Consider the following 138043-nt stretch of genomic DNA (forward strand, 5'->3'; position numbering starts at 1 on the left):
GTGTTAGTAGCAAGGGAGGCATGTTATAATTGGGCAATTAAAAAACACACAAACCTAGCACCTCTCTCCAGAGGGTCTGATGCCTTTAGTGGCGTATCATTCTGACACATTTAACCAAATCATATTCATTACCTACAATTTGAGAACCCTTTTTTTTAAACTACAAAATGTAGTAAGAAATATACTTTAAACTGTGATACGGTGTACTCTACATACTCATATACATATATGCATTCATACACACATGGCTGAAAAAGGATTTCACAGACTAGTAATTTCTTACCACTTTTATGTTTGCTATTCTATTCTATTCATTTTTTTATGCTGGTCAACCCCAATACAGTGATTTTACAACTCTCTAATTGGTTATAACCCAGAATTTTGAAAGCACTAATGTGGGTAAGTTTTGCTGAGGCCTGAGGGACGAGAATGCACACTTTCATGCCTCAGTTGTGGGGCAAAATGTATGGTGTGGGTCTAGACTAAGAGAAATAAACTAAGCCTCTCTAAACCTTAAACTAAAAGGGAATATATGTTTCAGTCCAAGTTGTCAAGGTGAAAGAGTATGGGGACAAAAGTCCCAGTGGGTAATAAAGCCCAGTGTGTTAAGGCTTGTTGGGGTTATCCTCTGTGCTCAACATCCATCAGGGTGCTTGGGGCAAGGGGAGTTGACTAAGGAAGGTGAAGGAGACTCCAGGTCCTAACAGATAAGGCATATTTGAAGTCAAGAAGACACCAAGCCTAGAGGGAGCCTAGTTAGATGGAGAAAGGAAAATTGAATTCCAGTCCCAGCTAAGTCACTAAAAATTAGTTCAGTGGATCCAAGCAGGTCACTTAATGTCTCATAAGACAAAGCAGCAGAATCAGCTGCAAAGGACCAAAGGTGTTGCCAGTCCCCATGGCTGCTACAACTCAAAGGTCATTCTCCCTCAGCATGGAGGAAGGGGGCGACTAAGGGCTATTAGTTACGCTGACCTGAAATAATGACACCACCAATTAGCATTGTCTCCTACTACGTGGGTAGCCTTCCCTTTAAACTTATGACTTAAGGCTAAGTGTAGAGCCTTTAGGAATGGAGGCAAGAGCAAAGGTTACATTATAAGGCCCAAGTGGTTATCTATCAATGAGCTGCAGATAAAGAATAGGAGCCTCAATTTCCTCTCCATTTGCAAAATGGAGATAATCAGATATGTGGGAAGAAGAGCAGATTCTGCTCACAGCTGGGCCAGTGTGTATAATGCCAACAGCATGCTTTGTTTTACTACACCTGCTAAGTGCCACCTGGTGGGGCAGAGGGTGGGGGGGAAACATGGCTGGGTGGTACAATAGGGAAAAGTATAAATATAAATACATACAACAATACAGATATATACACATACATGTATATTCATGTATGCAAATGGGATATACACTCAAAAGAATCATGATTACTACCATCAGAGAACTTACAGGTTAGTAGAAGGAGACAGAGAGGGAAGTGATAGACAGCACCCTGCAGTCCATACAAATATGAGTAATAAAAATGGAAGCATCTCATTCCCTAATCACAACATTCTCCACTTGCAGCTCACTTCTTTTAACACTGGTATGCAGTCAGGGATTATGCTGAGTCTTCCCTCCAAAGGAACATTTAGAAATGTGTTGTATAACTTTGCTGTTCAGATGTTTTAGTCCATTAAGCCTGCCATGCCCCATAACACAGACTGTGTAACTTACAGACAACAGAAATTTATATCTCATGGTCCTGGAAGCCAGAAGTCCAGGATCAGAGTGACAGCATGGCCAGATACAGGCCCTCTCTTGGTTGCAGACTTCTCATTATGTCTCAGGTGGCAAAAGGGACTAGGGAGCTCTGTGGAACCTCTACTAAACATTTAAGGGAACAATAATACCAATTCTACAGAAACTCAGAATTTTTAAACAGATTTTATTTATTTATCTTTAGAGAGAGGCAAAGGGAAGAAGAAAGAGAAGGAAAGAAACACGGAAGTATGAGAGAAAACATTAATCAGTTGCCTCTCATACACACCCTAAGTGGGGACAGAACCTGCAACCCAGGCATGTGCTGTGACCAGGAATCAGACCAGTGACCTTTCACTTTGTAGGAGAATGGCCAATGAACTGAGCCACACTGGTCAGGGATCTTTCAGAATTTTTCCAGTGAAGAAAATCCTTGCTCTCTGAGGCCAGTATTACCTTGATAACAAAATCAGACACAGATATGAAAAAAGAAAGCTACAGACCAGTGTTCTTCATAACTATATGTGCAAACATTCTTAACAAAATTTTAGTCGAATCTAACAATGTAAAAAAAGTTCAACTGTCTTTTTTCACAAATGACATCATTTAGGTAGAAAATTCAATAAAATCTACTAGAAAAAAACTACTAGAACTATTAAGTGAATGGAGCAAGGTTGCAAGATATAAGATCAATATACAACATAAGGTTTTAATTTTAGTAATAATCCAAAATTGAAAATTTAAAATAGCAGTTACAAAGCATCAAAAAATATGAAATGTTCAGGGATAAAAACTGTGAAGGACTGACAAAAGATATGGAAGACCTACATAGTGAAAACTACAAATCATTACAGTGAGAAATTAGGGAAAAACTAAATAAATGGAGAGAGACACTTTGTTCATGAATGGAAAAATTAATGTTAGATGGCAATTCTCCCTCAGATTGGTCTATAGATTCAAACAATCCCAATGAAACCCAGCAGGCTTTTTTTGGTACAAACTGACAAGCTGATTCTAAAATTCATATGGACATGCAAACAACCTAGAATAGCAAAAGCAACTTTAAAAAAGAAAAGCAAATTTTGAGGGGTAATCCCATGTGATTCCAAGCTTTATTATAAAGCTAGATTAGTCTAGACAGTGTGCTATTGACACAAAGACAGGTGAATAAAATAGAATAGAGATTCAAGAACTAGACCCCACACATAGAAACAACTGATTTTTTACAATGGTACAAAGGCACTTATTTTACAGGAAATCTTCAATAAATATTTGCAGTAGTAGTAGCAGCATCTTGCACTTCTATATATCTCTAAGGAAAAAAGGAAGAGGGAGAGAAAAGAAGGTACAGCTGCAAAGAATAAGTAAAACTGTATTTATCTGTAAACATGATTGTGTCCCTATGAAACCGGAAAAGATACTGGAGTTCGGGCTGCCTATCACTACCAAACCCAGTAAGCAGAGACAGGGACTGAATCTTTATGGGCACTTTATTCAGATGGCTGGCGATCTGAGAAGATGACGTGTTTGTACCCTAACAGATCATCTTACCTTTTCTTTCCAGGCCAAGGATTTTATAGCAAGGAATAAACAAGGTGTGGTGAGGGGCTTTGAAATTCAGGGAAAAGTTAACTGGATTAAAAAAAAATGACTTCAGCATTCTTGTCCTGGGCAGTGGTCTTAAGCTGTGACCCAGGCAGTGGCCTTTAGCTGTGTCCTGGGCGGTGGTCATCTTACCCTGGAGCACAATGGCTCAGATATCTTCTTGAGTTGCTTGCTGTCCTTCTGAGGAACAAGGGTGGAACTGCTTTTGGTCTCCTGGAGTCAGGGTGGGTCATATCTTCAGTTCCTGGGACAAAAGCTTTTACATGCATTGATTACTAAGTTTATTAGCTATTACTTAAACTAAAATTTTCCAACTATTAAGTTCCCTATTACATAGATGTCTGTTAGTCACTTTGTGATGGAGAGAGGGTAGGCAAGGCAGCTCTCCCCGCAGTGCAGCGGGGACACAAATCCCTGCTTCCTCAGTTGGGCTGGGACAGCAGTCAGAGACCGCTACAGCGCACACGAGCAACTGTGGGGTGGCAAAAAGCTTTGTTTCAGGCCCCCCAAATGTAGAGGGTACACCACATTAATGACTTTATAAATGTGAGTACCTAATCAGTAGGAACGACTGTTAAAATTACAAAATTGACTTGAGAGTTTTGCCCGTTTTTCGCAAGTGCCAAAACTGCTAGCTAGTGCTCTGCTTGAGGGCAATTTTTGTGGTTGTATCCTGTGGGAATCCTGTGAGTTATAGATGACTCTAGTGCATCATAGATGGAAGTGGTCTTGGCTACCAGTTTCAAGGGGATAAAGAGGAGCCAACCTGGAGGTATTTATGATTCCCAAGGCTGGGGAGTAACAGCCAGCCCTTAGGACAGGGGTGTCAAACTCATTTTCACCCGGGGCCACATCAGCCTCTCAGTTGTCTTCAAAGGACCGAATGTAATTTTGACTCCTTAACAGTTAAAAGTAATCACATTTATACAGTCCTAAAATTATTTCTGTCCTTTGAAGGCAACCTGGAGGCTGATGTGACCCAGCGTGAAAATGAGTTTGACACCCCTGCCTTAGGGCATATGGGTCCTTCCAGCTCAATTGTCTTGATTGACAAATGTGGAGCTTAACCTTTCTCAGAAATTTACAAATCTTGGTATTTCAACAGAAAACAATCAGGTATCCTCACAGCATGGGGCTGTAGGTGGGAGGTATGATACCTTAAATTAGTGCTGGAACATCCACACCAGGGTAAAATAAGAATGTCTGCCCTTCACCTTCCAGGCTTGTTATTACCCATGAATCATAGCACTTGGCAAGGAAAGATTATTAATCACAAGAACAATTTCTAAAAGAAGCACTCGGTAGGACACAGGGCTCAGACGAAACGAACTTGTGTGAGTAGAGAATGAACAGCATTATCACTGGAAATAACGACATGTGAAGCAGTGATTGGTCAGAACCAGAGGTGGGAAAAATATTCACCTGATGAGCAAGAAAGACATACAGTGAATAATTCTTAAGATTTTCTGAGTTCATGCATTAACCTTTAACTGAAAAGATCTTTGGAAATGGTTGCACATCAGAAGTGAAAAATGATTCATCGGATGACTCATCAAACCATGAAACCTGTGCTTCAAAACTTAGAATGCATTTTGTTTAGGACAAAGTTTCTAACATAAGAGGTTTTGTTGGTGTATTGGTTGGTTGGGTTTTTTTGTTTTGTTTTGTTTAGTCAGAATACCCAAGGACCTATATTTTCAAGTTGTCGTAAGTTTTCTTATAATTATATATGACTGTGCATATACCTCTGCTCTATCAAGTCAAAGAGTTGAATTCAACAACTATAAACTCACCACTATCAATTTTTGAATGTATGCTGCAGAATGGGGGTAATTCAGAAAAAGACTGTAGGTAAGAGTTATTTGCAGTCAGGCATGCCTGAGTTCATTTCTCAGCTCTGCCACTTACTAGCTGTGTGGTTAGGCAAGTTCCTTAATCTGTCTGAGCCTATGGACTCACCTGTAAATGGAGCCAACAGAGCACCCATCATGTAGGGTTGTCACAGGTAGTAAATGCAACACCGCAGGCCAAATGGTTAGCACAGAGCCCAGGAAAGAGTATCTGCCCACTAAACAGTAGCTGCTGCTACAAATTACTGCTGCTGCTGTTACTTTGTTATCGTTGTTGCTGTTAAGCCCGTGTTGTTATGGTAACATCTAAGCCTAAATGTAAGACCCTAGAAGAAAGGTGGACATTCTGACCCATGCTTCAAGAGGAAAATGAAGTAGTACCATCAAGGAAATGCAATTAAAACAAAGGTTAGTTGAGAATCCCACTTTTTCTTGCTTCTTCCCCAGCAGTTGAGTGAAAGAAAGCTCGAGCACAGGGTTCAACTCAAGCAACAGATCTACCCCAATCAAAGCCTAGGATAGATTCAGAAAATTCAGCTGCCACCCAGAGTTCCTGATTAAACATCAGGGATGGGGGAATCCTCATTTTCATGTATTTCATGGGGGGAGTGCAAGTTGCAAAACTGTGTGATATAGAGAGGCTCACAGTAGCTCCACCAATAGCTGACTTCTGTTTACCCAGGGTTTTTCCTTTCAGACACTTCAGATTGGCAGGAAGGAAATCTGTATTACTATTGCAGGTATGAGTTACTCTTCGCCTCAATTATTTTAGTACTCCAAACCTTTTGACATCAGCACAACATGAATTACTGGTACTATAAAGTAAATACTGATAATAGATACTTTTTGGAGGCTCTCATTGACAGTCACAATATAATCTGCATGCCAATTTGGTCATCATTTGCTGTTTTTATTACTTACCTTCCAGCAAATCCCAAAGCTTGGAATCCCTGAATTCCAAGAGGGTTAATTCCAAGAAGGTCAATTAACTCTAAGCTGAACTAGGTGTAGACTCAAATAATTGAACGCCTAGAACAATGTTTTTTTTTCTTTTTCTCTAGTTTTATTGAAGTATAATTGACAAAGAAAATTTTAATATATTTAAAGTGTACATAGTGATAACTTGATATATGTATACATTGTGAAAGAATTCCTTTCATCTAATTAACACACCCATCACCTCACATATTTATATACGTTGGGGTGTGTGTGTGTGAACATTTAAGTACTACTCTCAGCAAGCTTCAATTATACAAGACAGTGTTATCATTAGCAGTCACCATGTTGTACATTAGATGCTCAGACCTTATACAGAACAATGTTTCCACCATAACTAATTCATTTATTTAATCAACAGGCACAAGCGTACATCTGTACTATATGCCAGGCTCTGCTCGGTACTCAGCATGTAAAAGTGAAAAATTAACCCCAATCTAGTAGGAAATCACTTGCCATTTGTTTACTGCCACACATGTAAATAAGTAAGTACAATGAAGTATTTCAGTATGATTTAAGAAAGACTGGGAACATCAGATAAGACTTGGTAACAGAGATGATTCTTGAGTCTTGAAGGATGAATACATGGTCACTGCATGGACATTGTGCGTGAGGATGGGAGGGAACACATTCTAGGAAGACTAGTCAGTGTAACAGTATCATGAATATGTCCCCACATGTCTAAGTGACTACAAACAGCTGGGGACAGCAGTGGCTGATATGGGGAATGAGGCACTGCATCAAAGCAGATCAGGACTAGACAGGGACGGCTTTATTTCATCCTGGGAATTTACACTTATCCTTTGGGCGGGAAAAGAGTAATTGAAGAGTTTAGGGATGACCAGATTTGCATTTTAGATCATGGATCTGGCAAAGAAGAGGAGGTTGGATTGGGAGGACAAGGGGACAAGTGACAGGAAGTGGAGTTCATTACAACTGCTGACTCCAGACAGTACTGTGGTTCAGACTATGGCAATGGCAGTGGAGTGAAAAGGTAGAGAAGATACAAAAGATACTAAGGAAGTGGAGAAGTGGAAGGAAGGGGTTCAGTAGAGCTCCCAGCTTTCTCCTTTGAGTGAATGGACATTGTATCATTCACTGAAATGGGGATTTAAAAATGATGTGAGATCAGTTGCATACAAAACAAGTAGAAGAAATGTTTAGCAGACAGAAAGATCTGGAATTCAGGGCAGTTCCAGCCTAGAACTGTAGATTTGGGAATAATCATCTCATATGTAACAGTTAAAGATAAGAGAATTGTTAAGATAATCCAGAAAGAATATGCAGACCAGTGTTTCTCAAAGTGTGATTCTCTCACCACCTGCATGAGAATCATCTGTGGAGCCTATGAAAGTGCAAATTCCCAAGTCTAATTCCAGACTTACTGAAAAGCCAGACTGTAAGACAGAGACTCACTGGGTCTTCTGTGTTATGAACGAAACACCTTCAGTGATTCTGATACAACTGGAGTTTGAGATCCACTAATATATAACAGTGTATTATTCAAGGTTGTCCAGAGAAAATAGAGCCAGTAGAATGTGCAGGGGGGATATGTATAGAATACACACACACACACACACACACACACACACACATACAGACACGTGTGTGTGTGTGTGTGTGTGTGTGTGAGAGAGAGAGAGAGAGAGAGAGAGAGAGAGAGATTTTAAGGAATTGGCACATATGGTTGTGAAGGCTGGAGATTCCACATCCTACAGGGCAGGCTGCAGGCTGGAGATCCTGGGGAGAGTTGGTGATACAGCTTGAGTCCAAAAGAAGTCTGCTGGCAGAATCCCCTCTTTATCTGAGGAGATCAATCTTTTTTCTATTAAGGCCTTCAACTGATTAGATGAGGTCCATCTATATTACGAAGATAATCTGTTTTACCCAAAATCTACTGATGTAAACATCAATCTCATATAAAAATAACTTCACAGAAACATCTAGAATTATTGTGCTTGACAAAATATCTGGGTCCTGTGGCCTAGCTGAGTTGACATACAAAATTAACCATCACAGGTGGAAGGGGAATGGATGGAAAAGGAAGAAAGTCAAAGAACCCTAATGGACACAATGCTAAAGAGCCAGGCAAAGCAAGAGAGGGCCAAGGCAGAGAAGAGCGAGGACAGTAGCCACAGAGATGTCAGGAGGATTTCAGAAATGAGGCCATGAAAACCAAAGAAACAAAAAGACTAAAATGGTCAACAGTGTTCAATGACACACTTTTGAAAAGGAAAAGAATTCACTGGATTTTAGAAACAGGCATTTGGTAATGTGCCAAGCAGTTTCAGTGACACAGTGGAGGTAGAAATTTGATGAAGTTAAGTGGACAAGAAATCATTTAAAAACAAAAGCAAGCCTTGGCCAGATAGCTGTTGGTTAAAGCATTGTCCCTGATACAGCAAGTTTGTGGGTTCCATCCTCGGTCAGGGCACATAGGAGAATCAGCCAATGAATGTGTAAATAACTAAAACAACATGTCGGTGTTTCTCTCTTCTCTCTCTCTCTTTTCCTCTCTTTCTCTAAAATCAATCAATAATTCTTTTAAATGCGAAAATTACAACCATAATAGGTGAGACTGGAAGGGATGCTCAGGTACTGTCAGAAGAAGTATAAATAGTATGAATTTTTATATCAAAAGTCTTTAATATGATCATACCATTTGGCAGAACTATTCTACTACAAAAATTATTCCTAGTAAATGAAGATGGCACATCCCTATGCCAAGATTTAGCTATAAACTACCTGAATATGGTGTCTAATAGTATTACAAAAAGAGAGAGAGAGAGAGAGAAAGAAATGTACAATAATAGGGTATTGAGTAAACCAATTATGTTTTTTCCAGAGTAGATTGACTATGAAGATGATGAAAGTTAAGCCTTGGAATCTTCACTTGCACAGACTCCCTCAACACAGTAAGATAGGTTCTCATCATTTTGTATAAGTAACTTTATATTATTTTCCTCAAATAGGGCTTTCCAAATTGAATAATCTTTAGTCTCCTCCACAACTGGATCTCTTCTGGGTGTATTCACATAGTTATAGAAATAAAGCCATGTTTAATAAAACAAACAACCCCCCCCCAAAATGGGCAAATGATTTGAACAGGGATTTCTTTTCAGAAGAGATAATGATGGCATAAGGAAATGCAGAATACTCTCACCTACTAGAATGGCTAAATTTTTTTTAATGCTATTAGCATGCAAAGTAGATAGAGGTTTCCATTCCTGTTGGGAGTGCAAACCTGTAGCCTACGACTTTGGGAAATAGTTTGGCAGCCTCTTATTATGTTAAATATAGACTTGCCACATAATTCAACAACCTCACCCCTAGGAATTTATCCAAGAGAAGTGAAATTGCAGGTCCACAATCCCCACTTGGGATATGTTCAGGAGGCAACCCATCAATGTTTCTCTCTCACAATGATCTTTCTCTGTCTCTAAATATGTATATAAATTAATAAACATGTCCTCATGTGAGGATTAATTTTAAATAATGTCCATCAGTTGGTGTATGGATAAATAATCTGTAGTACATCTAGATTTTTAAAGATAAATTGGACTTTAAAATTAAAATCTGCAGCTATTTGAAAAGACAAGTTACAGATTGGGAGAAAATATTCACAATATGTATATTTTACAAATGACTTGTATCCAGAATATAAAGATTTTTCACAAATCAATAAATCCAATTAGAAAATGAACAAAATACTTAAACAGATGCTTAATCAAAGAAGAGGTTCTGGTGGCAAACAAGTACACGAAAAGGTGCTCAGCATCATTAGTCCTTAGGAAAATGCAAATTAAAACCACCAAAATCATTGAGAAATCAATGAACTCTGAAAACGGCTAACATAAAAGAACAAATAAATAGAATAAACTCAACAATAAATAGAAACAAACTGCTGATACATTTCAACAATGTGAATGAATCTTACAAACCTATTTTAAGTGAAAGAATACAGATATACACACAAAAAGGGCTACATATTGTATGATTCCACTTATATAACATTCTGGAAAAAATTACAATACAGGAATAGAAATCAGATCCTTAGTTGCTAAGGACTGGGAGTGGGGAAGGAAATTTGGGGATGATAGAAAAATTCTATATCTTGTTTTTTGTAGGATTTACATGACTATATATTTTTCAAAAGCATCAAACTGAGCACTTAAAAAAGAGTAAGTTTCACTGCATGTAAATTATATCTCAATAAATCTGACCTGAAAAAATGAAATTGTAGAAAAAGATTTAATAATATGGAATGGTGGCCATGTAATAATGCCTAAAGGAAGAAAGGAGATTATAAAATAATTTATATTCACTTTTATAGATCATTTTATGTAAAAGTAGATAATACATAAATACATGTAAAGAGAAAAGAACACAAGGACATACACCAATATTTCAACTGTAGTTGATTTGGAGACACTGAATCATGGGTGGATTTTAATTTTATATTTTTGGACATATGCATTTCTACATTTTCATTAATAAGTACATATATCATATAATTTTTATATGGATTTTTATTGATGGTGGTGGGCTTGAGAGTTTTTAAAGAACATATGAGAAATGGGGGACACAGAGATTCTAGCCTGCTCCTGTTACAGAGATCTGATCAGATCACTGGGGAGCAGTAGGGAGGGGCTGTATGAGGCAGTTGCCCGAGCAATGGGAAACAGTCTAGGACAGGATTGGCTGAGAAGCTGAATGCCTCCAGAGTGCATGGAATTATGGGACAGAAGATTTAAAATAAAAAGAGGGTACAGACTCTCTCTCTCTCTCTCTCTCTCTCTTCCTCAGGGATGCCTGAGGATCCTGCTGCAGCTGCCTGCATTTCCCAAAAGACAGTATTTTGGATGAAAGAAGAAACCCCAGGTGCAGCCCAGGACTGGGCTAACCTGGCAGAGAGTGACTGGCTTGTTCTTTGTGTGTTCTAGAAGGGATGGCCGTCTGAGGCAGAAGCCTGACAGTCTTCCAAAATTGTGTAGCTTTCTCATCTTATGTTGTTTTAGTTTGTAAACTAAGTCTATAAAAATAAGATAATTAGAGAGTGACAGGGGAATGATAGAACTCAGTTGTTAAAGATGTTAGCCTTAATTAGTATGCTTGATTAAAGCTGTAACTAAAGAGTTAAAGAATTTAGATTCCAAAACTGTGAAGCTTTTGAGTGAAGACTCCTTTCCTTTATCACCAAACCTTAGCCTCTGGAATTTTGCCTAGAGGGTGGTGGAGGGCAGCAGGGCCCCACTTGCTGTTCGGTAACACTCCCACAGGCTTGGCTATTGAGGGAGTTATTAGAAAGAGACTCAGCTCAAGGAAAAGGTGTTTTGCTTTGTTTTGTTTTGTTTTGTTTTGATTTTAAAATAAGACTTTTCTGTTGGAGAAAAGCAAGAATAAGACTCCCATGCAATCAAGCACTGACATGATACTCCCTGGGAGACACAGTCATAAAACAGTGTTGGGCTTAAGACTTGGTTATGCTAAAATTTTTATGACTCACTCCTCCCTGAATAATGCTTTCATTCCCCTTGGTACCCACGCACATACACTCTGTGTTTGAACCAAGAGTTTACTCATCATTCCCAACCACAGCCTGAACTTCTGCTCACACTTCTCCTCTGTTCTTCTGTCTGGAACGCTCTCCCATCCCTTTCTCCTTAAATGAGAAGCAACAGTTAATCCCACGCACTCTACAACATGCCTGTACTCTCCGACACTGTCACCTAACTCTGCCGTCCCCCAGTTTACTGTGACACTCTCTCTCTCTCTCTCTCTCTCTCACTAACCTTTACTTTTTAGTCTCTTTATATCCTCCACAACATGCAACACAGTGCCTTCTGATTGTCTGTTGACTTTCACTGAAGATGGCATAAGATTGAGGGTGCCAAACTATGGTATATCCATAAACTGAAAAGCTTATACGGTGAACTGATTACTAAGATCGGTCCCAGTATGGAAAAGAAACTACAGTGATGGGCCATTCCCAAACACAAGTCCATGCACCTTGGAGTTAATAAGTGGTATGGCACAGAAATGGTCTGCCAACACAGGACTCAGGTATAAATATAACAAAATTAACAATTACCGTATAACAAAATTAGGATTTAAACAATGCTCATAGCTTATTTCCTCTGTTTTTAACAGCAAGCTCTTATTTCAAATCTTTATCTGTTTTTGAGTATATGTTTTCAGGGACCACTACCAGCTTATCTTTACTGTCGAATATTGTGTCCATATGTTCAGTGAGAAAGAGTCTGGTAGGATACTGTTTTTATAGGAAGGAGTACTGTGGATTATGAGTTGGCTAATTGAGCTGTTCATTTATTAACTATGAAAGTGTGATTGTGACAAATTAATAAAAACATACAAACTGTGAATATAGCTGAATGACCTGGAAATCACTAAATGCAGGCCCTATGGTGAAAGACTTTAAATGTTCATGTAAGTCATTTCTGTCATGCAGCTAGTCAGCCTTCCCCCATCTTTCGAGACACTTTTGAGTCCTCTGCCCTACGTCCTCGGAGGTTGTCATTCACAGAGATCATTATGGAGATTGCACTGAATGTGGTGCAGTCAGGGGGAGGGAGGAAACTCTCAGGAAAGCCCTACAAGGAAGACCCAGCCACCTTTAGGAAAAATGTGTGGTCCTGCCCCTGGGTGGGGAACACCAAGCCCATTCAGACACTTTCCACAAGTGCTATAAAGGATTCCTGGCCCTGTGAGTCAGAAGATTAGGGTAGTAATCTTTAGAGATTTGGTCAGTCAGCCTAAAGCCAGTGACTGAAGTCACAAGAATAGATAGGATCATTAGGGTGAATGAGTGGTAGGAGAGAAAATGGTAGAGGATGTTTAAGTAGTGGATGTTTAAGAGGATGTTTAAGCAAAGAAGATACTAGTGAAGGAGACTAGAAGAGAATAGTCAGAAGTCAAAGAAAACCCAGGGAACATGATATCTTATCACTTGTGGTGAACAGTGTCAAATGCCAATGCAAAATGAGACAGATTTAAAATGGCCAATTATTTGATACTCCTTCCATCAAGAAGTGGGGTTCAATGTCCACTCCCCTTAAGTCTGGGTGGGTTTTGTGACTGTTTCGCCCAACAAAATACAGTGGCAGTGATTCTGTGTCCATTTTAAGGCACAGATGTTAAGAGACTGGCAGCTAATAATTTCTGTCCCTTGGAATGCTCCATAAGGAGAAGCCACCATGTAAGAGGTCCAGCTACCCCTGAGATTACCACATTGTGAGAAAGACCAAGCTAGCCATAAGGGATAGCTTTCCAGCCAGCCATGACTGACCTATCATCCCAGTCCAGGGGCCATCTTCCCAGGTCTCAGCTGCCGTATTACTGCACTTGCGTAGGAGACCTCAGATGAGGACCAATAAACTGAGCCCAATCAACCTGTAGAACTGTGAGAACAGTGGAAGAGAGAGAGAGCAATAGCATGAGGTGGGAGGTGGAAGGGAAGTGAAGGGAAGGAAAGGGAAGGGTAGGCAGGGAAGAGAAAGGAAGGAAAGGGAAGGGAAGGGCTGGAAAGAGAAAAGGAGACGAGGGGAGGGCTGGAAAGAGAAAGAGGGGGGAGGGGAGGGGAGAAAGGAAAGGATTCACTGATTTTGAAGAATTGGTTCACATGATTATAGAGGTTCAGAAGTCCTGTGATCTGCCATGATGTGCCATGGGCAAGCTGGAGACCCAGGAAAAGCAGTGGTATAAGTTTCAGTCCAAATCAGAAGACCTGAGAACCAGGAAAGCTGAGGACATAAGTCCCAGTCCAAGTGCAAAAGACCCAGCTCATACATGTAGGCAGAGAGAGTGAATTCTCCCTCCACCTCTTTGTTCTATTCAGTCCCTCAACTGATGGAATGATGACCACCCACATGGCGGGGTGGTGTGGAGGCTGAGGAATCTGTTTCACTCACTCTACCAATTAAAAGGCTAATCTCATCCAGAAACACCCCCACAGACACAACCAGAACTGACTATCTGGGCACTCTGTGTCCCAGTCAAGTTGACACAAAATTAACCACCCTGGGGTAATGTGCATCCTGCGCCTGAGTGAGACAGAGGTATAAGGTCCAGCCTTCCACCCAAAAAGGGACCGCACTGATGGACAACATTTGTTCCAGAGCTCCTGCAGGGTAGCTGAGGCCTGTGCCACCACACAGCCTCTCCATCTGCCTAATACTGTTTCTTCTCCCTTCTTTCCATAGGCGTTGATCCCTATCAGATAGCTTGTACCCCAAACTTGGTGTCTATGTCTGCCTCTGAAGACATGTGTCTTCTCCACGTCTCCCTGAGTGGAAGGACTTGAATTTGAAGACAGATCTAAGTTGGAAACACAATTCTGCTACTTATTAGCTATGTGATATTGGACAAGTAATTCAACTTCACTTAATTTTCTCATCTGTAAAATCTGAATAAAACCCATCTAACTTGCAGGGTCTGATGCCCACAAACCACTCTGGTGCCTGCAAACAATGGAATGTTAACAGGGATGGTGCATCAAAATCCAAGGGTCACATCTTAAGTTCTCCAAATAGTTTTTGAAATCCCTCTCAAAAGTTCACTTCAGGTGCAAGAGAAGCCCCTTGCGTTCAGCCATAATGGGGAATGGAGCATAGGACACCTACAAATCTCTCCAACATAGTGAAGGTAGGTGATCTTTCACAGTTTTGGATCAATCCCTTTTGCAAGACCTGCATGGTGGCACCTATTGTGAGTTTCTCAGTTTCTTGAGGTTCTTCAAAACCTTTACAGTGCATTGAAAGTTCTGTTCCATAATGATTAGAAAAAACAAACAAACAACATGAAGATCTCTGTTTTCATGGATCTTAGAGTCTATTGAGAGAGAGAAAAGAAACATACAATATGTAATTGCAAACAATTATGAGTATTAGGAAGGAAAGTCTCACTGGATGTGGTAGACTTTGGTGGTCCCCAATGAACCTGCCTCCTGATATTTTGCCCTTGTGTAATCCCCATGTGGACACTGATTTGGCCATATAATTAGTTTTGACTATTGGGACATCACATGCATGGTTTGATGAACAACACTTGCACAGTGGAACTAGACCACCTCAAATTCAGTTTTTGAGAATACAGTTAACCTGTGAAGAAGATCACCAGGCACACAATCCATATGGAGTATAACCAAGGGCCCTGGCCAACAGCCCCAGCTGGGCTCCCAGTAGGTGGCCAGCATGACGTGCCAGTCTTGTGACCCTCCAGCACCTCAGTCAAGGCCACATGAAGCAGAGACATCTGATCAACCAAAAAAATCATGGAAAATAATGCCATTAGTATTTAAATCACTGAATTTTGGAGTGTTGTTTTTTCTTTATTTATTTTTAGAAAGGGGAAGGGAGGAGGAAGAGAGAGAGAATCATCAATGTGTGGTTGCCTCTTGTGTACCCCCTACTGGGGGTCTGTCCTGCAACCCAGGCATGTGCCCTGATCAAGAATTGAACTGGCCACCCTTTGGTTCATAGGCCAGCGCCCGATCCAGTGAGCCACACCAGCCAGGGCTGGGAGTGGTTTATAACACAGTAATAGATAACAGAAACATAAGGCTATTCAAAAAAAACAAAAAGTCCTATTTAGACTGGAAAATTGCGAGTCCTTTCCAGAGAAACTGATAACTGACATGGACTCTGAAAAAAAAGTAGGAATTATCTTCCAGACAGAGATAGCAGTACTCACAAAAGCCTGTGTTTGAAGGGAAGAAATGCATTTAAAACCAGGATGAAGGTCATTTTCTTACACACCTTCACCTAATTATGAAGCATTTAGAAAGGCAAACACATGTGTGCATACATATTTTATTTTACATAGCAATCGTATATTTAAGAAGGAGATGAAAACCCAGAGCTAGAACTGATAAGCCTACTCTTCCTTGTAACTCCAGACTTGCTATTATGAACCATCTGTGACATGAACACATTGTGCTGGGACCATCTGTAATATTCCTAATCTAATGGTGGCTAATGTTCCTAATTAAATGATGGCTCATGCTATCATTAGAAGATATTAGCACCTCAAAAAACATTTGTTGGAAATAGCAAGGTACTGATCCCTTCACATCCTATATAGTGAGTGGCTATCCTGTAAACTAATGCAAGAAAGAGCAGGCCCTGGCAGGTTTGCTCAGTTGGTTGGAGTGTTAGCCTGTGCACCAACTGGTTGTGGGTTCAATCTCCAGTCACGGTGCATGCGAAAGGCAACCAATTGATGTTTCTCTCTCACATTGATGTCTCTGTCCCTCAAAAAAAAAAAAAAATCACACATATCCTAGGGTGAGGATAAAAGAAAAGAAAGAGCAGGATGAAAGGAAACTAACACTCAATGAGTCCTTTCTATGGACCAGGGCATTTACATTGTCTTATTAACCCTCCCAGTAATTTCATGAGGTAGGTAGTACTATTCCATGATTACTTATTATACAAAATAAGGCCTTTAAAGATTCATTAACTTGCTCAAGATCACACAGCTCCAAAGTGGCAGAGCCAGGATTTAAACCCCAGGCCTGATGCTGGTAACCTGGCCAGACCCAGAGTGCAAGTAGGCACAAAGGGGAGTGACCCCAGGGGCAGCGCCTTGGGGGCCTAGGTAACCAAACTAGAGCAGCAGGTGACCACAGATCTCCCCACCCCTGGGCAAAACTCAGCAGGAGGAAGTCATTTTGCAAGTCTAGTGAGGATGATTGGTTACTCCGTTGTGGTCTGGCAAAGACATGTCAGTCTAGTCTGAGAAAAGATGGGATTGGTTGGGGGAGGAAGAGGGTGGGCCCTCCTGAATCACTTGGAAGTTTGAGCACTTCGCTGGGCCCACAGGAGCAGCTTAAATAAAGCAGGGGAAGGGAGACATGTACTCTGTCTTGGACACACCACGAGGACATTCAGGCCGGGGCATGCATGGATCTTCCTAGCCCCGGAAGCTACGTGGCAAATAGTTCTGAAAAGGAGGGAGCCTGAGGCCTGCCGATGGTAGGGAGAGAAGCAGAGCTGCTTGGAGGACTCAGCAGCTGTCTGCAATTCCTGAGGGACAGGGTTTTCAATGGGAGAAGGAACTGTAGGTGCACCCTTGCACTGGTCTAGCAGAGGGTGGTGGGCTTTTCCTCTGGGTTTTCCAGTGGGGGGTGGGGCTGGGCACTGAGGAGGGGCCTGCCATCCTCCCAGACTGTGCAGCTTTTGAATAAAAGACCTCTTTCCTTTTCTCATTAAACCTCTGCCTCCGGAATTTGCCTATGGGTGCTGGTGGGCAGCCAAACCCCATTTCTGTTCAGTAATAGGCCCTTGCTTCTAAGATCTCTATCTACTGTAGCTGTTGCCTCCCCTGTACCCACTTATCCCTTCCTTTCAGATTTCTGTTCAGAAATCCATATCTTCTTGGGGTGTTTTCCAAAACCTCCAAGCAATTCTCCAATTCTCAGTGGACATCAACTGTGTGTCCTACAAATTTAACTGAATTCTGACACTATCTACTTGGAGACAGTATCAGGTTCCACAGCTTAAGGGTTCAGTCCTACCAGACTGCCCCCACTTTAGACAACAATTCTAGGTACAAGAGGCCACTTGTACTGCTTGCTGACTGACAGGCTGAATAAATTGGAGTTCCTGGTACCCTCACCTTACATCTGAAAATTTGCCACACTGTCTCACAGTGCTCACAGGGAAACATTTACTTACATTTACCTGTTTGTTATAAAAGGATACCACTCAGGAACAGCCACATGGAGAGTGACACTCTCCTGGCACACCACCCTCCCAGCACCTTCACGTGTTCGCCAACCCAGAAGTTCATCAAATCTCTCATCGTCCAAGAGTGTTTACAGAGCTCTATCTGCGCAAACCTTTCCTTTCCTAGAGATTGATTGGTGGACCTGAAAGTTTCAATGCTAGTCTTCTGCTGACCAGTCCCACCATGAGGCTCTGTAGGGACCCTACCTGAAGTCACTTCATTAGCATAAACTCAGGTGTGACCAAAAAAGGACCTCCTTATGGCTAACAAAAGACTCCTATCACACAGGAATTTCCAAGGGTTTTAGGAACTCTGTGCTGTAAATCAGAACAAAGACCAAATATATTTCTTATTATACCACACCTCCTCATGAATCTAGTGAGATTCAAGGATGGGCCTCTTTGTCTACAACAGTATTTTTTAGCAGATGGCACAACTAGCATTTTTTGGGCTGGCCAGGTCTTTGCTCTACAAGAAACTACTGTTAAGCTGATTTATGCCTCCAACCTCTCCAACCTCTCTAATGCAATCACACTTGCAGTGTTCACTGATTAACTCCTAAATAATAAATCCAATGGGTGGGCATTTTCATCTTATAATTTCTAGTCTTTCTGTTAGATGCATTAATTAAATCTTTCTTCAAAAATTCTTTTTTCTTGCCCTGGTGTGTAGTTCAGTTGGTTGGAGCTATGCCAAGGTTGTGGGTTAGATCCCCATCAGGGCACATACAAGAATCAACCAACTAATGAATGGAAAAGTGGAACAAGTTGATGTTTCTTACTCTTTCCCTTCCTCTTGGAAAAAAGTCAATAAAAAATTTTCTCTTCTTTTGGTGTCTGTACTACCATCCTCTGATGCGTAAGTTCTTAGCCTGGGGTCTGTGACCACATAGATATGGATGGGAAGGGTGCTTCAAAGCAACATGTAACTAACATTAGTCACTGGGTTTTATAGCAAGGTTCACCTAAGGACTTGGAAATAAATTTGTACCCTGTAAGTTTATTTTAAAATTCAACAATGACGTGGTGAAAATATAACATTGAAAGCTTCGCACGTCCTTGGCACTGCATGGCAACTGTATGATTTTGATATTATTTTCCCCATTTTACAGATTAAGAAACTGAAGTGCAGATAGAATCAATGGCTTAGCTAAGGCATATAGTAAGTAATTAATGAGACAGAGGGCTTAATATACTGCAAAATGAAGCTATAGGAGTGACCTAAAGTCCAGATTGGATCCCACAGCCAGAATTGGGTAATTTGACTGAATTTGTTAAGGTATCAGAAGCAACTATCAGAAGGAGGATTGGTTAGCCTTAGAAACTCAAAAAAAAGGAAGATCTCAGACAAAAAATGGCATTCTCTATTGAAATACCACTCAGGGGAGTTTTTCACTCATCAGAGTATTTGGTGCTTGGTTAAGGCCATTGGGAGAGGGTTACAAATGTCTTCAGAGGCCATACAGATGTCGTGCAGCTCAGAGTGCCGCAACAGGGTGTGGTCAGACTGATGATAAGAGAGAGTCAATGAGATGACAAAAGGCATTAGGAGTCACAAATGTTCTTCCCTGGAAAGAGTATCATAAAAGTGAGATGGATGCTTTATATGTTGAAGTCATTATTTCCATATTCTTCACTTTTAGTCCAGGATAAGAAAAAGCAAAATTGTTGCATGGATTTTACATAATCCTATCTCTTAGACAGTCAGATCTTACTGTAATCTGCTTTTAAAAATCAGACTCACAAACTAGGTGAATGCAAGTCCATTACTGAAAGATGGATTCACTCTTGCTGTAAAGATAAGTCAGGTTTCTAAGCTGAGTTACTATGTACACCATCCTGTGAGTTCCCTTGGAAGACCCAATATACCCCTTCTGCATGAACATAAACTGTCCATCAATTCCTGTTGGAGGACAAATGCATTTTTCTTATGTGTTACATGCTGGTGACTTCTAAATTTGTATATTGAGGTCAGAACTCTCATTAGACCCATACATCCAGCTTCCAGCACTACCACTTAGCTGTCATGATATGAGAAATTACTTAACCTCTTTAAGTCTCAGCCTCTTTCTCTATGAAGGTTATACATTTAAAAATAACTGTATCAGATTTGTTGTGAAGTTTAGATGATTAGAGGTTGTCTGTTACATATTTTCAGCTGCAAAAAACTTCTAGGAAATTTTAACAATAATTGTCAGAGACTCAATAGATAAACAGGTAATGGATACACATATATACTCTGTAACAGAGGAACCACCAATATCTATCAGGTACGTGAAAAAACATTTGGCCCCAACAGCAATACCAGCTATATGGTATTTCTATCTCTAGTTCAGACCACTCCCCCAGACTCCAAACTTAAACGTCCAACTGCTCATTTGAGATCTCTCCTTGGATGTCTGTCGGCATCTCAATTGACCTATCTGAAAAAGAATCTTTGATTTTCTTCTTTCCTACACCCCTGATCTTCTCCTGGATCAATTAATTGCACTACACTGTTCATCAGGCAAAATAGGAATCTGCTTGTTTCTTCCCAGGCCTTCCTTATACACTGCATCACGGAGCTGGCCTGGGTAGACCTTGGATCTTGAATGGTGCCTGGACCCACCCAGAAGCCAGAGAGGAATGATATGGTTAAGTTCCTCAGAGAGTCAGGGTGGGCACATACTCTCCCTCTTTCCTCACAGAGCAATCCCATCCTTTCTGGAAGCTCACTTTCAAAACTATACCAGCAGAGCCAGAGGAAAAAAACAAGAGTTAGGAGAACCTGATCTGCCTAGACACCCACCTCGGTGATTTGGGGCAACCAACTATTTCCAGGGGCTGGGTTACAGTTTTCTTCCTAACCCCACAAATTGTCTTTTCTTCTAGCCTCAAGGCCAGCCCCCCTCACCTGTACCCATCCCATAATTTCCAGCCCTCCTCCAGTGGTTACCAAACTTCTAGGAACCTCTCCTATGAAGTCAAAATGAAATCTATCTCTGTGCTTTCAGTTTTTGTGATGTGTAAGGGGCTCCAAAGGGCAGGGATCTGGGCAGGGCCTCTCTCCTCTAAGACAGGCAGTGAGCCTGCTTATCACTCCCTTCCAGAATGTAGTTCTTCCTCATAATAAGCTACTACTGGTTTTGGTGTGTTCTATAAAGCCTTTTGTGATAATTTAGTTCTCTATGACAGAATAATTTTTATCAATTTTATCATTCATCTTTATTGCTTTTATTGCCTATTCTGTTAATCTTTATGAACTGGTTTTCATAAATAAATTAGGAGTCTGGAATTTCTCATTAGTTTTAATAGAAGCATTGCAGTTACAATGATTTATTAGAGATATCTCAACTTTTTAAATAAATTTCCACTTTATGTTGGAATTTTTCTTCCAAGTCTTGGAAGATATATATCCTGAGTTGAAAAGTTCTATAACAGTTATTATACCTTGCACTAACCTACATATGTTCCATGTGGTAGACAGAAATCCAGTGTGGTAGGCAGAAATTGAAGATGGCCCCCCACATCTTCACTCCCTGGCATACATATACTTCACCCAGTTGTTTAATCAAATTCTAATTTACATGCTTATTGGGATTTTGCAGATCCAAGTACTGTCCTAAATCAATTGACTTCAAGATAGGAAGATTGTCCTGGGTGGGCCAGACCCAATCAATTAAGTTTTAAAAAGGGATGGGGGCCCTTCAGGACAGAGAGATTCAAAGCACGAAGGATTAAAAATGAGGAAGATGCTCTATTGTCAGCTTTGAAGATGGACACAGCCATGGGACAAGGAAAGCAGGCAGCCCCTGGCCGCTGAGAACAGGTCCTGACTAACAGCCAGCAAGGAAATAGAAACCTCAGTCCTTCAACTGCAAGAAGCTGAATCCTGCCACACCACATGAGCCTGGAAAAGGGCCCCAAGCTCCAGATGAGAATGCAGCTAAGCTGATGCCTTGATTTTAGCCTTGTGAGACCCTGAGTAGAGAACCCATTCACACCAGGCCGGACTTCTGCCCGACAGATTAGTGAAATAAAAAATGGGTATTGTTTTCTGCTCCTAAGGTTGTGGTATTTTGTTACACAGCAATAGAAAACTAATCCTGTAGGATACGCTTACATTGAGATATGACCTCTACAAATTACAATGTGGTATGAGTCAGCACAATAGGAACTGCAGTATTCCTGGAAGCCTTTTCTATACTGGACAACTTGCAATGATTCAAATACACACACAAGTGACTGAATAAATATTTCTTTTCTTTTTTTTCATACAAGGAATTTTATCTGTTGTGCAAAGAGAGGGTTATTTGGCTCCCAGACAGTTCTGGGCTCCATTAAGACTATTCATTTCACAGCTCTAGCCCCAGTTCCCTTAGAGATTGAGAAATCCAAAGGCCTGTGATCAAGGACACTGATAGGTGCAACCCACACTCTGGCTCCAGTGAAATTCCTGATGTTTGAGGTGTGTGGGGGCTGTGGATGTGGGGTTCCTGGTCCTATACAGCTCCTGAGACAGCAGGTTTAGCAGTGGAAGGTTGCTAGCAATGGGAGGCAGTTCCCTTTATTATAGATTGCTGCATTCATGGCCCAATCCTGCTTACCCTGATTTCAGATCTGCAGCATTCTTGTGTAGCCTCCATTCTGGCCTTGGTACCCAGAAGCCAGTACTTGAAACAGCTTTGGGATCAAGTCTTTCTCTGTGAGCCAGAAGTCAGTCATTCGTATGGCTCGTCCGCTGGTGTCACCTAGCTTCCCATCTTGTCCACATGCACCCCTGACACCTCAATACATTCATGTCGCACTAGTCCCTGTAGAGAGCAAAACCTGAAGCTGAGTTTAGAGCATGAGCAGTAGAGCAAGGACTCGGAGGGGTGATGTTACCCCTCAGTATGCACAGTACAGTATGGTGAACAAAATGTGCCTAACAGAGCTGATGTAAACAACGTGTGTTTACTGAACCTGAGAAAAACACGTTTACAAGAGACTGTACAAAAAACATGACTTTGCAATCAAAGAAGCATAAAAGCAGACTTCAGACCATGGACGACGCATCCAGAGAGCAAGTCACTGCATGTCCTTGAGATGTCCTGCATGTTTCACCTCAGGACACAGAGCTCTGCCGCAACCTGTCCCTCTGGCTCTGCCTTGCAAGAAGTGGACAGACTGGACTGGACCTAATTTGGACTCTTGGGACTTGGGTTCATTATCCCCTAATTCTCTTGTGTGATGTTATAGATGACTGTTGATGATGTTTCTGAGTAATTATTAGTGTTATTAGGTTATTACAGATTTGAATTGAATATGCATTAATAAAAGCTGAGTGAATGGCATAGTCACCTGCATGGACTCACTGTTATTCCTTAGTGACAGCGTTACCTATAGGGCTGGTGGCCATATAGATGGGCTCGTGCTTTCAATTCTTAAGGTCTGTGTCAAACCACCAGAGTGGGGATTGAGGGCTGACTTGCAGGAAAGACTCTATCACTAAACTAAACATTTGCTGATGATAGTCCCATAAGCAAGTTCTGCAAGAGGTGGATGCATGACTTGGGCCAAGGCCAAGGCGGCTGAATATACAGCCATGGCGGATGGTGGCAGTGACCCACAACAGAATGTTGCATAAATGTTTCTTATGAATCTAAATGTGTCCCCAACTCAACTCCTCCTTAACTAGTATAAAAAAAAAATCTGTGGATACTCTAGCACCTCCTAAAACAAGGGGAAGTGTGACAGGAAGTCTGAGTGGACAGGGAGAACAGCATTCATAGATTAAGATTTAAATACAGGGTCTGGCACAAATAATGTCCCTTTTTTATTACAAAATCATAGGCATGTAATTCCATAACATAACAAAATCACCCAACCACCCTATATGACATTTTAGGTGAAATTTTCAAATTAAAACTATATATTATTACACCCATATTATTATCCTACCAACCACAATCAGGCATTACTTCTGGCCGGACCCTATATTTTACTTTTGCAAATTTTATAAAAACAAAAAGGAAAGGAAAGGAAAGGAAAGGAGAGGAGAGGAGAGGAGAGGAGAGGAGAGGAGAGGAGAGGAGAGGAGAGGAGAGGAGAGGAAAGGAAAGGAGAGGAAATTGACCACATGAGCACTTTTGCCTTAGGAAGGGTTTGTTCAAGTGAGAGACCCAGAGTGTAAGCTTCATTAGCTTCATGGTAAATCTCTCTCTGTATCTATCTGAGCACCTGGCACAGTACCCAGCATATGAATGGTAGGTCTCAATTCCTTCTTATACAGATACATTAAATTAATCATTGAATAGTTGTTTACTTCAGTGATTTAGTGACTTTGAAATTTTCTTAAGTGGATTAATGTTAATTAAGGGATGGTTGTATAATGAGTTCACTCTCAATAAAAAAGTGGGTTACATATAATAAAACATATTGTAATCTCTGCCTGTTTCCAAGAAAGAAAATGTAAATAATTCGACTTTTATGTTTCAAATAGTAATTCAAGAGCCTTCATCTGTTCTTTCATAAATAATAGCTTATCTCAGGGTTCAGATTAGATAATCTCACATTTGGTATTTAGATTCAGTGTCTTTTGGAGTGAAGTGAAAGGAAAACCTTCCAGAAGTGCATTCAGTCAATTCAAAGAGAGGAAGCAGGATCTAGTTCTAACAAGGTTTTTGCCTATAATTGATTTTTCTAAAGGAAAAAATAACCAAAAGTATAGTATAACAATGCTGAATAATCTGTTCCTTCTAACAGATGCTTTTGTATTATAATTTGTGTCAAAGCAGTATCAAGAAAATTAAAATATCCATTTACTAAGAGTAAAAAATGTTCCCCATTAAGTCTAGTAATGAAAACTTCAAGGTAAGATTCTAAAAATGACATAAGCCTCCAGTTCTTCTAATAAAGATCACTAAACTACAGTACCAGAAAAGACTATTAGGGAATAAGATGATAGTCAAACTTCAACTTGTTGGTACCTGAAACTTGCTTAATTAAAGGCAATGCTTCCCCTACCTCCACTTAATGAAGATTTTTTAAACCTGAAACTTAAAATACATAATCAGCTATTAATATAAAAGTTTTCACAGTTAGGAAAGTATTGAGGCCCCATAAAAGTATTCAGAAGAAGTTAATGAAGAAGTAGAAATGCACAGTTAATGAAATTGATGTGTTGTTTACTCTGTTGAACCCCCTGAATCCCTAAGGATTTAGGATGGAAATGACTGTTTCAAAAAATCCTTTTAAGGAGCTACACTGTCGCTGTATTCTACCCTTAAAACAATTGCTTTGAAGTATAATTTTTAAAAACTGAAAAATGTTTTCGTCTTCCTTTTCTCACTGTTAAATAATTATTTTTTGGGTCCTTTACTTAAAATATTTTTAGAAGCACATAAAACCAAAACCACAATAAACTTCTTTATAGACTCATCTATTTATAGCAAATTATATTGTAGACAGGTTAAATGAACCTGATTTGACCTGAAGTGTATCTGATTCAGATGGTTAGACATTTATTAGACCCTTGTTTTCACTTCTTGAGCTCTTCAAGTTCTGGTAGCCAGCTTCCAAGATGACTCCCAATGACCCTTGCCTCTGGTGTTAATGCCCTTGCGTAGTCCCATCCTGCATTTTACCATAGTAGGTCTGTGGGACCAAGTGATGACACGTGACTCTGAGGCTAGATCATAAAAGACTTTTGAGGTTTTGGCCTTGTGCTTTTTCTTATATCACTCCCTCTGGGAGAAATCGGCTTCCACATCACGAGGATACTTAAGCAATCCTATGGGAGGTGCACGTGGTAAAGAACTAAGGCCCTCACCAACAGCCATGTGACAGAGCCATTGTAGAAGTGGATCCTCCAGTCCCAGTCCAGCCTTCAGATGACTTTAGCCTTGGCTGAAAGATAAACTACAACCCCACAAAAGACCCCAAGCCAGAATCAGCCAGATAAGCTGCTCCTAGATTTCTGATGCACAAAAATTTGCGAGAATAAGCATTGACTGCTGTCTTAAGGTTGAACTACAATTTCACATAATCTGTTTATTTGAAGAAGTTCTTGAGACTTGATCCCCAGATTCCTTAAATTGAGAAATTTAAGAGCAGCAGAAGTATGCAACAATTCTTGGATCAAATCTAAATTGCCTTGCAGATTTTTTAATGTGAGCCTTTAGATGTAATCTCAATTTTTGAAGAACAAATTCATCCTTTCAATAACGACTTTTATTTTTAAAAATAAGAAAATTTGGGAAAACATATTCCTATTTTCTCCATATTAGAAGTGAAATGTGACTGTGGTGGTCATTTTCCCTGTTTAATGCCGTATATTGAAAATTCTCATCATAAGATTGTAAGAAGCAGAGCTAAAGATTAGACAGGAGGGAGTGGAGAGAGAAGACGGTTGAAACGTGATCTCATAATTCCCTAAACCACTTACTTTCTAAGATCCCCTTTTACACCAAAGATAGTGACAGAAGGATTTCTCTGTCCCACCTCCCAAAGGGACAGAACTACCTTGTTTCCTCACAAAGGGAGTGAAAATCCAAAATTTAAAGATGTGTAGGAGTAAAGAATAAAATAAATTGAAGTACTTACAGAAGTTGTAAATGAGACTGGTGCAGCCATTGTGGAAAACAGTATGGAATTTCCTCAGAAAACTAAAAATAGAACCGACTTTTGACCCAGCAATTCCACTGCTGGAAACATACCTTAAGAAACCTGAAACACCTATGCACCCCAATGTTCATAGCAGCACAATTTACAATAGCCAAGTGCTGGAAACAACCTAAGTGCCCATCATTAAATGAGTGGATCAAAAAACTGGTACATTTACACAATGGAATAGTATGCAGTGCAGAAAGAAAGAAGGAGCTCCTACCCTTTTTGACAGCATGGATGGAACTGGATGCTAAGTGAAATAAGTCAGGCAGTGAAAGACAAATACCATATGATCTCACCTCTAAGTGGAACCTAATCAACAAAACAAACAAATGAGCAAAAAAGAACCAGAGATATAGAAATAAAGAACAAACTGACAGGGACCACAGGGGATGGGAAAGAGGGATAATAGAGGAAAGAAGGGGAACATGTGCAAAGGACCCATGGACAAGGACAATGGGGAAGAGATTGTCTTTGGGAGCAGGTGATGGACTGGGCAGGGAAAAGCAATGGGGGAAAAATGGGGACAACTGTAAGACAATAAAACTGAACAACAATAAAAACAATTTTTATTAAAGAAGTTGTAAATGGTTCTCTCTTCAACATAACTTTAAGAATACTCCTCATACATCCCCATTCTCATTCCAACTTTTCCAAAACAAGGAACACCTACCAATTAAAACAAGACACAGAACACATTAGAGATAAATGGAGGGTAGGGTTTGAAGCAATTGCATGGTGTAGTTTCCGCTGACAAACACACAAAAAATGCAAAGAATAAAATATTATTGATGTTATATGGTTGGTCTTTTAATATACTTAGATACATGTGCAGAAAATCATTCACCCACAGTTTGGTACACGTACCCTCTCTTAGTAATAATGTGCTTTTCAGAGTGTTCTCAGATCTACCTCTCGGCAATTTCATTATATAAGCCACCAGAATTATTATCTCTATGAACATATGACAAAAAGTTTGAAGATAATTTTTTCAAGGTTAGCTAGTAGTGTCAGGAAAGAGACTGTAACAGGCCTCGCGGAATCCAATAGTGGGCCTTTCTCCAGACCACTTTCTCTGCTGAAAGCATTATGCAAATATTAAGGACTTTAAAAAGTGGTTAATTTAAGAACACTATTCTGGTTTTTAACTCAAGTTTTATATTAATTATTAATTCAAAATATTTTATGTAGTTATATTTTTAATCCACTATTCTATAAAATAAGCTATTATTATTCCAACATTCACTGTTTCTCTGGCCCAGGCACTCATGTAGGTCCCTTGTATTATTAATAATCAGTCTATTGGTAAAAAATAACAAAAAGAAAGTTTCTTCAGCCATCTATATACTTATTGGCTGAGGATGTGAATATGCGATCATTCACTTTGCATTCTTCAAGCTTGTGAAGGATGAGTAGAATGGAAGAGAAAACAGTCATATCTGGCTTTGACAAGTGGTCAAAATAGGTCATGCATAGAAAAGTAAAACGGAGTATTAAGTGGGTTGCCCAACTAGAATAGAAATAGCAGATCAGGTGGATAAGGTGAACAAAGTACAATGGAGAAGCACTTGGAACGACTAGGTTAAAGCAAGAACTACAAAAGATAATGCCCTTAAAGGCTCAGCTTAAATAGTCTCCTCCCATAAAATCTACCCTCATTTCCCAGAACAAAATGCTGTCCTCTAAAACAACGTAGTACCTCTCCTGTAGCCTTTGCCAGGCCAAAGCCACTCATGACTCAGCACAAAAAGATTTGAACCTCATGTAAGGCAGGGTCTTCATTAGCCCCGTTTAACTCCTACTGGTCTTAGTGACACGCTGTAGGTGGAGAATAAGGAGAGGATAAAAGGAAGAAGGAAATGATTTCAACTTTTATTTAATGTCTACTGTGAACTTGACATTGTGCTAGATGCTTTACTTACACCATCTCATGAAAAAACTAGGGCTTAGACAGTTTAGTAATTTATCCAAGACCACTCAGTTGTAGGTAGTAAATCCAGGATTTGAAACTGGTTCTTCCTCCAAAATTGGTACTGAGCTTATGAGTATTTGCTGGAAAATTAGTTCTGTCATGATATTTAGGCATGGCTAAAAAGGGCACTTCACAGTGGTTCTTAATTATTTCTAGGTTATAGACTTGTGCAAGAATCTTTCCTATAAAATTTTATATATGCAAATATGTACAACATTTTGCATACCATTTCTGGAGGATCAGAGCCCCTAAGTTCATTCAAGAGTTGGCCAAGAAAACCAAAGAACCAATGAACGACAATATTCCAGGCCACTGTTTTTCTACCCCGGTCCACCCTGCCTTTCTTCCCACATCTCAGAGCAATCAAAACCAGAGAAAATGTAAACACATGAAAAGTGTGGCTAAGAAGTAAATGCAAAATTCCAGTACTATATTATGCTACAAAATGTCATGGAGAACTAGAATAAGGGGAACTTGGAGAATATAGTCTTTTAATCTTTAAATTTCAGTTATGACCTTCACAACATAAATGATGTAAGACTGAGAGATGACATTATTGAAATGCATTCCCAAGGGAGTGAAACAGCTAAAAATCAAACTGAATGGAAGATAACAGGAAGTGATTTCCTGTGATTACCTATTATCACTTAAGAGAAGAGTGGTTTATTTCTATCATTTTGCCTGAGGAGTCTTTCTTGAAAAATGTTTTTGAATTTCAGGGATAAATGTTTTAAATGGAGTTTCTGTGGTTTTTATTTTTTACCCTGTATTGTTTCAAAAAGGACTTAAAACAGCATATAGGCTTAGAGAAATATCATGAAGTACATATAGGAAAAAATAAACATAGAAACATAAAACAGAGACAGAAATGTAGCTGATTTTAAAACATGAATTTGTATTGTGATTGTCTTTATTCTCTCAAGGTAATTTAAAAAAATTATGCAGCACCAAATGTTTTATGTATTAAATACATATTTTCATAATTTACAAAATATCTTCATATACATTATCTCCGATCCTTAATTTATTTTGTGAGACAATTATTATCTACATTTTCCAGATAAGAAAACAGAGTCTCAAGGAAAGACTTGACAATTGAGCCCTCGTTTTTTTGAGATGACAGAGCTCTGAAGCAACTGACATAACAATTCCTATGCACAAATAAGTAATGCATCCCAGTTCTATGTAAGAACAACATTCATTTGACTCTTCTGGGCCTGACATTTTCATAAGAGGATTACTAACTATTTTACAGGTGGCTTTCAATCTGGAGGTTGGATAGACATCAAATTCAAGAACTTTAGACTTGAAACAGCCCTGTTAGGTAACACTTAACTCCTTCACTTTATAGATGGGTACACTGCTCTAAGAAGCCAAATCATTTGTTAGTCAGTTAGTGGTAGGGCCAAGATCAAAAGCCAGGTTTCCTAATTTCTTTTCGTTACTCCACTTTGCCTCTCTAATGCTGCTATGGCGTTATGTCCATTTCTGATTTCTGACCTTTCTGTTCAGTTTCCCTTGTGTCCACTAGGTAAAGTTCTTTGTGCATATTGGTATGGCTACAAAACCCTTTATGACCTGCTCTAACAGTATAGGAATCTTCCTGACTCTTAAGGATGCTAGGCTTTTGTGTAAGACCCTGAGAGACTTGTTCTGTTGGGGCTATAAGGCCATACCTCTGAGAGTGGTAGGAAATTGGATTTCTCTTGGAGGGAGGGGACATTCTTTTTTAAAAGATTTTATTTATTTATTTTTAGAGAGGGAGGGAGGGAGGGAGGGAGAGAAACATTATTGTGTGGTTGCCTCTCCAGCACCCCTTACTGGAGACCTGGCCTGCAACCCAGGCATATGCCCTGACTGGGAATCAAAACATTGACCTTTTGGTTTTTGCAGGTGGGCGCTCAATCCACCCAGCCACACCACCTAGGGCAAAGGGGACATTCTTAATGTGTATCACCAGTGAAGACCCAGAGAAAGCACTCCAATGGGAGGGACAAACGCCTGGGTCAGACATCATCTTCTGGTGTCCGGTAATCTTTCCTGACACTGACTCTGTCCTGTATTTCCTCTTCTAAAATTTGTGCTTCTTTACTACATAGTCTGCCTTCAGTTGTAATTGCTAGGGGTGCGGGAAACTAAGTACTCACAAAGTATTAGTTCAATGAACAAAAAGTTATCTGTTTAGTCTCTTAAATGCATTTTTCAATAGGTAATTCGTAAACACTGCAAAAAAAATTCGAATCGTATGTAAATAATTGTGAAACATAGCTCTTCCCTCAATCATACCCCTCCCTTGGTGCCAGTTGTTTCCTTTCAGATTGACTATACAAATATGGGCACTTAAGTATATTACTGTCATTTTTTAAAATATATATTGATACAACAAAATATAACAATTTATTGTGTGACTGTTACATATATGTAAATAACATGTAACATAAATATACAATTATACACTGAGTCTTTTGCTTGGTTTTCACTTAATGTAAATCAGCCTCTTTATATTTTTAAGAGCCCCATAGTATTGTACCGTAGGGATATAACAGTATTTACTTCGTATTCCCTTATTTATGGTTTCGAATACATAAACACTTGCATTTTCACTGTCGAGCCCCAGTCCCCAAGTTCAGAAACACCATCGCACACCAACCCACCTCACGGAGGGTCCTGCATTCAAACACCTTTTCACGAGCCAAGGGCCGCGCCTTACGCCGCCGAACGCGACCTTCCCACCACGTGCCCCAAGCCCCTTCCGCAAAACGGAAAAACGTGGCACCGGCGCGCGTCGCAGCGGCAGAACCGAACTCTCCCCTCCGCACTGCCAACTTCTAGCTTCTGGGATCACCCGCACCAAGTTGCAGGAACAACCAGCGCCCGGCCACGCCCGGCTGCTGGCGGACCGGGCGAGGCCGGGTCGGCGCTGGGCGGGGCTGCGGCCGGGGAGTGGGGCGCAACCGGCGTAGGGGCTCCTCCCCTTTACTTCCACAGTACCCGCGGCCGAAGCCCTTCCGGGTCGGCGCGGAGGCGGGGCGGAGGTGCAGGGGTGGCTGTTATTGTTTCACTAGGCTCTGTCGGGCGCCTGTCTCCTACCGCTACGCGAGTGTCAGTTTGTCCGGCTTGTCAGCCCCTCACTCCCGGCTGCGGACGGCGACGGGCGGCTGCTGCGGCGGGCGGGGCCTGGCGTTAGGAGGCGGAGAGGCGCCGGGTGAGGGGCGCGGAGGAGGAGGAGGAGGAGCAGTAGCGGGAGGAGGAGCCGTGTGCCCTGGCACGGAGCGGCCGCGGCCATGGCGTACGCCTATCTCTTCAAGTACATCATCATCGGCGACACAGGTGAGGGCCCCAGACGCGGCCGAGCGGGTGTCGGCTGTCTACAGGCCCCGGCAGAGCGGCAGACGGCGGCTGGCCGCGGCACCGCGCCGCCGACGCCGCCCCGCTCCTCCCTCCGGGCCCCGCCGCTCCATTTCCGCAGTGCTGGAGCTGGTGACGTGGGCACTGCGAGAGCCGCGGCCTGGACGGGCCGGGTCCGCAGCCCCCGCCCCGAGCAGCCCTGCAGCTGGGGCCGTGGCAGCCCTTTACGGTGGTTGATCTGGGAAGTGTGTGACAGGAGGGGATGCCCAAACCAGGGCCTTCAGGGCCTGGCTCAGATAATGGCAGTCCCTCGCCAGGGCTTCTCATTTGGGGGCCCTTCCGCCATCCTCGAGAAAGAAAAGGGGAGGCAGAGGAGAGCAGAAGGTGATGGGTGGGATACCTGAATAGTCCCACCTTCTTCGACCTGTAAGCATTTGCCTAGACCTGGGCAAAGCGCTCTCTCGTGTGGGACAGCCAGCTTAGAAGGAAACCCTTAAAAAATTATTTTTTCCCTAATACTTTCAATTCCCAACTCAGAATTAATTACATGCCATTACTTGACGGATGAGGAATCCCTTTCGATGTAGTTAAAACATGAAATAGTTCTGTAGACTTGCCGCGTCTAAACTGGGGTCATTTGATAATAATGCAAGTACTCTGGGTGTGTGCGTGTGTGTCTGGGTGTTGGGGACACTGATTTTTTTCCATACATCAAATCCAGGTCACAACTGCTAATTTTCAGGTGACCTGATGTCTGTCTGAAGCAGAAAGAAAGGCGGATATTCTTATCTAAAATAGCATCCTAGTGTATTTCGTTGATAAGTACAATTCGTAAAATATTTCTTCATACCTGTAATTTTGGTATTATTTGGAATCTAATGATAAAACTTAGGCTTCCTCAGGTGTTATAACTACTAATATCCCGGAGTCTGGTTTCACTGATGACTCCTGCACATCTCTGGACCCTTGACACAACTTTGGAAATGTACGCTGCAGCTTGTGGTTGCACTAGGGATATAGCCGATTCAATCAGAAAGATAGAAGCATGTTGATTGCTGCCTAAAAGAAAAACTTTTTGCAGTAAATAAGATTTTTTAGCTAGGTTTTCTGGTGCATGTCTATATGGAAAACGATGATTTTCTACGGAAAATCCCAGGTAAAGCGGTGATTTGCAAATGTTTACTAGCAAATTTATATATTTAAAAAAATACTGTGGCATATTTTGAAGGAAAAGAAGGTGGGAGTCTAAAGCTTACCCCAAATTTTGATTCAGGTTGTAAAAACAAGACTGAAGGTGGACTTCACCTTAACTTGACAAGTGGGAGAGTGATTGTGGACGGTTAGTAGTAGTTAAGATTCAGATTAGTCTTTGCAAGTTGACTTCTTTCAGATTCTTTATTGAGCATCTACTATGGGTGAGGTATTGTGTTAGGAGTAGTGGGGCTGCAAATGTTAGTGTGTTGGTGCTGTTCTCATGTATTTTGTTATAATTCAAAAACAATCCTGAGGCAGTTCAGAAGGAACACACTCCTTTAATGCCATTGCTTTTGTTATCACTAGGTCAGGCACTGAATACTTGACACTGGACTCAATGCTGCAGTACTTCGTCCCACACCAGTTCAGCCTGCATAGTTTACTGTCAGATTAATCTTCCTGAAACATGAGACTATTCCTCTGCTCACATTGTTTTGTTTGACCTTGAAGGAACCCCATATTTTAGCCCCATTTACTTTTCATTATTCCCTACCTTGCTTCTGCCAGTGAGGCCCAGTGGCTTTTATTCTGGTGTTTGCTGCTCTCTCTGTGTGGAGTGTCTCCTCTGTGAAATTCTATTAGTCTTTCATAGCCTAACCTGGGTCTTCCATAATGCTTTCAGAGTCAACATATATTAAGTTCTCACGATGTGTCAGGCTTTTCCTGGTATGCTGGCTGGAAGTGACTACCTAATACCTGCATATATCTCACTTTGTATAATCTTTCTGATATTTTCCTTCAAGGGGGTAAACTGTTCCTGGAAGTACAGCAACACCGGGTCGATGTGTGGAGTGGATGGAGCAAGCTTCTATCCCACCTTCCTCCTCTAAAAGTCTTTAATATGTTATCCTCAAGTGTAGTTATCTGTTCTGTCAGTTTAATATATGATCTTAGCCAAAAAGCTGAGAAGTATATAATTTTTCTAATATTAATCCCAGAATGTTACTTTGCATGGGCATCTGTGTTGGACTTCTATACTTCTTGAGGGCAGAAAAAGTGTTTTGTGTGGCTTTGTATTTTAAGAAGAGCCTAGTAGAAGATAGGCCCTATACATTTAATTAAATTACTGAAAGAACGGCCAGATAAGCTACTCTGTTCCTATTAATATACATTAATAACTTGACAGCAAAATTCTATTAACCCCATTCTGCCACTTACTTACTGTTGACTTTGGTTAAAATGCTTTAGCATGTTTCTTTAATTCACAGTATACCCAAGATGATATTAAATCAGTAGTGTGAGATCTATCTTGATTTTTTAAAAAGTCATAGTGTGAAAAATATATATCTTAAAATGAAGTAAATCTCTGCTTTCCCTGTTTCTCATTTTCTCTGGCCTATAAAAGAGTCATTAGCAATCCCAACTTTCAGTAGTGAGACAAAGTGAGGACAGATGTACCATGCTCATTTCCCTTTTCAGAATCCCCTCTTTCATAGAAGAGTGTTTGAAAACATTTCACAAGATCATGATGATACTGTTGAAATATGTGTTTTGCTGTTTGACCAAAGGCAGTTAAAATATTTTAGCTTTAAAATTTTTCATTTGTAGTGTCTTATTCCTGAAAAATCATTTAGGAAAACGTGTCATTTAGATCTAGATATAGAGTGGGAATTGGTTTTTAACAAGCGTGGCCTAATATTATAGACAGGTAATTATCAAGTATAGAGAGAGAAAAAATGTAATAGATTTATAATTGTTGCTCCTAAAATTCTGGCATCTACCTACCATTTTAATTTTAACTTCATCACTAATTCTCTCCCCTTTTCTGCCACTCAGCTAGGCACACAAAAGTACACATGCCTTGTATTCTATTTGAAATACCCCTTCTTGCTGTGCACTCCCCACTCACCTGGCCAAAAACAAAGCAAGGTTAGGTCGGAATTTTTTCACCTGACCAATTCCTATTCACCCATTCTTTCAAGACCATAACAAACCCTACCACTCCTTATTGCATTTTTCTGGTCCCCTTCACTTTGTTCTTTTGAGGACAAGGTGCTATGTAAGAAAATAAACAAGACCAGCCTGGTTATACATTATTGTATCATTTCAGTGTATTTCATTAATTGAGATATAATTGACATATAACATTGTATTAGTTTCAAGTGTACAACATAATGATTTGATATATATATTGCAAAATGATTACTACAGTAAGTTTAGTTAACACTTATTGCCACACATATTTACAAAATATTTTTTCTTTTGATGAGAACTTTTAAAAATTTACTCTTAGCATCTTTCAACTGTAAAATATAGTATTGTTAACTATACTCTTCATGCTGTGCTTCACACTCCCAGGACTTATTTTTCTTGTAAGTGGAAGTTTGTATTAATACCTTTGACCGCCTTCACCACATACACTCTAAATAATTAATTAATATGTTAATTTAATTAGTTATTTGCCTGTCTGGAAAGCTTTTGACTTTGTCTTAAATGTAAAGATGGGTCTTTCAGTGTCAGAAATTTTTAATAGATAAGTATAAGTGGATGAGTCCTTGGTGGGGGAGGTGTTAACAAGGTTTTACCAGGAAGGTAATATTTGAAATAAAATTGGAATGACGAGTAGGGATTTTCCAGGTGGACAGGTAGAAATGTCTGGTACGTAGTTGGAAGTACCTGTTTGCAGCCCAGTGGATCAGTCTTACTGGTGGTTATAAAAAGAGAGAGATTCTGGGAAGTTAAAAGTAGAGCCATTTTATTGAAGACTTGGAGTGTGAAAGAGAAGGAAAGAATGAGAAGTTTAGAGTTGGTTGTAAGATCAGATTGGCTGGTGTGTGTGTGTGTGTGTGTGTGTGCGTGCATGTGCGTGCGTACATGTACGTGTTAACATAGGGGACATTTGAGGTTGAAATGAAAGTATGAGAGCCACAGCAAAATCCTAAAGGATTCTCATAGGGGTTATCCAACCTTTTGGCGTCTCTGGCCTACATTGGAAGAAGAGGAGTTGTCTTGGGCCACATATTAAATATATAAACACTAATGAAAACTGATGAACAAAAAAAGGTTTTGAGTAAATTTATAATTTTGTGTTGGGCCGCATTCATAGCTGTCCTGGGCCATGTGCGGCACACAGGTCATGGGTTGGACACCCCTGCTAGTACAAAAGGAATTATGACAAAAGGAAGCCCTTTTCCTGTGGGAGACTCAAAGTTGAGTTTCTTTAAAGAAACTTGAGCATCATCGAAGGTTTGTTTTTTTTTTTTAAAGACTCAGATTTTGATTTGAGGAGTTGATTCTCAAATCAAATCTTCAGAACAGAAACTTGCAACTACATGGATAGACCTAGAGAGTATTATGCTAAGTGAAATAAGTCAGACAGAGAAAGACAGATACCATATGATTTCACTTATATGTGGAATCTAAAAAACAAACTCATTGAACAAAACAAACCTAAAGATACAGACAAGAAATTGATGGTTGCCAGGTGAGAAGGGGGATTGGTGGGATGGGTGAAAAGGGGGGGAGGAGTTAAGATGTACAGATTGTCATATATTAAAACAGTCATGGGGGATGTAAAGTACAGCATAGGAAATATAGTCCATAGTCTTGTAATAACTGTGTATGGTGTCAGATGGGTACTAGACTTATTTTGGTGATCACTTGGTAAGTTATATACAGTAAATGTCCAATCACTGCATTGTATACCTGAAACTAATATAATAGTGCATGTCGACTGTAATTGAAAAATAAATTAAAAAAAAAACTGGGGAATTCAGAGGTAGAAAAATCCCATTAAAATGTTTTAGTTACGAAATATGAATATTTTAGATATATAACATATATTCCTAGTTTAATAGTTTTGAAGATTAGTACTAAATCAAACACCCATGCTAAAGAAATACAGATCCTCATCACATACCTCTCCTTTTTAAAAAAATATATATATTTTATTGATTATGCTATTACAGTTGTCCCATTATACCTCTCCTTCTTTACCAGGCTTCCACTAGCCTGAAGTCTGTATTAATTTTTCTCTTACTTTTCTTCATAGATGTGTTAGTCACTTATGCATTTCTAAACTATATTGTTTAGGTTTTTAAATGTGTGTAGTGGTTTTATTAAATCAGAGAGCTAAAACATATTTGAAACATACTTTTAAAAAATTTATTGATTTTAGAGAGAAAGCAGAATGTGGAAAAGAAGCTGATTTGTTGTTCTACTTATTTTTGCTTTCATTAGTTGATTTTTCTTTTCTCTTTTTAAAATATTTTATTTATTTATTTTTAGAAAGAGGGGAAGAGAGGGAGAAGGAGAGGGAAACATCAAAGTATGAGAGACACACAGATCTGTTGCCTCTCATGCACCCCCAAACTGGGGACCTAGCCTGCAACCCAGGCATGTGCCCTGACCGGGAATCAAACTGGCGACCTTTCAGCTCAGAGACCAGCACTCTGTCCACTGAGCTACACTACCCAGGGCTCATTGGTTGATTTTTATAAGTGTCCTGACTAGGGATTGAAGCCACAACTTGGCATAATGGGACAGTGCTCTAACCAATTCAGTTACCTGGCCAGGGCTGAAACATACCTTTTAACATAATCTGAAATTTAGACAGTATACTTCTGTTATACTTAAATTATTGCTTTATGCATTTTATTTGTAGTCTTTCAAGATTTTGGACCAACACTTTCATTTTCTTTCTCTCCTAACCAGCTTATTTGCTATTTGTTTCCCCCAATATTTATATTTCTCCTGAGACTTTATATTGAACCATAGAGGCCTTGACCTGTATTTTCATTTTTCCCGCTCCTCCACTTTCCTAGTGAACCTGCCTACTCGTCTCAAACAATGTCCCTCTCTGCTTTCTCAGTGTTCCTGTCCTTTTTGTCCAGTTCCTGCTCCTCCTCCAACAAGAAATTAATTTTTTTTATTGTCCCCACTGCTTCCCTCTCCTATTTTATCTTGGCAGCTCTCCTCCTCTTATAGTCACCAGGAATTTTGCTGTTTTATTTGAGCAGATCCTAATTTTGCTAGCTCAGCTGTTTTTCCCTCTCACTCTGGTCCAGCTCTTCTTACTCCATTTTGTTATTCTCTGCTCATCCTCAGTCTGTAAGTGAGGCTGTGTCTGTTGCTACAAAGATGCAACCACTTGTCCCCTTTCTAACTTCATTTTTTACACAAAACTTTCCCATTTGATTCTGTCAGCTGCGTTTATTTGCAAAATTGTAATACTCTACATTCTAGCTGTTATCCTTCACTTGGAAGCAAAAGACACCTGGCAACAAGGTGCTAGCTAGATTCCCTCTATGATATGCATGCATAGTCACCGACTTTAATTCCTGCAGTGTTTGTCAACTCAGATGACTTGGATCTCATCCTTGGAGATGCTGTTTTAGCAGATCTGCAGTGAATTCTGGACACCCGTATTTTGTAAAAGCATTGTTCCTAGTAGTAGTAATAGTAGTAGTACTATGACATTCCCCCTCTACCGGTCGGTCAGTCATAGGCCTTTTTTGTTTGACTGTTTTTCTAAAATTGATTCTTTTTTTAATGCCACATTTTCTGCTTTCTTGGATTTTAAGTCATGCGTAAGTATATCCAGGCTGAATTTATATAGAATTTTGTATCACATTAGCTTTTGGCACTATGTCTATGTAGTAGATTCTCATGAGGAATTTGGTATACTTTTTATAGTTAATACACAATATCAAAAGCTTTTTATCTTTTAGTCCTTCAACAGATACAAGAAGTTACCATTCTATAGATGATGAAACTGAGCTATGTCATTTGGGGCAACTTATTTAGTTATTTCCTTCCTCCTCTTACTCATACCTCTTACAAGTTTTTACTTTTAATAACTGCGATATGAGGTAGCTCTATACGTTTCTCCCACTATTCTCTTCAAATTTTCCCATATTCAGGTGTAGTTGACAGTTAGCTGTGTTCCTGTTAAAATGGAGGGGGAAAGGAAGAAAATAAATATTGATGGATGCATGCTGCAGTGATATTTTTAAAAGCAAGAGACGATGCCTGGCACAAAGTTGGTGTTTTAGAGAACCACGAATGTGTTCTAGGTAGCCTCTGCTGGGTAGGATGCATGCATTGACCAATTTATTTCCCCTGTTCAAAAAGGATTAAGGACCCTATTATAAAAAAAGGTTTAGTTTAGTTTTTTAATTTTGAGAGTACATTTATTAAAGCTGAGGACAGTGAAACAAGGAAGGGCTTAGGAGAGAAAAGCAACAGGAAAGAACCTACGCAGGGCTGCTCTGGCTCTCTAGAAACATTATGGGAAAGTGAGCTGGCAGTGCTGCTGTTGCCTCCCTGGGAAGTAAAAGTCACAGTGACAGAAGTGAGCCAAGACGGGGCTGCTTTTAGCTCCCTGAAAAGTCAGAGAAAGGGGGCCCTTGGAGATAGGTTCAGGGGATTAGTCCTGCACAAGCTGCCTCTGCCTATCTCATTGCTCCCCTGGTTGCAATTCAGGATATGTTCCCTGAGACAGAATAACCTGGGCAAGTAGGGGGGAAGAGGGGACCTGGGGGCTGAGGGAAAGCATGCCCTGCAACCTTACAGTTTTTTTTTAATGGCAAATGAGAGAAAAGCTGTATTGGTTTTGTGTTGCTACCACAAACTACCACACTCCTAGCAGTTCAGACAACTCAATTTTGTTATCTTACAGTTCTGAAGTTCTACCTAAGTTCATGTACACGTCAGAAGTCTGACACATGCCCTGGCTGGTGTGGCTCTGGATTGAGTGCCAGCCTGTGAATCAAAGGTAGTCAGTTGAATTCCCAGTCAGGGCACATGCCTGGGTTGTAGGCCGGGTCCCTGGTCGGGGTGTGCAAGAAGCAACCACACATGGATGTTTCTGTCCCTCTCTTTCTCCCTCCTTTCCCCTCTCTAAAAATAAATAAATGGGCGGGGGGAGTCTGATACATGTCTCACACGGCTAATGTCAAGGTTTTAGCAGGACTGAGTCTCTTTGTGGAGGGTTCTTGCTCATTCATGATGTTGGTAGTATATTTATAGTTCCTTGCAGCTGTAGGGCTGAAATCTCCATTTTGTTGCTGGCTTTCATCTGAGGGCTGTTCCCACCTTCTAGAGCCCACCCATATACCCACATTCCTTGGTCCATGACTCCCTTTCTCTGTCTTCGAAGCCAACAACAAGGGATTAAGTCCTTCTAGTATCAAATCTTTTTGACTTCTTGGGTCCTCCCATCTCTGACTAAAGCCAGGAAAGGTTTTCTGCTTTTAAAGACTTGTGATTAGATTGGGTTTACCTGGATAATCTAGGATAATATCTCAGAGTCTGTAATCTTAATCATATCTGCAGAGTTCCCTTTGCCTTGAAGGCTAATGTATTCACAGGTTCTGGGAATGAGTGCGAGTCTGTCTAGTGTGTCTGTGTGGTGGGGGGTTAGGGGGACACTATGCTGCCTACCATAGTCGGCTGGTAGAAACAAGATAGAAGCAGTAAGTTGAAGTTAGAAGCAACTTTAATTCTTGACAGTGACTATTACGTATGCCTTTTTGAAGTGGGTGCTAAGCGGTACAAACAGAAAACCCTACTCATTTACCCTAATTATATCTTTTTTTTTAAAGTATGTGCATGCATTACACTTAATTATAACTGATAATGGGGTTTAATGTAGTGCAGTGTAATGAAAAATGTAAACAAACAGCTGGTATATTTATACTACATATATAGCCTTTTCTAATGGTTCAACTCTTTGAATCTGAACAGTAATATCCATGAGGAAGGCTACATTTCACAGGTGAGGAAAGGGAGACTAGTTTTTACATCACACAACCAGTAACTGACCAAGCTGGAATTTGAGCCGAGGTATTTCTGACTCCAAAGTCTATGCTCTGTCTTCCATGTCATACATATCTCCCCATTCCCTCAAATTCCACATCAGACCTCTTCTGCTGACTGACTTCTTTGTCTGTTGAGTGGCTGTGGTAATATACAGTCCCTCAGTTCCCTTTACTAAAACATAACCAACCACCTCCACTCATGCAAAATAGAACAGAATTGTCCTCTATTAAACACGGAAAGTCCTTTCTCTGCTCCCCAGCAGCTGAGTGAGCTTGAGTAACCTCTTGAATCTCCCTCAGTCTCAATGTCCTCATCTATAAAATGGAATGAATACATGAGATAACACATGCAACACTGTTACAAATAAGAAATAGTTAATATTTCATCTTTACTTTTAATCTTGCTGCTTTGAATGTTTCCATATTTTGTCTATATGCATTTGAAAAACTAACCCAAACTTGACCAGTGTTGTATAGGAATGCTGTTCATAGCAAAATTATTTCTTTTGCCTTCTATGTGTCCTACTATGTTTATCTCCCCTAACACACACATGCGTGCACACACACACAGCACACCACACCCCCATTTAGGTTGCTCCTTTGGGGCCAGCTGATACTTTGAGGAATCTGCCATCCTTGACTCTAATTGTTTCCTAGCTTAGATTGGTGTTTTCTTGTATTCACCATATTTGTTTGCATCTAGATGTTTTATGGAAAGTTCCTTAGTTTGTCAGAATTGGTTTAACAAGATTGAAAGTTGTTTATCAAGATTCATTTTATTCCAAGTACTGGTATCTCTTCTTTTCTTTTCTCCAGCCTTGCTTTATCTAGTCGTTATGACCATCAATGTCCACTAATGATTTAGAAAGACTCCATGATAAAAAAAGAAAAAAACAGCAACGAAAAAGTAGAAGACTCTAGGAATTTGTTCTAGGAAGGACCTATTTTATTACAAAGAACAGAAACCTACTCCAACTAGCTTGTAAAGATGTTTTTAGTAAGAATTTAAAGAGTGCTAATAGGAATCCAAGAAAAACTGTGTAAGCAGGCCTTGGGGAACTGGCCACTCCGAAATCTTTGTTTTCATCTCATAGCTTCTCTTTCATCCTTTGAGATAATTAGGAATGTGTGTTTTTGGTTTTAAGAATTTTTTTCTTTTTCTTTTTTAACTGTCTTTTCATTATTGATTTGAGTTTATTTCACTTAGGTAAAAAAACAGACTATGTGTATTGATTCTTCAACATTTGAGGCTAATATTGTAGCTGAGTACTTGTTCAGTGTTTGGACATATTCTATTTATGCTTGAAAAGTGTGTTCTTGTGTATGTGCAGGGTTCCATACAGTTCCATTAGATTAGACTTGGGATTTGTGTGGGTCATGTCTTCTATATTAATAGTCTTTTTTGAGTTTTGGGGTGAGATGTTAACATCTCCTATTATGACAGTGGATTTTTTTCATAGTTCTAGCAGATAGAATTTATTTTCCCCAGTAAATTTGAGGACTTATTTCTAAGATGCATATGGAATCAGGTGTTTCGTTGTTGTTGTTGCTGTTGCTCTTAGTGAGCGAGGAAGACAGAGACAGAGAGATCTATTTGTTGTTCCACTTCATTGGTTGACTCTTGCATGTGCCCTGCTCAGGAATTGAACCCACAACTCTGGCATATAAGGATAACACTCTCACCAACAGAGCTACCCAGCCAGGGCTGAACTGAATCTTTACATCTTGCTAAAGAGTAATTCTTTTGTCCTGAAGTTACCTTCTGCTTTTTATATACTTGGTAGTGTAGTTTTTGTTATTCAAGTGTTTGATACTTTTGAATATTAACTTTTGCTTCATATTTGCCTAACAGGTACTTTTTCATCCTCTATTCTTTTTTCTTAGAATCAGAGTTTTTTTTGTTTTGCTTTGTTTTGTTTTGTACAGATACAGTCGCAGCCCCTTATGCCCTTTTACCTCTTTTCATCCCTGGAGGTGACTGTCTCCTGCATTTGGTGTTTATTATTTGTATGAAAGTTTCCAGATGACTACTATGTATTTGTAAACAATGTGCAATGTTTTATTTTTTTTTCAACTTCATATTAATGGAATTGTGCTTGCCCTGAAACTTTTTTGTTTAACATTATTTTAGGGATTTATCTGTATTAATATGTTTTAGTTAATTTTGTTGATATTAATTGCTTGATTGGTTTAATTTTATATTCTTTTGTCTGGCTACTCTACAGTTTTCCCAGTCTTTTTACTTAAGGAAACTTTAGGGTAGGTTGTTATATTGTAAAAGATAGTGTCACATGGATTATTTATGTGCCTGTCTCCTTGAACATGTGTGCTAAAGTTCCTGGAGATACACCTTGAAATGAAATTGTGGTGGAAGGTATATACATCTTCTGTGTTACCAGCCAATTTTAATCATTCTCCAGAGTAGTTACACTCAGTGAACTTTCATTCTTGTTCTTTCAACCCTACTGTATCACCTTTTTTTAAGGCCTGTGTTTTTTTATATAACCCATTGCTATATTTAAAAAAAAATCAATCTGAGAGGCTTTTACCAGGGGAGTTTAATTATAAATTTGAGTTTGTTTCTGTTAGGTACCACCTTGGTTCAGTCACATGGGGAGGATCACAGGTAAGCCCATTTGCCATGGGCTTTTGGGTGAGGCAGGCACATGTTCCACACAGGCAACAACATGGTGGTCATGTTTCCCAAGCATATATAGTGTCACCTCTTTCTTGTAGGACGTATAGAAGAAAGAGTAATGGAAAGAGAATATTTTCCACTAAGTGTTATTTTTGCAAATTAATTTAAATCCCTAAGTTCTCTGTTTATAAAATGTGTATAATACCTGCCTACTGCACCCTATCAGGTTCTTCACTGATACTGTAGATTCTTCCTGGTTATTTTAGCTTAGCACTCTTGAAAATGTTCTAAGAATCTAGTATTTGTAATTAGAATATCTTGATTAGTGTGGTGGCTCCTCTGCCTTTTACTTCGGTAAAGTGCAAACTGCTTTAACTTCAGTTTTCTCACCTAGAAAAAAGTAGCAGTAATGCCTGACTTACCTATCTCAGAGGACCTTTGTGAGTTTGAAGTAAACACTGTGTGCAGGTGCCTGCTAAGCTGAAAAGTGCTTTATTAATAGTAATATCTTAGAGAAAATTTTCCCTATTTGTTGAGCATCCTAGGATTAAGTTACCAGGTGGGAGTGGTGGTTCAGGAAGAGATCTTGCCTGTAAAAAAGGCTATTCACTATGCTGATTTTATTCAAATTGTAATTACTTGAGTTGAAGGAAGCAAGATTGCATGCTAGTCTGCAAAATGTCAGGTTTTTGATCCTGAAATTCTCTTTAGATTCAATAAAAGAAAAGTTTTTTTAAATTGATATTTAGAGGGAGGAAAAGAAATAATACAGTTGTTGTTCCACTTATTTATGCATTCATTGGTTGATTCTTTTATGTGCCTTGACTGGAGATCGAACCCACTACCTTGGCATATCAGGATGACCCTCTAACCAACTGAGCTACCCGGCCAGGACAATTTTTTTTTTCTTTTTAAAGAAGTTTAAGATACTATGTGGGCAGCCCCTATGTTGGAGTTAGAAAAATGAATATGACTATTCTACCTTAAAGATAGAAGGACACTAATGGTAAGGTAGTGTAATAGAGATATGTACAAAGTAATGAAGGAGCATGGAGAGAATTCATGGGAACTAACATGAATGGCTCAGGACAGATTCAGATTTTGGTAAACATTTATTGAGCACTTATTGAATAATTCTCCATTTAATAATCCTGTAGAATTAGTTTGTGCTTTTGTTCTGTTTTTTATATTTGTTATCTGTGGGAAACTAAATTGAGCTGAACTCCTCACAGTCCTTCATTTCACCAAGAAGGCTAGATGACCTTATATCAGCAGTGTTATATAGAGTGTGGCGATACAGGTTTTTTTGTCAGGTTCTTGTGGGGGCTTAAGACTAAAGGAATCTTAGGACCATTTTGTAAAGAGCATTGTGTGGCAGAGCGTCGGGTTTTTAATCCTCTGGATAGCTTCAAAGAAGTAGCATATTCCCCATCTCTAAATAGGAGAAATTTCTACCTTTAAGTAACTTTGTGACATAAATTAATGAACCTTTTCCAGCATTTAACCTTTTTTTCTTTCTTGGCATTTTTTCTCCATCCTTTCTGGCTTAATGTTTCCATTCTTGCAGAATTTACCTGAGAAATGGAAAAATCATGTTGGATTTCAGTGTGAATAGGTGAATTTTCAGCCTTAGTCATAAATAAGTTTTGTTACAAAGTTTTGCTGATTAGTATCCCTGAGTGACTTTTAGGAGTTTAAAAAAGAAACCAAAGTCTTTTTATTTCACAACTTATTATCTTACTTACAGGCTACCTTGTAATTTTCTTAGCACACCAACGTTAACAATAGTGTAACTATTTTTGGTCACACTAGAAGTTTTTGCTAGTTATTGAAATACCACATCACTATGGAGGTTGTTGGATGAGGCCAATAAAGGTACATAGTGTTTGATCTTAAAATAGATCCTTTATATATACATATAAAAGTGTTAAGTTCTCATGGTAAAAATGAAAATTAAATTCTCTGCAACATTACATAAATATGGTAAACAGTGGTTTGTGTATCCTTCTAGAAATTTTCTGTAGAAGTCCTTATACGTTTGTGTGTCCCAATCCCACCAATAGGATTATACAGTTAGTACTGTTTTGTGCCTTTTATTTCACTTAAGGGTGACTCTTGGGTGTCTTAACATATCATCACATATAAGTCTAATTGTTTTTAAACACCTGCAAAGCTGAACCATAGTTTAATCAGTTCCTGATTCTGTTAGTCCTGACCTGTGGTTTCAAATAGCAGAAACCTTCTGTGGTTAACTTAAGCAGAAGATGATTTTATTGGAAAGATTGGGTGCTCCACAGAATTGATAGGAAAGCAGTATAATCGAGCTTGAAAATAGCAAAACCAAGGAAGGCAAGCCACAGCCAAATTCCTGCTGTGAGTATAGCCTTCTGAAAAAGATGCTGGGCATATGCCAGTGGTCTCTCATCTCCACTATGGCCACCGTGCAGTCTCTCTGTTCATATAGTCCCCAGTAGTGGAGCACTCCTTCAGGATTCTATATTCTGGACCGTAGCATCTGATTGGCTCAGCCTAGGTCACATGTCTGTGCCCTTGCTGCCAGGGATCTCAAAGAAGACTTCTCTTATACTAGATTGCCAGAAACAACAAGTGTCCACCACACCTGTTGGTGAATATTATACACGGTGCTGTGGTAAGGGTTCTTGAGCATTTGCGTAACAAGTAAAATTTGTAGTTCAGCAAGGATTTAAATTTTAGATTTTGATGAAATACTGCCAGATTACCTTCCACTAAAAAAAAATACTTCCAGTCAAGATGGCAGTGTAGTCAGACATGGCTCACTTCTTCACAAAATGACATCAAAATTACAGCTAAAATGTTGCACAGCCATCACTCAGAACCATCAGAAATTGAGTTGAATGGAAGTCTGACAACTGCAGAATTAAAGAAACCACATCCATCCAGACTGGTAGGAGGGGCACAGATGTGGTAAGAGCTGGCCCCACACCAGGTCCCCCAATCCAGGGTTCCAGTGCCAGGAAGATAGTCCCATAACTTCTGGCTGCAAAAACCAGATTGAGTCAGTATAAGAAACTGTTGGAGCCCCAAGCAGTTCCTCTTAAAGAACCCACACATGGACTCACCTACTCAGACTCACTTCCTCTGAGCTCCAGCACTGGGACAGCAGCTTGAAAGGCATCAGTGGCATACAGGGAGAAACTGAAGTATCTGGCATCAAAGCGAGCAGAGACCATTGTCCCTTTTCTAAACCCTCCCCCCATAGAACTGGCAAGCTGGCGTCATATCTGAGATCCCATTAACCTAGCTAACACTGAGGGACCCACCTCGAAGATCCCGAGAGTCTCCACCCTGTACAATTTACTGGCCTACCCAAGCTGCTTTTCCATATGAATGGCTGGTCTTGGCTTATGCTTCACAATCTACTAAATCCTATTAAAGAAGCAGTAGTGCCAGGCCTGGCACTAGCAGCAACCAGCCTAGCTTCACAGGTTGGCTTCTCCTGGGAATCTCCACACCTGACAAAAGTAGCAGCCATCTCACATTGCTTTATAGCTCAGGCAGGGTGGCTCGGGGTGAAACACTGGTAGGGGCTGACCTTGGCCTGCACCATTTGGGAAACCCCAGTTGCCACTGCACCCAGTAGATAGCTGCAGACCGGGAGAGAGCACCACCACCCTGCCCCTGCACAGCTGATCCTCCACAGAGGGCAGAAAAGTCCTGATAAGCAGGGACTAGAATTGAAGGGCAGATAAAGAGCTTCCTGAACAAGAAAAAAACTAAAGGAGTTCATCATCACCAAACCATTATTATGTGAAATGTTAAAGGACTTATTTAAGAAAAAGAAAATCAAAACTATGAACGATAAAATGTCAAAAAATATGTATCTATCAATAATTGAATCTAAAAAACAAGCAAACAAGAACAACAGAGACAGAATCATGGATAGGAGAATGTTTTGATGGTAGCCAGATGAGAAGGGGGTGTGAGGGAAATGGGTGTAGAGGTGAGGGGATTGAGAAGAGAAGTACAATTAGGTAGTTACAGAATAGCCATGGGGATGCATATAAAGTACAGCATCAGAAATAGAGTAGCAAAAGAACTTAAACACATGACCCATGGCCATGAACAATGGTGGGGGGTTGCCTCATGGAGTGGGGGGTGCTAGGTGGAGGGGGGCAAAGGGGAAATAATCAGGACAACTGTAATTGCATAATCAATAAAATATAATTAATTAAAAAGAAAAATATTAGAATATTTGATTTTGAGCTTTGTATAATTTCACTTAAATTCAACAGGCTACTCTCAACATTAATTGTGTTGACTGATGCGTAGTCTATGTTTGGGAATTTAACAATTTGACTTAGTTACTGTTAACATGTACTTCTCGGGTCTTATTAGTTTCTGGCAACTGCATGAAATAGTTCTTTTTACTTACAGCCTTAAATTTAATACCCATTTGTATCATAACATACTACTTTTACATCATGTACAATAAGTTTTGTATAATGATTATAGTGTACTTTTACGTTCAGACACCTTCCTTCCATCGCATTCTGAAAAAATACCCTCTTCAAGCTACTTTGTTCCATTGTATTCCAAAGTGCACATCTAAATGTGCATTTTTTATTTGGAATCTTTGCTTATGAAAGAATTAGGAAAATGGTCAGATTAAGTGTATTAATACACCTGATATATTAATTTGAACATTACTGTTTGGAATAAAATCAGTGTCAAAGAAATAGTGTTCATTTTTTTAAACCTTTCTTCATTAAATTTCTGCCATGTTAGAGTCATTTAGCTTATGAATATTCCCTCCTTCTTCTTGATACTGCTACTAATGTCTGAAAAGTGAGGATACATTCTTTTTAGTAAGGAGAGATAATTGGGTGTGAATAGTAATATGTATCTACAAAAACAAATTCAGGAGTTTGGGTAGTATAATGGAAAATATGGTTTGGAATCAAAAACCCAATGTTGAGTTTCAGTTCTACCTCTTTGTTATCTTAAGACATATTGTTACAGAACAAAAAAGGGGGGGCCTGGGATGATATACTATTATTGAAAAAAAAAGCCCCCAGGTCCGTTATGTCCGCCCCCAGAGGAAAGACGTCTCTCAATGCCAGAGATTTGTGAAAAGGAAAGGAAATGTTTATTTAATGCTATACAGACTTAAAGTAGTGACCTAATGTCTTCACCAAAATCCCAAAGTCCCTTAAAACACCCACAAACAGACACAGTCCTTTCTTCCTTCCTCCTTTGCTCAGTCCAGAGTACCATATCTCAGGAAAGGAAATAGAAGTCCATGACTCAGGCAGTCCTCTGGTTATTCCCAGTTAGCACTCGATCTAGACTGGGAGACCTTCCTGGGTTCCTGGCACCCTCAGCTGAGTCGCCAGTATCTCTACTAAAACCAGGTGGTGGTTCCCCCTTCTAAGGCTGCGGGGGGTCCCCACTCTGGCAAAGGCACGTGGTCCTCTCTCCCAGGGCCACGGGAGTGCCCACTCTGCTAGAGCCGTGTGGTTCTCCCTCTCAGGGCTGCGGGAGTCTCCACTCTGTCAAGGCTGCGTGGTTCTCTCCCTCAGGGCCGCGGGAGTCTTCACTCTGCTAAAGCTGTGTGGTTCTCTCTCCAGTGGCTGCTGCATCTGGTTTAATTCCCCGAGCCAATCTTCCTCTGCAGCCCCATTTCCGACTCCTCCCACACTCGGCTTCACATGCCAGAACTCATACCCTTCCAGCTTTACTGGACTGCCATCATGAGTCTGGGCAGGTGTGGCCCCAAGTCCTGGAGCCAGTCTTCTCCAAGCTCCCACGCAGGTGCTGTAACTCGGGGGACCTGCCCCCCCAGTTACGCCTTGGTGCAGTAGTTACTTCCATTCCCTTGGCTCTGAGCATGGCCACAGCTATTTAACATATCTAAGCGACCAGCCAAAGGCTATAGATATGTTAAATGACCACGCCAGAGGTTAGCTGCAAGGCTGTTGCTATGAGAAACAACTTTCAAAGGCCCTGCTCCACGTGTCCCTTCCCTCAACCCACACCCTGGGGGCGGCGGGGGGGGGGCAGGTCAAGACATCCTAAAATCTCCTAGACACCTTGAGTTCTGGACCCCATTTTAAATGCCCATTTGGGGTCCCCCCTCTTGGCTGCACCCTATAACAATATCACTTAAGCCTCAGTTTCTTCATCTTTAAAATAAGGTTATCATTCTCACTTTATTGATTTCATAGACTTAGTGTTATAGTCAGAAAACATTGTGTATGAAAAGGTAACATATTTTCACCTTCAGATTGTCAAAGGCCATGCAGATATTTTAAACAAGACAAGAACGCATTAGCATAAACATGATTACAGGACTCCATAGATGCAATAAAAAAGAAATATCCACATTGATTTGGGTCCTTTGAGTATTTGGCAGCGAGCACGTAGTCCAGCTATTTTAATCTGGGTAAATGACAGAGACAACCATGGAAACCAAGGTACCATATTTTGCTATATATAATGTACACCCATGTTTTTGTCTCAAACTTTCAGGGAAAAATCTTTTGTTTTAATTTTTTAAATCAATTATTTATTTATATTTAGAAACAAAACTGATTATCATATTCCAGGGTATTATTTTGCATACAGACACTGTTCTCTAGAGTTACACTTTTAATGCATAAGCAAAAATAAAAGAATTAAAAACATGTATATAGATACAGAATTAGTACTATCCATGTCTAATGCACATCCTTATGTTTCCCTCAAAAATTTAGGCCAAAAAGTATGCATAATACATGTCAAAATACAGTAATCATGTTTTGAATTTAATCTGTACTGTGGTGAAACAGATCTCCAGTATTTTCAGTTACTTATCTGTTATACTACATACAGTGGCTTCAGAGTATTTGTAGCTAGAGAACTAAACAGGATTAGACACTGAAACTGGCATTTTAGTTGGTTGTGTCTAGGGCAGTTCTCAAACTTCAGTGCCTATCACAATCACCTGGAGAGCTGCATAAAACACAGATTTTAGGACTCCACCCTAAAGTTTCTGATTCTGTAAGTCTGGAACTGATAATTTGCATGCTAACAAGTTTGCAGATAATGCTGATGCTGCTGGTCCACTGACCATGCTCTGAGAGCCAGTGTTTTAGAGAAACATATAACTTACATCTTCCAAGCTGATCCATACTTTCTCAGAACAACAGAAGTAACTGAGCCTGCCCCTGGCAAACCATGGCAAAGGGTCATCCTAATTTCACCTAATGGAAAAATCTTTTTACGAAGAGGTTTATGTAATAGAATTGTCACCTGGTGGATAACTCATGAACCCAAGTTGTATTTATTTTATGTTAAATTGCTAACAGATGATTCAGTCAGTTCCCCCTTGATTTCTGTCTTGTAAATGTTAATTGAAAGAGAATAGAAGTATTCTAGATTCTTTAGTTGATTTATTTTCCCACAAATACTAGCAAAATTGTTGTAGATGACTTCTTTCATTGGATGTGTGGTTAAATACTAGAAAGTAATTTCCAAGTTTGTTTTTTACAAGCCACAGTAATAGGTACATAATACATTGCAAGCCAGTGTTCAGATATGTAAGTGTATATATAGCTCTAAAACAAAAGTTTCCAAACAGTACTATTCTAACTTTGTGTAGTACATGCAGTCTAATATTTGCTATTTTGTTCAGTCATTTTTTGATGCTAGTTGTGATCCCTTAAATTGATTTCATGACCTAACTGGTTACAGCCTACTGTTTAATATCACTGTACAGAGGACTTCTGTGATTCCAAGAAACTGTGACACAAGATTCTGAAAAGTAGTTTAACTTCAGTTTCCTTCCCTATGATTCTTCTCAAACACTCCAGTCCTCCTCCACCATTACACAAACCTAGCAGGGGAAGGTCTCAGGAGTTGGGACAGAAAGGAAAATGATGCTGTTTTTACCACATCCTGCTATCTGACTTGTTACTAGCTTTAATAGTCTTTATCATTTATTTCCTCTGAAAATTGGCAGGTGCTCCATTTTATTTTCCACTTTTTAAAAATTTAGCCCTGCCTGGTGTGGCTCAGTGGATTGAGTGCCGGCCTGCAAACTGAAAGGTCACTGGTTCGACTCCCAGTCAGGGCCTATGCCTGGGTTGCCTGCTGGGTCCCTGATTGGGGGCATTTGAGAGGCAGCTGATCAATGTGTCTCTTGTACATCGATGCTTCTTTCCCTTCTTCCTCCCTCCCTTCCCCTCTCTCTGAAAATAAATAAATAAAATCTTTTTTAAATCTTAAAAAGAATCATTAACTATAATGTGGAATTAGAGTAATGGAAATTTGGCTAAAAGGTAGAAAGAACACTAAATACAGTAGAAGCAGATAGCAGGCATAGCCACTACCTATAAGACTGAGGCAGAGCATGGAAGAAAGGAACAAATTTTGGCAGCCAGACCTTTTTGGAGGAGCATGGCAGAGGACCACTGTATGGCAGAGAATATAGCTGAGTGTCCAAAAATGTTAAGTGGAAAATTCCAGAAATAAACAACTCGTAAGTTTTAAATTGTGTGCCAATCTGAGTCGTGTGATGACATCTCATGCTGTCCCGCTCTATCCTGCCCAGACATGAATCATCCCTTTGTCCAGTGTCTCCACACTGTAAATGTTTGCCTCTAGTTAGTCACCTAGTAGCCAATTTCAGTTATCAGATCCAGAGTGGCAGCGTCGCAGTGCTTGTGTTCAAGTCACCTTACTTACAAATGGCTCAAAGTGCAGGAGTAGTGATGCTGGCAATTCAGATATGCCAAAAAGAAGTCATACATTATTTCTTTTAAGTGAAAACGTGAAAGTTCTCAACTTAATAAGGGAAGACAAAAAATTGTATGCTGAGGTTGCTAAGATCTATGGCAAGAGCAGACGTATCTGTGAAATTGTGAAGAGGGAAGCAGTCGTACTAGTTTTACTCTCACACCTCAAGCTGCATAGTAAGTTAGAGGTACAGTTCATAAGTGCATAGTTAAGATGGAAAAGGCATTCAGTTTATGGGTAGAAGACACAAACAGAAAATGCGTTCTAACTGACAGCATTGTGTTGCACCAGAAAGCATTGAGCCCATAGGAAGATTTCATCAAGGGGTCCCCTGAAATGAGTGATCACGTTCATATAAACTTATTTCAGTATGTTGTTACAATGTTTCCATTTTATTGTTAATAATTGTGAATCTCTTACTGTGCCTAATTTATCAATTAAACTTTTTCATAGGTATGTACATATAGGAAAAAACACAGTGTAAATAAGGTTCAGTACTATCTACAGTTTCAGGCATCCACTGGGGGTCTTGGAATGTGTCCCCCTAGATAGGGGGGACTACTGTACAAAAAGGTGATTGTTACTGCTCCTGAGGAAGGAGGGTGGATGTATAAACTATAATAAGAGCATAATGTGATAAGGGCGTAATACAGTGTGTATAGAATATTCTGGCCTTAGCATGGGATAAAGTGTCAGCCTGCCTTTAGGCATTGGGGAACAAAAATGAAGTGGATAAAGTAGTATCTCTTTTATTCTCCTCATGCTGACTCTCGTATTCCTCACAATAACCTTATGAATAAGGTAGATAGTATGATTGCCACTATACAAATAAGCAAATGAGGCCCAGAGACCTGAAACAACTTTTTCTATCAGTGTTACACACAGGATCCAAGTCAAATCCAGTATTTTTATCTTAAATTGGTGATGTACTTTGAAATGCAGAAGGCTACAATAGTAAAAGTTTACCAAATATAAAACAGGTTTAGGTACTACTATGAAGATTTAAAAAGGGAATTAGGTATGTCTCAGCCCTTAAGGGGTAAAGGGGTTTATGGTTTGGTAGTGCTGGTAGACGTGGTATGGGCTCTGATTGAGTTACCTGAAAAAGCTTAGAAAAGTAAATAATCAAAATGTGAAAATAAGAAAAAATGGAAAGGTAGTTGTCACTTACTGCACATCTGCTAAGTGCCACACTTGATACCTTTCTCACTATAAATCATCCAGTCTCACTGTAGTATAGACCCTGTGTTAGAAAGTTGTTGGAAATAAGGCTGGAAAGATAAACTCATTACATGAATTGGACCTATGTAGGTAGGTACTAGGTTGTGACAGGTTATGTAGAGTTTGAACTTTGTTCTGTAGTCAGTAGGAAAGATTGACATTTTGAAAGGTAAGAGTACAGAATTATAGTTATGATTAAGTTAGAAGATATATGTACTTGATACAAAGTACTTGTATCAAAGTACTTTGTATCAAAGTATTTGATACACACACAGACATATATATTCATACAGTAGTGGCAGAGACACACTAGATGTTAAATGTAATCCTTTCCTTCTGTCTTCTTTTCTCATCCTTCCCTGATGCAGTCGTATGTAGGATAGATTAGAAAGCTCGTGCATAGTTAGATGGTTATTACACTGGTCCAGGTAGGAGGTAAAAAAAAAAAAAAAGCCTTATGTAAGACAATAGTAGTGAGGGTGAAGAGAATGTTACTGGCAGAATTAACAGAATTTAGGGAAGGATGTTGTAGGGAATGAAAAAATTAAAGATGAAGATAATTTGAGGCGCTTTACACTTCAGGAGAGTGCATACTTCAAATACAGGCTCATTTTCATTTTTTTTTAAAATATAAAAGTAATGGATACATGTCAGTGTTAAAACACTGGAAGGGCAGAAGATTGGATAGTGAAGGTGAGGGTGAAAGGTGACATCACACAAAGAGAAAAGGAAAATACAGAGTTTAAAACTTTGCCAAGAGTCCTGACCAGTGCGACTCGGTTGGGCGTCATCCTGCAAAGCCAACATACAACAATTAACCAATGAATGCATAAATAAATGGAACAACAAACTGATTTCTCTCTCTCCCACTTCCTCTAACATCAGTTTTTAAAAATTTAAATTTAAAAGTGCAGGAAAAAATAAAAACTTGGGAGGAGATAAAGGCAAAGAGGTTTTCTAAAGAATGCACGGTGTAAGGAGTAAACTGCTTAGGTTAGGCTTCTCCACTCACTGTTGTATTTCCATAGCTGTGCAGCAAATCGTGGCAATTAAATAGTGGTTGGGGCTCTTCCTAAGTCGGTTTTTTAAGTGAATTTTACCTTCCAGTGAGGCCTGACTTCTTTTCTGTTGTTCTGAGCTCAGGTCTAACTTTGATTTCCTAGAGACTATGACATACCCAGCGTGGTGGGATCATCTCAGATCATCAGTGTTCTTTCCTTCCTCGAATATTTACAGCCAGAGAATATTGTTTTTTTATCTCTGAAACCACATGTTTATATTAATTATGTTATACACATGCACAGTCAAAAAGTTTCCTTATTTAAAAACCGGAATACCATCTAACTCACTTTCATGAAGTGAGTTAGGTGGTATGAAGATAGGTGCATATGGTAAAAGCTGAAGATAGGTACATATTGTAAAAGCTTCCTAGAGGTTATGGCATTTGAGTTAAGTTGTAAAGATAAGTAGCTGTTAGCTAAGTGGACAAAAAGTCACTGAGTATTGGAGAAAGAACACAAAATATGCTAAATAAATACATGGAGTGGTTCAGTGTGTAAGAAATACTGAGAATCAGAAACTTGCATTTGAGATTATCTCCCTTATTGATTTTCATGGCTTTGGTCTCTCCCAGAATACATGTTTTAGTACTTTAATACTATGAAACAAGATACAGAAATATTAGATGGTTTTCATCACAGGAAGGATGAAAACCATCATGGCATTCTCCATATCTTCTATTTCCTTTTCATCTTATTGATTCTTTAGCAACTCTTTAAGCCTTGTTAGCATACATGGTTTGTGTATATTTTAGTGTCAGAGAAAAGATGTCTTAACTTCTTAAAGCTTACATCCTTTTGGAAACATCTTTTATTTCTTTATTACTAAGCTCACTGCCTGGCATACAGTAAGTACCTAATATTTTTTGAGTGACTATCTCTTCCCGTTCCTGTTAGCCTTTAGTGGCATTTTTTTCAAATGCCCTATATTCTGTTTCCTTTTCCTTTATCACTCACTATTAATATGTCTAGTGTTTGAATTACTTTACTGATTACATTAGGAATTGTAGACTAACTTAAAAGTCTAAAAAAAAAGGAGGAATGAAAGATGGCTTGTCATAGATAAGTGTATTTGTTTCCTGGGGCTTTGTGACAAATTGTCATTAACTTGTTTTAGGGCTTAAAAACAACAAAAACCCGTTCTCTCACAGTTCTGGAAGTCAGAAGTGCAAAATCCATAAATCGAAGGGCTGTCCTCCCTTCGAAGGCTCCAGGGAAAATCGTTTCTCCTTGATTTTTCCAGTTTCCTGTGGCTCCAGGTGTTCCTTGGCTTGTGGCAGCATAACTCCAGTCTCTCTGCCTTTGTCTTCAAGTGGCCTGTATCTCTGTCTCTTTCTGCCTTCTCTTTTAAGGACAGGTGTCATTGGATTTAGGCTCCAGTCTTGAAATTCTAAATTACATCTGCAAAGATACTTTTTTGCAAGTAAGGTCACATTCACAGGTTCTAGCAGTTAGGACTTGGGCCACACCCACAAGGGTAGGCTGCCAGATCAGTATCTAACTGAAATAGTAGAGAGGATTGCTATCTTAGATGTAAGGGAGACAGTGTGTGGAAAACCAACAGCATAAAAACAACTCTGAAGTCCTTTTATTTAAAAGACCATTTTAAGTACTGAATATTTTCTTCAATCATTTTACAAAATACATATTTAAATATTTGAACTCAAGGTCAGATGGGTTTGGTTGGAGATTTTGCTCCGCAGCTATATTCATCCTGAAGAATCCTCAACTTAACATTCTCACTAAAACTTTTGAATCTGAGCCTGGTATTTATTTGAAATAGGTAGGAATGCTGTTTTCTTTTTCCTATTTTACAGATGTGGAAATGGGCCTCAGTTTCTACAATTTGTACATGGTCATAGGTTATAAAATAATACAGGTGGATTTGAATACTGTTGTTACGAACTGTAAAGCTTGTTGAGTTTATTAATTTTTTATTTAAAAAGAGAAGACTTTATTGTTTTTCATGTTTAACATGCTTTTCAATTTGGAATGTTAACACAGAGAAGAATAAGATTTTCTGTGTTTGCAAAATAACTTACTAATATTAAAACCACTCGCTATAGCTTGGTGTGGTATGTAGGTTCTTTGGTATGACTTTGAAATATATAGTTCTTCAGTGGATCGCTTGTAGTTGTTCATTCATGAAACTTTTGGGTTTTTTTTTTAATCTTTTTCTAGGACTATGTGTAGTAGATGACAATATGCAGCCATTTCAGGACAACAGTTGGACAAAACTTTTCTTAAGTGGTTAGGAATTGGCCCTTTTCTAACCTTTTCTTGTTCATATTTTATTTACTTATTTAAAATCTTTTTTTGTTCAATTACAGTTGACACTTTTATATTTTAAATTAAAGTTGTTTATCTTGTGATTTTAAAAATAGAGCCATCACTGATTTTTAAAAATTGTCTTGAAATTGGTGGAAGTTAAAGACTAGGAAAATGAAAGGCAGTAGAATACCTAGCACTTACACCAGTGTTTCTTGTGGGGCCTATTATTACCTAAAACTCATTGAGGGACTTATTAATTAGATTCTTCGGCCAAAGACACACTAAATCAGAATCTCTGGGGTAGGACTTTAGGAATCTGCATTTTTAATGAGTGTTACATGTAATTGTTTGGCATTGCTGTGATATTTAGGTACTCAGGTTTCACTACGTTGTGTCCTACTGAGGACAGTGACTTGGGCCCTGAGAAAAGGAAGAGGTTAAGGTGACTTAATGGTATAAACTCAGCAGCATTATTAAGTGTAATAATTTGCATTAATTAAAGAGTGGTTGAATAGCCAAAGCAATCTTAATAAAGAAGAACAAAACTTGGAGGTATCATATGTCCTGTGTTTAAACTATATGAAAAGGCCATGGTGATCCAAACAGTATGGTATTAGCATACAAATAGAAATATAGATAAATGAAACAGAATAGAGGGCATAGAAATAAACCCATGGTCCATAAATTCATGAAAGAGAAGCCAAGAATATACATTGGGGAAAGGACATCTCTTCTATAAATAGTGTTGGGAAAACTGGACAGTCACATGCAAAAGAATAAAACTGGACCACTACCTTACACCATATACAAAAATGAACTGAAAATGAATTAGTCTTGAATTTAAGACCTGAAATCAAACGACTCCCTGGAAGAAAACATAGGCAGTAAATTTCTTGATATTGGTCTTGGCGTTGATTTTTTTTTGGATCTGACACCAAAAGCATAGGCAACAAAAGCAAACATAAAGAAGTCATAGTACATCAAACTAAAATGTTCCTATATAGCAAAGGTTACCTGAGTAGTGCTTTAACCACTGTTATACAATGCTAACAATTCATTCAGAATCTTGATGCTGATTTGGGGATATTTTGGTAAACATCAAAAACTTCTAATGTATAGAAAGTGATGTAGAGTGTGAGCTACTTAAATAGAAGGATCAGGGATGTGCCAGTGGCCGTGAGTAGAGGATGTGTGAAGGCCTTGCAGGTTCCAGTGGTAAGAGAAGGATTTGGAAGGCCACTTTTGTGTTTGTTCTGTTTCTGTTTAATTCCGCAATTATAAAACACGTGTTTTTATAAAACAAACGTGTCTTTTTTTTTTGCTAGTTACTCTCTTCACATGGTTTTAAATACCATCTTATGCTAATGACTATGTCTCCAGCCTGAACATCTTTCCTGAAGCCTAGACTAATATCCAGTTTCCTACTCACCTTTACCACTTGGATGTCCAATAAACACCTCAACTCAAAATAACTGAACTGGAACTAATGATCTCTGCCTACAATTACCCCAACTCATTGATTCTTCCATTTGATCGGGCAAAAAATATTGGAGCCATACTTACCTACTTCTCTCAAAATCTGTATCAACACTATCAACAAATTCTCCTGGCTTTGTTTCAAAAATGTATACAGAATTTAGTAACTTTGAACCACATCCACTGTGACTGCCCTGGTCTAAGCCACCATTTCTTGCTTGATTGAGAAAGAAAGCCTCTTAACCAGTCATTATCTTTGCTTCCTCTCTCATCTGCTTCTCCTCATAGGTTGTTGTCATTGTAGCAGCCAGAGTAATGTTAGAATTTAAGTCAAATTATATCACTCCTCTGCTCAAAACCCTCCAGCAAATGTATCTCCCATTTTATTACACATAAACCTAAGTCCTGCCGTGTCTATTATGGATATGTCTCTTCCCTGCCTTCTAAGCTTTAGCCAAATTGGCCTTATTGCAGTTTCTCCAGCACATAATCACCTCGTAGCATTTGCTCTGTTTCCTCAGCCTGGAGTGTTCTTTTAGTAATCCATCTGCCTGTTTCCTCTCCTCCTTCAGTCCTTTAGTCCTACCCAAATCTCCTCCTGTCAGTGAGAGAGTACCTCCTTTAAACACCACACCCTTTTCCCTTCCCCCATCGTCCAGGTCCCATATCCTTACTCGGCTGAGTTTTCTCCGGACCATTACACTTAACATCTTACAACTAACATGCAATTCACTCTTTGTCTCTCTTTCTGTGCATAAATACGCACACACATTTTTTAAAGGTTTATTCCTTGTCCCTTTCTCCTTACTTCCCAAGGGCCAAGCCTTTGTCTTTATTGTTTACTGATATAATCCAGTTGCTAAGACTCAGAACGTAGTAGACACATATTTCTAGAAAGACTGATGTTTGGCAAGCATTGGAGATACATGTGGTTACATTAAAAATGAATAAAAATTGGGTTTTGCCCTGGTGCTTTGGTTAAAGGTCTCCTTTCTGCATATTGGACCGGTGATGCAATAGAAGTTCTCAAAAGGTCTGTGCATCAGTTTTGTGGGGTTAGCTACTTGAGCTGCATTAATGTTCCTTAAATCTGTTGAATTAAGCTTACATTTAACTTGAATATTTAGAGATATGGCTTACTTAATTGTTTTACTATTAACACATATAATAGAGCACTTGAAAAACAGCTTAATACAGTAATTACAATCACAAGTGCTCTTAGATTTTAAAATGCAGTAAAAGTTGTCTTTAAAGTTTCAGATTAGTATGATTAATCATAAAATAAGGATTGGCCCTTTAGAAAACTGATGACAATGGCCATGAAGCAAGATCTCAGATGCTTTTTTCTCCTCTTTTTTTTTAACAGCTAAGACAGTTTTGTAAGAAAATAGAAAGGAGGACGGAAAGAGGCTCTATAACACTTGTGTATCCATTATGTGCTGGAGATACATTCTTGAGTATCGTCTCCATCTTAATAAAGCTTATGTTCTGTTAGGGGTCACATTCTGGTGGGAGAGCCTATAAAGCATTATGATATAGTTGATTTTAAAGGAAAATGAGGAATTGAGGTGATTTTGAGTTTCTTGTTGTGATCCATGAGAAGGCAAGTCTAGAGATAAGAAAATATGAAGGAGAGGCTGAGTTTGTTCTGAGTTGTTGGTTGGGAAGAAGGTGGCAGGAGAATGAAAAGGAAGGGATTAGTGTTTGGAATTTTGAGTTTCAGGCCTGAAGGAATTAAAGTGGACGTGTTGAGTGGGCAGTTGGAAATAATGAGAGTGAAGTTAAAATGGTGGCTGGAGAGATGGATTAGATAATCACTGACTAATTTGTAGACTTGAGTTGAGGCTTTAGAGCTTGATTAGTTCTCTCAGGTGAAAAGGTAACCAAAGATTGGATGGTGGAAAAAACCTCCAGCATTTAGGGCTTTCGTGAGGGAAGAGGAGCGGTTGTCACAGAATTAAAAAACTAAGGAGATAGTTACAGCCTGATAAAGCCAAAAGAGATTACTTTCAAGGAGTTTGTAAGCATGTAAACTATGATTTGTGGCACAAGTAGATCCTATTTTTGGATCAAACAAGATGAGGACTGAGAAAAGGCTAGTTACCGTATTTTTAGGACTATAAAATGCATCTAAATTTTAGAGGAGGAAAATAGGGAAAAAATTCTTGAGGCAAAAAATGTGGTCAGATATTTAATAACCTGTGACCCTGCTCCACTGCCCTCACCCCACCCCCCCACGAGCCAGGCAAGCTACATTCAGACTATAAGACTCACCCCCTTTCCTCCCATATTGGGGGGAGTGCATCTTACAGTCTGAAAAATATGATAATTCAGTTTGGTGATTTGGAGTCAGATACCCCAAAAGTATTTGGAAACAGGTTTCTCCAGAATTAAAATAGAAGTCAAAAAATACTGAATAAAAGCTGCCTGTAAATATAACTGACTCTAATAAATGGCCTGTAATAAAATTAAGGAGACTTGGGGAACATTACAATGGCACTTGGATATATTCTCTGCATTCCAAGATACTTTGATTACCTGAAGAAACAATGTGGATTCTTGAAAGTGAAGAACCCAAGGATAAGCATTTTCTGTAAAACCAGCACTTGGTCAGAATAACTGGTGTTGGCATTACTAGAGCACTACATATTCTCTTGTGAAGTAAGAAAGGGTTTTCAGGCTCTTGTATCACTTAAATGGCAGTTAGATGATTCTTGAGGTTCTTTAGCAATAAAATCTGTGCTTTCTAATTACATTTTTTCTGTGCCATGTGGGAAAATTTGGAGTGTTAAAAATAGAAATGAAGAAAAGATGCAGAGGAATCTTAAATGCATATTACTAAGTGAAAAGCCAGACTGAAAAGGCCATACATACTGTATGATTCCAGCTATATGACATTCTGGCAAAGGCAAAACTATGGAAATGGTAAAAAGACTAGTGGTTGCTAGATGTAAGGGGCGAGGGAGGGACTAATAGGTGGAGTGGAGGGGATTTGTAGGGCAGTGCAAGTATACTGTAATGGTGGATACATTATACATTTGTCAAAACCCTAATGTAAACTAAGGACTTTGAGTGATGATGATGTGTCCATGTAGGGTCATTGATTGTAACAAAACAATTTTTACTACTCTGGTGCGGGATGTTGATAGTGGAAGAGGTACTGTGCTTCCTACAGGGCAGGGAAAGTATGGGAACTTGCTGCTGTACTTTTTGCTGGGTTTTGGCTATGAATTTAAACTGCTCTTAAATAATAAAATCTATTTTAAAAAAGGACTGAAGGTTTACATCTCAGTTATTCACCTATTATGTACTTTCACACTTTAAAAATATATTCCTTTCTATCCAAGACCTGAAAAGCTGTTCAAAGGAGTTAGAAATCTTATAAAATGAGTTAGACTTTGTGCATTTTATACTATTAAAAAAAATCATGGATAAAAGGAAGAGAAGAAAACTAAGGTCAAATGTTTTGAAATTCCAGTTTATTTTCATTTAACTAAAATTTTAAAACATTCAAGAAACTTTGAACAAATAAACTGTTTCCTGAAACAGAGCTATATATATATAGGACATTTTTTTTGATTTGTTACTGGGAATTTTGATAATCTTTATAACATTTGACAAAAGGGCCAATCATTCAGCAAAATTAAGTGTTGTGTCTTTCTCACAAGACAGCAAGTGACAAGATATTCATTGTCCTCATGAGTTTATAATCCAGAAGTCACTAAACAGCTTAAACTGTCACTTCTCCAGCCTGTCAGTCTAAATTAAGTCTCTTCTGTTACTCATCTTCATAACACCATTTTCTTCTTTCAAATGGAGGTTATTGTAATTACTTCAAGTTACAGTTCATATAGATGATTTGAGCATTCAGCCTGTTTAATTTCTCTACCTGTGTTAGACTGTGAGAAAGGAAACAACAGTTTTCCATACACTCGTTTCTTCAAATCAGTGCAGTGCATGATTAACATTCAATAAAGACTTGAGTGCGTGAGTGAGTGAGTGAATGAATGAATGAACAAACGAATTCACTGAATGATCACTGCCTTCAGTGTTTTCTAGAAGTGCAGGATGCTGTCAAGTAAGCGGACTTGGTCTAGTGTGAAGATAAGGGCCTGAAAATGAATAGGAAGGTGCTGTTGATGTTCAATATCCAATTCTCATAAGAGGGCAAGTAGGACGAATATAGAAAATAGGCCTGTAGTTTAGGAATGTGGAAGTTATTCATTACCTTAATGAGGTGAAATAATGGTGGTAGAGTGAAGGAATGCAATTCAGATTAGAATTGATCCTCAGATGTATTAGTCAGAAGATATAGCAAGCAACTTTTTACAGAAAAGTAGATCCAAAGACTGCCAGCTTATTTGTTTGTTTATTTTTAGAAAAGAAGATAAACTACAAAGAGGAAATTGTTTTAAAATATATAAGCACTGTAGTAGAGGCTACTGGGAGGATCTCACTTATCTTGTACGAGTTACTGCTGCTTTTATCTGTCAGATTGAAATGTTGAATGAATAAAAGAGAATGAGAAACGGGTGTTTTGGTTTGATTAACACCTTCCATCTAAATTACCAATCCTAATTTCTCAAGAAATTAGAGCACTGAGAAATCATGGTAGGTTTTTCACAGATCACCAGAAACCCTGGCTTCCTATTTTCCATGTGCTTTTATAAAATGTTTCTTAATATCTCTGAGTTTTGAATCTTAATTTTTTTTTTTAACTTTCAGGTGTTGGTAAATCGTGCTTATTGCTACAGTTTACAGACAAGAGGTTTCAGCCAGTGCATGACCTTACTATTGGTAAGTTTTATAAAAGAGATGATAAGCAATCAAAAGTTTTGGGTAGTGGAAATGGAATGTGCCTGGAGGGGTCCAGTCTGTTAGTAATGAGTCAGAAAAATCAGTGAAACTCGATTTGTTGCTGTGCAGAGGTCAGTCTCCATCACTTTTTAAAAATATAAGTATAGTAAAATATTGTGAACTTTGTAAAAGTGATTGAAAAGCAGCAAGACATTAATATTGTTTTATTATATTTAATGATGAAACGAGAGTCAGTGTAGCACAGGGGTAAAAGCAAAGACTCTGGACCACTTGCCAGAGTTCAAATTAAGGCTCTGCCATTAACTAGCTGGGCAAGTCACTTTACCACTCCATCAATATCTGTATTTGTAAAATGAGAATAATAGTAGTAGCAATCTCACAAAAGTTATTGTGAGCAATAAATGAGTTAACAAATATGAAGCATTGGAACAGTGCCTGGCAACATGGTAAGTGCTCTAAGCTTACCTATAATTACTTATCAAGAAAAACTACCATCAAGCATTTTTTAGTTTCCTTGTCAACAAATACTAGCTATTATTATTAGTGATACTACTCATTAATGTGCAAAAGTATAAAATTAAAATGCAAAAATCTAAAAACTTGAAATAAGCATACTGTTTTGGGGTCTGTATTTGTTTTAAAAAATTATATTTATACCCTGAAAGCTAAAGAATCTAGCTGGAGACCTGGCCGGTGGCTCCATAGGTTTGAGCGATGTCCCATATACCAAAAGGCTGCATGTTCAGTCCCTGGTGGGAGCACATACATAGATTGCAGGTTCCATCCCCATCCATGGCCATGTCGAGTGCAGGAGGCAACTGATTGTTGTTTCTCACATCAGTGTTTCTCTCTCTCTCTCTCATTTTCCCTCCCTCCCTCCCTCCTTTCTGTCTCTCTAAAATCAATTTAAAAAACATATCCTCGGGTAGGGATTTAAAAAAAAATCAAGCTAGATTATTGTTCTATTGCTGTAGCCCAATAACAAGTTGAAATTAATCAACTATAAAAAATAAAGTATTTTGTAATCTAGTTAGACTTTACAACTGATAGTTGGATGTATCTTTTCAGGCTATGACTGCTTATTCTCTCTATATATATTAATTCACTATTGCAAGCAAGTTGATTCTCATGTCTTGTGTATTTTTTTTTAAACAATAGACACATATCTCTTTTACCTAGGTGGATACAGAATAATCAAGAGTCAATAATTAACATGATAACAGTAACAATGAGGGGATTTTAAAAGATTTTATTCATTTATTTTCAGAGACGGGGAAGGGCGGGAGAAGGAGAGAGAGAGAAGCAAGCATTGGTGTGTGAGAGAAACATCAGTAGATTACCTCTGGCATCCCCCCAACTGGGGTCCTGGCCCACAACCCAGGCGTGTGCCGTGACAGGGAATCAAACTGGCAACCTTTCAGTTTGCAGGCAGGCATGCTCAATCCACTGAGCCATACCAGCCAGAACTCTTGTGTATTTTTAAAGTACCAAATCAAAGATAGAGTTTATGAATCAAATTACTAGATCAATTAATAGTTTTCAACCAACCCACATGTACTTTGTGGACACATTAAAATCTTTCCTTAGTAGTAGCAACTGTTAATAAAAATATTCAAATTCCATTTTTTCCATTTTTATTTTGATAGTTTTAAGTATATACAATAATAATAGGTAAAACAGTATATTTGTATTTCTGGTTCTCATGACATAGTTTATCTTTGGTGAGCTCATTTCTGTGTATAATCTGCTCTTTCTTCAATAAGTCTGAACCTTGGTAGCCATCTCTTAGGCATGGCTCAGTCCTGAGACAATTAGCCAAACAGTTGGCTTTAGTATAGGATACTAAGCAAAAGTGACTTCCTTTTCCTTGAAGTTTTTATTTAAATTTCTGAATTGTCATGACACACCTGATGGAGATGATGGGTCTGAGCCTGCTGTCAGAAATTGGCACAGGCTATACTTGCGAAGAGGAAATAAGGGAGTAGACCAAAAGCAGTTGTTTGGAAAACTAACTCGTGTAACTGTACCATCTGACTCCCCTCTGGGTTTGCTGACAGGAGGCACCAGAGATGGAAGGCTGAAAGCAGCGAAGCCAAGACTCTTCTCTCTCTGCATGGGTTAGCTGTATGTCTTAGGAAGAGCTGTATGGCTCTAGTGCAAGCCCATTCCCACCAAGCCCACTGGTGGCCTGGCTTCTAAGTTCTGGAAACCCTGATTTTCTAACTTTGTCTTCCCAGCCTAGGGATGGTAGCAGCTTCCTGATGTTGTCAGTCTCTGAGTTGCTTTACCATCTTTTGGGCTTCTCAGCTCTTTCTTTACTGTAGTAAGCACCCTACATTCAGTTCTCTCTTTTAAATACAATACTCAGGTATGGTTTCTGTTTTTCTAGTTCAACCCTGACTGCTATACCTTATGATACTCATTATAGTATATTTTTCTGACATAAAAACAATTTAGCAGGTCATTAGCACATATTTTAAAAAGAACTTTGGAATGTTTCCTAAAATAAACATAAGGCAGTATCTTGATTCTGCTGCTTACTTGTCTTTGCCTGATAAATAGAGAAAGGTGAAAAGTTGAGGTTGGGTCATGACTAAGAAGTATTGAATAATAGAAAAGAGGAAATAAAAGACCATAAAGTGAGGAAATACTGTGAGATATTCCTTACCCTTTGACTACTGTCTCAGTGAGAATTGCCATGATATGAATTAAAGAAGCATTTTATAAATAAATAGCTTCCTGGATACAGTTACACTGATGGTCCAGACTAGAGCCTTGCTGTTCAAAGGCTATTTAAGGGCTATTGCACTGGACCAGCAGCATCACTATCATGTGGCAGCTTGTTAAAGAATCTCCTGTGGCCCTGGCCCAGTAACTCAGTTGGTTGGAATGTTGTCCCAATATGCCAAGGTTGCAGGTTCAATCCCTGGTCAGGGCTCACCATAAGAAACAACCAATGAGTGCATATATAAGTGAAACAATACATCAGTAAATATCTCCCTTTCCCTCCCTCCCCTTTTCCTTTCTCCGCTGTCTGTAAAAATTAATAAACAATTTTTTTAAAGAATCTACTGAATTGGATTCTGCATTTGAACAGGATCTCCAAATGATTCGTATGAACATGAAAGTTTGTGAAACATTGAAGCAGTGGCTTTTAAATATTGATTACCCAGCTAGAAATATGTTTTACAGTGTTGACCTTGCACATACAAGTGAGTACGTCCCCACAGACATCCAGGCCACTTATTCCTTTCCTTTTTCTCCTCCTGTGATCTTACTTCCAAAAGTATCTCAGCTAATTTACTCTCATAGTCATATCCAGGACTTTGTCATTACCAGTATCTGCAGCCACTCCAAAATTGCAGTTTCATGCATTTGGCTGTTTGACTATATTCTTTTCTTCCTTTCAACTAATATCCTCTAATTCCTAACAGTAATAATTTATTTACCCCAACAGACCTGTAATTTATTGATCCTGCCACCTTTTCACCCTCACACCTCTCACATTACTTCCCTCCTTACGCAGTTTTAATTCTCACCACTATAGTTGTCATAATCACTCCTGTGTACACTCTTCCATCCCCTTGTGTTGCTTCATCATACTTTTGTGGCTAACCCATGGGTTAAATTCAACTATCTGTACTTCATACTGCATGGAAAGAAACACAGAGCCATGCTAACTAGTGTCATTTCACTTAATTTCTTAGACACTGACTTTTAACTGCTGGGTAATTACGCTTTATTTCCAGTCTATTCATTCTCTACTTTTCTGCATAACTATACCTTCTTGTTCTTTAAGTATGCCATACCTTTTCTATCTTCACTGTCAGATGGTAACCTTCGTTACTATTTCACTCATAGAGGCAAGTAGAAGAGCATTTTCACAGGTTTCTGCTACCACGTAACCCACCCACCTGCATTGCGCCCATGAACTCTTCCCTTCTTCTTGCTACTGTGGGTAGACTCTAAGTTGCTAGCAAGGCCTGCTCAAGATCACTGCTTCAGCAGGGTTTCTTCCAGTTGTCATTAATTTTTCCCTGTTTTGATGTTTTGTTTTGTTTTTCAGTTTTCAGTCTTCTTTTTAGTAAAAGTCCTCAGAAAGAATTGACCACATTTTCTCTCTCTAATTCTTTTTCACTTATTCTTGAACCCACTCCAACTAGGGCTCTTTCCTCCATGTACACATATTCAGCTGCTTATCCACCATCTCCTCTCTTGGATATCTAATAGGCATCTTTAACTTAACATGTCCCAAATAGCTCCTGATTTTTTTCTCCCAGATCTTCATAAATATACATGTATATATACTCATACCTATTCTCTCGCCCAGATTTATTTTTTTCTCCTTTTGTTTGTTTGTTTGTTTGTTTGTTTTTGAGAGGACATTTATGAAAGATGAAAGCTGGAGACAGTGAAACAAAAGAAGGGCTTAGGATAGAAGAAGCAGCAGGAGAGAGCCTAGGCAGGGCTGCTGTGACTCTCTAGAAACATTATGGGAAAGAAGTGATCCATGCAGGGCAGTGTGGACTTGCTGAGAAGTGAAAGTCACAGTGACAGAAGTGAACCAAGGCAGGGCTGCTGTCAGCTCACTGAAAAGTCAGAGAGAAAAGGGGGTCTTGGAGACAAGTTCAGGGGGAAAGCCCCAGACAAAGCTGCTGCTGCCTGTTGCTCCCTTGGTTGCAAGTCTCTCATGGGGAACCTTAGAGTTTAGGAGATGCGTGACTGAGAAGGAAGAAAAGCATGGGTGTGCTCCAGAAAGAACCCATCTTCCCGTAACTTTTTATATAAGTAAGTGTAAGTGGACATTGTCTCCCACCAGTATAAAGTCCATGACAGCAGAGTTATCTATTTTATTCATGGCTATATCTCTAGCACCTGGTACATAAAAGGACTCTATAAATATTTGCTAAGTTAATTGCTCCATGGGGTGGGGGAGCTTCATAAAGCAACATTTAACATAGTGCTTAATACATGCGTTTCTTTAATGTTATTCAATTATGTTGCTTACAAATAATTCTAGTTACAGCCCACTCATTCCCACTACATTGATTTCACTACCTGTTAATAGCAGTTTGACAAGCACTGATCTGGAGGCTGGGCCATTTGTTTGTTAATTCCACCTTCCTACTTATCTCCTCTGCTTCCTTAAACCAGTCAGCCTGTAAGAAATGACTGCTGGAAGTGAAAGTATACATTGGGGGGAAAGGTGGTAGAATTGAAGCATCATTTCTGTTAGGCACCCCACAGTGTATCAGCTAAAAATATACCTCATTGTTTTGACTGGGGTGTTTCAGTAGGTTTGGGTATCATCCCGCAAACCGATTCCTGGTCAGGGCACATGCCTGGGTTACCTGCCAGGTCCCTGATTGGGGGCATGTGAGAGGCAGCTGATCCATATTTCTCTCCCTCTCTCTAAAAATAAATAAATATAATCTTAATTTAAAAAAAAAGATACCTCATTTATTTGGGGTTCAGTTTTCTGGTAACTTGAGTTACCTAGAATAATACTGCCAAGAACTAAGAACATAAGTTAACAGACATATTTAATTTAAATCTCACAAAATTTATATACCTGAATTTTAAAATGTGAATGTATTTTTCTGACATAGTTTATGATTACTATGAAAACATAATAAACATCCAAAGTTAAATTTCTTGTATAACTTGCTTTTGGCCTTCCAGCAACCACTATAAAGAGTTTGTGTATATCACCTTCTAGAGTTTTTAAATATATCATGAAGATGCACATAAAGCTGTTCTAATTTGCACTTCTTCCACTGATGTACTAAAGTACCTGTTTCTCCTCACCCCTGCCTCTACTGTACTTAATAATGTTTTTAATTTTTGAATTGGAGAGGGAAAATGGTTCGTTTACTTTTCAGTTCCCTTTTTTTTTTAGTGCTTAGCATTTTTTTATATTTTATGAACCACTTTTATGTCTTCTCTTTGAATTACTTGTTTGTATCTTGGTGCCTTGTACTACTGGTTTTCTTTTGTCAAATCCATTAATGTTTTTCTTTATGGCTTTCAAACCTTACTGAAGGAGACTCCCCAATGTAAAAACTGCAGGCACATTTTCTTAAATATTCTTCTGATACCATAAATTTGCACTCCATCTCGTGTATGGTTGTGTAATATGATTTTCTGTAATCCCTATATAACTTGTGGTCTCATACCATAAGTTATAAGCCATTCCTTCTTTTTTGTGTTTGAGCAGTCACCTTTGTCATATGCTAAATTTCCATATGTAAGCAAGACTGTTTGGAAACTCTCAAATCTATTGCATTTATGTTCTTTTGCTATTTCATAAGGCAGGATTACACTGTAATATTTATGGTGACTTTGTAGTATACTTAATGTGTGATTGACATTTTTCCTCTTCTGAGTTTTCTTGATTGTTCTGTGTGTTTGTTCTTCTAAGAAAATTTTAGTCTCAGCTTGCCCATTTGCAAAGTTTTCAGTGAGACTTCTAAAAATGGATAACAATTCTGTTAACTTTGTAAGTTAATTTGGAGACAATTTATGTTTTTATTGTATTGAGATTATCTGCTTATACACAATTTCTGTTTTCATTTATCCTAACTTTTTAAATGCTCTTCAGTAAAGTTTTACAATTCTCTTCATACAGGCCTTGTGCTTTTCTTAAGTTTGTTTTGGTATTTATCTATTTTGTTGCTATGGTGAATAGGATTTTTTCATCATGATTTTTGTTAAATTAATTATTTTTCATGTTCTAGGTAGATGGTTTGGTCTTACCTGGAACTCACAATATTTTTGTAGCTAATATTTTTGTACCTTTTTGTTTTGTTGTTATGATTTGTGGCCAGATCTCTCTAGAGTAATTTACAAATTGAGGGCATTATAATCTTTTCCTCAGTGTAATTTGAATTCCTCTAGTGTTTTACCTTGAAGTGTAGTATTTACTGTTTATTTTTCATAGAAAATTAAGGAAACATTTTTAATATATCGTTTCCTCTTTGTTTCTGTAATTAGGAGAATCTTCTTCCCTAAGTTCAGTTTTGAATCTCTGCCGTGTCTAGGTTCCAGGAACAACAGGTCCATATGTTCTCATGCTGGTCTAAGGAAGGCTCAGCCTGACTGCTTGTTTACTACTCAGTTCTGCTCTCTGCTTTGGCAGCCCCACCTGGCTGGAAGAAGCCACATTCTGCCTCTGGACCTCCACAATCCCCTGGCTCTGACAGGTGGCCCTTGCTCATAGGGACTATCATCATTTGTTATGTGAGTGGTAGTTTAGAAATTTTGGTGTAAATGTGGAATAATAACAATAGCTGACACATACTGAATTCTTACTGTGTGCCAGTCACTGTTCCATTCGTATGTGGTAATTATTTTAATCTTGAAAAAAATCTCATGAGATGGGTTTCATTAATACCACCTTACAGACACGAATATTAAGATGCAGAACCAATTTTATTTTTTATATTTTTTAATAATCCTCACACAAGGATATGTTTATTGATTTTAGGGAAAGAGGAAAGGGGGAGAGAAACATCCACGTGAGACAAACATCAGTTGGTTGTTTCCCATATGCACCCCAACCAGGGTTCGAACCTGTAGCCTTTTGGTGTATGGGACGATGCTCCAACCAGTTGAGCCACCCTGCCAGGGCAAGACCCAGAAGCGATTTTAATAACTTACCCAGGGCAACACAATTAGTAGATACCGATTGTCAACTGTTCCAAAAATGGTTAATATGCAAGGATGCAAGTACTTGCTATGTAAGGACAATGATAATCTAGAGACTGTTAGAAAATGTATATTTACATGCTGAGTATTTTGTTCTGGGAGGTTGGAAGTGAATAATATTTGGAGAAAAATAAGCGTCATTCCCTGACAATTAGTGTCAGGAAATGAGACCTTGCCTTTGGTTCCATAGTTTCTCTGGCAGCCAAACTGTCTGTTAATTGAAAATGTATCTGGGAAGACAGCCTCAAGGGCATAGGGGGTGATGGTTTATCCTATTTTAAAAAAAGATAGGGAAACCTTTCTAAATAGAATTCTCAGGAATATATATATTTAGGGAAAAAGATTTTTAACAATCCATTAGAAAAAGCAAGGTTTTTTGGTTTTTTACTTGTTTGTTTCTAAAATTTCCAGGGTACTGCAGGTTTTAGTATTTTCTTTTGTCACATAGCTTAGAAAGGTAAAACCTGCCCTATACCCAGCTAAGAATGAGAGGGTAAATGGGAAAGAATTATGTTTTTTTGGAGCTGAAATTGAAACTCTTCTGTTTTTGTTTCATTTGATAGGAAAACAGAAATCAGTTGTTTTTGTGTTTTTTTTTTTTTCAGTAAACAACATTGCTTGTTCATTTTCCCCTTTGAGATGTATATTTCCTTCCTACCATCATTCTTTATCTCATTCCTGGATAATAATACTTTCAACTAGTTTTGGGGTTTTTTTTTCTCCATCCTAACCATATCAATAAATTAAATTAAAACATCAATTTTATTCTGACATTTTCCAGCTTTTACAATCCTGATTTCTATGTAACATTTCTTTAAAATTGGATATTGTTTTAGAAGCAAAAATCTTTGTTTAGCCCTGGCTGGTATGGCTCAGTGGCTTGAACACCAACCTGCAAATCAAAGGGTCACAGGTTTGATTTCCAGTCAGGGCACATGCCTGGGTTGCAGGCCAGGTCCCCAGTAGGGAATATGTGAGAGGCAATCACACATTGACGTTTCTCTTCTTTCTTTCTCCCTCCCTTCCTCGCTCTCTAAAAATAAGTAAATAAAATCTTCTTAAACAAAATATTCTAAAAAAAACTTCGTTTAAACACTTTAAGCTTCAACAACCTCTGTCTACCTACTTTGTATAAAGATAGATAGATATTCAGAGTATGTATCTATATACCCACACACTTGCAAGCGTACATACACCAAAATCCAGTCATGGCTAAATTAAGCAGAAGGAAATATATTAGATTGGCTGAAGTTTTATAAAGAACCCACAGGAGGGTAGAAACTTCAAAGCATCTTAAGGCCCTGGAAACAGGAACCATGACAGTGGTCCTTTAGCAGAGGTAATCTTAGCTTTTCACCTGCTAGGATGGAATAGTTGCAATCAATTTTAGTATGTTTATTACTTCAGTCAAGATCAGTTCCAGAGGAGCATCTGCTTGCCCTTGCTTGCCCTGCCTGCCCACCCCTGGTTGACAGTCAAGGGTCTGTTTCTAATTTAGAGTTGTTTTTTTTTTTTGTCAAATTTAACATTGCGCATTGGATTGAAGAAATGTTGAATTCCAAGGAGCAATGCAAATTATTTTATATTGTGGTTAAAACCCCATTCATGACAACAGAAGGGAGAATAGGATTTCTCTCTCCATTTGTGGCTAGAAGAAACAACCATGTCCCAACAGGGACAGGCCCACAAAACAGGCATGTGCCCTGACCAGGAATCGAACCTGTGACATTTCGGTTTGCCAGATAATGCTCAACCAACTGAGCCACACGGGTTAGGACAACACTGGGTATTTCAAAGAACATTTGTATCATACTTAGCCACTGTTTTTTACCCTCAGCTACTCTAATTTTGTGTCATTAATGGTAAATTGTTAGATGGTTGTGTGCCCTTTCATGTTGTGGTATACAATATATATGATAGTATATACCTATATATTAGTAAATGAGTACATATGTATATAAAGATAGGTAGGTAGATTTATAAACACTAATGGTTTTTACATGGCGAAATTTTTGATTTTTGCATTTTTATTCTAATACATCACCACTCCTGGGTCTCTTAGTCTGAGAAACATAACATTAGTTTCTTGGTATTGAATATGCCTCTAAAATGGAATAATTATTAAAATGTAGAGTAAAAACTCCATCAAGTTATCATGGAAGGACAAATTACCTTTCTATTTCACTCCACTAATCACAGTTGGGGAAATTATAGGAGATGCTGAAATAGAATTCTGACACTGGGCATTGTGCCCTTACCTGAGAAACTAGAGGCTATTTTTCTGCCAGGAAGACATCTGGTTTCTGGAAACCATGTGTGTCTTTCCTTCACCCCAGCTGATCTAAATACTGATAGAACTCACACCACGCAGTAATGATTTGGTGTGACACTAGTGATAGATAGACTTCTTTCAGAGTCGTCTTTATAGCTTGTGGCTGTTCTGAAATTATCCTTTTTTCTACTTTTTTAAAATTATTGAATAAGTACTTCTAAGAGAAAATAAATGCAAGAGGAAAAGCCAAAGTATATGTAGTAAATTTGTAAGTATAAAGTTTGTATTCCCTTTGACTTCAATTTGCCTAAAATCATAATCATAAGTTGAAAATGTATACTGGAAAGTTCGTTTCAGTATGTGTTGGTGAACATATCTTAGTGAATTTGGGAATGACCTAAATTTGTAGCAGTAGAGTACCAACTTGGTAAAGTGTGTGTGTGTGTGTGTGTGTGTACAAATATTACTGAGCTCTTATAAATGCTAATGGTATAGTTTTATATATTTATTATTGGCAAGAATATTTACCATGGAATAATGTTTATAGCATATTGTTGACTGAAAAACAAATTGCAGAACAGCATTTATATGTTCTATTTATATGAAATTGTATACTCATTTCTCTCTCTCTTTTTTTTTTTAGGATTTTATTTTTTTAGAGAGGGGAAGGGAGGGAGAAAGAGGGAGAGAAAAACATCAATGTGTGGTTGTCTTTCATGCACCCTGTACTGGGGACCTGGCCCGCAACCCAGGCATGTGCCCTAGACTGGGAATTGAACCAGCGACTCTTTGATTTGCAGGCGGGCACTCAACCACTGATCCACACCAGCCAGGGCTTGTATACTCATTTCTGTGTATTTATTTATTCATGGAGTGGTGTCTGGAAATGTGTTTTAAAAGGAGTTATCTCTAGGGGACAGATTTGGAGATTTCCTTCCTTGTCGATAGCCCATACTGGGAGCCAAGGCAATGATGTTAAAATTTATCCCTTTTAGTGATTTTTATATATTAATCATTTTTAAGAATTTTTAATATTTGTTAACAATAATGATGGTTCTTGAATTTCATTCCTAGTTGTTTTTATGTTACTGAGCCTGTGGGACGTGAAGATCACATTTGGTTTTTTGACTATACTAGCCTCAAATATTTTAGTGTTTTAATTATGCCCTTAGCTTACATTTCTTTTCTTTTTTTTTTTAATTGTTATTCAAGTACAGTTGTCTCCATTTTCCCCCCTCCACTCCTCCCCACCCCACACATCCCCACCTCCTACCCTTGTTCCTACCCCACTTTGGCTTCGTCCATGTGTCCTTTCATATATGTTCCTTGATGACCCTTTCCTCCCCCACCCGTTATCCCCTTCCCCTTCCTTCTAGTTACTGTCAGTTTGTTATTCAATCTCTCGGGTTATATTTTGCTTGCTTGTTTGTTTTGTTGATTAGGTTCCATTTATAGGGGAAATCATATGGTATTTGTCTTTCACCACCTGGCTTATTTCATTTAGCATAATGCTCTCCAGTTCCATTCATGCTGTTGCGAGGGGTAAGCACTGCTTTCTTTCTGCTGCATAGTATTCCACTGTGTAAATGTACCACAGATTTTTGATCCACTCATTACTAATGGGCACTTAAGTTGCTTCCAGCACTTGGCTATTGTAAATTGTGCTGCTATGAACATTGGGGTGCATAGGTCCTTTTGGATTGGTGTTTCAGGATTCTTAGGGTATAATCTCCAGAAAGGGAATTTGTGGGTCACAAATCAGTTCCATTTTTAGTTTTCTGAGGAAATTCCATACTGTTTTCTATAGTGGTTGCACCAGTCTGCAATCCCACCAACAGTGCACTAGGGTTCCCTTTTCTCCTTTAGCTTATGTTTTATTAGCATCTCTACCTTAGCTTATATGTTTAAGGATAGGCGCTGTATTTGTTCAAGTTTTATCATATATCACCTGATATAGCATGTCCTGGAATTAAACATCTTTTTTTAAATCCTTAAATGTGAAATATATTTCTACTACATTGTGTAACAAATCATTTTCTACTCTATTCAGGTGTAGAGTTTGGTGCTCGAATGATAACTATTGATGGGAAACAAATAAAACTTCAGATATGGGATACGGTAAGTATAGCAAACATACATTGTGTGACCTCAGTAAAGTTTTTTTTATAAAGTCCGATGTATGTTTTTGTTTCCATGTTATTTTATACCTGTTACAGTTTGTTAAACACTTAACACCTATAGACAGGAGATGGAATGTTGTTCCAGAGAAGATTAGTTTCTCTTATGCAGTGTTTTCAACAGGTGTACCCTGTCTATTAGATGTTGGTGAACATATCTGAGTGAATGCTAAGGCTGTGGTCTAAACGTAAATATTACAGAAACTATGTTTTTAAGAAAAACAAGCATTATGTCTGAAGTTATACATGTGAAGTAAAATATGAATGTCAATATCTTAGAGTCTTGATTGGACAGTTTATTAACTTGTTTCAAAAATTTGATTTAGTCTCAACCACTTGAAGCCACCTTGCTTTAAGTCCTAATTCTATCATTTATGTTCATTGAGTGTCTATTACATACTCTATAATTATTTTTTAACTTTTTATTGAATTTATTGCTGACATCGGTTAATAAAATTGTATAGATTTTGCCCTGACTGGTGTAGCTCAGTGGGTTGGGTGTCATCCTGCAAACCTAAAGGATGCCAGTTCAGTTTTCCATCAGGGCACATTCCTGGGTTGCAGGCCAGGTCTCCAGTTGGGGCATGCAATTGGCAAGTGATTGATGTTTCTCTCCCTCTTCGTCTCCCTCCCACCCCTCTCTCTGAAAATAAGTAAATAAAATCTTTCTTTAAAAAATTCTTTTAAAAGCATATAGGTTTTAAGTATATAGTTCTATAATGTGTCATCTGTGTATTGTCTTGTGTTCACCATCCCAAAGTCAAGTCTCCTTCCATTACCATTTATCCTCCCTTTACCCGCTTCTACCTTCCCACAACCCCTTTTTCACTCTGGTAATCACTGTACTATTGTCTGTGTCTGAGGGTTTTTTTTTTTTCCTCCTTGCTTAATCCCTTCACCTTTTTCACCCAGCCCTCCCAGCCTTTCCCCTCTGACAGCTGTCAGTCTATTCTCTGTGTCTATGAGTCTCTTTCTGTTATGTTAGATTATTTTGTTTATTAGATTCCACATTTGAGTGAAATCATTTGGTACTTGCCTTTCTCCAACTGGCTTATTTTACTTAGCATAATACTATCCAGGTGCATCCACACTCTCACAAAAAGTAAGATTTTCTTCATTGTGGCTAAGTAGTATTCCATTGTCTAAACATAACACAGCTTTTTTGTCCACTCATCTACTGATGGGCACTTGGACTGCTTTCAAATCTTGGCTATTGTAAATAATGCTTCAACAAATGTTGGGGTGCATATATTCTTTCAAAATAGTGTTTTGGGTTTCTTTGGACATATTCCCAGGAGTAGAATCACTGGGTCTTAAAGCAGTTTCATTTTTAATTGTTTGAGGTAACTCCATACTGCTTCTCACACTGGCTGCATCAATCCTGCATTCCCACCAACAGTGCATGAGGGTTTCCTGTTCTCCACATCCTCACCAACACTTGTTTGTTAATTTATTGATGATGGCCACTCTGACAGGTGTGAGATGGTATCTCATTGTGGTTTTAATTTGCATTTATCTGATGATCAGTGACATTGAGCATCTTTTCATATGTCTGTTGGCCATCTGTATGTCCTCTTGGAGAACTGTCTGTTTAGGTCCTTTCCTGTTTTTTAATTGGGTTGTTTGTTTGTTTTTAGTATTGAGTTGTATTTTCTTTATAAATTTTGGATATTAACCCCTTATAAGATGTATCATTAGCAAATATGTTCTCCCATTCAGTGGGTTGTCTTTTCATTTTGTTGATGGTTTCCTTTGCTGTGCAAAACCTTTTTAGTTTGATGAAGCTTCGTTTGTTTATTTTTTCTTTTGTTTCCCTTGCCTGAGGCTATGTATCAGGAAAAAGTATTACTACAAGAAATGTACAAGATTTTACTGCCTGTGTTTTCTTCTAGGATTTTTATGGTTTCGAGTCTAACATTTAAATCTTTAACCTGGTTTATTTTCTGTATGGTGTAAGAAGGTGATCTAGTTTCTTTCATGTATCTGTCCATCTATTCAACACCATTTATTGAATAGACTATCTACCCTACTGTATGTTTTTGCCTCCTTTTCAAATATTAATTGACCATAAAGGTATGGGTTTATTTCTGGGCTCTCTATTCTGTTCCATTGATGTACATGTCTGTTTTTATGCCCATACCATGCTGTTTAATTAAATATGGCCTTGTAGTATAGTTTGATATCAGGTAGCATTATTCCCCCAACTTTATTCTTTTTCAGGTTACTGTGATTATTCAGGGTCTTCTGTGGTTACATAAAATTTGTTTTAATTCTTGTTCTAGTTCTGTGAAATATGTCATTGGAATCTTGAATGGAATTATGTTGAATAAATAGATTGCTTTGTGTAGTATGGACGTTTTAATGATGCTAATTCTTCCTATCCATGAAAATGAATATACTTCCACTTGTATCTTCTTCATTGTCTTTCTTCATTGTCTTACAGTTTTTCAAGCACAGGTCTTTTACTTCCTTGGTTAAATTTATCCCTAGGTATTTTTTTATGCATTTGTAAATGGGATTGTTTTCTTTGTTTCCTTTTGCAATAGTTGACTATTGATGTATAAAAATGCAGCTGATTTCTGGGTATTTATTTCATATCCTGCTACTTAACTGAATTCATTTATCAGTTCTAGTAGTTTTTTGATGGAATCTTTAGGGTGTTCTATATAGAGTATCATGTCATCTGCCATGCTATATAATTTTTAATGGCAATCTGTCATCTCAACCACAGAACATAAATTGAGTTACTATTTTCTATATTCTCCCATTTTAGATGCATAAAAGAGAAGTTACTTTGTTATATACAGTGGATGACTTTAAGGTAGCAGTTCTCAAATTTTTTGGTCTCAGAATCCCTTTATACTGTTAAAAATTAGGAGGACACCAAAGAACCTTTACTTATGTGGCTTATAACTATCAGTATTTATCATTAAAAACTAAAACTGTAAAACTTATTAAATATTCAGTTATTCATTTTTAGAAATAACCATAATAAACTTATTATATATTGGGATAAACAGTGCAATTTTTATGGAAATTAACTGTTTTTCCAACCCGCCGCAATAAAACTTACACTTTTCTAGTGAGAAAGTGTTTCATTTTGTTACATTTTGAAAAATCTCTGCACTGTCTTTTTTACATACCTGTTTCTGTATTGAGTCTTATGTGTGCCGTTTAATTGAAGTATATGAATAAAATACAACTTCATACAAACACATTGTTGAGAAATGAAGGACCTCGTGGACCCTTAAAAATTCTCAGGGTTGTCCAAGAATCATAGGGTCACACTTTGAGAAAACTGCTTTGGGGCAATTAGGGCTTAACCCTTTTGGGGGTTTTGTTTGTTTGTTTTTGAACTATTTTTTTAAAGATTATTTTATTTATATTTTTAGAGAGAGGAGAAGGGAAGGAGAAAGAGAGGGAGAGAAACATCAATGTGTGGTTGCCTTTTGCGCAACCCCCACTGGGGACCTGGCTCACAACCCAGGCATGTACCCTGACTGGGAATTGAACTGGAAACCCTTTGTTTCACAGGCTGGCCCTCAGTCCACTCAACCATACCAGCCAGGGCAGGACTTAATCCTTCATGGAACCCCAGTTGAGAAAAAAAAAAGTTCTCTTTATGAATGACAAAGCATATTATGTAAACTAGAAAATAAAATATAACCTATGGGGAATTTTAGCATCTTATACCCTTTCTTTTTTTCTCTATGCACGTTTAGTTTCTCACCTGTCACCTATAATAGCTAATGAAGGAAGGAACCTTGGAGAATATTGTCTCACAGGCTGGATTCCCAGGAAGAGCAAATGAGTTGCTAAGGGTCATTATGAGACCTAGCTTTGCTAATGCTTCTTGTGTATCACGTCATTGTCCCTGAAATGAAAAACACTAAATCTCTGGCTTGCTTTGTCCCAAAGCGATACATCGGACTCAGGGTTTTTATGGTTCTTATCACCTCTTTCTCAGTGAAGGTTTATGATTTCAGTGTTTTGTAGGGATTTCCTCCCGGAGCCTGTAACATATCATAACTTTTTTATTTATATTCTCTCAGGTAACATGATTTCAAAATTACACTGTGGAGAGAAAAAAAATAGGCAAAGTCCCTCCTTTTCCTAGAGATTTAGAATTAATGATCTGTGATCAAAAAGAAGTGTTTTATACTTCTGCATTAAAAGAGGTTCTTTTTTTGAAAACTGATTATTTCACCTAAATTAGGTTGCTTTTTCAACTAATAAACTTAATGTAACATATATCTTTCAGTGTAATGCAGTGTGAACCAGACTACTTGATATCCTTTAATACATGTTTCATACCTTATTTTTGCCATAAATACTTATTTTGTTTGAAACACTTTTTTCTCCTTTCCACTTAAGACCAGCTCAGGTGTCAACTCTTATGGAGCCTTTCAGATCCCGATGGGATAGCCAATTCCCCTGTAATATTTTACAAATATTTCTGTTACAGTTTTCATTGTGTTCTTGTCATAGTTTTTTGTTCAAGTATCTAACCTCAGGATAAGCATCATGAAGAAAAGTTATCTTATTCAACTTTGTATCTTGTATTCTTGGTTTAAGGAATAATACAGTGTTTGGTAAATTTTATTGAATGACTGAATAAAGCACCTCATTCTGTCTCAGCAGCTTGTAGAAGTTTTGGATGTGTTCAAGAAGTAGCATCTACTAAAAGGCGAGATTGATACAGCAATGAAAATTATGGATGTTTCAGGCACAAATTGCCGTATTGGTTTATTCTAGTGTGTCCAGTTGTTCTCTCCTTAAGATGTTCCCTTAAATAATTGCCCTCCCTTCCCTGGGCTTTTTGAAACTTGAATAAGTCATTCATTTCCCAGTTATTTCTTTGGCAGGTTAACTGTCCATCTCTTCTTTTGATAGAAGCCTTTGTTTTTTCTTAGCAGAGGAGTAAATTGTTTTATACTGTAGTCATCTTTCAAAAGAAGTCTGTAATATGCTGGACAACATGAAAAGGAAGAAGAAAAAAGAACCCCTGATCACACTTCCTCTAGAAGAGGTGGTTTTCTTTCCTCTGTGTCTAAAAGGGAGAGACTGTGATGCCTTCGAAGCCATCATGACCCCCCTGCCCCTGAAAGAATTCGAAGGCTTCCAAATGGTGGTTGCTAGGACCCAGTGACCTGTTCCAGAATTTAAGAAATGGTCAAAAACATCTGTTAACTTACTACTTTTAAAAGTTTTGGGGGGTATTGGGTTTTTTTTTGTTGTTGTTGTTTTTTGAGGCTCTCCACCTGATAGGCTTTCCTCTTGTTGTCACTGGCTTTCTTACTTTCATACCTAATTCTCAGAACTCTTCAATATTTGTCGTGTGGCACACAGTAAGGTTGATTCTGAACTCAATCTGTGTCTGAGTGGAACAGTTTTCCATATTGTCGTTTTGTAGTATGTCCACACATTGGATAGTAGGCTGCATTTTTAACAAGGATTGTGTCTGTTACTGGCCCAAGACATTTATAAAACTATTCTAGAGTCCTTTAGGGGAAATTTTGCCAGTGTTATGGTTAATTTAATCAGCCTTAAAGAAATTATTCTTTCCCCCAATAACTAAGTCTCAGTATCTTATTATATTTGTCATCCATTGTATATCCATTCTCATTTACAAAACTAAAGGAGTTTTCCTTGAAAATATCCACATTCACCATGTTTGCTTTCTTTTGAAAATAGTAAGTCCAGCTACCAGCAGATACCCTCTGGAGGCCTTGCTGGAAGCAGTGATAACAATATTTCAGCACCTACCTTATAGCTCTTTCCCTTGGCCCTGTGCCACTTTATCTCTTTTATCAGAAGTCAAATATGTGATATTCTTTGTCTCTCACAGTAAGACAATGAAGAAACATAAGCTACACCCAGTCCCTATTCATTAACTGCTGGCAAAAGGACATAAGAAGTCCATTCTCACTCTGAGACCCTCATCTAGCCTTTACCCACTTCCTTTTTCTCTTCATTCTTGTTTTGCTTTTTGTCACTTTTTCAGTTGCCTTCCTAGCATATCCCAATAAATCTCATTCTCCCCCATAATGTGGATGTTTTAAGTCCATACATCTGCTCAATTTCCCTAGAAATATTTTTATTTTAGATGTACAACTATTTTGATAATCAAGAGTTAGTGAAACTATAAAAAATCATATGAAATATAGATGTTAAATAAGTATCTTTTTAGCAAATCACAGGCATTTTTTTTCTCAGCCCTTTATAAAATATGTCAGTTTATACCCAACTCCTCACTCCCAAAAGTGAACAATTTTATTTATTAGTGGAGCAGTAAGAATGGATGGCTAGAATTCAGTGGGGCTAGGTTAAGAGCCTGGAACCAAGCACAGGGAAACAATCCTGCCTCGTCACTCCTGTCTGCTCCTACGCATCCAACCTCAGGAGTTGAGAGGCTTTTGGAGGTCCAACTGTTTGCCTTCTTCAGTAGCTGTTCGTCAGCCTTTTCTTGAGCAACCACAGGGATAGGAAGCTATCCTAGACATTGCATTCTACTCATGTTTACTTCCCACCTAGGGTCTATTTTCTCTTAAGTGGCAGCATTAAAGAATCTGATGTCGGCAATCCCATCCTCTGAGTCTTGACAGCCCTTGCTTTTCTCAAGATCTGCTTGAGTTTCTGTAGGAGATTCTTAGATGGCTCAGAATATTGACCCATGTTGAACTTTTTCTCCATCCTTGCTATAGACACTGAGGCAGCCTAAAGTCACTTTGATTCTTACTGTGTCACTGTTGTCCAGAACAGAAGTCTTTCTCCTGCATGTAGATTTCAGTGCATGAAATTTTTAATTTCTTCAGTGACAGCAGTTTTTTGATCACTAGTCTAGATTTTTTAGTCTATTTAGTGAAGTACCTGACATTTCATGCTTGAGTACTGGACGACTTACTTGGCTACTTAGAAATCCCCCCCTTTTTTTGTTTTCGTTTTGGTTCTCAGCTAGGTTTTGATAACCATAATCATTAGATAAATGTCTAACAATGAAAGTTCGAGGTATTACTGTAACATTGATTCTCACAAATCTTAATTTTCTAATTTTATTGACTCTTTGGGATCAATCAAGGTAACATTTTAGTGCCTGCTATAAATATATTTCAGTATTCTGTTATGCTCTCCGTCAAGAACTAAAGAGGAAAAAAGATAAGCATTTGAACAGTGTGTTGGTTTTATCTAGTCAGTAGTATTAGAACTACCGTATCTTGCCATGTATAATGCGCACTTTTTGCCAAAATCTTTGAGGGAAAAATAAGGATGTGCAGTTTATATGGGTAATATTAATTCTGTATCTATACAAATGTCTTTAATTCTTTTATTTATGCTTATATGTTAAATGTGTAACTCTAGATAGCAATATTGATATCCATATGCAAACTATTACCTTGGAATATGATCATTGGTTTTGTTTATTAAATATACCGGTAAATAAATAATTGAATTTAAAAATTAAAACAAAAAAATTTTTTTTCATGAAGGTGTGGGCCCAAAACGTTAGTGCACATTATATACAAGAGCACATTTTGCACAGCAAAATACAGTAAATGATCACATGAAAGTGCCTTTGGATTTGAGAGGAGAAAAGGATAACTGTGGGCTGTGGTGAACAAGCTTATGGGCTTTGTGAGAGATTTAGGACGTTATCAAAGGGAATAGAAAATGGGTAGGTAGAGGGGAAGAGCAAATGGGGTTTTTTAGTCAAAAAGGTAAACATATAAAAACAGGAATAATCAAAATATAGGCAGGATATCAGACAAAAGGAATAGCTCTATGAACAAGACTTACTAAGAAGATAAATTCTGAAAAAAACAAATAGAGAACTAATTCGTAAGAGCTTCAGGGTATTTAGAGATTTTTAAGCAGTAACTTAATATATATAAAGATGTATGTTATGGATATAACAGGAGAGAGAGAAGTTAAGTTGCCAGCCTAGTTACTACAAAAGTTGTTATCAACAGATTGACTCAGGCACATGAGGAAGCCAATTTGGGGAAATCTTTATATGGCAATTAGAAGTAAATATTAAAGGTATGGGGCAAAGAGTCAAGTTTATTTGATTTATCAAACCTTACATGAAAAATTAAGGTCTGTAAGGCTTTTTTTTTTTTCTTTTATGTTCTGTGACTCTGGTTTTAATCCCAGACATCACTAAAAATGGAGCTTGCCCATTATCTCTTAAAGCTGATTTGTTCTATTCTACTTGGTTGATGTCTGCGTACCTTTGCTGCTGTTTTACAGAAATAAACAGCTATATTGTCCACTCTGGCTACCACGTTTTTCTGGTGCTATTCACTTAGCCAGTCATCTTCATTTCATTAAATGCATTTTTCTTTACACCTTTAGCTTATATTTGCAATCCCTTACTACAAAGAATTCTATATCCTTTTCCATTTCAGTCCTCTAAAATCTCTTTATCCCTACACTATAGTGCAGAGGATGAAAAATACATCTCTGTTTCATAAGATGACATTGCTTTTTTACTTAAAACAATATAGGTCAATCACAGTTTGGACAACCTATAGTCAGATAAATCATACTAAAACACTTATTTGAGCAGATTATTTCAAGGCTACCAGTACCGTTAACAAAAAGATGAGTGTGGGATGTTTTTCCTGAAAGTCAGTTCTCAAGAATTTAATAACTATTCTGTGTACTGATCATTGCTTATTATGTAGAGATTTTAAGATGCATAATTACATTCGTAGTCCTCACTTGGAATGTGTTTTTTTTGGGGGGAGGGGGTTGTTTGATTTTTGCAATGGTAGGCAAACTCTAGATTCAGTGGGCTCAGTATAAAGTGAAGCATTATGTATGTTATTTCCATATTGCAACATGTTTGTTCTTGGTAAAATAATTAGGGAGGAATGTGAATGGTATACACTTGTACAAGTGTGCTTCTCTCCTTTTCCTATATTTCCCCTTTTACTATTTCTTATGTGGGCTGTAAACACTGAAGTTTTAGCCCTGTAGTGCTGCACAGAATGTCCCAGCAAGATGGTTTTAAAGGACTTTCACTTTGCTCATTGTTTAGGCATGGCAGACACAAGAGCTCTAAACCTGATTTTTATTTTAAACTAATAAAACATTATTTTTGTGTTATTTATTACAGACTTCTTTCTATATAATTCACAGTGAAACATATCTCTTAAAAATTGAATTCTTAGTTTTCCCATGTTAAGCACTTAAGGGAAAAACTCCCATAATATTTGCATTTTGAACTTGAATTTGAAAAACTTGTTTTGGAAGATACATCCCAGTGAATTATATTAACATAACTTGAATTAATGTCATGCCTCCAACTAGTAGCATCTAGTGTTTTAGCCTCAATCTATGTGAAATGAGTTGGCTGTTTTTTCTGGCCCTTTTACATGTGGCTTTCTCAGTATCTAATTTGGCATGACATTATTTTAAGTGCCAGAATTGCTCAGGAGTTAACCAAGAGATGATCTAATCTTATTTTCTACATAGAAGTTATTTTTACTAAATCTTAGCATGCTAGGATTTACTGATGTCCACTTACTTAGGTGGGATGCAGTACTGACCATTTTGTGTACTTGACTAAGACACCAGGATTTATTCTTTCACTCAACATGCTTTTTCTGTCTGTTGTGTGCCAGACCCCGTGCTAGGTGCTGAGGGTGGGAGCATGGGAAAGAGGGAGTGTAATGGGAGCACCGAGAAGAACAAGGAAGTATAGAGGGTTGAGTGTTAGAACGGCAGAACCTGAGCTCTGTGTGTGTGTGTGTGTTCTGAGAGTAAGAAAGGCTTAATATTTGCATTGGAAAATCAATTCAGAACATGCAAACATGAATATGTTTCAAGAAGTTAGTAGATTTTGAATACAAAAATTGTGGAAACCATGTTTACTCAATATACATGTTTTTTTTTTTCAAAAATAGAAAAGAAGTAATCAAAAATTAAAAAGTATTTTCGATAAAAACTGTCTCAGTTTCAAACTTAAAGGCAATAGGCATATCCCTCACCAGCCTTTTTTAAAAAACAGAACATTAGTGCCACCAGTAAAAGAGAAATTAACTGATTTTGCATAATCAATGAAGTCTGTTTTCACAAGTGGATATAAAGATGACTTTTACATCCTGTTGCCTTCTGACAGCATTATATATCAAATACAGAGAAAATTGATTAAGTGTGGAGAAAAATTATACAAATTAAATTCAGAACCATTTTCTGTTTTTCGTAATAAAATGATTGCTCAAAGAATTCCATCTGATGACTGTTGAAAGCTCACTGCAGTTTATGATATAACTGATAAAATCTGCATCCTTGGCCTTCCAACAACCTTTACACCAGCAGATGGTGGGCGTAAAGATGTCATTCATCATTTATTTACAATGGACTTTATTTATTCTAGTGTCAACAGCTGCCCCAGGGAGTGGGTTATTGAATTCAAATGTGAGGCTCTGGGTTATTTGCTTCCTTTCAAATTTGTCTTCAGAGCTTAGTTGCTAGGAGTCCATTCTGTGCTCTAATAATGATTCATGTATTGTGAAGCCATTCAGTAAATTGGGTTGTCAGGGATTGCCAAAAAAGGTTTAGAGGTCTTGGGGCGGGGGGTGGTTGTATGTGCATCTGGTTGTCTGGTTGACTTGAGCAATAGTGGTTATTATGTGACTTTTTCCTGAGGTTGGTGAAGTTAGGTTTACTTCTTTTCCTTTATGCACTCATTCCCTACCTGCCCGTATTCTGCATATGAATAATAAGGAAAAGAAGAGGACAGTTTATTAAAGGAAACTCTTACTCTTTTCTTTCCTTACAGGCAGGGCAAGAGTCCTTTCGTTCCATCACAAGGTCATACTACAGAGGTGCAGCCGGGGCTTTACTAGTATATGACATTACAAGGTAAGAACTTAGAAATTTTTCAGTTCAGTGGTCAATGCAGAGAATTTCTCTAAATAAATACAGGTACTAGTAATGAAAATATACCTTTGCCTTTATGCCCTCGCTATTTCCCTTTAAAGCTTGTGTATCTTGAATTAAAATTATTTTCCTACAAGTACCCTCAAGTTGATCAGTTTGGTGATATTATTTATACATTGGGATTTAACACAGTGCTATTACTTATAATTTCTAAATTGAACTGTAATCAGTGGACTCTAAATCCAGACACTGTACTTGATATCTGTTTTCATTACATAAGTGGCAATGGCTAAAAGTAGTTATCTTTAATAGAATACATACTGTTCATTGTACACTGCTAGGGGAAATCCTTTGACAATAGTAATCAAATTATTGTTTATGTTTAGGAGAGATACATTCAACCACTTGACAACCTGGTTAGAAGATGCCCGCCAGCATTCTAATTCCAACATGGTCATTATGCTTATTGGAAATAAGAGGTAAAAATAATTTAAAACTTTTTTTGCATTAATTATGAAGACTGGATAGCTGTTTATGTGATACCTGTTAAGGTTCTTATTTTATAAATTTGTTCAAATATAAGTTACTAGCTTCTTAAATTATAAAATTTTGAAAATCCTAAGGTGTTTCATTTGGTTTTTAAAAGATAGATAGTAAACTTTGTTAGAAATTATTATTTCAAATAGTTTTTGTTGGAATGTATACTTTAAAGAATTATCTGAAAGTTTTACCTGATTAGTAATTTAAAATAAAGCCCACTGATTTATTCTAAGGCTTTATATTGGTGTCATAATTAATGTTGTCTTTTAATCTCATTTTACTTTACATTTGTACAGAGCTTTATCTGAAGTGAATTTCCTTGTGCTCTATGTTTAAAAAGATAGTACACGGGAAAACATGTTCTTCCCCATAGTTTCTATAAACTTGCAAGAGTGTGGGAAAGTTACCGTAAGTTTTAGTAGAAATTTTTCTTTGGGTTTATAAAATAGTGTTAAAAGGTAATGTTTTTAGAAAGGTAAAATCATGACTCTTATATGATAATGAACACATGTTAAAGCTTTTATTTATCTCATTAACTAATGAGGGAACCAGTAAGATATTACAGTAGATTTAAAAGAGAACTCAGAATACCATATTTATAGTCACATAAGGAATACTGAAATGAAATTACAAATGGATAACAAAAACAAACAGTATCCATAGGATGATCATTGTACTCCATGGGGTGCAGCCTGTATGTCTATGGACCATAGTTATTTGCATTACTGTCTATTTTCCAGGAGTTAATTTTTGTCTCTGTAGTCTTTGAAAATTTGTGGGATGCAGTTAAAGTATTGCTTAGAGGGGGGTTATAGCACTAAACACTTTTATTAAGAAAAAGTTTGAAATTGTAACCTAAACTTTAAGTTTAATATTAAAACTAGAAAGATAAGAGCACATTAAACCCAAGGTTAGCAAAAAAGGAGGTAATAAGAAAACCAATGAAACCAAAAGTTAGTTCTTGAGAAGATAAAATAGATACAGATCAGGGAAAAAATAAGACACATGACCAATATCAGAAATTAAAGAACGATACCACTATAGATTTTTCAGACATTACAGGGATAGTAAGAGAATGTTGTAAATGGAGTAAATGGATTGGGGAGATGTTGGCCAAAGGATACAAACTTGTTATTAGAAGGTGAATGGATTCTGGGAACCTAATGCACAGCATTGTGATTTTGGTTACTAATACTGTATTACATACCTCAGAGTTGCCAAGAGACTAGATCTTAAGTGTTCTTGGCGCAGAATGAAATAATTGGGTGGTATGATGGAGGTGTTGGCTAATGCTGTGTTGGTAATTGTATTGTGTTGTGTGGGTATGTCAAATCAACAGGTTGTACACCTTATATGTGTTAGATCTCAATAAAAAATAAATGATCCCTAAACAATTTTTTAAAACTTATTTTCACAACTGATTTCTGAACTCTGAGCTATAGATACCTTGGTTTTCCTAAGATAATCATCTTTCTCATCTTTAGAGTCCTTAAGCCCCCCTGCCCCCCCCCCAAAAAAAAAACCTAAACAAATGGAGAGGTAGACTGTGTCTATGGGTAGAAAAACTACATATTTTCAAAATGTCAGTTCCTCCGAAATTGATTTAAAGATTCATTGTAATCCCAATCAAAATTCATCAGACTTTTGATAGGAGGTAGAAATTGACAAGCTGATTTTAAAATTTATGTGAAAATACAAAATTGGAGGGTTCATTGGTTTCACTAACACTGATTTCAAGATCTATTATACTATAATCAGTTTAGTCTGATAATGGCATACATAGCATAAATCAGGGAACGGAGTGAGAAGTACAGAAGTAGATACATCCTTATGTATACGGTCAATTTATTTTTTTAACAAAGGTGCCAAGGTAGTTCAGTTTGGGAAAGGTTAATCTTTTCATCAAATGATGTTGGAACAGTTGAACAGCCATGTGCAAAGGAAATGAACCTTGACCCTTACCTTACACCATATATGAAAATTTACTGGAAGTGGATCATAGACCTATATGTAAGAGCTAAAAGTATTTTTTAAATTCTAGAAGAAAACAAAATTTTAGTTTCTCCAGTATTGCCAAATATTTCTTAAATAGCCCAGAAAGAAAACATTAAGGGGGGTGAGGGTAAAGTATAATCAATCAATTATACTTCAACAGAATTTAAAGTCCTGCTTTTCAAACAACAGTTCCAAGATGAAAAGACAAGCTACAGACTAGGAGAAAATATATGCAGAACATATATCCAAGAAAAGACTGGAATCTAGAGTAAATGTAGAATTCTTACAATTCATTAATTAAAAAGATATCCCAGTTTTGGAGTTTTTTGAAAGATTTTATTTATTTTTAGAGAGGGGGGAAAGGAGGAAAAAGAGAGGGAGAGACATATCAGTGTGTGGTTGCCTCTCATATGCCCGCCCACTGGGGACCTGGCCCACAACCCAGGCATATGCTCTGATGGGGCATCAAACTGGTGACCCTTTGGTTCTCAGGCCAGCGCTCAATCCACTGAGCCACACTACCAAGGTAATATCCCAGTTTTTTTAAATGAGCAGCACTTCCCTAAAGAATATATACAGGTGGCAGGTAAGCACATGAAAAATGAGTGAAATCCAGATTAAAACCATAGTGATATACCATTGTACACTTAGTGAAATGGCTGAACTGAAAAAAAAGATGAACAAAAATGTAGAGGCAATTGCATTCATACAGGTGGTGGGGATATAAAATGATAAAACTTTGTAAAGCAATTGGGTAGTTCCTTTAGAAAGTAAATATGCATCTTGCATACCACCTAGCCATTTCACTCCTGGGTGTTTACCCAAGAAAAATATGCTTCATATGTCCACACAAAAAAAATCATACACAAGTTTTCATAGCAGCTTTATTTGTAATGACCCCAGACTGGCAACAACCCACATTTTAATTAACTGGTAAATGAATAAATTGTGCTACAGCCATATAGTGAATACCACTCAGGAATAGAGAGGAATGTGCTATTGGTATATACAGCAAAGCAGATGAATCTGAAAATGATTGTGCTGAGTGAAAAACAGACAAAAAGACAGTGTGTGTTCCCATTTATATAAGATACTAGAAAATGCAGACTAATCTATAGTGGCCAGTAGCAGATCATTAGTTGCCTGGGGTACAGGGGGAGGAAATGATGTATGGAGTATGAAGAAACATTAGGGATGGCTTCACAGGCATATGCACATGTATCAAATTCATCAGATTTTCTATCAAATGTATAGTTTCTTTTATGTCACTTATGCTGTAAAAAAAGTAAGGTAGTAAATGACATTATACTGTATAGATTTCATTTTAGGAAGTATTATTTTAATAGAAATCTAGGTTTGCTGTTAAGAGAAAATATTTAAGCAATACTTTCATTGTAACAGGCTAACTTTTGATTACTTGGTGTGTATGTATTATTTTGGCTTTTACTCAAGGGCTTTCTTGCTTATCCTTTCCTCATTTAAATCACCTCACTAAACCATTTAAGAGTAAGGCTATTGGAAGGAAGTTGTAATCTTTGTAATATGGAAGTATTCATCCTATAATTCGACGGTGATGTGTGACATAATAGAATATTTGTAGAAGGAATCAAATTTTCATATCTTTATCTCCAGTGTTTTCCTTGTGTCTACAACATAGTGGGTGGCAACCTACTGGTGGCTTCAGTTTGGTTGCTGTCTGTGTAGAGCTTATAGTCCAGATGTCAAAAGGAAAAGCAAAGTATGGTATATACAAGAGGTGTTTCTAATGATGGTGGATGGGGTAACCCTTATAATTAGGGGTATTGTAGCTGTGGAAAGTCATTTTAGGGAAGAAGCTAGAAGAAAGGAAAAGAGAATATATGACATGCAAAGAATGAATGGGAATGAACAGAGATGAATGAGGTGATTATTAGATGAGGTGAATTGGGGTAGACATGGAAACAGGGAATAAGCAATTTTTGAATTAGATGCATTAAGCACTAGGGAGCCAGTGAAAAGATTGGAGAAGGGTGCTGACCTAGTCAGAGTGACAGATAACACAGACTTTTCTTACTATGGCATTTTAAATTGGTTTATAAGAAATAGGAAGCAAAATCTACAAAGATGAAAGTTTTTAATATTTTAAAGAATTATCATACAAACCTTAAACCAAAGGGGGAGCATAGTAAGAGAATTATTTAGGAAAGAAAGATTGAAGTAGTGAAAGCAATTTAAACAGAGTTAATGGAGATGAAAAGTCAAAGACAACAATATGATTTCATGCCTGGAGAACTGAGGAAATGACCAAAGGAGAGTAAGAACAGAAACATCATGAGTAGTGTAGTATTGCTTCCTTTTCTTTGAACAGTCCCTCAAATGTCCAAGTTCTTAACCCTCTGCCAAGATAATATTTCAAGTTGCAAACACATCAGATACTAGTAGTGGAAAACTGGGAATAACTTTATCCCCCAAGTAAGAGATTGTTTAAATAAAATATGCCATATGTATAAAATGGGATGGCAGGTAGTTAAGGGAAAAGTATTTTCTTGAGGACTTTGTGTAATTTAAAGCTGATTTTTCTCTTAAGAATGATAATTGGATAAAGGGTCAAGAGCACATCCCGCCTCTTTTTATTATTTATCTATTTATCCTCACCCAAGGACATTTTTTCATTGCATTTAGAGAGAGGAAGGAAAAGAGAGAAATATTGAGGGGGTGTCCAGAGTGGGGACTGAACCCGCAACCTAGGCATGTGCCCTGACTGGGAATCAAACCCCAAAACCTTTGGGTTATGACAACACTACAACCAACTGAGCCACACCGGCCAGGGTCATTTCCCCATACCCCTGCCTTAATTCCTGCTAGAGTGTAAGCTCCATGAGTTGGTTGGCAGGGGATGAACTTTTGTCTATTTTGTTGAGTGGTCTGTCCCCACATCCAAGCAGGAGTTTGACCCACAGGAGGCCGTCAGATTATAATTGGATAAATTATCCTTGCCTACTTATGCTTTAATATTTGCAAACTTAGTTTGCCTGCTTTTTATGTTCTCATCTTAACACTAATATTTTATAGCCCAGCTACGTAAATTACCAGCATGGCATATACTTACTGCTCCCTTTATAGTATTTTATATCAAACTTTCTTTCCAACATTTCAGTTTTTAGGAGTCTGTTTTCAACACTTGTTCCACTGAATGAATGCTTACATGGCATTTAATAAATTAAAATATCTCCAAAGTCTAACTACTGTGAAGGTTACAAAACAATCATCGAATCACTCACAGAAGTTTCAATCACAGGAACAGCAGTGACTGATAATGACTGATTTGGCAACTTTGTAAAAATAATTGGTAGCTTATTCAGGCAACAAGCTTTGAAGTTTTGAAATTCCTTCTGAATTTTGGAAAGTGGAAACATTGGTATTACTTAATGTTAGGTGGGTGAGACTTTCAACATTTTTGTTTTGTTTGTATTATTCCTAATTTGTGTAATTTAGATTTGTATGAAATACAACCAATTTTTACTCTGCACTCAGTAAAAATAATATTGTAAAAGACTGCAAAATGACATGGGAAAATGGTCCGCAATTTGGTAAATGAAAAACAGCAAATTATAATGAATAGTGGGTATGCGTATATTCTGATGAGGCAAAACAAAATCAGTAGTACAGAATTATATTCACCAAGATGTTAATTACTTGTGGAAAGTGAATGGGTAGTTTTTTCCTTTGCATTTTTCCTAATTTGACAAAAGTTCTCCAATAAATCAATTGTCAGAAAAATAACCATTACAAAATGTTTTAATGATACAGTATAGCACCATGGTCTGGATGGAATCACTTTCCCAGCTCTTCCTAGAGTGTGAAGTTGGATGCTTTACTTAACCCTTTTGTGTATCAATTTCCTGATCTGCCAAGTGAATTAAATGAAATTGTAAATAACTATGTTGATGGAGAATTAAAAATTGTTGCATTTGTTCAATAGAATATAATACAGCAGAAAAAATTAAGAAACTAGATCTACATGGCATTATGTAGATAAATCTGAAAAACGTAATATTGACTAAAATTAACAAGTTATAGAACAATAGTTACATCTGAATTATTTTTAAATGTGCAAAAAAACCACTTTTGTTTATGGCTGTAAACATGAATATAAATGTAAAAGCACAATGAGAATGAATGAGATCAGGAAGACAGGCACACAGGAGGCAGTTCAGCTGTGTAAGTACTTATTTCTTAACAGAAAACCAATAAAGTTGATAAAATAATACATGTCATGGCTAGATGAATTGCATGACTATTATTTTATTCTCCATCCTATTCTATATGCATATAATATTTTATAATAATAAAGTTTAAAATTTTTACAACAAAACACACTTGAAGGAGACTGTTACTGCCCCCCACTACCAATATAAAAATGAGTATATCTGGCTGGTGTAGCTCAGTGGATTGAGCTTGGGCTGTGAACCAAAGTGTCCCAGGTTCGATTCCCAGTCAGGGTACATGCCTGGGTTGCAGGCTATGACCCCCAGCAACCGCATTGATGTTTCTCTCTCTCTCTTTCTCCCTCCCTTCTCTTTCTAAAAAATAAATAAATAAAATCTTTTTTAAAAGTTTATTTAAAAAATTAGTATATCACACTTTTGTTACAATTTGTAGTTTACAGTTTTGTTTCTCTTTTTATATTAACACTTTTTTCTTATTACTGGGAATTAAACCAACTTGGATTAATAATCTAATTTTTTAGTACTTTAGATTTTATTAAATAATTTCCTTTAGCTGCTAAGAATTGTATGACTTATTTTTTAATCACATTCTTAGAAAGTTAGTCTGACCGAAGGATGAGGAAACTAGTGTAGTTCTGTCCTCTCAAATTACTACTTTGAGTAAAATGGTTCCTCCTTTGGGAATCCACAATATTCAGAGGCAAGGTATTGGGCTAGATGTTCCCATTAGGTTTCTCCTAGTTTTGGCATTGTAGGACTGTAATTCACAATATTCTGTTGGATTGTTAGTTCTTTGAAACTAAGCATTGTGTTCTAAACACATTGACCCTCATAATACCCAGCATAAGGCAGTGGACTATTATGTGTTTAAAATTAACTGGAAGAATGGTCAGTACACTGTGAATCTCTTGGTATATTTTTTACAGATGCCTCCATTTGTCGTCTGTTGGTGAGTAACATGGTTCTTTCCTATGTTTAGTGATTTAGAATCTAGAAGAGAAGTAAAAAAGGAAGAAGGTGAAGCTTTTGCACGAGAACATGGACTTATCTTCATGGAAACTTCTGCTAAGACGGCTTCAAATGTAGAAGAGGTAGATGAGAGACCCTTTTAAATGTTTATCACCTTTTTACTTAATAGAATTGTATTATATTCTTAATATATATTCTTTATATAATTCTTAATATAATTTGTATTATATACTTTAATATTGGTGGTATATCTTCCACAAGCTTTTTAATTACTGGTGATCTTTGAATATCATAAAGTAGGAAACATTCTTTCCTTTGAAATGCCTTGTAACCTTCATCTTATATCACACTCCTGAATTATATTGAGTCTTCTCTTGAACCCAAAGTGCTCTAACACATCTTTATACACATTTTCCCTAAAATATTCTTTAGGTTGCATGAGAAGGATAAAAAGGATGATGTTTGGAAATGTTTCCAGACACTGAACTTTTGTAGCTTATTTATAGCCATTTCTGATGAAATAAGTATTTTATATTACTGCCATGTAATATTATACAAAACGTGGAAATTCTGCCATCTTTAGTAGATAAAATTTGCAGTATCTCTATTATTTCCATTAATCAACTTAACTGTTGAAAATTCTCTGAAAACATCGTGTTCTTTACTGTAAATGTTTGAGTATGGCATTAACATTACAGTACATAGATGAGTAGAAAGTTAATCTTCCATAAGGTGAATATATTGCTAGACTCTATTTATTTAAAGAAAAAAAAAACAAAACAAATGAAACTGAAAAATTAGTAACTTGCCCGGAATAATCCTATAATTCCACCCTTCTGGGTAAGAATCTTAAGAGCAACTGCAGACAGGGATTCTAAAAAAACAAATGATTGAAGAATCTCATTATTCTAAGGATAGCAGAGGATGAGGTCATAGGCAGCAGATAGCACTATGCCTGTGACATAGTAAACTGAGTAAATATTTACTAAGAATGATACTTGGTCTTCTAATTAACCCTTGAACCCAGAAATTGACTGTAGTCGTTAAACAGCATTGGTATTCACTGAAGAATTTTTTCTAAGGTGAGATATTATACTTATCTATACTTGATGAGATGCTCTGTGATTGTCCTTAGTGCATTTCTTATAGGCACCAATTCATGCTATACTGTTATTACCAGTAATTTCCATGTGATAACATACAGGAGCAGCGTTTCACTTCACACAGCAAACCCAGAGAGAAAACTGTTCCATCTGTTTTTCACCTTATAGTATACATGTAAACCTGCCTACTTCAGAGAGGGACTTGTTTATTATAGATGTTGTATTTGAATCCATATGGGCCAACATGTGGGGTGTCAAGGCATCTGAAACATATTAGTGATGATTAACAGTGGACTTTTGTTGTTAATTTTGTGAACTATACATTAGTATAGTTCACAATTTTGTCTGCCTTTTAATAAAGTACCGTATTGTGAAGTCAGATAACAAGGCATTGACTACTGGAAAGTAATCCTCAATTTCTAGTTCTGCCTCTAATGCCTTTGTGTTCATTTTTCTTACTCTTAACCAGTAATTGTAGGTATGTCTATGCAAGTAACATTTCTGTTGTCATTTAAATGAAATACAGGTGCCTCCCACTTTCAAAAGTTTGTGATACACCACTTTGCTTTTACTGTACTAGTGTAGGTTTTTGGTAAAAGTAAAGTGGTGTAAGGCAAACTTTCAGAAAGTAGAGGTGATACCCTTCACTTTATGCCATTTCAGCTTAGAAAAAAATTATAGGAATACCTTACTTTCATATAGTGGTGGAAACCTGGTTATTACATTAATATTTTGGCAGCACGAGTTACAAACTTTCTGTATCTGAGGTTAATAATAAAAATAATAGGTTAAATTTGATCTAGGCAGGAATTCTCCATACTCATGAAAGAATAGCATTTTATTTAATCATGTAAATTACTTTTCTCAGAAGCCAGTGATTTAAGAAATAATTTTTTAAGTTTTATTTTTAAAGGATTCATAGACAAGCATTACATAATATAATCATTCATGAGATTTTACCTAAAAGCTAAAAATATTATATAATAAAGTATTTTAAGAAGGTAGAAGACCATTCTGTGACTCAAAAAGGGTGAGAGCAAACCTGAATCTCTTTACATGACTTAGGAACTTGGTGAACATGAAAATAATAACCAAAGACTTCTGCTTCTGGGAGGATGGACTAGACTTACTTTCACCTATTCCTGCTAAGTCCAAAACTCTGAACATAATATCAAAAACAATTATAAGAAGACTCCGAATGATGGAGAGAAGAAAGGTGACCAGCTAGACACCTGGGGACCTGAGAAAAGACACAGCAGTAATTTCCCTTTGGTTTTCTTTTTGCCTCATATACCTCAGATTGGGTGCTAGAGAAACTGGCAATCTAGAAAGGCTAACAGGTGCAGGGGGAGAAAGAGCTCATTCTGTAGCCAAAGGACTAGGCAAGTCACAGCCTAGCAAGACAGAAAGCTTTTGGAAAGTAACTGCTCTACTACAGACAAACATCACAGAAAAAGAAATTGAGCCCTGCTTTCACAATAGGTTGACTGTGATGAGGTTCTTCTACACTCATTTCCCTATGGGAACAGTGTCAAAAGAAGCCAGGTAAAGCATAGGTATGAATAAGATCCAGGGTCTTATAAAACAGTATCCAAAGTGTCATGGTTTCAGTAAAGTCACTCTTCATACCTAGAACCAGGAAGATCTCAAACTGAATGAAAAAAACTATTCAGTAGATGCTAACAGCAAGATGTCAGATGTTAGAATTTTCTCACAAAGATTTTTTTAGACAACCATTATAAAAATGCCTCAACAAATAATTAGGAACATGCTTGAAACACATGAAAAATGGTCTCAGCAAAAGAAATACAAGGTCAAAAGAAGAACCAGATAGAAATTTTAGAAGTGAAAAATATAACTAAAATTAGGGGGAAAAAAAACAATGGATGGATGAGATCAGCAGAATGAAGGGGACAGAGGAAAAAAAATTGTGAACTGGGTGGTGGAACAATGGAAACCACTCAGGTGTACATTATAGGGAGAAAACAGATGGGAAAAAAATGAACAGTACCTCAGAGACCTGTGGGACAGTAGCAAAAGCTCTCATATTGTGTTATCAGAATTTTAGAAAAAGAAAGATGACCCTGAGAAAGAACTCAAAGTAAAAATGACTGAAAACTTCCCAAATGTGGCAGAAGACATAAACCTTCAGATTCAAGAAGCTAAACCAAATCCAAACAGGGTAAACCCAGACAAGTCAGCACCAAGACATACTTTTGTTCAGAGTCAAATCTCTGAAAGTTAAAGACAAAGTAAATATCTTGAAACAACACCATACCACATTGAATGATGGCAAAATTTGTCATTAGAAGACACATAGGCAAGAAGGAAATAACATTTTTTAAGAGCTCAAAGAAAAGGAGACATAGGTAGACAAGATGGAGGCATAAGTAGACACACTGTGCCTCCTCACACAACCAAGATAGGGACAACAATTTAGAAACAGAATAACAACCAGAACTGACAGAAAATTGAACTGTATGGAAGTCAGACAACCAAGAAGTTAAAATAGACACATTCATTCAGACTGGTTGGAGGGGCGGAATTGGGCAGCTGGGTAGAGAGGGGTCTCAAGACACAAAGAGCGTTGGGACCAGGCGCGTAAGATGGCAGCGGGTGGACCCTGGGTGCACAAGCGGCTGGCAAACTCCGACCGAGGGGTGGCAATCAGCAGACCCAGCGAGGCAGCGATTGTGAAGCAAGGCACTTCACGCAACCCAGGATCCCAGCACCGGGAAATAGAGCCTCGGGGCACTGATTGAAAACACCTGTGGAAGTTGAGGTGCAGGGAGAGACCCCCGTCTCATAGGAGAAGTCGTTGGAAAGACCCACAGGGTGCACAAATCCACCCACATGGGAACTGGCACCAGAGGGGCCCAGTTTGCTCGGGGGAAGTGGCGGAAGGGACTGAGGTCTGACAGAGAATGGAGCAAGCGCCATTGTTCCCTCTCAGACCCCGCCCCCAAATACAGCATCACAACCCAGTGAGTGGGGTGCCCTGCCCTGGTGAACACCTAAGGCTCCACCCATCATATGTAACAGGAGCAACCAGACCAAAGGAAAAAAAATAGATGGCTCAAACAGAATTGAAAGCCCCAAAGCCAGTACTTTTGAGTGAGAGATAGCCAACCTATCAGATGCACAGTTCAAAGCACTGGTGATCAGGATACTCACAGAATTGGTTGAATTTGGTCACAAATTAGATGAAGAAATGAAGGCTACAATAAGTGAAATGAAAAAAATGCACAGGGAACCAATAGTAATGGAATGAAAGCTGGGTCTAACATCAATGAAGTGGACCAGAAGGAAGAAAGAAACATCCCACCAGAAAAGAATGAAGAAATAAGAATTCAAAAAATTAGGAGAGGCTTAGGAACCTCCAGGACACCTTTAAACATTCTGACATCAGAATCATAGAGGTGCCAGAAGAAGAAAAGGAGGAGCAAGAAATTGAAAACTTATTTGAAAAAATAATGAAGGAGAACTTCCCCAATCTGGCAAAGGAAATAGACTTCCAGGAAGACCAGGAAGCTCAGAGAGTCCCAAAGAAGTAGGACCCAAGGAAGAACACACCAAGGCACATCATAATTACATTACTCAAGATTAAAGAGAAGGAGAGGACCTTAAAAGGAGCAAGAAAAAAGGAGACAGTTACCTACAAAGGAGTTCCCATCAGACTCTCAGCTGATTTCCCAAAAGAGACCTTACAGGCAAGAAGGGGGTGGAAAGAAGTATTCCAAGTCATGAAAGGCAAGGACCTCCATCCAAGGTTGCTCTATCCAGCAAAGCTTTCATTTAGAATGGAAGGGCAGATAAAGTGCTTCTTAGATAAGGTCAAGTTAAAGGAGTTCATCATCACCAAGCCCTCATTTTATGAAATGTTAAAGGGACTTATCTAAGAAAAAGAAGATAAAAAACATGTATAGTAAAATGACAGTAAACTCAGAATTATGAACAACCGCACCTTAAACAAAAACAAACTAAGCAATCAACTAGAACAGGAGCAGAACCACAGAAATGGAGATCACATGGAGGGTTAGCAACAGGGGAGTGGGAGGAAGGGGTGGGGGGAAGGTACAAAGAATAAGTAGCATAGATGGTAGGTAGAAAATAGACAGGGGGAGGGCACGAACAGTATGGGAAATGTAGAAGCTTAAGAACTTATGACCCATGGGCATGAACTAAAGGAGGGGAATGTGAGTGGGACAGGGTGTGCAGGGTAGAGGGGAATGAAGGGGGGGTAATGGGACAACTGTAATAGCATAATCAATAAAATATATTTTAAAAAACTGTGCTATACTAGATTTTAAAAAAAAAGAGCTCAAAGAAAAAAACTTTAAGCCCAGAATACTAGAACCAGCAAAAAGACGTTCTCAGATTTAAAAAAAAAAAAAAAACCTAAGGGAGTGGGCAGGGATAGGAGTAAAAGACGGAAAATTGTACTGGAACAACAATTAAAATTTTTAAAGACAAAAAATAACTAAGAATTTACCAATAGCAAATCTGTGGCTAAAATAAAGAATCTTGGATGAAGGAACACTAGTAGCCAAAAGGATGAATAATTACGATAAACTCTTTCTTAGAATTTTTGAGTCTTATAAATTATGTTTGACAATTAAAGCAAAACTATAATGTCTGATGTGGTTTTCAGTGTACATTTACAAAATACTATGAACGAAACAAAGCTGAAAGATATGTGGAGCTAGAAAACAATGGAACCAGTGGAATTAAACTAGGAAATCAGATAGTGTCCAACCATGATTATGAATTTGTCTTTTCCTTCTTCAGTTCTGTTGGTTCCAGTTATCAGTAACAGATAATTGGAAAAATCCAGAGACTTGGACGAGACAGTACACTACTCAATAATTTGTGTGCCAAAGGAGAAGTTTCAACAAAAATTTTAAAATACACTGAACTGAATGTAAATGAAAATACAGCATATCAAAATTTGTGGGAAACATAATGCACAGGGAAATTTATAGCATTAAATGCATACATTAGAAAGAAGAAACGTCTCAAATCAATCTCTTAGCTCTTATGTCAAAACTCAAAGCAGGGCCCTGGCCGGGCAGCTCGGTTGTGGGTTCAGTCTCTGGTCAGGGCACATATAAGAAGCAACCAATGAATGCATACATGGGTAGAACAACAAATTAATGTTTCTCTCCTCTCTCTCAAATCAATACATTAAAAAAAAATTTTTTTAAAGAAACCCTGGCCAGGTGACCCAGTTAGTTGGGGCATCATCCTACACACCAAAAGGCTGCAGGTTCGATTCCCAGTTGGGGTGCTTATGGAATGCAACTGTGTGATCAGTGTTTCTCACATCAGTGTTTCTCTCTCTCTCTCTCTCTCTCTCGCTCTTCCCCCACTCCCTTCCCTCCTCTATGAAATCAATAAACATATCCTCAAGTGAGGATTAAAAAAAGAACTCAAAAAGGAAGAAAATAATAAAAGTAAGATCAGAAATTGGTGAAATTGAAAACAAGAACATAATAAAATAAACAAGAAAAGAAAAGGTAGTTTTTTTAAAGGTCAGTGAAATTGACAAGTTTTTGTCGAAACTGACAAAGAAAACAGAGAGAAGGCACCTATGACCAATATTAGGAACAAAACAAGGTATAGCTACAGATCCTGTAGACATCAGAGGACTAATACTTAAGTATGATACATTAGATGACATAGACAAAAAAACCTCACAAACTCCCACAATTTACCTAGTGTGAAACATTATTTGAGTAGCCCTGTAACTATTAAGGAAATCGAATTCATGATTTTTAATTTTCCCCAAAAGAAATCTATAGGACCAGATGATTTCATTGGAGAATTTTACCAAACCTTTAAAGAAAGCACAAACACCATTTCTACACTATCTTTTTCAGAAAGTAGAAGAAGTGGAACATTTCCTTATTTATTTTATGAAGCTAATATTACCCTGATACCAAAACCAAAGAAAATACAAAAAAAAAAAAAAAAACACTGACTGGTAGTTCTTAATATGAAAACAAAATTTCTCAACAAAATATCAACAAGTGGAATTTCAACAACATATGTAATATACATGTACATAAAACATATGCATCATGGCCAGATGGAATTTGTTCCAGGCATGCAAGGCTGGTTCAGTATTCAAAAGCCACACAGTATAACCCACCATTTTAATAGGGTAAATAGGAAAAACCACATAATAGCAGTCAATGCAGAAAAAGCATTTGACAAATTCAACACCCACATGTTTTAAAATGCTCAAAAACTAAGAAAGAAAGGAATTGAGGAGGTCTTCCTTAGATTGTTAAAGAGCAACTGTAAAAAACCTACAGCTGACATTATACTTAATGGTGAAAGGCTGGATGCTTCATCCCTTAGATCAAAAACAAGGCAAGAATGCGTGCTCTCAACATTACTTACCATATTGGTGGAAGTCCTAGCCAGTGCAGTAAAGGAAATAAAGGCACACAACTCAGAAAAAAAGAAACTGTCTTTGTGTGTATGACATGATTGTCTCGAGGAAATCGCAAGGAATTCACATACACACACACTAGAGGTGAAATGTTGAATTCAGCAAGGTTACAGGATACAAGACAAATACAGGGTGGGGCAAAAGTAGGTTTACAGTCATTGTGTTTCCCTATCAACAACTGTAAACCTACTTTTTCACTCCACCCTGTATATAAAAATATTTCAGTATACTAGCAGTGAGCATCAAAATTTAAAAAATAACACCATCTATAGTCACAAGGGAAAAAAGAAATAACCTATATATAAATCTAAAAATAACATGCACAGGCCATATATGGTGATAACTACAAAACATTGGTGAAAAATTAAATAAATGGATAGACATACTGTGTTCATTGTTTGAAATACTCAACCTGGTAAAGATGTCACCTCTCTGTGAATTGATATACAGATTTCACCCAATTCCTAACAAACAAAATCCAGTAAGAGTTTATAGATATCTCACAATATTAATATAAAATATATATAGGAAGACTGAGGAATTATGTAAAATAGCTAAAACAACTTTGGAAAAGAAGAATAAAGTAGAAGAATCACTATTTGATTTCAAGTTTTAGGTAGCTGTAGTCATTGAGAATGTGATACTACTGAAGGGATAAATACCTCAGTGGAACAGAATGAAGAATCCATAAATAGACCCACAGAAGTATGCCCAGCTGATTTTTAATGAAAAGTACAAAAGCAATTCATGAAGGATATCTGCTTATACAAATGGTGCCCTAGCAATTGAATATCCATAGGCATAAACAAATAAATAAATAAATAAATAACCTATCACGCCTTATAAAAAACTAACTTCTATTTATCTGTTAGGGTAACGAGCAAGAAAATAAATCTTCAGAATCTGGCACTAAGCTTGCTTGTCACTGAAAGCATGATCCATAAAAGGAGAAATTGATAAATTAACCTTTAAAAAATTTTGAATTGTCCTGGTAAGATGATAAAAAGACAGCCTACAGAGTGGGAGAAAATACTTGCAAAACAAATATCGAACTAACAACTAATGTGTAGAATAAAGACCTCTCAAAACTCAGAAAGACAACTACTCTGTATGGAATTGGAAAGATCTGGTTGGAAGATGAGTTTTACATTTACCAAAATAACTAAGAGAAGAACTTAAAAAATGGGTTAAATATTAGATGTTTTGCACTTTAGTGAACCAACCAGTATTTTTTAAAAACAAAAACTGAGTTAATTCATGACTCCTATGCATTGTCAGACTTTAAAACACAATTAAGTACATGATTATGTAAAGAATATTTGTACAGTACATTTTTATTCATTGGTTTATTTTTGTACATCATTTGTATTGAAGCATTTTGGTGGGCTCACAATAAGATTGAAGGAATTACTATTGAAAATCAATTTAAATTGTGTCACCATTTTGAAAAGTGAATCCATATATACATCGTCTGGCTTTAGAAGTTATCACCACTTTTACAATTTTGTTTTATTATGTTCCCTGATTTTTTTAAGCAAATTCCAGAAATATATTACCTATAAATATTTCAATAACAGTAATTTTAAAAAATATATAACCATAATACCATTATTATAGCTAACAAAATTAGCAATGCTAATTCCTTAATACTATTGACATGATCTGAATAGCACCCTTTTAATTTTATTCAATTAATGATGGAACACAAGTACTTAGGGCCTTTTTTGGAGGCGGGGATCAGAGAAGACTAACAAAAGATAACTAAGGAAAAGATAAGTCTTTCTCCTTCAGGAAGGTGGAAGAAGGACAACTAACCCAACCTTTATCAGGCATCTGCATTGTGATAGGCACATAGCACCAGTTTCTGTGGCAGGAAAGCCAAGGCCTCAATGGGAAACTATATAGCTCATAAAATGATAACATATTATCTCTGGGATTCAAGCAAGAGTTAATCTGCTAGAATTAAATCAAAAGAGGAGTCTTGATGAAATATGAGAGATAAATGTTAGTATTACAGGGTTCATAGATTCTTGATTACTTAATGATTTAGATTTGAGGTTGAAGAATATAGGAATTAATTTTATGGAAATTTGTTCTAAGTGCTATACCTTATGTGTTAGCTTTCTAAGGACTTGTATTTGCCTAATTATGCCATCCTCCATGGCAGAGGCAATTTGCACACTGGGTAGAAACTTGAGCTGTGTGCTCAGACAGGCGTTTATCCTCAGCTTACTGCTTGAACTTGGAGGACGACCTTCCTGTAGGAGAGCTGGTCATGTGAGGAGTTTTAAAGAGTAAGGAAGGTATCCTAATGACTCATCTTAGTCATCTAGTGAGAGGGTTGGTCACTGTGTGGACAGTTCATAGAAAGTCATTGTCCTCATTTTGTATAATCTATTGAGAATTATCAGTCTGTAGTCAATCCTTGCCTCTTGCGTGCAGAAAAAAAGTTGGCCAACCCCTGTAGTTAAAAAATAAAACAAAACAAAACAAAAAAGAAACAAAAGAAACCCTCTTAAAATGCCATGTTTAAATGTAAATTATTTTAAAAATAATTATGTTAAAAGGTACAATGATTTAATACAAATGTCAGTGTCCTGATTATGGACCATCTGACTAAGGATTCTTTTTAGAAATTTAAAACTACATGATTATTCATTAAGGTTAAACATAACTGGTACATTATCCCTTTCTGTTTAGAACTAGACCCATTTCCTTTTGCTCTTGTGCTGTAGTCTGTTTTTATATTTCAACTAAGATCTAGTTACTGCAATTAGTATAATGCAATTAGAGACCATAAAGTTTAACTCTTGTGTTTCCCTCCAAGAGATTGGATAATTTGCAGCATGCAGTAACACCTTTTTTCCCAGCATTAGTTCAGTTGTTGCTGAAAATAGATTTACTTTTAATCTGTAGATCTACTGATTTACTCACCTTGATGATTTAATCCAGGAAGGCTCTGTTGATGGGGAGAAGGGCCAGAGATGGTGTAGCTTCCACCACGAAGAGTGATCTGACCCAAACCGTCAGTAGTATCAAGATTGAGAAACATTGAGCTATATATAGGATACAATTCAAATCAGTGAAGTAAAGAACTAACAACCCAGCATAGTACATGAATGCTCTTTACTCATTTAGTTGTAGATGGGATGGTAAATAATTTTGATCTTTAAAGTGCTTCATTTCAATGACAACCTAGGGAAGAAAGTGACGAGTGAAGACTGCAAAGTACTGTTATGATGTGACACCCCTTCTGTTTTATGGGCTTTCTCTGACTTGTGAATTCTATAGTGAGTATCCTCAATTGTTTCAGTCTCTTCCTGATGATGTTGTCACCTGGACCCAAGTTCATTAAATTCCTACTAAGCTTCTCCATTTCACTTCAGGCCCCCATCATACCATCATCCAGTACTGCTCTAGTTAGAAGGTGTTAAACTTTATATCTTCCTTTAACTGTATCCTCTGAATTTATGATGCTGATCTTTTTTTCCCCCATTTCTCACCCGAGGATATTTTTTTTAATTGATTTTAGAAAGAGAGAAGGGGGCGGGGACAGAGAGAAAGAGAGAGAAGCATTGATCAGTTTCCTCCTGTATGCATTCTGACCCGGAATTGAACCCACAACCCATGCATGTGCCCTGACTGGGAATCAAACCTGCAGCCTTTTTGGTGTATGGGATGATGCCCCACCCAACCGTGCCACCCAGCCAATGTTATGCTGCTGATTTTTAACAGGGATCTTAAATTAAAAATGGCACCCAAAACTCTACTTTCAAATTCTTTAAAAAAAAAATTCCTGAAGAGTATAAAAAAAAAGATAACCTAGTCTTCTTAAACTACATATTACTTACAGAGGTAGGAATTTCTGAAACTTAATCTATTTAGTAGATAGGTATAGTTTAATGTTTATAAAAATCATATAACATTAATACCACGTGCAAAATATACACATACAGACATTATATACACACATAGAACTCTATGCACATAAAAACTCTGTGTTATGAAGCTGATATGGTACATGAGTGTTATGTTTTGTTTGTATTTATTTATTTTCAGGTAGGGGAAGGGAGGGAGAAAGAGATGGAGAGAGATATCAGTGTGTGGTTGCCTCTTGAGTGCCCTTACTGGGGACCTGGCCCATAGCCCAGGCGTGTGCCCTGACTGGGAGTCAAATCGGTGTGACCCTTTGGTTCTCAGGCCGGCACTAAATCCACTGAGCCACACCACCCAGGGCCATAAGTGTTATGTTTAAGTTTATTTGTTTTTAAACTGTAAGTTACAATTTTCAAATTACAAGTTATAATAAGGGAATTCATTTTTTTCTGTGAAGTGGATTTTAATCATTTTTATATAACTTGGGGTGGCTCCAAATGTGCTATTACCATTTATCCTTTTTGTAACTCACTGAGGAAATATATCCATAAATGTGATTGTAGAAGCACACCCTAGAGTTCATCTTCTAAATGTCAATGAAATTAAAAAGCCAATTTCAACCAAAATATTCTTGTCTATATGGTATTTTTATAGTAATACAAGATCAGAACTCATTCCTTAGAGTTTCAATTCCCATTACTACTGATTTTTAAACATAATATTTGGATGCTCTACACATAGTGCACAGCATGCAGGGGGGGGAACCGCCTGTCATTTACTCTAGTTATATTTATGCTGAATGTGCAGAGCATTTATAGTGTCATCACATTTTATATTAGGAATACAAGGTTCAGGCTCTTTTTTGTCTAGTTGACAAAAAATGATTTTGACTTCCATTTTACTAAAGATTTTGCTGATGAGCAAATAAGAACCAACCGTGTGACCAGCAGTAATTTTTTAAAAATTTTTATTGATTTTTAGAAAGAAGAAGGGAGTGGGGGAGACATCGGTTATTCCACTTATTTTTGCATTCATTGGTTGATTCTTGTATGAACCTTGATTGGGTTGAACCCACAGCCTTGGTGTATTGGGATGACACTCTAACCAACTGAGCTCCCCAGCCAGAGCTTATTTTTTATTAATTTTGACTCTTCATTTTCAAGTACAAGTTGAAGGTCACTAAGGACACCAAGCTATCATGTCTGCCTGATAACTGCCCTGGCTCCCCATCAGGTTCACAGCTCCTCAGCTGCTAATCTCTGGCAGTTCATTCTAGAACCACAACTTTGTTTAGTCCTACTCTCCAGGGTCCAGAAGGATCTGTCCTGTGACCTATCCTGGGACAGACTGAGGAGTTGCTGTGAAGGTCATGAGGAGCTCCTTCTCTTGTCACTGGAATCCAGTGATCTGTATTGCACACATGTGGCATCAGCATTTAGAAGAGTGTCTCATAAGTGGAAAATTTCTTTCAGAAGTATTTTCAGTTGGTTGAAACACATCAAGTACCTGAAATGATAATGCTGTTGTGTATTTGTATGGTGGTTTTCGAAGAAGTTCTTTTACATAAGTTATCCTCATTTTCCCTAGAGGATTCTAACCCAGGGGTTTCAGTTCCCCATCCATTCCCCTTTTTGTTGTGCTACACAGTGGAGAATAGCAATACTGAAGGTTAGTCTCTGCTTTGAGGGGCATTAAATAAAATCACTTCTGCATAGTCAGATGAGTTTAGGAGGAGTTGGACAATGTCCCCTTCCTTTTCAAAAACATAATTTACAATAGTGTTAGTTTTTGAGAAGCTACTGTTAAGAAACTTGTTGACATTTATGTAACCCAGAGATTTCCACATGTGATTTAGGCATTTCCCCAAAAAATGGAATTAGGGGTGGGGAACACATAACACCTGAAGGATTGGTATTCTGTTTTGCTTATTTTCTTCATGGTGGCATACAGATTTTGCAGTGGGAGATGTGAAGACTACTTTGTTTTTAAGCTCAGAATGTATCATAAAATTTTTTTTCCCAAAAAGTTGTTTTTAGAGCAGTCCTCAAACATGAATGTGCATTCCAATGCATTCCTAAGAGTCCTGTTAAAATGTGGAGTAGGATTCAGTAGGCCTGAGGTATGGCCTGAGTCTTTGATTGGAACCAACTCTCAAGTGACATTGATGCTACTGCTCATGGGTTCACTCTGAGGAGTATAGCATTGTGAAGAATCTGGCAAAGTCCTTTCCCATCTTCTCAGAGATGTTATTTCTTCAAACCTTCTCATCATCTTCACCCTCTTCTTTCCAACCGATTCTTGGCTCTTGGCATATAATTACATAGTCATGTTCAGCTATCTTAAAAATAAAAATGGATTGTTCCTAGTTATGGATATGTCCTCTTCTAGCTTGTAGTAAACTCTGTATCCATTTCCTCATTTTTTTTCTCACCTTGGTGACTTCCTCTGTCATGGCCAGGGTCACGCTGTACCACCCAATTGCCACACCTAATAATTGCTTTTCTGTTCTCACCTTAACCAGTCCTATGGGGATATTTGACACTTTTGACTACTATTAGATAAACTTCCTTTCTCCCTAGCTCCATGATACCATTTTCTCCCCTTTTTTCGTGCCTCTCTAGCTTTCCCAGAACTTCTTTCCAGCTCTTTCTTTCGTGTTGAAATGTCATCTAAATTCATGACTTCAGATACCCATCTTAGGTTGTATGTTCAGCTCCACATTGACCATTGCTGCCTGGACATCTCTGTAGGAGTGGTCCTTGGACCCTCCCAGTGTACCACATGCAGATTGAACTGACAGCCCTTCTCTGGTCTGCAAATCTTCAGTATCCTACATTCTAGGGCATTCCCTTTCTCTGACCCCTTTACAGTCATGTATTCAGTCAACACATAGCACTTTCCACTTGTATCTTACTGTTTCTACCTGTTAAATATCTCTCCAAATTGTCCTTCCTTTTCCACAATTGCCTCCCAATTAGACTTCCTGTTTTTATTTTTCTAATCCTCTACACTGTTTCTGTGAGTTCTTTCTAAAAATGAAAATTGAATGTCACACTCATTTTATTAAATCATGTCGTGTTTCTCCACAGCTTCAGAATCAAACTCCTTTGCTTAGAATACAAATCTCTATCTGCCAACTCTCCACAGCATGCTCTCCATATTAAACTAAGAGCCATCAGCTGTACCCTCCACAGAAAGTGTTCTGTGTACTTGAAATCTTCCTTCCTCCTCGATCCTTCAAGCATAATCGAGTCTGATGCCTCCTCTTGGAATGACACATGGCATACCTCCCTGCCTGCCCCCACCACCACCTACCACAAACACAGGCACACACAATCAGAATGTATGTGTTCCGTTCTCTGCATTCACTCCTGTATCATCCTGGGCATGAATTTATCTTAGCTCAGTGACGACATTTGTTTTTTGGGTTGGCTCAACATAGGGGCAGAATTCCTTGAAAACAGACTATCTTTTCATCTCTATGTCCCTAACACTAGCACAGTTTTCCCCCACATAGTAAATAAATGTTTGGCTGGTTCATTTATGTAATTAGTTTTGCTCCTCTTCCATTAGTCTTCTGTCAGGTTATACTTGGGTCCTACTTCTTAACATGTAGGTGGAATTTTGTCCTGAACCTTTGCCATAAGCTTTCTAAAAACCTATGAAATTTTTGAAAACCCCCCAAATTGGCTCCACCTTTGATCAGAGCTTCCTCTAGCAGTTGTCTGGGGTCTTCATGCTTTGAAAGGTTTCTTTAGACCCAAGGTTAGATAACTACAGCAAAAAATTGTACCCCCAAAATGATGTATTTACTTCTGTACTTCTTTACCTGTTTTCTCTGTGCCTTTTTCCTCTAAATGAACATTTTATTTCTTTGGATTTGTACATTGCCAAAACTTAAAATACTGTATTTCCTCTGGGACCTAAAGGTAATTACACTGTAAATAATGGTTAAATTTCCCATTTCCCAAACATTGTCACTTTGTCCAATATTCTTCATGATCTCTTAGCCATTTGATGGGTTATTTTTTTCATACATTCAATTTTACTTAAGATCAGAAATTTATGTGAAACCAGAAAAATATATAAACATCAAAAATTGAGGCAAAAATCTAGTATTTAAAAATATCTTAAAACAATGGAAAAATCAGGGCTGGAAATTCCTGGCTGAGCTGTTAAAAATACTAAAGATAGAGCCAAGACGAAAATCCAGCCAGCTGATCCAAAAAACAGATTGCAGAAACCTGCCAGGTCATCTGAACTGACATCAGATAGGTGAATTTCTGTGTCTAAGGAAAACAACGTGACTTGATAAGACTTCAGTAACTAAAAAGACCAATTTCAAGGCCCCTTGCCAGGACTTGAGTCCTGTTCCAGTACTTGAAGATCTACAAACTTAATTTGCATTGAGAACACATCTTACTTGCCTTGGCCTGTGTTGTCAGGGTTAAGAGTACCACAGGACTTTTCACTGGAAATCTAACCTGACCTTACCAGGCTTGAGGGCAGTTGGTAGATTTTGCTGACTAGCGTCAGCTTCTCTATCTTTATTTAGCCATCCCCCCTAGGGAACTCTCAGAATAATCCAAAGCAAACTAATGTGGAAAGTTACATTCACCTCCTCTACTTTTAAAGAATAGCTAAACTTGACTGAAGAAAATCATGCTGATACATGCATATCACACACACACTCACATATTTATCTGTAGTCTATATTCATAGGCACACAATTATATAGATTATCAACTACCAAGACTTTCCCACATGTGTGACATTAGCATTTGAATTAAAATAAACTCTTCATTTCATCCTTGGAATTTGATTTTCTTCCTTTATTATTTATCTCAATTCACAGCATACCCTTCCATCTCAGTCATTTAAGCCAAAAGTGGGGTCCTTTAAACACCTCTCCATTCTTACCCTGCTTAATAAGTCCTGCTGATTTCTCCAAAGTAGATACTGAGTTTGATCTTTGCTTTCCATACTTGTTGCCACTGCTTTAATTTGTCAGGCCTTTTATGTCTTACCTGGATTATTATTCTAGACCCCTTGCTGGTCTCTTGCCAACTTCATTCCCTCATAATTCATCCTATAAAACCAACCTCTAATTTTGTCCCCCGCCCGCTTCCTGCCTTTTCAGACTCCTTTTCCTTGATGTCTAGTGAGCCACCTCTCTGACCTCATCCCACATGTCTGTCTGTCCCCACTTCCAGCGTAACTGAGCTTAAAGTCTTCCTCTCTGTCCTAAATACTCCTTTGCTCCTTAATGTTCCTAATAAATGAGTGGGAGCTAAATTATTTTTCAGGCCTTCATTTTTGGGGTATTCTCTAGGTTTTTACCCTCAAGTAGTCCCTCCATGTTACCCCTCTAAACAGCTATTGTGAAGTTTCCGTACTATGTTTTAGTTTTGGATTTACATCTATCCTGTACCATATCTTTGAGGTTAAAGATATTTATATTTACCTGAGTATATGTGGTGCCTGGTACAGGTCACATACTCAGCAAATGCTTGTTGAATGAAAGAACTAAATTACTAAGGAATTAAACATATCTGTGTGTTATGTCTGACCGGAAATAGGAACAGGAAATTCTTAAATACTATTATCTCTCAAACTGTCCTAACCTAATTGTTCTGGCTTCTTCCCCCATTTATTTCCCTGGTAAAATTGATCAAGCTTTGTTTAGGCTACCTCTTTTCCTTTTTAATAAGCATTCACTGGTGATATTAATTTTTGTAAAAGGAAGGAAGAACACATAGGATGGAGATGATCACAAAAATTACATACTTATCAAAATAATTTCTAACTAGAAGGTTTTTGAAGAATGTGAGGTGTTTTTTATCTTTTTCCTTTTCTTTTTAAAAAACCTTTATTAATTTTGAAGCGAGAAAGAAATATAGGAAGGAAGGGAGGAACGAACATCAATTTGTTTTTCCACATATTTATGCATTCATTGGTTGATTCTTGTATGTGCCCTGAGGATTGAACCCACCACCTTGGCATATATCAGGACGACATTCTAACCAAACGAGCTACCCAGCCAGGGCTGAAAGCATGCTGTTCAAATCAGTAGATTTAGCAATGGCCCTCTTTATTTTAATTTAACACAGGAAACTTGGTATAAGACAAAGAAAAGCAGAATAGCTCTGCTTTGGAATTAGGGGTGCCTTGGGAAATGAGGGGAAAAGAAGAAAAAAATGGTTCTCCCTCTTTGGGCTCTCTGCTTTCTGCCTCATCCCCAAGAGGTGGCCCTTGTAGGATTTCCATTAAATGTAATTTGAAAGCTACTATATATATTGGATGATGTGTGTATGAGTCTTCTCCCACTGAAGCTAAATCAAATAGAACATTTTATTTTATTTTTAAAAATTTTATTTATTTATTTTTAGAGAGAGGGGAAGGGAGGGAGAAAGGGAGAAAAACAATCAGTGTGTGGCTGCCTCTCACAAGCCCCCTAGTGAGGACAACCCAGGCATGTGCCCTGACTGGGCATCCAACCAGCAACCCTTTGGTTCATAGGTGGACACTCAGTCCACTGAGCCATACCAGCCAGGGCTAAAATGAGAACAGTTTAAAGTCACAGAATTTGAAGGAGTTTTGTATTTAAACTGCCTAGTCTTGAATTCTAATGTTCTTTTCCCAAGAGACTTTCCTATGTTTTTGTGTAATGCTTAGGTCTGATCTCAATATATTTTGTTCTTTAGCTCTCACTGAACAAAGTACATATTGCTAATTTACTTCTTTAATGTTCAGTTTTATTTAATCAAGAATTAATTTTACTGCCCTGGCTGGTGTAACTCAGTGGATTGAGTGCAGGCTGCAAACCAGAGTGTTGCAGGTTTGATTCCCAGTTAGGGTACATGCCTGGGTTGCAGGCCATGACCCCCAGCAACCGCACATTGATGTGTGTGTGTGTGTGTCTCTCTCTCTCTTTCTCTCTCTCTCTCTCTCTCCCCCTCTCCCTCCCTTCCCTCTCTAAAAATAAATAAATAAAATCTTAAAAAAAAAAAAGAATTAATTCTAGCCCTGGCTTGTATGGGCTCAACTTAGCTAAAGCACATCACATAAACCAAAAGGTCACAGGTTTGATTCCCCGTCAGGGCACATGCCTAGGTTGCAGGTTCTGTCTCTTATCAGGGTGCATATTAGAGGTAACTGATCGGTGTTTCTCTCTTCCCCTCCCCCGCTCCTCCTCTCTAAAATTAGTAGGCATGTCCTCAGGTGAGGACTTAAAAAAATCTCAAAAAAATTAATTTTAAGTCACCAAAGAGCATTGATCACTGTTCCTCTCCATTTTAGTCTGCAGTGTCTCAGGGCACATTCACACTTAGTGCCTGTACCCTCTTCTTTTGTTCCTCACGTGTCACTGCACTGAAATATTCATGATGATGGAACCTAACATGCATTCAGTACTACATGGCAAGCAGTATTTTCATTGTGTTACATTCATGAATGTGTTATATTCATCTTCCCAACAGTTCTGTGGAGTAGGCACCATTATTATCCTGAGTTTATAGGGAAATTAAGCAGTGGGTCCAAAGCAACACATACAGTAAGAGTGGCACTGGGGTTTGAACCTAGACAGTCTGGTTCAAGAGCCCCATCCTGAACCTCTCTGCTAACCTTAGAGGTATAACTTCACTCCACAAACATTTTCTTGAAAGCAAATGAAAGAAAATTAAAATTCATTTACTTATTTCTATACAAATTTTTAATTTTTTTTCAGAAATAATGAACACCTATGTAAATTATTTAGAAGTGTCTATCACATAGTAAGTACTTAGTAAATATTGGTTATTATTAGCTTTGGCAAAATGGACACCTATAATATCCATAGCATTGTTAGCAATTGATAAGAAAATTAAACAGCATTCTAGTTATCTCATGTTTACCAGTTCTAGGAGAAAACTAAAAAGTCACTTATTTTACAGGGTTCTTTGTCTCTAGCATCTGTCCAAGATGTTTAAATAAAACTAAGATACTTTGATTTATTTTGAATTCTTGCCTTATAGACACTGTAATTTTTATCTTTCCACCAGGTGGCAGCATGTTTCATTAGGAAATAATTTAAATGCCACTCTGTAGTAGAATTTCAGTATTTTGCCTTAAAAACTGTTAAACCATAATAAAAATAAAAATTTTTGCCCCTAGTCTCTCTCATCAGCTGTGAAGACCCTCGTAGCACATTGTCCATGGCCTACAGCCAGACCTGCCTTAGTTGTGCCCTGCACACAGTTTCCTTATGTTGGCCAGTGCAGAAAGTGTATTTTCCCGCATCTTCAACAGCAGTTTAAGCCCTTTTGCCTAGATTCTCCCAACTAAATTGTTTATTTCAGCAGCAGTAGGAACTATATCCTCTCCCTGTATCTTCCATAGTACGTAGATACAATTTAATAGGTACCCTTGGGTAAATGATAAATGATATAGGTAGGATATACATAAGCTTGTGTGTTTGCCTAATATGTATTTGAATCATAATGCATTTCTAGTTTTTGTTATGTTTACTTTAATTTGTGCTATAAAAGTCCCTGAGATTTTACTTAAGTTTAGGTATTACCAGGACCATTCAGATAACTACTGCCAAGGGTTGAAAGATTAGTGTCTGAGGTGGAAGGCTATTAATGGCTAATGAAGGTAAAGGACTGAACATGGCAGTTAATCAAAGTGGGGCAAAGGGGGAGAAGTAATGGTAAAGTGAAGAGAGTCAGGCTCCTGGTACTGGAGGGGGCAGTGCATGGGAAAGCCAGAGGCTCACCAAATTAAGTTGGCTGTAAGGAAACCTTTTTATACTTTGTAATCATGAATCTGCCTAAATATTTGTTTCACAGTGCTGATAATGCAGTCCTTTGACATCATTTTCTCAGCAAATATTTTTTTCTGTGTCATGACTAATATTTGGATTGGCTATATGTGAAATGTGACATATATATAGATATAATTTTTATGGATATAATGTTTTTATCATTCTAGTTTATGCATCACAAAAACTGTAATGATATTTAGGGTGTCATGTTTTAAAAGTTTTGCATTAACTAATGTTAAAAGTTTTCTGTAGGTATGTCTTTAGCTTGCTCTTTTTTTTATTATAAAGAAATAAGTATTCCAGATAGATTTTTTAATCTTACTCTTGTAAACATTAAACCTTGTAAGAATAACAATAGAAGTTTTTTAAAACATATTTTCTGTTTCTTATGTTAAATGGCAAATGCTGGGCTTCTGTCCTGTATGACTTGGATCATCGTCTCTAACACTCGTACTCGGCCATCAGGAGCTGTCTGCACAAGTCTGCTGCTGCCATGTGCAAGTTCCCCAGTGCCTCTTCCCTTCAATCCACATCCACTCTTCCCCACTCACCACGCACACAGACACGCCCCTCGAGCCTGCTCTCTTTATGTAAACTCCTCGCCCTAATCTGCTTCTATAGCTTAGGAAATAGAAAAACTTTTAAATTGTCTAAAGTTGGGAGGAATTTTAAGTTAAGACTGCCTTGCTAAACCATGAGCTTTTAATGTAAAGCCTTTGTAGTATCTATTTAGTCAACTTATTGCTAATTTCCTCTTCTTTTTCTGTGTTCTAGAGGTATTTTAGATTGTTATGTATCTGCCTTGAAAAATATATACGGGGTTTGATTTTTAGTAACTACAGTGAAATAAGAAATTATCAAAAATTTTGGCCAATTATTGTAAAAGATATGTATCTCTTGTCTTTCTGAGTTCTTGAGATCCTTTGCAGCTTTAGTGGATAGATAATTGTAACACCCAAGGCTCTTAGAAATTTCATTTGATCTCTGTCTAATAAGCCTTAATGTTCATTATATTTGGGAACTGGATAATTTCAGTTCATAGCCACACACTTTTAAAACAGGTATACTAATGTCTACATTTGTCACATTGGGTTTTAAACTCTGAGGATTTATTGAAATTGATCACTTATTAATTACTTAATAATAAATATTTTTTGCTATGATACAGATAAAACAATCCGTTTATATAGTATCTCCTATAATAAGTGCTATGTAGGTAATAACGATTAGTAATGACATGGAAAATTTTATGTACCAGCTTTTTAAAGCCACTTTTTAATGTTATTCATCAACAAATTAGCAAAAAGTCTGTTTATTTACATAAATTAGCATGTTGTGTGACTTTTAAAACAAATTTTCTATATGGAGTTATAACTTACTTATGAGACCTTGTAGTTCTAATGTTCTAGTGAAATATACACATGTGGGTACCCCTATAAGGAATTCCAACCCTGTGAATTTATGAATCTGTTGACTTCAGTATTCAGTTAGCCTGCTTTCTAAGCCCATCATCGTAATTGACATGTTATTGGAAATAAAGTTAAATTTTTCCTTATTTATCAGGATAACTTTAATTTTAAGGAATGTAGAACAATTCATAGCTGGCTAAAAGCTAGTTTCTCCTTCACTTTAACTGCAGCACACACATGAAAAGCACACTCACTTTCAGAGTGCCTTGTGAGTCTGCAGTGATTAATTCTTCTCATTATTTTGCTGCAAATTCTCATGACCCTCTCTGATGATTCGATCAGCCACTTAGAGTTTATGCATATTCATATCTCTGTGCTCCTGCTGCAGTCATTCACGTCTCCTTCACTGACTGGTGTGTTCTTGGTGCAGTAATTGAGCTGCAGTAGATTGATTACTCTGGGGAGCTGTAAGGCCTTTAAAGGTGAAAACATATCAGTCCTGTTAATTAGGAAACAAAAGCTCTGGTGGCAAGTTCAGCAGTCAAATATTTCCAGTATTGAAAAGACGAAAGGTATGATTTGTTCTTCTCCATGAACCCTGTTTACTTTTCAAATTTTGAATTAAGTCTGTATCAATGGTAGTGAAGAATATATTTCTTTATGGATTTTCAGAGAATGTTAATTAAAGAAGACCTTACTTATTAATACAATATTTTGTGATCTCTCATCTGCTAATTTAGAAACACCTTCCATAATATTGACAATGTTTACATGAAATATTTTAATATTTTGTATACCTATAGAATGTATGCAGATTAATTTTGTTACTTAGAGGTTTAATTTGGTTACAGTGATCTAACACTAATTTTGTCAATTTAGTAGTGTGCTGTATGGGAAAAGTGTGAAACTTTATTCAACGTGGCATAGAAGTTGAGCTGCCATTTTATCTCTTCATCATAAACATCCCTTGATTTTTCCCTCTTAAACTGTATACTGAAGAATACATTGTCTTGGCAAAAGGGGTTTTGTGTGGAACAGTCACCATCAAAAGTACACTAGTTTCAACATGGAAGTTAATGCAGCTGTATACCTAGTTGACAGGTTTTTCTCATGTGTGCTGTTCTCACGTTATGGTGTTCCCCACCTGCCATACATTTTTCTCTTGAAGTGTAATTCACACACCATAAAATTTATCCTTTTAAAGAGTACAATTCAGTGGTTTTAGTATATTCATAATGTTGTGCAACCATTACTACTAATTCCAGAATATTGTCATCACCCCAAACAGGAACCCCACACTCACAAGCAGTCGCTCCTCAACCCCCACCTCCTTCTCTTAACCCCTGACAACCAGTAATCTACTCTTCCTTTCTACAGACTGACCTCTTCGAACATTTCATATGAATGGAACCGTACTATATGTGGTCTTTTATATCTGGCTTCTTTTACTTGGCATGTTCTTAAGGTTTATCCATATTCAGTATGAATCAGTACTTATTTTTTTATGGCTGAATAAAATCGCATTTATGGTCATACCACGTTTTAGTTTTCGTTCATTAGTTGATGAACATTTTTGTTGTTTTTACTTTCTGTCTCTTACTGCTGATAATACCCAAGAACATTCACATACATTCTTGCTCTGTTCTTGTTCTTGGGGTGGGGGGAGAAGCTTTCAGTCTTTACCACTGGGTATGTTAGTTGTGGGTTTTTCTTAGGTGCTATTTACCAGGTTGAGGAAATTCCCTTTCTACTTTGTTGAGTGTTTTTATCATGAAAGGTTGTTGGTTGTTGTCAAATGCTTCTTCTGCATCTATTAAAATGATTGTGTGGTTTCTGTGCTTTATTCTGTTACTACGGTGTATTACATTAGTTGATTTTTCTTATATTGAAACTTATGATATTCTATAGAGCTTTTATATAATGTTCTTTTACTATATTGTGGTTTTCAATAACTTGAACCAATTTCTCTACTTTATATTTCAGGCATTTATTAATACAGCAAAAGAAATTTATGAAAAAATTCAAGAAGGAGTCTTTGACATTAATAATGAGGTATATACATATAAAAATATTGACTAATATTTATTTTTTATGCTTTTTAAAAAATATAATGATTTGTTGTTCCACTTATTTATGCATTCATTGGTTGATTCTTATGTGTGCCCTGATAGGAAATTGAACCTGCAACTTTGGTGTATGGGGACAGTGCTCTAACCAACTGAGCTACTTAGCCAGAGCTTATGCTTCTTTTTTTTTTATTTTATTCTTTCAAGTATAGCTTACATTTATTATTATTTTGCATTGGTTTCAGGTGTACAGCATAGTGGTTAGATAGTTGTACAACTGAATTTTAATTACAACTTAGATTCATGATTTTATATATTTTTTAATTCATAAAACGGATATGTGGTGTCAGTTCACACATTAGTTTCTAATCATATCTGAAAATTTGTTGGATGTTCTGTAATAGTTAAATGTTTATGTTCTACTAGAGCATCACTTTATCTGTGCAAACAGATTAAAGTAAGTGACCCTATCCATTTACTGTAAGCAAGGCAAAATAATATAAATCCTCCAAAGAGAGAAGGAAACCCACTTTCACCCACATGTCCATATGGTGTCATCTGCTTTGGGGAATAATTTTCTAGTTGTGTAAGTGTAATGCATGTACTACGCCACTAATGCAAGATGCTCTCCCTGTTGTCTGGTATGAAAGTGGGAAATACCCAATTTGGAAGTGACTCCCACTATAGCACAGCATATTTTCAGGAAACTAAATGAATATATATAATTGGCAATTGGCACTGGTTTGGTTTTCTTGTGAGGTTTTTTGGTTGTTGTTGTTTGTTTTGTAAAATTATTTTTGAGCCAGTTTTGGTCAACATGATTAGGATAAAATATTGAAGCATACAGGTCTAAGTGTTTACCAGTGGTCATCATTTTTACTGTGTGGTTGGGGTAGCATATTATTTACTGTTACATAAACATTCTTACTCTTATATTAAGACTTTTTGCTTCCAAGAGAAAAAACTCACCGCCGTCACAGTTAGGAAAGCATTGTGTTAGGGAGCCATTGCATGGGTATCTCTTGACGTACACATAAATGAGGGTGTTCATTATTTGCCTCAGTGTTCTTTGCTAAAACTAAAAAACAGTTTGCCTAAGTTTTCCAAAAAGTACTTGTTTTCATTTGGAGTGTTGTGGTTTCTAAATCCTATCTCCTAGATCTTGAGTTAATTTAAAGGCAACACCATTCAGAGACTAATGCCATATAAATTGAACAGTAATTGAGCCTCTGTGTAAAAGTGCACATTCATTGTTTCTGTCTGGTTTCATATAGTAGCTGACTGCTGCACTGTGCGTGGTGCAGCTTTGACTGTAATGTGCTGTCAGGAGCCAACAGGCCATGCAATTTATTTGGCCTAATGCCAAGCCTGACTCCTTGATTCCTCAAGAAGTTGCTACCAGCCCAGAGGGGGCAAAACCAATGAGCCATAGGGCATGCTTTTTATTAAAGAGGAGTCAAAAGAGCGAAAAGAAACCACATCAGCTGCTGTCAATACTGAGCTAGTGCCAGAAACCCCAAGGCTACTACTGTTGCAGAACAACTGCCAAGCACTATAAATCTGAGATTTACTGTGACGTAAAGTTTCCTTAAGAGCTTAATTTCTGAAGCTACTGTATTACTTTTCTCAAAGTGTTGTATTTTTAGGTAAAATCCACTTGAGGGAGTGAGGGTTAAGACATAAGTGTGAGTTTGATGAATGAAAGAACTGCTCTCTGTGTGGGTTCTTGGCAAGCTGCCATGTCTTTGGGGATCATAGAAATTATTGATGACACAGAACACTCATATGCCCTTAGCCTGTACAGCTGATTCAACATGGAAGAGAAATGCTGTCTAGAGAAAAGATTTGACATTGTATTAGAGCAGCATAGGCCTTACATATTTTTATCCTTTAAAGATGACCTGCAATGATTGTTTTAAACATTTTCTCCATTGTGAGAATTCCCTGAAAAGCAGCACTGTCTACTTTCTGTTTTCCCAGTTCCTGGTATGATAAAAAATTCTCTTCAGAAATATTTCCACAATGTTGTTTCTAAGAAAAAGAAAGATCCCCTAAAAAGGTTGTTTTAATTGTTGCAGAAATCTCCTTAATATTTTTCTGAGTTGTTGATAAAATTCTGTCATTAAGAATTAAATGGATTTTTATTGGATCCAGTTACATTTATTATCTTTTTGTCTTTTATTCCAGGCAAATGGCATTAAAATTGGCCCTCAGCATGCTGCTACTAACGCCACACATGCAGGCAATCAGGGAGGACAGCAGGCCGGGGGAGGCTGCTGTTGAGTCCGTTTTTACTGTCTCACTGCCCAAGTGGGGCCTACTCACTATTTCTTTCACCCTCTCCTGCTCAGCTGAGACATGAAACTATTCTAAATGGCTTTATGTCACAGAAGACTTTAATCTTTCAAATTCTTGTATAACTTTGAATAAATGGTTAACGTTCACTTAAAAAGACAGATTTTGGAGATTGTATTCATATCTCTTTGCTTTTGATTTCTAGGTCAATTGATGTGATTATTTTTGTTAAATGTTGTCTCGTGCCCTTACCTACGAACTGAATTATAGTAAACACTACAAAGTCATCTCGAGTATTTTAAATTGGTTTGTGTAGTTAGGTTTCCCAACACCTGTGGTTACCTAATGTTTAATAATAATGGAACTGTCCTCAAAAAGTTTGTCAATTTTCAAAGTTATAAGGAAAAGCAGAAGGATTCTTTTAATTCTGTATTTATCATTTACTTTCTGTATATATAGTTTAATAACCTGCTTGGGTGTAATTTGCCAAGCTTGAATTCATTAATGCATTTGCATAAACTCTGAACCATTTAGAGCTTAAGGCTACTGGAGCATTGTTAGAAATTGCTTGGACACTGAATTTTAAACTTTTTGACGTTGTTAGCAAGCATGTTCATCTTTTCTTGTCACTAGTCCAAGAAAAATATGCTTAATATACATTTTAAAAGCTATGTATATGTTAACCTGTTTTAATGCCAAAAGTTTGCTATTTGTCCACAGTTTCTTTAAGACCTCTTCAGAAAAGGATTTGTTTGCCTTAACACTGTTGGGTAACAACACAGTAATGAGCGAAATGGGCAAAAGCAAGAAGTCCGGACACCTAAGTGATTCCAAGAAGAATGAATGACTGTCCACATTTAAATGGCACATTATGAGGACTTTAATTTTTCCTTAAACACAATAATTTTTTTTATTCACATGATTTCTAAGTATTTTTCATGCAGGACAGTTTTTCAACCTTGATGTACAGTGACTGTGTAACATTTTCTTTCAGTGGTAGCCTATAATATTTAAAATATGGTAAGCATCTTGTCTGTTTTGAAGGGGATATGACAATAAATCTACCAGATGGAAGATCCTGTTAAAAAGTAGAAAAGCTTTAGTAACTTACTCAGTGTGGTGGTTTTATCTTTTTTTTTTCCATTTCTTTTCTTGGTCTATAATGAAATTGTTATAGCAGTGCAAAATAAAATCCTATGTATAAAATTGTTCTTTATTATGACCACATCATTTTAAATGTATTTTTTTAATCTGTACCTTTCACACATATCTAAGCATATTTTTAAAGGGTCAGAATGTTTAACTCCCTTTTTTATTTTTACTTTTTTAAGATTTCATTTATTTATTTTTAGAGAGGGGGGAAGGTCGGGGGAGAAGAGGGAGAAAGAAAAAGAAACATTGACCAGTTGCCTCGTGCATGTCCCCAACCAGGGACCTAGCCTGCAACCCAGGCGTGTGCCCTGACCGGGAATAAAACCAGAAACCTTTCGGTCCGCAGGCCAGCGCTCAGTCCACTGAGCCACACCAGGCAGGGAATCGCCCTTTTTAAAAATGTTGCTAAAATGTGATGAAACTCTTCACAATATTGAATTATTTTTTTATGTTGATATAAGCAATATTTTCTACTTCTCAACCAGCACAAAAGCACATTTAAACCATAAAAAAGCTTTATAAAGAAATCCTAAAAGATAAAACTAACTACTTTCAATTCACTCACGACTTCAGTGTTGTACAGGTCCTCCTGAATGTTCAGCACTGCTCTTTTAAAGCTTTCACATTCCTGTTGTGCAAGGTCACCCACCTTAGTTTTCTTTTACCTTGCTCCTGGAAGGCAGAGGGGAAGGTGAGAGGAAATGGGAGTTTCTTGAGTATTTTCATTATAAACCGTTGTTTCCTTAAAGTTTTCATACCAAAACCATTGATCATACCATTTAGTGATGAGTTGAAAGAAATTAAGGCAACTAAGATTTGTTCTGCCAATTTGTTAAACCAAGAAAAGAGTGATTCTTTGGATGTTATTTTTAAACTGCTGTTAGCTTTTCCAGAAGTTTAATGTGATTCTTTTTCATGCTGTCTAGCCTAATTCTTTTATAAGTTGAGTATAATAAAAGCAACAGTGGTTAAAAAAAGAGAAAGACAAACCAGTACATGTACTATAATACTAAAGATAGTCCTCAAATACAGCGCTTACCACAGCAACCTTAACCTGCCTCACCTCTAGCTGGGGACCAGGGGTGAGTAGTGTGAGCGGACTTCTCTCTAGTTTATTACCACTTTCTTTACATATCTCATCTACTTACGTCAGTTGACAAAGCAGTATTACTGTCTGCTTTCTACTCTTTGCTCATTTTATTACCCCTGTCACAAGTAATGTATTGCAATAGCAGTGGCACATGCAATAGAATCTTTAATACTATAATTGAATCTTTAATCGATTAATTTTAGTGGCATAGTATGGATGTGCTTTAAGAGTTAGAACATCAGTCACTAAAAAAATAAATACAACTTTTAATGTCTCAACACATGTAACATTCCAAAATTGTAATCTTCATAAAGATAGTGTTGCTGTTTGTCTTCTGAATTTGAGACAACTGAATGGAAAGCAGGTTTTTGAAAGAGAAGCCTATAGTTAGATAAGCAATTCAACAGTACAAGGTGGGGCAAAAGTAGATTTACAGATGTGAGTACACAAAACAGTTTTGTTACTATTAATGTATTATTTTCCAAACCAATGACTATAAACCTACTTTTGCCCCATCCTATACATGGAAACTTACTGAATCTTTGTAGAGGTTTTTTGGTGTGTTTTTTTTTTTAATTTTAAAATACCCTATTAGCAGGGAAAATGTCCATATTTATCTTCTAATATTCAAAAGAGTAGGAGTGTAACTAATACCAAAATGGGTCTAATCACTCAGAAAATCATTTATGTCCTGCTTTGGAACATGTTAAATATTGATTTTCTCATAGGTAGTGAACCCTGTTCATAAAAGATAACTCTGTTTCATAAAAAGAACTGACTATACAAATAAACCAACATATCTCTACCTGTGTTTCTTAAAGAGTTTGTGCTTAGGGTTCAAAGGAAGATGAAATCTAACTTACAGCACAGCATCTCATACTGCATTGGCATGTAGTAGAGAATGGTCCATATTTGGTTGAAGTCATTATGGGAAACTAAAGTGCCAGTGTATATATATGGTGTTCATTAGCTTTACGAAATCATGAGGCCAACTCTTAAAAAGTGAAGAACAAAGGACCGAAAGCCTAATAGGAAAAAAAAATGAGAAAACATAGTGAATTCCAAAAAATAATATAAAAATGTTCCTAAGAGATATTTTTAAAATTCAAACATACTTGGGGAAATGCAAATTAAAACCTACTATTTCTTACCTATGAGAGTAGAAGAAGTTTAATAAAAGTATGATAGCACATTGTGTTCATGAAACACTCTCATGTTACTAATGGAAGTGCAAACTAGTACTGCCTTTCTGAATAAAAACTGGCAGAACCTAACAAAACCAAAATATGCTTTCACCTGTTGTGCCAGCAATTCCACTTGTAGGAAAACACCTCAGTGATGCCCCCCAACAGTGCAAAAGCACATTCTCACAAGGTTGCTCCTTGCAGCATTGGTTGTAATTGCAAAATAGTTGGAAATGACAAATGTCTGTACTTAGGAGCACTCTCCTATAAAATAAACGTAAATCCACACAGTTCTTCACCGATGCAAAAAGTATGAGGAAGAGTTCTATGAACTCACGAATTCTAGGATATACTGTCAAGTGAGAAAAGTGAAGTGCAAGAGTTCACAGTTTACCATTTTTCATGTAAGTAAAAAGGCAGTATAAAAAACGTACATCTATCTGCTCATTTGTGCAAAAGAAACAGGAAGAATAAACTAATGACGTGGGTTACCTACAGAGAGTGAGGGGGTACAGAGTGGACAGTGGTCAGGAATGGGGTATTTGGGACAAGTGATACCTTTCTCGAGTGTACATTTTTGTTTAGCTCTGACTCAGAACTATAGTAATGTTTCACATACTCCAAACATAATTAAAGTCAAACATGATGTGCAGGAAACTCAAAATGAACTACAAACTAATGAATGAACCTACCTATGTTACCAATGAGTTGACAGTACCACACTGACAGAGAGCAGGAAAGAAAACCAGCATACAGCCAGTGACTCTAGAAAACAGGATTTTGACTGTATAGTGTAAGGCTAAAGACAAAAGTGAACTGTAGTTAGTAAAGGGAACTGGGTTAGCACTTCTAAAACTACCTTTTCCTATTAAGATAGAGCAAATAAATGTATTGTGAATAATGAAGTCCTTAAAGCAGAGGTTCTCGATGAAAAAGGACTTCTAAAAGTTGGGAAGGGCACAAATGAATCCTGTGGTGTTGGGTTGGAATTGGAGATGTTAGGAACGTGAGGTTTTTACATGTACAGGTGTGTGGGGAAATAGAGATTGGGGAGAGTGTGAGCAAATATAGCTAGGACCTAAAAGCAAAGACACCCGGTAGCAATGAGTGTACCTAGTACTCAGATACTGATTTCTAAATACCATTCTCCTATAAGGAAACTAGGCTCCTTGGAGGGATGGTTGATTCTAGGGCTGAGGCAGGGAAATCAGAAAATGGACCTGGAAATGCCAAAAAAGTAAAGTTATTTTACGTGTAAAATGAGAGGAGGAGTCATATGTCAAAAGACATAGGAGCTCCCCTGGCTGGTGTGGCTCAGAGGGTTTAGCGCCGGACTGTGAACCAAAGGGTCGCTGGTTTGGTTCCCAGTCAGGGCACTGGCCTGGGTTGTGGGCCAGGTCTCCAGTGTGGGACATGCAAGAGGCAACCACACATTGATGTTTCTCTTCCCCTTCTTCCCTTCCCCTCTCTCTAAAAATAAATAAATAAGGACATAGGAGCCAGTTTGTTGCTTCTCAAGGCCAAATTTGGGACAATTTGAAAAAATTACTGAAGTTAGTAATGGATTATTAACCATGGAATAAAATACCCATGATACAAATAAATGACTGAGCAAATAAATGGGGGAATGGAGCCAGCTTTTCCTTATAGTAGAATACCAATTAGTAGAGGCAGAAGTCATGATGTACAGGAAAAATTACCAAACACAAGAATTGTTGAAGAATCATTAATGAATGCCAAATGCAGTGGGCAAAACATGTCAAGAAACAAGATATGTGCAGTCTCGCTGCGTCTCCACAAGATACAGACGGAGAAGTGCTAACTTGGTGGTTAATTAACGACACCACCTTCATTAAGTGATCAATAAGACGTGAAGATGTCACATACCAACTGATGGAATGTACTGAAAAGGGCACGATTCTGTGGGATTTTTGGCAAAATGTATAGCCTCAACTCAGCATTAGGAGACCTCAGACAAACCCAGACTGAGGAACATTCTGCAAAGGAAGTGGCCAGTGCTCTCCAAAAATATCAAGGTCATAAAAGATAAAGAAAAGGAACTGTCACACATTGGAGGAGACAAGGGGGCATGACAACTAAATGCACTGTGGGTGCTGGGTGAAGCCTGGAGGAGGTCTTATAGAAGGAGAGGCACACTGGGCTCCCCCGGTAGGGGCAGTGGGGGTTACATGGGTATTCGCTTTAAAACATATGCATATATTGTATGCATTTTCTTTTCATACAGTTTTGTTTCCATAAAACAAAAATTCTACTTTATGAGTTGCCCTCAAAACATATATGTGTGCTGCCCTGGCCATGTACCTCCGTTGGTTAGTGCTGTCCCGCTACACCAGCGTGCAGATTTGATCCCTGGTCGGGGCACATACAAGTCCCAACAAACCAACACATCTACAAGTAGAACAACAAATAGGTGTTTCTTTCTCCCTCTCTCTAAAATCAATACAAACGTGTGAATTTTACCTTGTCCCCTTGTTGTAGGTCAAATTGTGCACCCCCTGCCAAGATACACTGATATCCTAACACCCAGAACCTCAAGATCTGTCAATGTTTGGAAATAGGATTGTTGCAGGTGTAATTAGTTAAGATGAAGTCCTCCTGGTGTCCAGTTAAGAAGACAGCCATGTTGAGACAGACACACACAGTGAGGCCACGTGGCACAGGTCAAGGTTGACATTACGCAGCCTCAAATCAAGGGACGCCAAAGATTGCCAGCAAACCACTAGAAGGTAGAATGAGGCAAGGAAAGATTCTGCTGCAGGTTTTAGAGGGAGTACTAGGCCCTGCTGACATCTTGACTTTGAACTTCTAGCCTTCAGAACTGAAAGAATTAAGTTTCTATTGTTTTAAGCCACCCAGTTTTGGACACATTGTTACCATCACCTAGAAAATGAGTACATCCTTATATCCTATGAATGAAGGCATTTTTGATAGGTTGTCTGTACCTTCAGTGAAAGGTCATGTTGAAGCCGTGGGTTTAAGGGAGGGTAACAGCTGCCTCACTGCTCAGCACATGTAAAGCTAGGACATCCTGAGAAGCAAAATTAATCTCAAGGAATATTGTTTTTACATCTTCCCACCTCAGAATAATTTAATATCTCAGGATGCTATTCAGAATATGAAATCTTTCCATATTGAGATTCCATGAGAAAGATCCGACCCATAGGGCTTTCTGAACATGACATTAAATATAGCATTTTTAATTTTATGCCAAGAATTCAGTTTAAAATTGAAGCATGTTTCAAATGTATACAAAGCATGGTCTTATGATGATGACAAGGTGACGATGTAACAAATGCTACGCATGGTGTCCTTCCTGTTGTGGAAATAAAGAAGAACAATTAAAAAGCAGGGGCAAGCTGACTGAAAGAGTTCTGTTTTGGGTTTGAGATACTGAAATCATTTATGATAATTTGAATATTGCTAACGAGGTGTGGAGCAAGAGGAGGAGAGTGAAGGGACTAGCTAGAGGGAGAGGTGATCACTAGGGAGAAGGCCGAGGCAGTCTTTCAGCTGACAATTAATTTTGCATTAAAATAGCCACATTCTAGTCCCCAGGAGAGCACGTTTACAAGAACGTGGTAAATGGCCACAAAGCCACCCCTCCCTGCATCTTTCCATAAGGCCCTGGGCATAGGCTCAGAGCAGGCCGGGGTACAAGTTCTCCATACTTCATTTCCCTCAAGCAGGTGGTGATTTGTGTTAAAGCACTGATTTCAGCATCCACTTTGCAACTAGTATTATCAAAGCATTTATTAAGGACTTAATCATAGTGGTTGAGGGGGATTAAGGACTGTAATCAAACGATCAATGGTTCTGTCAGGGGCTGTGGCCACAAAGTTATTTATTCCCAGGACCTACCCTATGCAAACTTACAATCTCAGAGGACCATGTGTTGACACCATATGACCAGCCACTGGGCTGTTATAACAGTGTTATAAACTGGGGGGCTTAAATAATAGGAATGTATTGTCTCATTGTCCTGGGACCCGGAAGTCTAAATCATGGGGTGAGGAGGGTTGGTCCTTTCTGAGGGCCGTGAGAGAAGGATCTCCCTTGGCTTGTAGGTGGCTGTACTATCCCTGTGTCTCTTCCCAGCATATCCCCTTCACGTATGTGTTCGTATCCAAATGTCCCCTATTTATAAGGACACCAGCCACACTAATGCCCACCCTAATGGCCTCATTTTAACTGGATTACCTCTGTAAAAAGTCTATCCTCAAATAAGGTCCCATTCTGCAGTTCTGAGGTTTAGGATTCCAACATACAGATTTGGGAGAGGGCGACAATTTAGTCCATAACAAAAGCGATTATGGATTACGGATTAGAAACTGTAAGAAAGGGAAGCACTCAGCTCTTTAATCAGCCCTGTGTGTCTTTATGAAGAACCTGGGGTTTGAGGAACATCACCTAAGACTTCAACAACCTAGGTGTGAGGAAATGTCCAAGAATGCTTCCCTAATGTTCCTGATTTTCTTTATCTGCGTCTCCTAAGCCTAGAGGAAAGCTCAGCATGTGAAACAATCCCCTTCCTAATTTTGAACATCTCACAACTTCATGAAGGCTGATTGGAACCCAGCCCTTGGCCACTGGAGCCTCCACTACTCCATGGGGCTGGCATGTCTGTGTCTCTGTGGTGTTGCCTGGTCTGAGGGCCCCGTGTCACCCACCAGGCAGCATCACTGGCTGCGTATCAAAATTTTGAAAACACCATGTTGTAGCAGTGAGCTTCCCAATTCTTGCCACTCTGTTCTCTACCAGAATCCTTTTTTCTTTATTTTAAACTGAGGTGAAATTCACATAACATTCAATTAACCATGTTAAAGTAAATCATTGGTAGTGGAAAAAATACAATAAAGATTAGATCCTAAAAATTAAACAATATGTAAATAAATAAAATCTTTAAAAATAATAAGTGAACAATTCAGGAGCATTTGGTTCATTCACAATCTATACAACCACGCCCTCTAGTTTCACAACATGTCATCACCCCCAAAGAAGACCTTATACCCATTCAGCAGGGCCCCCTGACCCATTGCTCCCTGCACCCAGGCCCTGGTGACTACCAATCTGTGTACTGTCTCTGTGGATCTGCCTCATCTGGACATTTTAGGGAGACGAGATCATACAATTGATGTACTTTTGTGTCTGGCTTTTATCATTTAGCATAACGTTTTTGAGGTTCATACTCACAGTAGTGTGCATCAGGATTTCATTCATTTTTATGATTGAGTAATATTCCATTGCAAGTATGTATATGCCATGATTCGCATATACATTTGGTCAGTGATGGACGTTGGCCTATTTCCATCTTTTAACTGTCATGACTACTGCTGCTCTGAACAAGTGCATATGTATCAGCCTGATCATCTACTAGTACTTGTCAGCCACCTAGTTCTGATTTTTATACTTTTAAATAAAAACATTCCTTCAACGTTTTATAAAATGTATTAATGTATGTATATAGTTTTGAAAGAGCTGACCAGTATTAGAAGGCTTGCAATAAAAACAATCATCCCTTGTCCTCATCACCACCTCACAATCAACTCCCCAGAATTCTCAGCGATGCTTCTCATCCCGCTTTGGTGCCTGGCTTCCCCAGTGAACCTCCAGGTCCTGTGCAAGGAGGGATAGAGGTTGGCCCCCTGGCTACGCAGCGTTGAAAGGTGATGCGGAGGCCAGCCCCATGCCTCCGGTTCATCTGCCCTGTGACTGTGCCTCACTGTTCACAGACATTCCATTCTGCTAAGTCAAAATATTGCTGATGACGCCAACGCGCTGGAGGGAAGGAATGCGGAAGGTGGAAAACTTGGAAAGAAAAGAGCTGTGATCCATCCCTTCCACCGAGAACGTACATTCTTCTAAGGAACCGCAGTTGTGTGGATGCAGGTAGGCTTTTTACACTGGGACGAGTTACTCCAGCATTTTTACCTGCACATTCTGAGTCAGTTCAGGTGCATCAGTCCTTTCACCAGAACCTGCCTTAGGCACTTAACCTTTCATGGCTCAGGTGTGCCAAGATAAAAAAAAAAATGGCCTAAATGGAAGAACAGATCGAAGCTCCAGAACAAATACAACTAAGCAATGAAGACATAGCCAACCTATCAGATGCACAGTTCAAAGCACTGGTGATCAGGATACTCACAGAATTGGTTGAATTTGGTCACAAATTAGATGAAAAAACGAAGGCTGCAATAAGAGAAATGAATGAAAATGCATGGGGAACCAATAGTGATGGGAAGGAAACTGGAACTCAGACCAGTGGTGTGGACCAGAAGGAAGAAAGAAACATCCCACCAGAAAAGAATGAAGAAATAAGAATTCAAAAAAATTGCGAAGAGACTTAGGAACCTCCAGGACATCTTTAAACGTTCCAACATCTGAATAATAGGGGTACCAAAAGGAGAAGAAGAAGAGCAAGAAATTGGAAACTTATTTGAACAAATAATGAAGGAGAACTTTCCCAATCTGGCAAAGGAAATAGACTTCCAGGAAGTCCAGGAAGCTCAGAGAGTCCCAAAGAAGTTGGATCCAAGGAGGAACACACCAAGGCACATCATAATTACATTAGCCAAGATTAACGAGAAAGAGAGAATCCTGAAAGCAGCAAGAGAAAAGGAGACAGTTACCTACAAAGGAGTTCCCATCAGACTCTCAGCTGATTTCTCAAAAGAGACCTTCCAGGCAAGAAGGGGCTGGAAAGAAGTATTTCAAGTCATGAAAGTCAAGGACCTACATCCAAGATTGCTCTATCCAGCAAAGCTTTCATTTAGAATGGAAGGACAGATAAAGTGCTTCTCAGATAAGGTCAAGTTAAAGGAGTTCATCATCACCAAGTCCTTATTTTATGAAATGTTAAAGGGACTTATCTAAGAAAAAGAAGATAAAAAATGTATAGTAAAATGACAGTAAACTCACAATTATTAGCAACCACACCTAAAACAAAACCAAAAACAAACTAAACAATCAACTAGAATAGGAGCGGAACCACAGAAATGGAGATCACATGGAGAGTTATCAGCAGGGGAGTGGGAGGGAGAGAGAGGGTGAAAAGGTACTGAAAATAAGTAGCATAAATGGTAGGTAGAAAATAGACAGGGGAAGGTTAAGAATAGTATGGGAAATGTAGAAGCCAAAGAACTTATATGTATGACCCATGGACGTGAACTAAAATAGGGGTGGGGGGGGAGATGTGGGTAGGAGGGGCTGTGCAGAGCAGAGGGGAATAAAGGGGGGGAAATGGGACAACTGTGATAGCATAATCAATAAAATATATCATTTAAAATATTGCTGGCATTTCTTGTTTTTTAAGATTTTATTTATTTTTAGAGAGAGGAGAAGGGAGAGAGAAAGGGAGGGAAAGAAACACAATGTCTGAGAGCAACATCGATTGTTTGTGTCTCACATGCCCACAACTGAGGCATGTGCCCTGATGGGGAACTGGACCAGAGACCTTTCGGTTTGGGGAACGATGCCCACTGAACCACACCAGTCAGGGCTTGTTGGTATTTCTTGTATGCTGTTATCTCCTCTCCTACCTATCCTTTTTGTGAATCTGTATCAGTTTCTTTCTATGATTATGTATATGTGTATTCTTTTACAAAAAAGGATCACACATTGCATGCCTCTTTTTTCTACTTTCTTACATAAATCTTTCAATGCTGTGACCTAATCTCCTTGGTCATAATAATTAGGAATGTGAGCTCAGGTCCCCACTGTCTAGTTCAAATATGGGCTCCACCACTTACTAGCAAGGGATTGAAAATGAAAGTAATAATTGTCCTACCTCATACAGCAACTGAGAGGATGAGACATGCTATTACATGTGAAGTTCTTAGAAATTTGCTTGGCACATAGTACTCAATAATTGTTTCCTACATGATTTTGATGACTGTATAGTATTTCATTGTATGTATGAGCTTATCTAATTATCTAGTTATCTTACCTAATTATTTCCCTTTGTTGACTAAGTTTATAAATAATTTAGACACAATAACCAACAGTCAGCTAACATTCTTGTAGCTAAATCTTTGGACACATCAACAATTATTTCTTTAGGATACATTCTTAGAAATGGGATTACTGGTTCATAAAGTGTAAACATTGTTAGTAATTATATATGTGAGGTGGACAAATATAGGTTTCCAGTTAGTACAGTTAGTACATGAAGCAGTTTATTCTTATATTATTGTTAATTATATTATATTCCATATAAACAACTGTAAACCTAAATTTGCCCAACCCATATGTAAATTTATCTCCAATTTCTATTCCAACTAGACCTTGAAAGTGTTCTTTTTTGGATCCTTTATTACCAACACTGGGAATTTTTATTTTAAAAGTACATTTGGGCAACTTGATGGTCACCCCAAAATATCTTTTATTTCAGTGTCATGTATTAAGCAGTTTATCTTTTCCTCATTATACCTAGAGAATTTAATTTCAGTCAAAAATTTTATATGCATGTCAAGACCAATCTGTAAAGTTTTTACTGTGTCACAGATTTCTACATTAGCACTGCCTCTCAAGAACCCCCCAAATTCCACAGGGATTTTTAAAAATTGTGTTAGATGTACAAGTGTAGTTTAACTTGGAAAACATGGTGTTGTCATGATTTTAATAAAATGTTCTCATCCAGGAACTGGTACAGGAACAATATATGTCATTCTGTGCATCAAGGCCTTAAAGATAGTGACATTCATTCCAGAACCCAAGTTTTATTTTTAATTATATTTTATTGATTATACTATTACAGTTGTCCCAATTTTCTCCCTTTGCCCCCTACCCACCCAGTGCACCCTACTCCCTCGGGCAATCCCCACACCGTTGCCCACGTCCATGGGTCATGCGTAGGTTCTTTGGCTACTCCATTTCCTATACTGTACTTCACATCCCTGTGGCTATTCTGTAACTACTTACTTGTACTTGTTAACTCCCTCACCTCTTCACCCATTCCCAAATACCACCCCCATCTGGCAACCATCAAGACACTCTGTATCCGTGATTCTCTCTCTGTTCTACTTTGCTTAGTTAGTAATTTAGATTTGATTATTGATAGATATGTATTGATAGCCATTTTACTGTTCATAGTTCTAATCTTCTTTTTCTTAAATGAGTCCCTTTAACATTTTATATTATGATGGTTTGGTGATGATGAATTCATTTATTTTTTTCCTGTCTGGGAAGCTCTTTATCTGCCCTTTGATTCTAAATGATATCTTTGCTGGGTAGAGCAATCTTGGCTGTAGAGCAATCCCTGCTTTTCATGACTTTCAACAGTTCTTGCCAGTCCCTTCTAGCTTATCAAGTATCTTTTGAGAAATCAGCTAACAGTCTTATGGGAATTCCCCTGTAGATAACTAACTGCTTTTCTCTTGCTGCTTCAAGATTCTCTTTTTATCTTCAATGGTTAGCATTTTAATTATGATGTGTCTTGGAGTGGGCCTCTTTTCATCCATCTTGTTTGGGACTCTCTATGCTTCCTGGACTGACATGTCTATTTCCTTCACCAAATTAGGGAAGTGTTGTTTCCTTACTTTTTCAAATAGATTTCCAATTTCTTGCACTTTCTTCTTCTGGCATCCCTATGATGCAAGTGTTGGATTGCTTAAAGTTGTCCCAGAGGCTCCTTACACTGTCCTGGTTTTTTCGAATTTTTTTCTTCCTGCTGTTCTGATTGGTGGTTTTTTGCTTCCTTATGTTCCAAATCATTGATTTGATTCTTGGCTTCATTCACTCTACTGTTGTTTCCTTATAAATTGTTCTTTATTTTAATTAGTGTATCCTTCATTTTTGACTGGATCTGTTTTATGCTGTTGAGGGCCTCACTAAGTTCCTTGAGCATCCTCATAACCAGTGTTTTGAACGCTGTATCTGATAGATTGCTTATCTCCATTTTGTTTAGTTCTTTCTTCTGAAGTTTTGATCTGTTCTCTTTTGAGACATGTTTCTTTGTCTCTATATTTTGGCATCCTCCCTGTGTTTGTTTCTGTGTATTAGGTAGAGTTGCTATGACTCTCTATCTTGGTAGCATGGCCTAATGTAGTAGGTGCCCTGTAGGGTCCAGTGGCACAGGCTTCCTATCCCCCAAGCTCGGTACTTGAAGTGTGCCCTTCACGTAAGCTGAGTACACCCTCCTCTTGTAGTTGAGCCTTGATTACTCTTAGCAGGTTAATGGGAGGAAATTACCCAGGCCAGTCAGCTGCAGGGACTGGCTGTGCCCACTGACCACCAACCTCCACCCTCTGTGGAGGATCAGCTGTGCGGAGGCAGGGTGGTGTGCTCTGACATAGTCTGTAGGTGTACAATGGGCACACAGGCACTGGGGTTTCCTGGTAGGTTCAGGCCAAGGTCAGTCTTCACCTTACTTGGCCTGGGGCCCTGAGATGGCTGCTACTTGTGCCAGGCTTGGAACTTCCCAGGCAAAGCCAAGCTGCGAATCCAGGTTAGTTGCCGCTAGTTCTGGGCCTGGGTCCCTTAGCAAGAGGTATAGGGGACTAGGGGCTCACTGAGGATGGCTGTTGCTTGTTTGAGAGGATTTAGGAAGTTATGAAGCATGAGCCAAGAGCAGCCATTCATATGGAAAAGTAGCTTGGTTGGGCCCAAAAGTTGGGCGGGACAAAGTCTCTGGGGATCTTGAGGATGGGGCAAACAGTGTTAACCGAGTTGATGGAGTCTCAGATATGGCACTGTCCTGCCAGGTCTGCGGCTCTGTGGCTCTGTGGGTGGAGGGTTTAGAAAAGGGACAATTGCCCATCTTTCTTTCTGAGTGAAGACTGTCTCCCAGCTCTTGCCTTGATGCCAGATATTTCACTTTCTCCCTGTATGCCACTGGTGCCTTTCAAGCTGCTACCCCAGTGCTGAAGCTCAGAGGGAGTGAGTCTGATTAAGTCTGTGTGTGGGTTCTTCAAGAGGAACTGGCTGAGACTCTAAAACCTTCTTCCACTGACTGAATCCCCACAGGTCTTGCAGCCAGCCAGAAGTTATGGGGACTTATCTTCCTGACACTGGAAACCTGGGCTGGGGAGGCTAGTGTGGGACTGGGACTCCTCATTCCTGAGATGTCCCTCCCGAATTTTTATCCACCACACATGATGTGGGACCAGCCCATTTCTCTTCTCTGTCCCTCCTACCTGCCTGGATGGATGTGGTTTCTTTAATCCCGTAGTTGTCAGACTTCCATTCAATTCAATTTCTGACAGTTCTGAGTGATGGTTGTTCTATATTTTAGTTGTAATTTTGATGTGGTTGTACAAGGAGGCAAGCCATGTTTACCTATGCCTCTATCTTGACTGGAAGCCCCAGAAACTAAGTTTTAAAGAGCTCAGTTTGATTTCAAAATCTAAAATTAGTCTTACACCTGCATTTTAAAACAGTGAATTTTAGGGAGGAAATTTCTTGCCATTTTGCTTTCTGTTTGGCCAATCTAAGGCATTTTACAATTTCTACTAATTTTTATTATTTCACATCTATTTTAAACAGTTTGTTCTCCCTTCTATACATCTCTTAGTTCACAGCTTAAAAAATAACCTTTCTCTTTTTTTAATATAAAATGTCAAAATAAACAGCAACTATTCATTCAGTATGCATTTGACTCAATTCAATGTGAATGAACATTCAGCAAATACTGAGTATTTGCCAAGCAAATATAGTAAATCCTATCAGTTCTACTTGATAATAAAGTGTGATATTCTTTCATATTTAGCAACCAAATCATTGAAAAATAATCACAGAGCCCTCACTTGTGGTTTAATAACCAAGTTTTCCACATGCTATCCTGCCCAGCAGTCCGGCTCTTGTTGATTTTTTTTTTTTTAATCTTGCTCTCAAGGCAAATTGCACTTGATTGACTCCATGGTCCCATCTTTCCAGCTTAGAGTTGCTGAAAGGTGCATTCGTTCTGCAGATGCCTCCACACTCACACTAGTGCTCTCAACCCTTTTTACTCCCACCCCGTCTCGTCCTTCCTTCCGATTCTCTCAGCCCCTCTCTTCCTCAGGCTCCTCGTTATGTCCCTGGGATGTTCATTGAAGCACTATGTGAAACAGCAAAAAATTGGAAACGACTGAAATCTACCAATATGGGAATTTTAAAATAAACTTTTAATCTATTCTGCAACTGACTAACAGTGTGTTCTTAGGCAACTTAACTTTTTTATACCTCAGTTTCCTGATGAAATGGGGACACAGTAATATCTACTCCATGGGGTTGCTATGGTGCTGAGATGGGCTAATACTTATGAAGCACTAGAAGAGTAGCCCATGCACAGTAAGCAGTATATATGTTCACTGAATGGAAAGAGAAAAAATTTCATTGAGTACTAAACAATGGTTTAAGAAAATCAGTGTTCTATATATATGACATTTTATTGAGTAAAACCATTTAGACAATATATAAATATATACATATATATTAAGTAAAAAAGTGTGATGCAGAATAGATATAGTATCATTTATATACATATATACATTATGTGTATGTATCACACATAGCAAATTGTATAAAAGAATACATCCCATATTCTTAACTATGATAACTAATTTCTGGATGGAGAATTTTTACCTTTAATTCTATATACTTTCATAGTGTTTTAATTTTTTAATGATAATATTACACTAATATGTTACTCATATAAATAAAAATATTTTAAAAGAAAAAACAGGCAAAAGACATGAACAGACAGCTCACAAAAGAAGAAACAAGTGACTTTTTATCACATTAAAAGATGTCCAAGATCAATATAAGTTGGACAAAGAGATGCCAATTTTTGCCTATCAAATCAGAAAAAATAAAAATGATTAATAACACCCAGGATTAAAGATTTACTTGTTCATAAATGCAATAAAATTTGAAGAGGGGACATTTTATATATGAATGTGCGTGTATATAACATGACCCAGTGACCCCAATTCCACACTTCTTATTCTAGCCTACAGAAATATTAGCACAAATACTCGAAGATGAATGTGTAGAATGTTTACTTAAACATGATTTGTAATGGAAAAAGCTCTTAAATTCCCATTCTAGGGGAATATACAGATTATGGAATACTATGTTGCCATTTTAAAATAATAAATTAGTTTTCTTAGGCACTAAGCTGAAAAGTTCATAATACATTTTTAAAAAAATCATTCTGCAGAATAATATCTATGGTAGGATCCAATTCTTTTATAAATAATTTTAAAAAGAAAAACCTACTTCAGTGTAAATACACTTTCAAAGCCTGAAGAAATTATTCCCACGGTCTACACACGAACTGAGCAGTGACCAGGGCAAGCTGGGAGGCTGAAGGAGTGAGAGTGTTTACATTACACGGTCTGTGTTTCTTGTCCTTGTTTCTGTGAACGTCTATGGCTTCTGTATTTTAAAGTTGTGTTTCTTTAATGCACATTTTCATTAACAGATCTATGTGAAACTGTATTTTCACAAATGGTAACATTACAAAACAAGTGGGTATACAGTATCCTCCATTTTTGCTGTGAACCTAAAATTGCTTCTAAAAATCGTCTATTTTTTGAAAAAGCCAAATACCCCCAAATTTGTGCTGGACATTAAGGTTTTTAGTTGGGTTGCAATGTCAAGTACAGATGCCTAAATTGACAAATGCCTATCAAGAAAGAAATAGCATATAATGTAGTATTTTAAGGAAAAGTGTTAAACTGCATTTTTTCTGCATTCAAAATTTTACATAAAAGGAAGAGTTTCTTGAAGGAAAGTGTGAAAGTTCAGCATCTGGTTACCATAGGCTCTAACAATCATGCTTCTTAGTATTTTTCCAAAAGAACTGAAAACTCATGTCCCCATGAAAACCTGCCCATGGATGTTTATAGTAGCTCTCTTCAAAACTGGCAAAACTTAGAAACAACCAGGATGTCCTTTAATACATGGAAGCACAAACTGTGGTACGTCCATTCAACAGAATAGCATTCAGTGCTGTAACAAATGAGCTATCAAGCACAAAAAGACATGAAGGAACCTTCAAAGCAGATTGCTCAATGAAAGAAGGCAACCTGAAGAGCTACATGCTGAATGTTTCCAAGTATATGATATTCTGGGAAAGTCAAAATCTATGGAGATGGTAAAAAGATCTGTGAGTGCCAGGGGTTCAGAGAAGGGAGGGGTGAATAGGCAGAGCACAGAGGACTTTTAAAGCAGTGAATTTTTTGCTTGATAGTATCCTAGTGGGTACAAATTTATCAAAACCCATAGAATGTATACCACAAAGAACAAACCCTAACATAAACTATGGGCTTATAATTAATAATAATGTATCACATATGCATTTATCAGTTGTGAAAAATGACCACACATGCAAGATATTAATAATAAAGGAACTAGGGGTGGCTGAGGGTGTATATGGAAACTTCTATAAACATAAAGCTGCTTTCTAAAAAGTCTATTAAGGAAAAGTATAAAAAGCAAGGTTCATGCTTCCCACCAGATCTCCTGATTGGAGGTCCATGGCAGAGCTCCAGAAATGTATCATAGCTCATTGCTACTTGGGTTCAGAGGCCCAGATACGTGAAGAGAGAAGAAGAAAGGCAGAAAAAATGGCAGACATATTTTGTTGGGGCTTTTGTATGAACAGAAATCCCATCAAAAAATTAAAAATTAGCCCTGGCTAGTGTGGCTCAGTGGATTGAGTGCTGGCCTGCAAACCAAAGGAATGCTGAATTGATTCCCAGTCAGGGCACATGCCT

At 37.8% G+C, this 138043-nt stretch overlaps 1 protein-coding gene and 1 pseudogene across 1 annotated transcript; one reads left to right on the forward strand and one right to left on the reverse strand.

Annotated features, from left to right (window-relative positions):
- The first annotated feature begins 31574 nt into the window (after positions 1-31574).
- Positions 31575-121106, forward strand: RAB2A (RAB2A, member RAS oncogene family). Its single transcript, XM_045861100.1, has 8 exons — positions 31575-31865; positions 63044-63115; positions 75166-75233; positions 86079-86161; positions 86566-86658; positions 93902-94013; positions 117523-117591; positions 119793-121106. Exons 1-8 carry the CDS (start codon positions 31820-31822, stop codon positions 119886-119888), a joined length of 639 nt encoding a protein of 212 aa, XP_045717056.1. The 5' UTR covers positions 31575-31819; the 3' UTR covers positions 119889-121106.
- LOC123833401 lies at positions 33879-34051 on the reverse strand (annotated as a pseudogene).
- Positions 121107-138043: the final 16937 nt, after the last annotated feature.

Source organism: Phyllostomus hastatus, unplaced genomic scaffold, assembly GCF_019186645.2.
Source record: "Phyllostomus hastatus isolate PE091 unplaced genomic scaffold, TTU_PhHast_1.1 phas_scaffold_21, whole genome shotgun sequence".
Taxonomy (NCBI): domain Eukaryota; kingdom Metazoa; phylum Chordata; class Mammalia; order Chiroptera; family Phyllostomidae; genus Phyllostomus; species Phyllostomus hastatus.

Bases quoted from the DNA above. Each gene is read 5' to 3' on its own strand.
- RAB2A (XM_045861100.1), top strand. From the start codon at position 31,820: ATGGCGTACGCCTATCTCTTCAAGTACATCATCATCGGCGACACAG. The intron at 75,234-86,078 runs GTAAGTATAGCA...CTTTCCTTACAG, and splicing joins AACTTCAGATATGGGATACG to GCAGGGCAAGAGTCCTTTCG. The intron at 94,014-117,522 runs GTAGATGAGAGA...TTTATATTTCAG, and splicing joins CGGCTTCAAATGTAGAAGAG to GCATTTATTAATACAGCAAA.